The following is a 144,179-nucleotide window of genomic DNA, read 5'->3' on the forward strand; positions in this document are numbered from 1 at the left end:
ACCTCGTCTCATGGGTGGGCCGGCCCTGCTTGGCAGTGGCCAACTCTAGCCTCATGAAGGAGCCCATGGGGCAAGGCACCACATCATAGAAAAGCTTGTTCCAACAAAGCCTAGAGGGGAACTGAGACCTTTTGAGTCTCTGCTTCCAGGTCACCCCTCCCAGGCTCCACCCCTTTTTGAAAGATGCAGTCCTTAAAGGGCCAATCCTACACAGGTCTGCTGGTGGGGAGAGCTCTATGCCTTTTATGTGTGTGTGCATGTGAGAGTGTTGAGTGGCCACAGCCATTGCTGGCATGCATTCCCACCCCCAGCTGCAAAGCTTGGCCCTCAAGTCATAAAAGGTTATCCATCTCTGTCTTAGACTCTGCCTTGCGGAGCCCTGTCCATTAGAGAGAATGTGTCCATTGGGGCACATTCTAGGCCACAGAGTGATTGTGAGACCTTTGAGTCCTGTCATTCCACACAAACCAAGGCCGAAACTTAAAGTGTTTTTGCCACTCGGCATATGCAAGCCAGCATAGGGTAGCAGTTGGAGTGTTGCTCCTGGACCAGGGAGACCAGGGTTCAAATCCCCACTCAGTCACAAAGCTCAGGGGTGACTTTGGGACAGTCGTGACCTCTCAAGCCTAGCCTACCTCACAGGGTTGTTGTGAGCATAAAACGGAGGAGAACCATGTACGCCACCTTCAGTTCTTTGGGGGCATATGGGATATAAATGCAATGAAAATAAGAAAATAAATAGGGTAGAATCATAGAGTTGGAAGGGAGCCTGAGGATCATCTGGTCCAACCCTCTGCAATGCAGGGCTATGCAGCTGTCCCTTATGGGGATCGAACCTGCAACCTTGCCGTTGGCAGCACCACGCTCTAACAAACTGAGTCAAGGCTCAGAGGCACTCAAGTCATTAAGTAATAATACTTCCTGCTCATGCAGAGCTATTTTTTCCCCAAGTCACACCGCTGATCCATTTAGCTCACTGGCTGGCAGTCGCTCTGAGGGGTTTCAGACAGGAGTCTCTGCTACCTGGAGATACCAAGGATTGAACTAGGACCTTTAGCATGGAAAGGGTCTGCTCTGCCAATGAGCTACAATCCCAGCTGTTCATGGTATGGGAAAGACAGACATTGGGAGGTCAGTCAGGAAAGCCTGCCTGCCACACCTTGCAGTTCATATTGGGGGAATCCCTCATAAGTGTCCAAGGAGCCTCAGTTTCCTGGGGGAAACCCGTTTGCAAACCACTGCCCAGCTCCTTTCAGGATTTCACAACAAAGGAGATCCTGCAGAACCTATTTTTATGAGGATTGTATTGTAATTCTATTGCACACATTAACATAAATGGCAGGCAGCCATCAGGGGAATGCAAAAGAGTATTCCCCAAGGGATTTTTGTTTCCTTCTGTGTAAGGTTGCTCTTCATCAAGTTCAGCGCACACACCATTGCTTTCAATAATAGATGCAATGAAGGCTTGATAATGGAAAACATTAGCCCAACTTACACAGTATGCCTCACTTCAAAAAGTATGGGGCAGGGGGCTTAGTTTCCTGAATTTCTTTCCCCGGGAAAATCCAGCCTGTTCAATTGTCACCCTGCTTCTTAAACACACCCACTATCCCAGGTTTTAAGAAGTGTGACCTAGGATGAATGTCATGTTTCTGCAACCTATAACCATACATCAAGGGTGAAGGACAGGGTTTCCCAAACTTGGGTCTCCAGCTGTTTTTGGACTACAGTTCCCATCACCCCTGACCACTGGTCCTGCTAACTAGAGATGATGGGAGTTGTAGTCCAAAAACAGCTGGAGACCCAAGTTTGGGAAGCCCTGGTGAAGAACCTGCAGCCCTCCTGATGTTTTGGGACTTTAACTCCCATCAGTTCTAGTTAACACAGACAATAGTCAGGGATAATAGGAGATGTATTCCAGCAGCATCTGGAAGGCCAGGTGTTCCCCACCCTTCTATGGATCATCGTTTCTAACCATCTTTTTTTTATCACTACCCTAAGGGGTCTCAAAGCGGCTGTGACTAGCCCAAGGTCACCCAGCAGCTGCATGTGGAGGAGCGGAGACGCGAACCCAGTTCACCAGATTACGAGTCTGCCGCTCTTAACCACTACACCTCACTGGCTCTCTGGAAGCCACCAAGCAGTCAAACCACCCACATTAATGTGTTCTGTAGGTCCCACATAAGTATGTGCAAGACCACCTATGTGTGGGGGGGGGGTGAGGAAATGCTTCTAGTTTCATCAAAACTAGTTCTACTTCCCTCAAGCACCTCCAAATTCAATTTGAAATGCATTCTGGACAAAATCCAGGAGCCATTTAAAACGCAAGCATTTCACAGCATAGAATGAGAAATCTCCAGCGCCCAAAACAAAAGCATACCCATTTCCTATCCTCTCTAGTACCCAGCCAAAGCCACAGAGTGGTTGCATTGCAACTAAGAAGTACCACTGCGCCCTCTTGAAAGCAGTAGAAATGGCAATTAAATTAAACAACCCCAGAATCCATTTCTGAACGAGGGAAAAAGTGTCCACACCGCCATTCATCTCCTTATGCAAAAGAGAGCAGGGAAAATGGCATTCAAACACTATTTGATGTCAGCCTCTTTTTCAATCCTCCTCAATAACACAAAGCTACCTCTTGAGCAGAGTGAATTTTGCTGCCAGACACCCACTCAATTCCGTGCACTCTTTAAAGCCGGTTTGCATACTTGCATGCCAATTTAGCATCCCGCCCTTTTGTTTCAGGAGCTGATCCACAAGTAGCCAAGCATTTTCACCTCACAACAACCCTGTGCCTCAGAGACCAAGATACATACGACCAAGGTCATGTGGTGAAGCTCATGGGGTCAAAATCTGCATTCCTCCACATCTAGATATGGCCACTTGAGCCACCAAACCATACTGCCTCTCATCTCTGTAAGACTACTTTTGTGGATGTTACCGTTTCTCCCACCTTCAAAAATGGCACTGGACCATGGTTCTGAACAAAACTGGATTAAGTTTTCTTATGTACGCTAGCCAAAAATGGACTAAGTATTTTTGTTTAGCTACCATGTACCATGGTACCATGCTCACTGGAAGGACAGATCGTGAAGCTGAGGCTCCAATACTTTGGCCACCTCATGAGAAGAGAAGACTCCCTGGAAAAGACCCTGATGTTGGGAAAGATAGAGGGCACAAGGAGAAGGGGACGACAGAGGACAAGATAGCTGGATAGTGTTCTCGAAGCTACCAGCATGAGTTTGACCAAACTGCAGGAGGCACTGGAAGACAGGAGTGCCTGGCGTGCTCTGGTTCATGGGGTCACGAAGAGTCGGACACGACTAAATGACTAAACAACAACAACAACCATGTATTTGCCTATGCAAAGCACTATTATTGCATCAGTCATGATGAACCTGAGTTCATGGCCAATGATCAGGGATTATGGGAGATGAACAACTACACCTTCCCCAGTTCCCCATCCCTGCCTTAAAACTCCTATCAGAGGTCAATATAATTTTATTAAAAAGAAAAGTTTTGGCTGGTGGTTTTCTCCTTTTTGTGAATTAGCCTTGGGACTTTAGTAAAAAGAAAAGTGATATCATCAATGCACCACAAAATGTCAAGTACACCTGAAAACACACGATTTAAACTAAAAGACTTGGAAATGGCATTATAAATCTTCAGACCAAAATAAAACTGTCCATTATTAAATATGCCATGCTTATCTTTTCTGCCCTCCGATTCCTGCTCAACCAGCTGATGCATCAGTTTTGTGGCTTCTAAAGCAGATGTAGCCATTGCCTTTGTGACCCAGGGGTCCTCCAAACAAAAAGGATATGGTAAAAGATTGCCTAGAAGAGCAGCACCTCTTTGCTGATATCTGTGGTGGTTTGGGCTGCCTTGCCCTTGATATAGATTTCTCCCATCTCAGAAGCATTCTCCCCACACCAATTTCAATTCAATAAGTTTATTGTGCTAGCCAAAGGCCAGGGCACTCCACACCAATCAGATTCAGGAGCACAGCTGGTGCCAACATGCGGGCCAAGAGGGCAGGACAGCTCCTGCCCTCAGTTCTTCCCCCAGCCAGCTGTCTTAGAATCATAGAATCGTTGAATTGTCAGGGACCTCAAGGGTCACCTAGTCCAACCCCCTGCAATGCAGAAATCTCAGCTAAAGCATCCATGACAGGCAGCCATCCAACCTCTGCTTACAAACCTCCAATAAAGGAGGGTCCTCCACTTCCCAAGGGAGACTGTTCCATTTTCAAACAGCTTTAACTGTCAGAAAGTTTTTCCTGATGTTTAGTCAGAATCTCCTTTCTTGAAACTTGAAGCCATTGGTTCAAGTCCTACCCTCCAGAACAAGAAAGACAGAGTTAAGCATATCCTTAAGAGTTAAGTCCTACTGAAACCAATGTTTGTTTGTTTTTTAATTATGTATTTTGTGGTTTTATATTCTGATTTTATTCGGTGAGACCTGCGGGTATAGGGCAGTATATAAATAAAATAAAATAAAATGGACTTTAATGTGCCCAATTTTGGCAGATCACAGCTAAAACTGTTAACATGTTATTCAATTGGCTAAAAACCAGACACCACAGGGTGCAATTCCACCAGCATCAAGCATTTTTCAGCAGCATAGACGATAATTTATTATCTGTTGCTTTCTTCCCCTCCTCCCCAAAAAAGAAACGCAAAATGACCTACAAAAATGAACATTCAGAACAAGGGAAAAAATGAGGGGAAAAACAACTAAACATGCATGTAAAAAGGTAAAGGTAAAGGGACCCCTGACCATTAGGTCCAGTCGTGGCCGACTCTGGGGTTGCGGCGCTCATCTCGCTTTATTGGCTGAGTTAGCCGGAGTACAGCTTCTGGGTCATGTGGCCAGCATGACGAAGCCGCTTCTGGCGAACCAGAGCAGCGCACGGAAACACCGTTTACCTTCCCGCCGGAGCGGTACCTATTTATCTACTTGCACTTTGGCATGCTTTTGAACTGCTAGGTTGGCAGGAGCTGGAACTGAGCAACAGGCGCTCACCCCGTCACGGGGATTCGAACCAACAACCTTCTGATCGGCAAGTCCTAGGCTCTGTGGTTTAACCCACAGCTCCACCTGCGTCCCTAAACATGCATGTAGCATTTATTTTAAAACAATGAAACCAACTCAAATCCACCCACTAAAATGTAAGCAGAAAATGGAATTCCCAAGGCCTGGATGAATATGAATTTTTTTGTCTGGTGGTGATACCAGGCTGGCCTCCCTGGAAAGAGCATTCCATAAGCAGGAAGTCACCCTCTGAACCTCCCTCAGAGGGGGCAGACAGAGAAGGGCCTCAGGTGAACAATACAGGGTTCAGGTTGGTTTATGTCAGGAGAGGCAGTCCTTGAGGTACTGGGCTGTGAGTCACAAAACAAGGCCTTTGAAGTGGGCCCAGAAACTAATTAGAACCCAGGACAGTCAGGCAGGGATTGTTGTTATGTGCTCAGACCACAGAACAACCTAGACACTGAATTTCATAGTTTCAGAACTGTCTTCAAAGGCAGCCCCACGTATAATGCTTTGCAGTAATCTAACCTGGAAGTTAGCATACATTTCAATGGGAGAGATTTAAACGTGTGATCCCTGCTTCTCTCCCTTCAACCATTACTAGTTTAACAAAAAAAAATATGTATCACTTAATTGTAAACTAAACCTCCAGTAGGTTTACAATCTTGGACCATGTCGTACTTGCTAACCTGTAGCTCACCAACTGAAGAAACTACAGGAGAAAGAATGGTGGCCATGGAAAGATTTCAACTTAACCTGAATGTACTCTGTACCTTCTTCATCTGGTGAGCTCCTGGTTAACCAGCAACTCTCTGTTAAAGATTCGAGAGGTGTTGCTTTATGACATATCCATTATTACCGTGAACCGTGATATGTTCGTGGTTACATAGGGTCTGCTATTTGCTCAAAGTGCATAGAAGAACTGTCATAGGCTATTGTGTCTCTTGACATACAAATTGCCTTAAAGAGACAGGCCTGCTATTTTCACAATATACAATGTAGATCCATTTCAGCAATTGTAGCAGTACAGTAGAGAAATACATTTCGTCAGCTTCCTCAAAGCCTTAGATGTCTCTGCGCTAGTGAAAGCAAACTGATGGCTGACAACCTGATCTGGCCCCCAACAGAATTTCCTCTGGCTTTTGGTGGCCTTAGTAGATGTCACTCAACATATGGTGAAGTGTTGATACATACGGTTTCAAGGGGGGGAAATGTGTTCAGGTTGTGCGAAATAGAAATATACCACACTTTGAATGCAGTATGTAAAAGACATGTATACATTGGCATGAGAAACTATGCCTGAGAATATTTGCTCCATATAGCAGAAACCTTACTATGGAGCCTGGCCAATGAGGGTGTGTGACAAACTAGACTGCTCATTGGAGGATATCATGACCCTCCAGGTTACAGATCCACTCCTGATCTCTGGTATACTATCACTGACTTGCAAGATATGCACTGACAGTTCATCCTGATCCAGCTTTGGCTTAGATTTTAATAACAATAATCTCACCATTTTCAGATTTCATTTGCATCACTTGTATTTCAAGGCAGCTGTTCATATTCCTTTTTGACATGGAGTTACGAGGGATTTCACAGAGCTAGGATTCTCCATGTCTGGAGCCTACCAAGACATTGTTGCTCAGAGATCTGTGCTCTCCCTCTTCTACCAAGTCAGAGGTATAAGTCTCACTTGGTCTATCAGACCAGTATTCTTCAATCTTGGGTCCCCAGATGTTGCTAGACTTCAGCTCCTCTCATTCCTGACCATTGGGTTAAGCTGTTTGAGAATGACAGGAATTGTAGACTAATCGCATCTGGGGACCCAAGGTCAAAAGATACAGCATTAAGCAGCACATAAGATTGCCTACATCAACCCAACCAGAACAATACACATCTCAGGGTCAGGCCATGCTTAAATCTAGGCTGCAGAGTGCCCCATGTAAGACTGCAGAATGGTGCCCCATGTAAGACTGCAGAAATATGAAACCTGAAATGTAGGAAGTTTTGCTCTGCTGCCCCAAGGCAAGGAGCTAGACTTCAAGTATTTAAGCCTGGCCTGGCCAATTCTATACCTTCACAATACTTGCCACCTAAAGGGGATGATGCTCTAAGTGTCACATCCTCCTGTGGTCAGAGTAGGCCCTGGACCCCCAACTTACACTGTTCCAGATGCTTCAGTAGGCTAGGTTGCAGCCTCGGGTCAAGAGGTCCTGGAACATGCAGGTGAGATGCCACTGTACTTGCGTGGGTATACCAAGCCTATGAGGCAGAAGAATGCTTCTCAGCACTTTGGGCAACCACATTCCTCTCATTCACATTATCAACCTGGGCCCATGATTAGGATAGGAATGGTATCTTGCAGACAAGTTACTTATACTTTCTATCAGGCATGATTCCACAAGGAAAAAGCACCATCTTTTCAAGGAGAAGCATCATCACTAGAGCATCAGAAGAGTGCTGGAAGTTCAGGCCACAGGCACATCTAGATCAACAATCAGTTCTCACAAGTGGTTAAACAGAAGCCTATGGGAAACCCATAAGAAGATCTTGAGTGCAATCGGCTCTCAATATTTAAACAGATCGCTCACATTACTACTGCCCTATGTGGCTCAGCGAGACTTTAAAACATAGACAGGGATGAAGGGGGGGCACCGTTCACTTCAGCTGCAATGCTCCACTACTTTACTAACAACAATTTTTTCAATCCTGCCCCATTAAGTTACCCACACAAGTTGCTACTGGAGCAATTTTCTATTAAGTGCCTTCGAGCTGAAGGCAGAATTTGAACGGTTGCCAGATCATGATGCTGCAATTGCTTCTAATTTCTTGCAGCAAAGCAATCCTTTTTTCCCCTCTCTTTGAGGTCAAACCAAGCATGTGCATGCGCTTCTTCTGCCACCATTGAAATCTGGCAGCCAAAAAAAATCTCTGGAATGCAGCCCTCGTTTCTCTAGGCCACTTCATTGTAAAAAAATATTTGTTCAAGCATTTCCAGAATGCTATAGTGGGTTCTGGCATTCAAAAAGATCCCAGAGTGCAAATTCCAGTGGCAGCAGTATTTGTGAAATAGAGAGTTCACATCTGGAGATAGAGTCTGAGAGCCAGGTAATGCAAGGACTACCGCTAACCGAATCAGCATGTCATCTTCCAATCATCAGGGGGATGTATATGGGGACTGACATAGATTATCCACCTACATAGGAGTTAAAAGAATGAGAAAGGGCACTGGCTTTTATTACGCAGTGGATGCATCTTGCTGATGCTTGCACATTTCCCACATCTCCAACAGGACCGTCTCAAAAGTAACACGAAATATTATTCAGATCAGATTCAGTTAGTTCCATCACTATCCAGTCCTTTCCCAAGTCAAACAGAGGTAAGTGAGCACAGTTAAAAATAAAAAGTCCAATTAAATTAAAGGTTCCCCACACTTGAATAACCCCTTCCTAGTCAATGAATGCCAGTCGAAGAGAGAACATTTACAAGCTCAGGGTCAGCCTATACAATTTTGTGGAAGGCGCTTGGAAGATGTCCAGTTACCTGCAGCTGCTTTAAGTAATAAACCTCCCCATGACTGAGCATCATATGGAGGTTGACGTGTTGATTGAGGGGAAGGGGGTACCATGGAGAATGCCTTTTAATGCCGTCTCCCTTAGAAAGCGATGCATGGAGGGTGTTGTCAAAAAGATGCTCCTAGTTTATCTTAACTATGAATTACTATTACTACTATGAGTACTACTACTAGGAGGAGCAGTATTAAAGCAAACCGTGTTGGGCTTTGGGTTGCTGCTGGGTTGTTGTTTTCTGAACCAGAATTTCACAACACACTTTGATTTTGTGCCCCAACCATCTTGGGGACTCTACACTTCTTGCCTGTCAGTCATTTCCCATCAGCAAATATATCCCAGCTCAGGGGAAATAATGGGAAAGAAAAATAACTATGCAGGAGTAAAATGTACCATCAGCACAAACCCCATGTGAGAGCGATTATCATATTTTGCAATCACTCACCGTAGACAAAGTATTCCTCCACCCGCTCATCTTAATGAGTTTTGATTACATATTAAATGGATTATAACTGTTGATATGACTGGGCAGATCTATTTTACACATTAATACTGAACAAAAAAGGCAGAACCAAATCTGACGATGATAGTGAGAGGGTATCTATTTTTTTCCAGATTTTGGCAGTGCCCTCCCTCCCAAAATAGTAATTTCTTATTTCCCTACCTTTACTATTTCTGAAAGATTTTAATCCTGAAAAAAGGCTGTGAAGGTTTTATCTGGTTTCAGAAAGTGCATGTCAACCAAGTACTGGACAATGAGGAATATTTAAAGGAATAGTTTCTAGGAAGCATTCAGAAGACCTGGAGAAAAGTATTTGAAATTCACCAAGGTGTCACCATAATATCAAATTTCAAATGTGATTAAAATAAAAAGAAATCTATAAATTTGACCAAAATGTGAAATTGGAGCACTTTAGCTCTTGCAGCCTTCCCTTGATTGCTTTGGTTTGGGCAAGTATCAGATATGAAATCTCATAAGCTGTCAAATACTAAATACCACTGCATGTCATCCACTAAACACTGTCAAATATTACCTATCAAATTTCAACTATTATCAGCTCTTGAATATAGAGAACTATGTTCAAATACGCAGTTATATGTCAATGATTAGACCATGTCAATTATAAAATACGGTCATTTCAAACGTTTATAAAATTGAGATGAATTGAAGGATTAACCAATCACTCCTCCAATATTCAGAAAATATCACATTAGCAGAGGAAAATTTAAGAGAGCAAATTAATTCCATCTCTCCTTGGAATACTCTTTTCTTCATTTTGATTAGCATTCTAGTAGATTTTCATAAGTTTTGCTGCAAAGGGGGTTGCACAAACCACATGAAAACTCTACTTACTCCACACTTCAAAAGCAGCAACTTATTTTTACTGAAACATATCTTGAACTTAATTGCCAGTTGCTGCCTTCCCTGCCACAAAAGGAGAGAATGCCTTCTAAACCACGTGAAATCCTTTCTTCGACAGAAAATATCATTGCAATGCCAAGCAAACTTCATAGTGTTAGGAACTGTAATCAGCAGAGGGCAAAATAAATGGGATCCATTTGCATGACAGATGCCCACATTTAAGTGTTCCACCTCACAATGCCCTTTAATAAGACTTTGTGTGCCACAAAACTGCATAAACAGTGAGAGGCAGAAAGGTATTTGTTGTCTACTTATGCGTAATATATATAACTATCGGGGAATGAATATTATTCCTTCAATGTGGTCATTATGCACTTGGTAATCTCCGTTTGTAGGACAAGGAAGCATGGGGTTTATCAAACGCCATCTGTTGGTCTCTTTTCAGCATATGGGATTTTTGATCATTGGAGTTGTAGCTCTCTAATGAGAATGCTCCCCACGTACAACAATTCTTTGGCTATGGATGTTGGAATCATTACGCGTCAAGAGGCCTGGGCAGATTTACAGCACAAAATATCATCTGAACAGAACCTAGATCAATGTTATTTAGGCTACAATCCGACAAACACTTTACCTATTGAACTTATTGGCGTTTACATCTGAATTTTATGTAAGCCACTTACTATTTAATGTAAAGTACTGGACCTAATAGGGGACTCGGGTGGCGCTGTGGGTAAAAGCCTCAGTGCCTAGGGCTTGCCCATCGAAAGGTCGGCGGTTCGAATCCCTGCGGCGGGGTGCACTCCCGTTGTTCGGTCCCAGCGCCTGCCAACCTAGCAGTTTGAAAGCACTCCCGGGTGCAAGTAGATAAATAGGGACCGCTTACTAGCGGGAAGGTAAACGGCGTTTCCGTGTGCAGCTCTGGCTCGCCAGAGCAGCGATGTCACGCTGGCCACGTGACCCGGAAGTGTCTCCGGACAGCGCTGGCCCCTGGCCTCTTGAGTGAGATGGGCGCACAACACTAGAGTCTGTCAAGACTGGCCCGTACGGGCAGGGGTACCTTTACCTTTACCTTTTTACTGGACCTAATGGTTAGGGGTCCCTTTACCTTACTTATGGGACGCAGGTGGCACTGTGGGTTAAACCACAGAGCCTAGGACTTGTCAATCAGAAGGTCAGCAGTTCGAATCTCTGTGACGGGGTGAGCTCCCGTTGCTCGGTCCCCGCTCCTGCCAACCTAGCAGTTAGAAAGCACATCAAAGTGCAAGTAGATAAATAGGTACCGCTCCGGCGGGAAGGTAAACGGTGTTTCCGTGTGCTGCTCTGGTTCGCCAGAAGTGGCTTAGTCATGCTGGCCACATGACCCGGAAGCTGTACGCCGGCTCCCTCGGCCAATAAAGCGAGATGAGTGCCACAACCCCAGAGTCGGCCACGACTGGACCTAATGGTCAGGGGTCCCTTTACCTTTACCTTACTTACAGATTTGTTTCTCTGTGTTAAGTGGTCTACGAATTCTGCAGCTGATTAAATAAATATACGCCAGGAATGGGGAACCTCCAGCTCAGGGGTCAAATGCAACCTTCCAGGACTCTCTTTTTATGCCCCAGGACTCTCTCCCAGGTCGTACACACAGACACTCCAACACACCGCAGAGGGAAATCAAGGTGCACTTCTTTTGGGGCCGCACTCCTGCACGAGTCACAAGACTTATGCAATAGCATGCCCTCCCAAAAGGCATCTTTCAAAGCCACACTCTCGCAGGACATCCTGGGAGCCAATCAGAAGCTGGGATGGCTTCTCTAATTCCAGGATGTCCCACTCAACGTGGGACAGTGGGTGGGTATGTAATCACAGCCATGTCTTCTAACTCCAGGCCAAATCCTTCACCAGCCTCACTTCACACCTTTCTGGAATGCTTTTGTCAGGCTGGAATGTGTCCTTGAATTCTGATCATGGCTCTTGCTTGCTAGATGGAGGATAGAGAGGAGTGTGGGCGTCTGTAGGGACCAGTCTACTGTACAAAGGTAAACTCTATTTCCATTGCTCCACTCCCTTTTGCTCCCTGCCACTCTTTCCAATTGCAATCGACACAAGATAATAGCACCAATGGCAACTATCTGTAAACAAACAATAACCGTCCATAAAAATGGCAAAAGTAGTTTCTTTCCAAAATAGATTTTGTCTTGAACAATAAAGAGCAGCGATAAAAAGTCCACTTGTAATATACCAGTGGTTCAGTGCTTGGACGTCATTCCAGTAATCAAACGTTTCGTTGCTAAAGAGCTTATTCATCGAGCTTTGTAGTAAATAATATACAAGAGAAGACAGTATGTAAACTACTTAAAGCATATATATCTGTCCCCATCTGCATGTTTCCATCGGGAGGAGCATGGAAGGAGGACAATGTCCTTCAGTTTGTTAAGTCTTCTTGATATCATCATGCAAGGCATTACCTACCCGGTGCCTGGCTAACAACAGATTTCTCAACATACATGTAGTGGCAAAGTATGTGAGCTCGGAACTCCTCCATACAAATGTCCCCTCAGTTATGTCCCAAATAGGTGGCCTTGGTCAAACCGCTATTCAGAGACAAGGTGGAATCTAGAGACATATTAAAAAAAGCCATGAAATGCATTTAAAAAAAAGTTTTGAAAAACTTATTGAATTTGCCATAGCTCACCATCGCCATCTCGTGTCACATTTGTATAATGCACTTTACCACACACTTAAAACATTTTATTTGCAGCTGTATAGCTGAGTCCACAGTGCGGTGTCAGTGGTAGTCTTTGGGCTCTCAAATTTCAGCGGAGCTCTGTGTGACACTAACATTCAGTGCCTCCCCCCCCTCACTCCATTCTACAGCAGTGTTGTGGCAACCCCTGCAGCATAGCACCCAATGAGACCTAACCAGTCACACTACCCTAAGACCACTTCATGGTGACATAGAGGTTAGAATGCTGGACTAGGACCAGGGAAAACTAGGTTCAACTCTCCACTGAATCATAAAACTCAAAAGGTAGCCACTATTATCAGCCTAACCTACCTCACAGGGTAGCTGTGGTGGTAAGAAATGGGGCAAATTACTACCCTGAGCTCTTGAGAGGAAGGTCATGATAAAAACTCAACTAATAAATAAATAGCCTTAGCCTCCTATCTGCAGTGTGGGCATAATAATACTGGCCACTCTTGCAAGGATTACTGAATTAATCTGAAGTGCTTTGAACATTTGAAATGTACTGCATTAAATGCTGAGCATTATTGCATCCCTTTTACCGTGGAAACAAACTGCTCTAACAACTATTTTCTTCTATCTTGGAAAGAATGTAGCCCTGGTTCTGTTTAACCTTATTAATTTTATTTGTTTACTCCCATATTGCTTGTCAAATTAAAGCACATAAGCTAATGCTGAATGCTTCAGTAGCACAGTTGGAATGTTTGCTTGGTTTTCAATTAAACCAAACGCAATATTATTAGAAAATACTTCACAGTTCTATGTTTTGTTTCATTTATCCTTGGCTGTGGAGAATTATCATTCAACAGTTTCTACTCGGCAGACATTTAAGAAGATCTGGAGATGTCTTAAATTATCTGATGGGGTTCATTTAGAATCTGCTACATGGATTTTTAAAAGACCTATTGGTAGTGAAAGCAGAATTCTGACTGAAATAGAGGAGAGGTTGCGACCTTTTATAAAGGACAGGGCCTTGTTCCTTTAACTGCTGCAAAACCAACAGATGCAGCAGCCGAAGGTTTTCTCATTATTACAGACATATTATTATTTTCTTTGATAATTTTCATGCCAGAAAATGCTCCTACTGCATTGCCATAAGAATCTCTGAATCTCCATAAGAATGTAGGAACAGTCTGCAGGATCAGGCCAGTGCCCAATCTAGACCAGTGTCCTGTTCTCACAAACAGGACCTGAGCACAACAGCCCTCGCCCTTCCTGAGGTTTCCAGTGACCAGTATTCAGAAACGTACTGTCTCTGACAGTGCAAGTGGAGCCTAGTCATCAGGGTTAGTAGCCATGTCACTCAAAGTCACAGGACCCTGTCCACAAAGGTGGCAGCAGCCATATATAAAAGCTGGAAACAGACAATTATTTTTAAGAGAGTTGGAACATCATGCACTAAAGACAGGCATCATTGCTCCTAGTGTGCTCCTACCATTGTGTCCTAACAGCATTTCTTGTAAAAACAGATCTGGCAGATTTTAGCAGCACACAAAAACCTACAGACAGTATAGAAGAATTAGTTGGGTGTGCTCACCATAAGCAGTTATGACTCGGCCATATCACCTCCAATTCTCTGAAATATCTATCAACTCTCTCCAGCTTGAGTTAGAGAGGAAAACAACATTAAGGCAGGCCAAGTATCGTGCCATTAATTTCTGAAGAATGGGTATCGAATCCCTTGACTTCAACCGGAATGGATGGGGACTAGAATTCTTTCCATTTTGCCAGGAAAGAGAATTTAGAATTCCTATTAAGCATGAAAAATGCAATATGAATTGGAGGAAGTGTGGATGCATTTGTGTCTCCAGAATTAAGCCACCTTATTTCAGCTTATTTATTATAGACAGTTGGATTATTGTCAAGAAAAGTTGAAACAGGGTATGAGACTTCTAGGTCCTGGGGCTTTCCTGTGATGTCATTATCTTGCAGGGACCTTTGATGTTTCAATATTTGCAGGGCACACTGTACCAGGCCTCTGAGCACTGGAAGTGGGATTTGGGCCTAGTTTGGAACATAGCCTAGTTTATGTGAAATACAGCACATTATAATTATTTCTTTTTTATATATAAATATTTTAATTCAACATAGAATACAACAAAAGTCAAACTAATTAGAATTACTTCTGAATCAGCCGAGGGAGAAGCTTATGCTTCACTAATTATTTTGTGTATTGATTTGCAAAGGCAGGGCATGGAAAGTTTCCCCTTTAAGGACTGTCATACTTGAACCTTCATTGCATCGCATGCACTCTCCAGGGTGCTGAACACTTAATCAAAAGCAACCCAACACACTTGCTTGCATGCCAATACTGCATTTGTTTCCCATTGGCCAACATACAGATGGGGAAAGGCGGTGCTGCTAGTTGACATTCACTTGCATTAATTCAAGACAGCACCACAGAATGGCCAGTTGGGTGGTGGGCAACATTTGCAGCCCTGCACACAGCTTCCCCATCCTCCCGAAGCCACGTCGACTCCTGCCAGCTGCTGCTCTGCTCCCCTAGCTGTCGTGGAGGCTGCTGGGTTCCCACCAAACCCAGATTCAAAATTTCAGCCTATCCGTGGTGGCCTGGGTAGCTGGAGCGGACCAGTTTAGGGCAGGCGTCACTCTGGTCCACTCCTGAAGCACAAAAGAGGGCCAGAGCTGCCACCAGCAGCGCAGTTGGCCCCAGAGTGTGTCTCTCCCCCCCCCCAAGCCCACCCTGTAACCCATTTTTTTTCTTACAGGCTAACCTTTCTCCTTTCCAGGTTCATGGGTGTTGCTATGGTCATATGATGGTTGCTGCTTTCCAGAGCCGGGAAGGAATTTTCCCTGCTTCGCAGATTTTGCCTTCCCCATAGCAATTGTCACAACTTTGGTGGTTTTAGGCCTTGGATGGAATCCTTTAGTCTAACAACTGAAGAAGGGGTGAAGTGGTTACTCATCCCTTCCATGGCAGAAATAGCAGGGTACTCCATTAGAGGGGTCTTAAGGGGTGTCTCTGTCCACAAGCACACGGCAAGTGGGCATAGAACTCCCCCCAGCACTGTGGGAAGGGACCAGCTGTGTAAATGCACATTTTGCAGTGGTCCCATATTCTCGTTTGACCCTACCATGCCTCAGACCCCCATCTGGGGGCTGAGAGGGATACATACCCAATGCCTATGCCAAGGTTGCCTACATCTGAAATTTAATAAAGTTGTGGCCATTTTGATCCCAGAATACATTGTCATGTCTACTCCTTTGCCCTTGTGGTCTGGCTCCCAGGGGAGGCGTGGACTGAGCCTGGGCACACAAGGAGATCCAATGCACAAAGAAGCATTCCAATTTTAACTAGATGGTAGCTTTAATACATGGTTGTACTCTTTTTGAAACTAGAAAAAACAAAAAAAATGGATGGAAATGGCAGCATTATGAGTTACACAGGAACCAAGCATACATTGAAGGAAATGAAGGGGATTTGATAAAATTTTGGCTTTCAGTGTATGGAACTACATTCAATGTCTCACATTGTTTGTTTTGTTCTGCTGTTTTCCTGAGCTTTGAAATAGACGCGACAAAATCCCACCTAGCACAAAATAGTAAGCAAATCCTACTGGGACCAAACATATACACAGCCTCTGATCTCTTCATCATACCTTGTACTCTAAATAGTTATGAATGGATGCAAATTCTCATCCTAGTCAGATGGGTTTGGGTATTCTAAAGACATAATTAGAGACAGGTGTGGACTAGAAGGATCAGATTCAAGTACTCTCTGAGTTTGGACAGGGCCTCAGTTCAGTGATAAGCAATTCTAGGGCCTTGGCTACAGCTTAGCTGGAGTTATAAATGTAAGATAAACAGCAAGGGTGGTTGATAACTGCCTTTCATAAACGGTGTAACTATTACACAGTTCAACAGCCTTAAAATAAATAGTGCATCATCAGCCAAGTATGGAAATAAACATTTCACCACTTTGAGCATCATCAGTCTCATTTCAGTGCTCGGTAGGTCATCAATGTTTTGACTCTCAGCCCAATTTCAATAGTGCTGAATGCATAAATGGCACACAGACTAGATTAGCTTCAGACAGGGGCATTCATCACCACTTGTTCTAAAAGAATCCTCTACGAGATGCTAAGAACTTACCCCTGCCGGCACCTTTCATAAAAGTTTCCATCACAAGGGACCACTAAAATGGACTAATTGAAGCAATTTCAGTGCAAACCCTCTCAGCATTTACTTAGAAGTGACACTGCATTCAATGGGATTAACTCGAAGATAAGTCTGCATAGCACTGCAGTCTTGCCTAGCTCTCGGTGATATTTCTAGACCCCCAGGTTTCAAGGTGGGAGTACAACATCTTAAAACACATTAATACCAATAAAACCAAAAGCACATACAAGAAACAAACAATGTCAAAATAAGTAATCAACATCAATACACTTTCAGAACAGGCAATATTCAGTATCCATTGAATGACTCCTTATAATCCTCAATCCCTACTAAAGACCTGAGCAGTGAGGTGCATCTTAATAAAGTTAGCACAAGACACACCTCAAAAATCATTCCAGAGATGGAGCACCACCACAGAGAAGGTCCTGTTACATCCCACCACTCCCTTTCTTTTAGCTGTCCATTTAAGTTCCATTGAAATAATTTCAAACTGTCAAGTAAGTATACCGTATTGGCCCAAATATAAGCCACACCCGAATATAAGCCGCACCTTTAAAACTGGAGGGGGGGGAGAAAAAAGAAAAAAATACCCAAATATAAGCTATTCTATTCCTCGCTGCTCCTGGCTGCATACTGGGGGCGGGGGGGAGCCACGCTGTGTTGCCAGTGGCCCTTCCCCTTCCTTACTCTCTCCCTTCCCGGCCTTGGGGAAGAGGACGGGGGACTACGCACAGAGTGGGCACCACTTTGCCGCGCTCCTGGCAGTGTTTGCCCCATGCTCCTGCCTGCATACCGCAAGGTCGCGAATATAAGCAGCACTTTAACTTTTCATGGTCAAAATTGGGGGGGGGGGGCTGGATTATATTTTGGGGGAAAATATGAACGAATTCCTATGCCCCACAAATAACCCAGAGATGCATTTTAAATAAAAGGACACATTATACTCATGTAAAAACACGCTGATTCCCAGACCGTCTGCGGGTCAGATTTAGGAGGCGATTGGGCTGGATCCGGCCCCTGGGCCTTAGTTTGCCTACCCATGGTCTTGACTCCCTTCCCCTCCTCCTCCTTAGGAGCACTGCAAATCCATCTGCCTGTGGCCATTATTTCACCCTTGCCACAGGTTAGATGCACACAGTCTATACCACTTCGTACCATCCATCATAATATAAATACCCACTACAACCCCTGACAGCTATAGGAATACTTGCCAGCAGCTCCCCTGTCACTGCAGTTTGGGACAGTCTGGAGCAGACCCCTTAACACTGTGTCCTCCTTCAGAAGCTGCGCATTTGGAAGGAAAAACAACACCCCTGCTTTGTCAATATTCCAGGAGGGTCCTCTAATGATTATGTTTGCCCACTGCCTAGGGAAAGAGGGATGAAAGCAACTCCCTCAGTTACCTAGGTAACACAAACATGCTGCCTTATCGTCTGGTGATGTGCTGCAGTCTTGCACCACAGTGCCAAAAGACATGGCAGCATCCCTTAGGCCAAGGGAGGAGGAATCTCCTGCAACAAAGGACCACACACACCCCATGGTTATCCAGGGGCCTACATACCAGTAGTGGGGTGTGGCCAGAGGCAAAAAATGGGAGGAGCAAAGATGCCACTCTTGCCTTTGTGCATTCAAGCCACACACAGTTCAGAGTTCTCTACATGCTCCTTGCTTCCTCCGGTCAAGTTAAGAGGCATTATCACAGTTTGAGAACACATCCCAGCCAGCAGAAAGCAGTCAAGAAAGGGGCAGAGGAGGGCTTGGGAGGGGGAATGGCAGTGGGACGGGTATGGCTAGTGTTAAGTTGTGGGTGAACATATCAGACGACACAGCGATTTCTCCAAAGCAGCTCCTTATTTGTAAGCTGGAACAGAACTGAACTGAAGGGCTCAGTCAGCCTGCTTATATAGAGCTCCAGTACCATGTTACTGTAACAACTTTCTAAAACTATCCAATCACTGAACATCACTTTTGATCCTTCATTTGCATAACTATCTACAGCATCCCCCTGCTGGCCCAGGGTGAGAACTTCAGTACATAACAGCTAGAGCCAGACAGAAAGGCCTGGAGTACTGCATTTACTCCTTGTGCTTGAAGTTCCCCACCCCTGCCCCAGCGATTGGACAGTCGTTGTTTCCCCCCCCCCCCCCAATATTCTTGTGCTGCAGCAACCTAAGGAAAATTGCCATGCTTCTCAATCTTTCCATGGTGGACTGAGAAACTGAATCGCATCCCCAGAGGACAGGGAAGCACCCTGGCAAGTTCCAGGCAACTGACCAATGGTGACCAACTCCCCATGTTGTGCTGCTGCCTAGGCAACCCGGGAACACACATTTAGAACAATGCTTTCCCTCAGCAATGACTGTACATCACCAGTTCCAATTGGCTCTGTGGAAGCATGACATCACCTTGTTCACAACATGATCCTTCATTGGCTAGGATTGTGAGGTGAGTGAGGAGACAAAATGGCACAGAGGAGGAAGAGGAGGAGGGGAGAAGTTGGTCGTTGCTCCATAAGCCCGCCTCCCATTTTGCCCTCGACAATACTAAGTTCCACTTCTAACCAATGCTTCTATCTTGTCTGTTTGCAGCAGTGAAGCAATCACAATTCGCCCTGTGTTTCCATGCATAGATAACATGACAAAATACTCTTGTTGGTTTCACAGCAACAGCCACCACCCCCCAACAAAAAAATAGATGCTATGGTTCACAAGCATCCAAGAATATCAGTAATACACCACTTATTTCATTCTGTGATTAGCCCATAACACAAACCGGAATCATTCTTAAATGGCCATTTAAGATGTGACAATTCAATAAGTACTTTTAGTTTAAGAGGGTTAGAAATGCAAGTCCAAAATCCTTATCAAAACACAATCTTACTAGTATCCTGGAAGGGGTTGTAATATATGTTGCACAAAACAATTTTTAAAAAAACAAACCAAAAAGAACCAGTAATAAAAGTGGCTTGTCTATTTTCTTCCTAGTAGATATGAAGCTTTTCTGTAAACAGGCATTTTAAAACAGAGGGCTGAGAAAGCAGCAGTACAACAGTGCCATCCCCTGTTTGCAAAAATCATTGTTTGTCTCAATAAGCAAGGCAAAAGCCTCCATAAATTTTTGCTTGTCATTTTCCCTTCCCTTCCCTTCTTGTTTGTAAAGCAGGCTTACTTCAACCTGCAACAAGGAAGCAATTTTCTGGTGTCTCTTTGGGCTGCTTCTTACATTATCTTAACTAAAAGAGTAGACTTGGTAAGAGATAAGTACACAAAAGCTGCAAGCCACAAAACATACACCTCTCGTTCACTCCTGAAAACAAAAGCCTGTATAAATAAAAAATGATAATAGATTTTATGCTTATTTAGACCATTTCTGTACCGGCTTAATATAGCAAAACTTTTGTAACACCAAATGTTGCAAAAAATAGACAACTGGCATAGACTCCATAGCACTTCCTTCTGCTTTTTCCCCAACTCAATACCTCTCAACCGGGACTCCAACCATGAACCCTGGCTCTCTCCCAGGACCCAAACATACTCACCAATCCTCTCCCAAAAAAATCTCACAATGAAGAGAGCACTGAGAGATTGCTGATACCACCCTGGTTAATGGAGCTGTGGCTCAGGCCTGGTCACAGCTGTGTCACGTTCAGCACTCACGTCAGCTTCTTAGCACATATCCAGCTGAGACAGGTTGGTTGGGTGAGTTTCCTAGAGGGCCCAAATCATGGCAAATAAAGCACCCCTACGCCCACAGCTCTTTCTAGGGCCTCTGCATGCCTCTTCGCCTCTAACTGCTTTTATTTTCTCAAAGGTTTTAGACTATTCTGCAAAGTGGGTATACAATTTTAAATCTTCAGATGAGAATGCCTTTACAGTGGTACCTCAGGTTAAGAACTTAATTCATTCCAGAGGTCCGTTCTTAACCTGAAAGTGTTCTTAACCTGAGGTACCACTTTAGGTAATGGGGCCTCCCGCTGCCGCCGCACAATTTCTGTTCTCATCCTGAAGCAAAGTTCTTAACCTGAAGCACTATTTCTGGGTTAGCGGAGTCTGTAACCTGAAGCATCTGTAACCCGAGGTACCACTGTATTAAAAAAAACACACACAAAACTAGATGCATGTTCACTTTGACCAACGCACATGATAGGCCTATGATGCATTCAATGTGAAGAGCTCTGGATGTCACAAAACCCCATGCACAGACCTTCCAAGTATCCCTGTTTTCCAGTGACATCCCTTATTTAGAGAAGCTATTCTGGTTTCTGATTTGATCCTGGAATGTTCCGCTTTTCCTTACGACATCCCTATTTTCATTGGAGAAATGTTGGAGGGTATGGAGTTATCCGACCCACGAGCCATCTGAAGACAATCCTGTATAGGGAAGGTTTTTTGAATGTTTAATGTTTTTTATATATGGCTGGGGCAACCCAGTAAGATGTGGGGGGTATAAATAGTAAAATTATCATTATGGAATGGGACCCTATTTTCATTGGAGAAATGTTGGAGGGTATGTATGCATGTATCAATGCAAAATTTATTTGGATAGTGACTTATCCCCAGCCCCACCAAAAAGCCTACAGAATTCACAGCAAAACCATCTTCTGGGCTACAGCAAAGGTCTGGATTCTGCCTGGCATATCAAGGAGCAGAGGAAAGCTTTGTTTCACTGTCATAAATGCAAAAGCATGGTCCCCATCCAAGTACTAACCAGGCCTGACCCTGCTTGACTTCCAAGATCAGACGAGATCGGGCATGTTCAGGGTAGTATAGCATGCTAAGGTGTACCTTTCCCCCAAACTTTGAGGAATGTGCAATTGGTTGCTTCACCTTGCGGTTAGTGATTTTATACCAGTTATGACAAAGCGATTCTAGCAGTTTCTGGCTATTTAAGTGCTGCCCTGTGTTGTTTTATTATTGTAAAACCCGCCCTGGGACCTTCTGGCGAAGGGCAGGTAATAAATGCACCAAATAACTACATAAATAAAAGAGAGAACATTTGAGTGCAGAGAGATTAGTACTTGCATATGACATATGGCCACCCATTTCTGTATTGCTAGATTGTTATGAAAGTGGGGGTTATAAATTTGCAAATAAATAAATAAAACAAATCCCTCGGGCACGAGAATGGCAAGAATCAGGAACAAAGGACCACACATGTTGCACGGAAAAAAATATTTTGCACTCAGCTGGTGACATCCTCCTTGGCCATTGGGGTTGCGTCTGCTCTGCTGCTGCTGCTCCCTTCTTCTTCTTCTTCTTCTTCTTCTTCTTCTTCTTCTTCTTCTTCTTCTTCTTCTTCTTCTTCTTCTTCTTCTTCTTCCTCCTCTGTCTTCTTACCTGCCTGCTTTCCTCCCTCCCTCCTCTTGCTGCTTTCCCTTCTGCCTCAGCATCCAGAGGGGCCTGCGCACCTCACCTGGCTACGCAGAGGAGCAGCCCAGGGAGTGCACAGACAGGTGGGCAGGCTTCTAGTCACTGCAAGCCAGAGTGAAGAAGAAGCATGATTTTTGCATATGCATGCACGTGCACACATACACACACACATACACACACAGGGCCTGCATCTTTGGCAGGTGCCAGTCTAACCAACCCCTAGGTACAATCCTGGAAGCAACACATGGGCAATGGATGCTTAAACCTTTCCCTCAACCCACTGCTTCTCACGACCTCACCAAACCTCTTTAAAAGAGGACTGTCAGGTGACTACAAATGACATTTGTGTATCATTTGACCCCAAGTAATGCTTTAGACCAGGGTTTCCCAAACTGGGGTCGCCAGCTGTTTGGAACTACAATTCCCACTATCCCTGCCCACCAGTCCTACTAGCTAGGGATGATGGGGGTTGTAGTCCAAAAAAGCTGGAGATCCGAGTTTGGAAAGCACTGATTTAGACCAAGGATGAGGAACAGTCCATGGGTCACACACACTTCCATAGTCAGTCTTCCAAGGACCATGTGCCAGTGGCAGGTGAGGCCAGAGTCAAAAGAGGACATGGCCAGAAGAAGAAGAAACGAGGGGAGCAAAAGATGTGACTCTTACCTTTGTACAGTAGGCTACATTCCATCTTTGCATAGTCAAAAGTTTCTATACAATTTGATTGAAGGGGATGGAACAACTCCCCTTTTTGGAAAGGTTGCACCATTTAAGACTTTTTAGGTTAGGAAAAAGGCAACTAAGAAGCAACATGACAGAAGTGCATAAAATAATACTTTTAATAATACATAAAATTAACAAGTTAAAGGACCCCTAGATGGTTAAGTCCAGTCAAAGGCGACTATGGGGTTATGGTGCATCTCACTTTCAGGCCAAGGGAGCCGGTGTTTGTCCACACAGCTTTCTGGGTCATGTGGCCAGCATGACTAAACCACTTGTGGTGCAATGGAACACTGTGACAGAAACCAGAGCACACAGAAACGCCATTTACCTTCCCGCCGCAGCGGTACCTATTTATCTACTTGCACTGGTGTGCTTTTGAACTGCAAGGTTGGCAGGAGCTGGAACAGAGCAACAGGAGCTCACCCCGTCATGGGGATTTGAACTGCTGACCTGATCGGCAAGCTCAAGAGGCTCAGTGGTTTAGACCACAGTGCCACCCGCGTTCCTCCTGATGCACGGCATAGAGTGGAGAGAGGAAAGTTTCACCCCCTCTCTCATAACATTAGAACTCATGGTCAGCCAATGCAGTTGAATGTTGGAAGATTCAGGACAGATAAAAGAAAGTGCTTCTTCATGCAGCACACAGGAGGCATGGATGGCATACCCTCTAACATTTCTCTGATGAAAATAGGGATTTCCTATTCCATCATCACCATAACAATAATTTTATTATTTATACCCCACCCATCTGGCTGGGTTGCTCCCACCACACTGGGCAGCTTCCAAGACTGGATCTACACACAGAAAAAAACACTATAAGTCATAAATTAAATCATTACAACAAAAGAAAAAACACAGTATGTAAAACCACATAAACAAAATGCTCTACACCTCCATCTGGTTTTGCATGTTTATACCGCAATTATAGCGCTGTAACATGGCTAATGTAGCTGAGTCCCTACATATATAAAAGCATAACAAAACATTTGAAAAACTTCCCTATACAGGGCTGCCTTCAGGTGTCTTCTAAAGGTTGTATAGTTACTTATCTCCTTGGCTCGGGGCTGCATAACTCTATGCCCTCCAACATTTCTCTGATGAAAATAGGGACGTCCTAAGGAAAAGCGGGACATTCCAGGATCAAATCAGAAATTGGGGTGGCTTCTGTAAATCAGGAACTGTCCCTAGAAAATAGGGACACTTGGAGTGCCTGTGATGGCCACCAGCTTGGATGACTTTAAAAGAAGATTAGACAAATCCAAGGGGGGCAAGTCTTTCAGTGGCTACTAACCAGGATGACTGTGTTCTGCCTCCATAGCCAGAGGCTATATCCTTCTGAATACCAGTTGCTAGAAACCACAGGAGGAGAGAGTGCTGCTGTGCTCAAATCCTGGTATCTGGTCAGCCTCTATGAGAACAGGATGCTGGATTAGATGGGTCATTGGCCTGATCCAGGAGATCTCTTCTTACGTTCTCATGCACACACCTCTCTATCACAGTTTAATGCCCCAGAAAAGCACTTGAAGAGGGTTCAGATCAGGGCCAGTGACAGCTGTTGCCACCTGAGAAAGAGGCATGGTTAGGGCAGTCTCCTGATAGCCAGACAGGGATGCCTCCTTATCTGCATTTATGCAGATAAGAGAGATGCAGAAGAAGCAGGGAGACAAGAATTGATCGCATTAAGGTACAGCCTGTAAAGATTAAAGGAAACTCGAGAAAGAGGAAGTAACTGTGGTTACTACTGGAGTTTAGTATTCATGTCCTCTTTGAATCCTCCGCAAAATTAGGTAACGAAATTCCTGCCGCTGTTTCTGCCTCCTGATATAACATTACACTCGAGGGCTGGCTTTACAGAAAGACCTCCGCCCACTCTGATCACTACACAGCTCTGCCCTCCAGTCTAATTGTTAATTCATGAGAATATCAAACAAAGATGCTACACGGTTTTCATGAACACCCTGCCACCGCCCTAGTATTTCCAAACTCTTCGCTTTGATCAGCTTTTATTCAATACAGTCAATATCCTCCTTTAAGCAGCCGCAAGAGAATGCTCTTTAAAGACGAAGAATCCCTTTCTTGCATATTATGCTAAGTGTGTAGTGTGCAACTATATCTGTGCTTTTTCTCTATTTAATCATAGGCACTGGAAAGGGAGGTTTTCCCTGGGGAGAAAGGTTTATTCCTTCCTTCCCTAGCCAAGAACTGAATGAGACTATTATACCTTTAAAGCACATTTGAAGCAGACACACTCACAGCGAGAATTCTGGGCACTGTAGTTCTACCCTCACAGAGTTACTGCTCCCAGCAACCCTTAATAAACTACAGTGCCCATAATTCTTTGAGGGGGGGAAATGTGTTGTGAATGTGCTTTAAAGGTATAGTGTGTACATAGCTAGAAAGGCTTTGAAAAAGAAGTGGGGGGAGTTACTGATGTCACTCAGGAAAGCAAGTCAAATGAAGTAGGACCATATCCAAGGCTTCATCAGAGAAGAGCACCAAGAAATACAGAACCCTGGTGCCTCTGGAGAATATGCGATCTTAATTGCTTGATGACAACCAAGAGGAAGAAGCGCTTGAAATGCAACCATTTGCAGAAAATGCAGTATATCATTCCATGGAGTTTATTATTTTCCCGTCATTTCAATCACGATTAACTCAGCACTGGACGCTTAGATGCTCCGGCATGCAGTTATCAATAACACTCACTAATATATTGCTTTTGGAGCTGTCACCATGTGTGTCTAGCTGGGGTTTCCTTGTCATCATTTTTCATGAATGCAAAAGCAGCTGAGCCAGTGGCTCAACCTTTTATGTCACAATGTGGATCCTGACTTTCAAAGCCCAAATCATTTAATATAATGCCCAGAAACTACAGCAATGAAACTGCACAGATTCAGCCATTGTATTTAATGATTAAAAAATAAATAAATGACCCTGTGGGTGCAATCAGGGTGATAGGGCATCTTCACTGTGGGTTGTACATACTGATTTTTAATATGAGCCACATGTTGAACAGAAGAACCAGCCATGTTGATTTCGCTCCTTGAGACAGGCAATGGACTGTTTATCCTCCTTCTCTGCCCCTCCAAACTCCATGCAATGTGCATAATAACTGATGCTGAGAAGTGGGCAGCAGGCAAAGGTGAGTCAGAAGGGACCAAGGTAAGGATCTGGGGTGAGGAAACAGAGCCAGGAATACTTTGTTGATCAAGCAAAGTCTCCACCTCAGACGGAAGCCTTTTATATCTCTTTCTGACCGGAAGGACCCAAGAGGCAGCCTGGGTAAGCAGGACCAGTACAGAGCATAAGGATATGAGCACCTCAGCACCAAACAAGACATTATGGCAGCAGACCAGCATGCCTGCCCCAACCACATGGAAAGAGTAGGTTCTAGTTTTAGCAGCTCATTTTCCTCAGCTGAGCTCCAATAATGGGGAAAGCTGCACAGACTGGCTGCCATCTTGTCTAGTTTGGCCTTCAGAAGCTCATTCCTAAGCATCCATTGCTATTCACACTAAAGAGGGAGAAGGTTACATAAACATTCCCCTCTGCTTTGAGCAGCTGAGATGCACAAAAGACGTCTGCCTAAGCTTCTGCTGCCTCTCATACTGGAGACTGTGGGCGTGAAAAGAGCCTGTTGCTTTTCTGCTGAGGTTCCTAAGAGAGGTGTCCTTGAAACTGGATGCTCTGCTGATGCCTAGGTGGGAGCCATTAGAGAGCCAGACTGAGTCCCTGGCCTGTTAATTAGCTGCCACTAAAAACCCCACTGGATATGGAACAACTGATTGGTTCAAAATTGGGAAAGGAGTACGACAAGGCTGTATTTTGTCTCCCTGCTTATTTAATTTATATGCAGAATACATCATGCGAAAGGCTGGGCTGGATGAATCCCAAGCTGGAATTAAGATTGCCGGAAGAAATATCAACAACCTCAGATATGCAGATGACACAACCTTGATGGCAGAAAGTGAGGAGGAATTAAAGAACCTTTTAATGAGGGTGAAAGAGGAGAGCGCAAAATATGGTCTGAAGCTCAACATCAAAAAAACGAAGATCATGGCCACTGGTCCCATCACCTCCTGGCAAATAGAAGGGGAAGAAATGGAGGCAGTGAGAGATTTTACTTTCTTTGGCGCCATGATCACTGCAGATGGTGACAGCAGCCACGAAATTAAAAGACGCCTGCTTCTTGGGAGAAGGGCAATGACAGGCCTAGACAGCATCTTGAGAAGTAGAGATGTCACCTTGCCAACAAAGGTCCGTATAGTTAAAGCCATGGTCTTCCCAGTAGTGATGTATGGAAGTGAGAGCTGGACCATAAAGAAGGCTGATCGCCGAAGAATTGATGCTTTTGAATTATGGTGCTGGAGAAGACTCTTGAGAGTCCCATGGACGGCAAGAAGATCAAATGCATCCATTCTTAAGGAAATCAGACCTGAGTGCTCACTGGAAGGACAGATTGTGAAGCTGAGGCTCCAGTACTTTGGCCACCTCATGAGAAGAGAAGACTCCCTGGAGAAGACACTGATGCTGGGAAAGATGGAGGGCACAAGGAGAAGGGGGCGACAGAGGATGAGATGGTTGGATAGTGTTTTTGAGGTTACCAGCATGAGTTTGACCAAACTGCGGGAGGTAGTGGAGGACAGAGGTGCCTGGCGTGCTATGGTCCATGGGGTCACGAAGAGTCGGACACGACTAAACGACTAAACAACAAAAACCCCACAAAAAACCCACACATTAAAAGTAAATTCTGCAAGCAAGATTTAACCGAAATTAAGAATCCTGCTCAGGGATCCTCCATAGAATAAGATAATCCACTCTGACATAATTTTGCCACAGTTATTCTCATGGCCATCAGCAATTAGATCAGAAGTCTTTTATCTCCGAATCTTTGCAACCACTCAACTCATAACATTGGGGTTCCTGGTGAGGACTGTGTTCACTTAGGACAGTGATTTAACTTGAGCTGGCCCTGAAGAAGAACAGAACTTAAATAGTCAGCTACATTTTACTACAGCTTTTATAAAAACAAAGAAACAAACAGTACAGCTTCTTACAAATATGACGTGCTCTATAAGAAAAGACCTGCTAGGTCAGATCAAAGGCCTACCTAGCTGGTCCCACAGTGGCCAGACAGGTAACAAGCAAGGCATGGGTACAATAGCACTCTATTGCTCCTATTCACTCAGATTCAGAGGCATCCCACTGCTGATTCTGCAGCTAGCCTTCACAGTTACTGTAAAAGCCATTGGCAGCTTTATCCTCCATGAATTTGTCTAAGCCATCCAATCTGGAGGCCATTATTGCAGCTAATGGAAGCAACTTCCATACCTTTGTACACTGCCTGAAGGATTTCCTTTGCTCTGTGTCTCCCAGCATTCTGCTTCACTGGAGATGATCCTGGGTTCAAGTATTGAGAGAGAGGGAGAAAAGCTTCTCTCTATTCACTTTCTGCATACCATGTCTTGCCCCTGTCCTCCCAGCCTTATTTTCCTAAACTAAAAAGCCAAAAATATTGTAACCTTCCCTTGCTTCAGTCCCTTGATTGTTTTGGCTGCCCTTTTCTGAACCTTTTCCGATATCCTTTTTTGAGGATACTGGAACCAGCTTTGATTTTGATTTCTTTCTCAATGATCCACAACATGGAATTTGCCGTTTTCACTGCAGACGCTACAAGCTCAATCAGGCAATGGCAACTTCCATACTAATAGGCTGCTTTTATTCTCTATAGAAGAAAGCAGGGGGAACAATAAAGAACTGGGACATTCTGTAATAGTTTACATTCCCTGCAACTTAGTTCGTGTCACAATTATTACGGTAATGAATGCTTGCAGCAGCGCAGCCCCCCCCCCCCCCCAAGTAGCTGTTTTGCTAAGCAATTCTTGTGAATCTGTGCCACTTTGAGTGTCACCTAAGCAATTGCCTTTTGCTCGGGAATGTTACATCTATGCAAAGTCGTGATGATCAAGTTACTGGCACAGATCATACAGTTCTATTAAAAAAAACCAATGATGCAAGGTGACTGGGTATCCAAGGCAACAATTTTGCCGCTGTGCAGACTTGGAGCCACCAAAAGCAGAGGGGAAAGGGAAATTGTTATGTTCTGAAAGGCAGTAACTGGAAGGTCTTGGAGAAGTTGTTGCCCAGAAAGTCTCCTCAGCATTGTCCTCTGCGAATTTTGAGACTGAAACTTCTCTGGACTTCCTTTGAATGCTCAAATTTTCATGGGATATTCAAAGATCTATTACCTGCTATATATGTTGAACAATTTAGTAGGTTTGATAATATTTAATGTTAAGTATGTAACAGGCTCTGATTATCGATATGCAATAGTTTGGAGGATTTCACGACCCAGTACCTGGACACTCCTGTATCAAGTGAGTCGTCCTGAAATATCACAAGCCCTGAAAAGTGTGGAGCACCTTCTCCTGGACCATCTTAGGAAGCAGCCATTGAGGTAACCCTTCTTGCAGGTTCTTACTTAAATGGAATACACCAAGGAACTGTAACTCCTCTACCAATTGCTCTCAATGTTTCTTGCCAATACCCACAGAGACTGACGACTCCTTCCTGGAAGATCCAAACATCCTGACTTTGCCAATTTGTCAAGAAGAAGAAGAAGAAGAAGAAGAAGAAGAAGAAGAAGAAGAAGAAGAAGAAGAAGAAGAAGACGACAACATACCAGGGGTGCACACCTCAAAAGCAAGCACTGCCCCTTTAAACTGAGAACTAATCTCCTCCACTGACATGTGTGGTGCTCAGGAATGCAACCTCCATGCAAAACTGCCATTGCCTGTACATATACATACTATAAAAGCTCCTCTTGTGGCAGCAAGGGTAATAGATTCTGGAAGATCTCAGAGTACAAATTCGAGTCTTCTACTTTGTATCTTTTCAGCATTGAATATGCTGTCTCTACTTCAACATTCTTTAACCTTTTTGCGTTTAAATACACAGCAGCATATAACTTTTTGAAACTAACAAAATAACTGTTTTTCAGCCCTCATACAGGAAATACTTTTGTGAATGCCAAAGCTGGCATGATGCTTGATAAACAATGAATTTTGCCCTATACTTTGGTCATCAATCATGCTGTAGAAAAGGCTGGTTCAGCAATTTGCTGTGTGTTGTCTGCACGTAGCATTTTTTAACAAGATGGCTTTGTTCTGAGAGCAAACACTCCATCCCAGTCCTGTCATTAATTTGAGCAATTACATGCATGAGTCCCAGTTCCTTGGAAACATGGATGCCATTTTGCAATTATTCTTTTTGAAACAAGTTTCTGAGTAAGCAAGGATGCTTATTGGCACAATGGCTGTCAAAGCAGGAAAAGGGAATATAAAGGAGAAACCATTCATTTTTTGCTTTCAAAAGAGAACTTTCTCCTTCCATGTTCTGTATGTAATGTACTTTTGCAACAACAGCAACAGTAGTGACAGCTCAAGGTTACTTACTTGATCACATCACCTGCCAAAAACCCAAGACATTGTATCACCAAGAAAGAATGAAAGCAGATGAATGGAAACTCAATTTTGTTAAACTGTGAATTATGTTCTCTACGATATATAATCACTTCTGCACAAGGGACCTAAATGTATATATTGCACCCAGTCCAATTTGTAGGCCACAAGATTCAAAAACAATGGCCAGAATGCAATAAATTACATAACTTCCACATCGCCACAGCTTTCTTTGCAGCCCTCTGCTTCTCAAACACCAGTTTCCTCAAGGCACTGCTTTGAGAAAGAAAGGAACTTTGCAACATGGCAATGAAGTCTTCGGAGAGAAACTAAATCAATCAATCGTACGCTGCTCTGGTGTCAGTGTTCTGTGCGCCAGAAGCGGCTTAGTCATGCTGGCCACATGACCCGGAAAAACTGTCTGCGGAGCAGACAAACACTGGCTCCCTAGGCCTGTAAAGAGAGATGAGCCCCGCAACCCCAGAGTTGTTCACGACTGGACTTAACTGTCAGGGGTCCCTTTACCTTTTTATGCCTTTAATAGCTCTTTGGATCACAATGCAGTTTCTTTTGCACTGTCAAAAAAACTGTTTGCAAAGAAGCGGCAGGGGGAGCTGTTTACCCCCATCCAGCTAGCACTAATATTTATTCATTTAATTCAGATATTTGTTTCCTGCCCTTTTGCCAGACCTCTTGGTAGCTTCTCAAAAGTATTCCACAGTGGTACTAAGCTGCAGATGCTCAGAGGGCATGGCCCAATTTTATGGGACTGCACCTCTCCCATTACTTCCTATGGGGCATGCCCCTGTGTGCTACCCTTTTAGATGGCACAATACCCACCCAGTTGCAAGAGTTGTGATCTGGGCAGTGGTTGGCAGGCAAATGGGCTTTTGATGATAGGAGTATTTATGCTGGCATGGACTCCTCTCAACTGGGACACAAACACACACACATACACACAAACACACATACATACACACACAAATGACCATATCCTAACCCCTCCCCCCTTAGCCTGGTGGATTGGGGATTCAGATTGTACTTTACCTTTATTAGAGTTAGAAAAAGCAGACAAGAAGACAGTAAGCTCCCTGAGAAATGGAGTTCATGAATGTTCATTTGTATTTTATTGGAACAGTAAAGTAGAGCATCGAATTAATCCACATGCTTTACTTTAAGACATACCATGGCTGCATCATCTGCATGTCTCCAAATAAAGAGTGTGAATGATATGATAATGTTGTCAATTCTGGTATTGTAAGATCTTTTATACATCCGGAAATAAAAAAATTATGGAGTCTTTGAGACAAAAACACACAAAGTATTCTTTATAAAAATAACTATTAAATTGCTTTCATACATTTGTATGTGGTTTATGGTTTATAAGTATACATGATTATTTTATCTGTGAATCCATTATATATTTGGAAAATAAAAAGGCCCCTACCTGATTCTGGAAAGACCCAGAATCTGGCACAGGCAACATGGGTGTAGCCAGGATATATATTGGGGGTGGGGGTGGAGGCAGGACACTCACCTGTCATCATCGTCTGTCTGGTTCTGTCTAGCAGATTCAGAATGAAATGTCTCCACAACAGTTGTTTTAAATTACTTTCTTTTGACCCCAAGTGCTCAGAAAAATCTGTCAAAATATTTCTACAATTTCCACTTTTACTTTTAGTTAGTTAGTTTAGTTTAGTTTTTATTTACTCGATTTAGCGGAGGTAGCTGCCCTCTGTCGTCCCCCCCCCCCCCCCCGGAGAATCCAGGCCAGGCAAGTCTCTTTGCAGAGGGCATTTCGCATTCAGGATAACATAGTCAAGAAGATACTTTCCCATAGAATCTCAGAGAGAGGGAAGCCCTGTGGACAAAGGCCTATTTGTAAGATATATGTTTCCTTTGTTCTTAAATTAGCAGGAAATTAGCAGGGCATGGGAAACCGTGGTGAGGTGTTTTCTGACCAGGAGGGGGTGCAGTGGGCTCACCAGATTTTGGTGGAAAATATTATATATTCACCATGAATGCCACAATACAGGATCTATCAACACCCCCAGTCTGCAAACCTAATCCTTCAGGGGCAGTACAATTCAATCCAGAATCAGTTGAATGCCACATTCCAGGTTAGATGAAGCAAAAATCAACAGCACCATCTTCCTTTCTGGCCTGTACTGAGCTTCATTTTCTTGACCCTCATCCAGTCCAGTATCGATCCAAGACACTGATTCAGCACTTTCTTTGTCTCTACCAGAATGATGAAAAAGAAGGATTTTGTGCATCCTTCTAAATCTCTGAATGGCCTCACCCAATGATTTCAGGTTGATGTTACCGAACCCTGGACTCTGTTTATTTCATAAAACATATATACCACTTGATTGTGAAGCAAAAAGAAAAAGAAAACAGAACATCTCAAAGCAGTTGCAAGGCTTTATGGGGTGTGATCAAGTGAGAGCCAAACTAGTGGCAAATAATGCCAGCCAGGAAGCTGACTCTTTATTGGATCTGGGCCTCAGCAGCTGCCAAACCTTATCCAAACTCCAGTTTCAACGATAAGAAACAAAGCGATACTCAGAAAAGAAAAACCTTTCCTGCCTGTTGCTTCTGCAGCAGACGTGGTACTTGGAAGCTCTCAAGCAAAATGCTGCTAGCCCAGCCAACAAGCCTGGTGTCTGGAATGTGCGTGTATATATAACACCAACACTCAGTGAAACTGGGTGATGTAATTTTGAAGAAAACAGAGCGCCTGGGTGCAATCAATCAATTTACATCAACATACGTAAACAATTTTAAGTGAATTCAACTGGGGAATGGATGCTCATAATTTAAAAATGTGACAACTGTAATGTGTGTATGCATTGTCCCCCGACAACGGGATATTAATAGTGTTTGAGATGTAGTCAATATGTCACAACTAGCTAGAAGACTATTGTCCTATTAATTGTGAGATCAGTGATGCAAAATGTTTACTAATTGGGACAGGCTGGATGTTGAGCTAAATGAGTCCTTAGAGAAGGACTTTCATTACTTAGAATGAGTATAAACAGGAGGGAAGGTGGGAGTCGGGGCAAAAGAATGTTTCAGCACCATGACTGCCTTCTGCTTGAGAAAGCTCCAGTGTATAAGACACCGTAGCGAATGAAATGCTTTGCAGCTAATGTGATTAAGCTGTTCCTTTTGCTTTCTCCTAAGCCCCAAATTCAGGCTCTTTCTAATTAGAGGTGTTACATCTGTAGAACAAGGTTCTTGAGACAGCATTACCTATTAAAATTATCAGTCTACTCTTTTCCCCAGGAGGGCTATTTTCACAAGCAATGCTTAAATTGGTTTCCCCTCCTTCCTTTTGGCATTTTCTGCATCTATAAGGCTAAGTTCACATAAACCTAGGGGACCGTATCAGGTACTTCTGAGGGGCTACTTAAGAGTATGAGTCTTCCGTACTGTTCATAAATGATGATGATGATATTCATATGCCACCCATCTGACTGGGTTTCCCCAGCCACTCTGGGTAGCTCCCAACAAAATATTAAAAACACAGTAAAACATCAACCATTAAAAACTTCCCTGAACAGGGTTGCCTTCAGATGCCTTCTAAAAATCGTGTACTGTAGTTCTTTGTCTTCTTGACATCTGATGGGAGGGCATTCCACAGGGCGGGCGCCACTACTGAGAAGGTCCTCTGCCTGGTACCTGGTAGCTTCATGTCTCGTAGTGAGGGAACCACCAGAAGGCCCACAGAGCTGGATCGGTGTCCAGGCTGGACAGTGGAGGTGGAGATGCTCCTTCAGGTATAGAGGGCTGAGACTGTTTAGGGATTTAAAGGTCAACACCATCACTTTGAATGGTGCTCAGATACATCATGGGGTCAGCGTAGATCCTTTAGGACTGGGGCACTATATTTTCCCCAAAAGATTCACGACTGTCCAGGTGTCAAACGAACCTGTTCCATAGTTGTTTGTTTGTATGTACATATGTACGTATGTTTAGTTGTAAGTCTGTGAGGGCGCCACCAAATAACTCTCAGCATCCTTAACAAACTACAGCTTCCAGGATTCTTTGAGGGAAGCCATGGCCTAAGAGAGCTCTAAAGGTATGGTATATGGGTATGACTTCCTCTTGAGCTCATCTCCGGGTCACGAGCCAATTCAGTGTGGTAGAGCCCCCTTGTGGCACTGACTGTACCACCTCAGCTTTCACAGGGTAAACTGCCCGTTTGAATGGATGGTCTGTGGGAAAAGGCACAGAAAACTACTTTCTGAGAGGCTTTCAAAAGCCTAGAAGCCACCCTGTCCAAAGGGGGGGGGGGGTTCCCGCTTGACACATGCAGGGCCGATAAGCACACCTGAAGTTAGGGACAGCATGTCTCATTGTGCCTCTTGAGGCAAAATGGGAATGTTGCCCCGCCCCCCACTTGCTGCTACCTCTTTGCACCCCTCCTACCTGCTTTGCACTGGCAGTGGTTCCCACTTGCAAGATTTTGGTGAGATCTTGCTGTAATCCACTGCTGCTGGTGACAGCGGTGAAGCATATGCCTGCACTGCCCAGGGTGGGCACGCTCCCAAGGGGGGCAGTGGGTGCTCCTGAAGGGGGCAGCATGCGGAGGGTCCCGTCCCAGGCATGGGATAGCTGCCAGGGGCAGAGTTAGCTGCCCACAGGGGCGGAGTGAGCTGCCAATGGCGGACACCTGTGACTCCCAAGCCTCCCCCAAGCTGTCAAAATGAAGGGGGAAGGTGGGAATGCTGCCAGCAAAACAGCGCAACTCCCCCTTCCCCTGATGGCTTGGGGTAGGCTTGGGAGTCGCAGGCGGGCGGCGTGCCAAATGTCACCCCCCTCAGCGAAGACGCCCAGGGTGATCCATCCCCACACCAGCTTCCTCTGCCCCTGGCTGGTGATGGTGCTTCTCTGCTGCTGGCAGAGGCGATTGGGTGGGGGGTGGGCTTCTGCTGCTTGAGGCGAGTGCTTCACTTTGCTTCAACAGTGGGCTGTGCCTGCCTTATGTAGCTTTCTGGGTTGTGGCCCTTTGCTGTTGAAGACTTGAAGCCCATGTCCACAGGGTGAAGAAGAAGAAGAAGAAGAGAAGAGTTTGGATTTGATATCCCGCCTTTCACTCCCTTTAAGGAGTCTCAAAGTGGCTAACATTCTCCTTTCCCTTCCTCCCCCACAACAAACACTCTGTGAGGTGAGTGGGGCTGAGAGAAGTGTGACTGGCCCAAGGTCACCCAGCAGCTGCATGTGGAGGAGCGGAGACACGAACCCGGTTCACCAGATTACGAGACTACCGCTCTTAACCACTACACCACACTGGCAAAGATAGGCAAAAGAGACTGCTACTGACCAATGCAGTTAAACTGTTATAGTTTCCTCACAGAAAGTCCATTGCTGTTCCACTTTCCCTCTTCCCACACCTCACCAACCGACTCCCTTCAGCCAACTGCCACTGCTCCAAACAGGAACCTTGGTATTTGAATCAGCCAATCAGGGCACAGCCATAGTATTCTACCCCTTGGAAGTCATATTTGCTATGGTGTGCTTATTAATGCAATGGGACATCAACTGCCTTGTGTGAGTGAGTGTTAGGAGAAGCAGGCTTGCTTCTTTCAGTGTCCAGTCTTCCATGCCCAGTGAAGAGGAATTTATTGTTCTCCAGGCATTTAATGTTGTTGTTGTTTAGTCGTTTAGTCGTGTCCGACTCTTCGTGACCCCATGGACCAGAGCACGCCAGGCACTCCTGTCTTCCACCGCCTCCCGCAGTTTGGTCAGGCTCATGTTTGTAGCTTCGAGAACACTATCCAACCATCTCATCCTCTGTCGTCCCCTTCTCCTTGTGCCCTCCATCTTTCCCAACATCAGGGTCTTTTCCAGGGAGTCTTCTCTTCTCATGAGGTGGCCAAAGTATTGGAGCCTCAACTTCACGATCTGTCCTTCCAGTGAGCACTCAGGTCTGATTTCCTTAAGAATGGATGCGTTTGATCTTCTTGCAGTCCATGGGACTCTCAAGAGTCTCCTCCAGCACCATAATTCAAAAGCATCAATTCTTCGGCGATCAGCCTTCTTTATGGTCCAGCTCTCACTTCCATACATCACTACTGGGAAAACCATGGCTTTAACTATACGGACCTTTGTTGGTAAGGTGATGTCTCTACTTTTTAAGATGTTGTCTAGATTTGCCATCGCCTTTCTCCCAAGGAGCATGCGTCTTTTAATTTCGCGACTGCTGTCACCATCTGCAGTGATCATGGAGCCCAAGAAAATAAAATCTCTCACTGCCTCCATTTCTTCCCCTTCTATTTGCCAGGAGGTGATGGGACCAGTGGCCATGATCTTCGTTTTTTTGATGTTGAGCTTCAGACCATATTTTGCGCTCTCCTCTTTCACCCTCATTAAAAGGTTCTTTAATTCCCCCTCACTTTCTGCCATCAAGGTTGTGTCATCTGCATATCTGAGGTTGTTGATATTTCTTCCGGCAATCTTAATTCCGGCTTGGGATTCATCCAGCCCAGCCTTTCGCATGATGTATTCTGCATATAAGTTAAATAAGCAGGGGGACAATATACAGCCTTGTCGTACTCCTTTCCCAATTTTGAACCAATCAGTTGTTCCATATCCAGTTCTAACTGTAGCTTCTTGTCCCACATAGAGATTTCTCAGGAGACAGATGAGGTGATCAGGCACTCCCATTTCTTTAAGAACTTGCCATAGTTTGCTGTGGTCGACACAGTCAAAGGCTTTTGCATAGTCAATGAAGCAGAAGTAGATGTCTTTCTGGAACTCTCTAGCTTTCTCCATAATCCAGCGCATGTTTGCAATTTGGTCTCTGGTTCCTCTGCCTCTTCTAAATCCAGCTTGCACTTCTGGGAGTTCTCGGTCCACATACTGCTTAAGCCTGCCTTGTAGAATTTTAAGCATAACCTTGCTAGCGTGTGAAATGAGTGCAATTGTGCGGTAGTTGGAGCATTCTTTGGCACTTCCCTTCTTTGGGATTGGGATGTAGACTGATCTTCTCCAATCTTCTGGCCACTGCTGAGTTTTCCAAATTTGCTGGCATATTGAGTGTAGCACCTTAACAGCATCATCTTTTAAAATTTTAAATAATTCAGCTGGAATATCATCACTTCCACTGGCCTTGTTATTAGCAATGCTTTCTAAGGCCCATTTGACTTCACTTTCCAGGATATCTGGCTCAAGGTCAGCAACCACACTACCTGGGGTATATGAGACATCAATTTCTTTCTGGTATAGTTCCTCTGTGTATTCTTGCCACCTCTTCTTGATGTCTTCTGCTTCTGTTAGGTCCTTTCCACTTTTGTCTTTTATTATGGAAATCTTTGTACAAAATGTTCCTTTCATATCTCCAATTTTCTTGAACAGATCTCTGGTTTTTCCCATTCTATTGTTTTCCTCTATTTCTTTGCATTGCTCGTTTAAGAAGGCCTTCTTGTCTCTCCTTGCTATTTTTTGGAAATCTGCATTCAATTTCCTGTATCTTTCACTCTCTCCCTCGCATTTTGCTTGCCTTCTCTCCCCCGCTATTTGTAAGGCCTCGTTGGACAGCCACTTTGCTTTCTTGCATTTCCTTTTCATTGGGATGGTTTTAGTTGCTGCCTCTTGTATAATGTTACGAGCCTCCATCCATAGTTCTTCAGGCACTCTGTCCACCAAATCTAAATCCTTAAACCTGTTCCTCACTTCCACTGTGTATTCATAAGGGATTTGACTTAGATTGTATCTTACCGGCCCAGTGGTTTTTCCTACTTTCTTCAGTTTAAGCTTGAATTTTGCTATAAGAAGCTGATGATCTGAGCCACAGTCAGCTCCAGGTCTTGTTTTTGCTGACTGTATAGAGCTTCTCCATCTTTGGCTGCAGAGAATATAATCAATCTGATTTCGATGCTGCCCATCTGGTGATGTCCATGTGTAGAGTCGTCTCTTGTGTTGTTGGAAAAGTGTGTTTGTGATGACCAGCTTGTTCTCTTGACAGAACTCTATTAGCCTTTGCCCTGCTTCGTTTTGAACTCCAAGGCCAAACTTGCCAGTTGTTCCTTTTATCTCTTGACTCCCTACTTTAGCATTCCAATCCCCTATAATGAGAAGAACATCCTTCTTTGGTGTCACTTCTATAAGGTCTTGTAAGTCTTCATAGAATTGGTCAATTTCAGTTTCTTCAGCACCAGTAGTTGGTGCATAAACTTGGATTACTGTGATGTTAAAAGGTCTGCCTTGGATTCGTATCGAGATCATTCTATCATTTTTGAGATTGCATCCCAGTACAGCTTTTGCCACTCTTTTGTTGACTATGAGGGCCACTCCATTTCTTTTACGGGTTTCTTGTCCACAGTAGTAGATATGATAGTCATCCGAACTGAATTCGCCCATTCCCGTCCATTTTAGTTCACTGATGCCCAAGATGTCAATATTTATTCTTGCCATCTCATTTTTGACCACATCCAACTTACCCAGGTTCATGGTTCTTACATTCCAGGTTCCTATGCAATATTTTTCTTTACAGCATTGGACTTTCCTTTCGCTTCCATGCATATCCGCAACTGAGCGTCCTTTCGGCTTTGGCCCAGCCGCTTCATCAGCTCTGGATCTACTTGTACTTGTCCTCCGCTCTTCCCCAGTAGCATGTTGGACACCTTCCGACCTGAGGGGCTCATCTTCCAGCGTCATAACTTTTATATGCCTGTTGTCTTTGTCCATGGAGTTTTCTTGGCAGGGATACTGGAGTGGCTTGCCAGTTCCTGCTCCAGGTGGATCACGTTTCGTCAAAACTCTCCACTATGACCTGTCCATCTTGGGTGGCCCTGCACGGCATAGCTCATAGCTTCTCTGAGTTATTCAAGCCCCTTCGCCACGGCAAGGCAGTGATCCATGAAGGAGAGGCATTTAATAATCCTGCTCTATTCAACCTTGGACAGACCACACCTGGAGTACTGGGTGCCACAATTTAAGAAGGATGTTGACAAGGTGGAGCATGTGCAGAGGAGGGCAGCCAAGATGATAAAGGGTGTGGAAACCAAGCCTTATGGGGAACAGTTGATGGGATTGAGTATATTTAGCCTGGTAAGGAGGAGACTGAGAGGAGATACAACAGCCATCTTCAAATATTTAAAGCGTTGTCACACAGAGGAGGCAGCAAGCTTGTTTTCTTCTGCTCCAGAGGCTAGGACCCGAACCAATGGCTTCAAGTTGCAAGAAAGAAGATTCTGACTAAACCTCAGGAAGAACTTTTCTGGCAGTGGACCAAATTCCCATGAGAGGTAGTGGAATCTCCTTCCTTGTAGGCTTTTAAACAAAGGTTGCATGACCACCAGTCATGCATTATGTAGTTGAGATTCCAGCGTGTCTGAAGTGTGAATTCGACAGCCTCCAGTTCAGAATCCTGACTTGCCTCAGGCACAAAATCATCAGGTGTCTATGGGCAAGCCACCATCTCTCAACTTCAGATAAGACTATGATACTGCTGTTATTGAGCCAAATGCATGTGAAAAGCTTCTGAACACTCAAAAAGTGCTATATAACTTTTAAACATTACTGATGGATATTCACCAAAGGCCAAAAGGTTTATAGAAGTAACACTAGACTTTTGTCTTTAAAACACAGGGAGGGATGACAGTTATTGATCATTAATGAATAAAGTATAGCTGAAGATTTATTAGGTCATTACTCACCCAGGTGTTAGGAATAAGGCTGAAGTCTGACTAAATGGATATAAATGTTGACGATTCTTTGCTGGCATACAAATTTTATGGACCAGCAAGGTGCAATGGGCAAATTACTGGGCTTCACTGTGAAACTCCTGCATTTAAATAGCTGCTTGTCCCTGGTATGAGCTGGTGGACCAAGTCAAATCATTATCTAACCCACCCACTCACATCAGCTTGCTTTATGATGTCATAACTGCCAGTTACACAATAGCAACCACTTTTTAACCCAGGGAGTGAGGAGCCTTCACAGATGTGACAAAGCACACAGAGTTCACCGAACCATCACTAGAAATTTAATTACCTTCTTTTGATAACTGGAGCTCCATATTCATACCTACTAGATATTTTAAAAGTTTGCCTGAAGTCCTGCAATATAAAATTTCATACCCACTCAACTACCTCAAATAAGTGAGCACAAAGGATGGCTTGTCTGCCAAGAAAAGTTCATAAAATCTTGTTCCTGGGAGAGAATGTTACCCTATAACATCAGTAAAACATTTTGAAGTTAGGGGCTGTGATACATGATTCTGAAATATCTTAATTCCCCCTCCCCCCCAAAAATGCACTGATGTACGGTAGTTGCTTCCCTGGGCTCCTTTAGGAGGAAGGGATATAAGCTAAATACAGTGGTACCTCGGTTTAAGAACAGCCCTGTTTATGAACTACTCGGTTAACGAATTCCACAAAACCAGAAGTAGTGTCCCGGTTTGCAAACTTTACTTCAGTCTAAGAACAGAATCCAAATGGTGGAAGGGCACCAGCGGCAGGAGGCCTCATTAGGGAAAGTGCGCCTCTGTTTAAGAACTGTTTCAGTTTAAGAACGGACTTCCAGAACGGATTAAGTTCGTAAACTGAGGTACCACTGTAAATGAAACAAAATGAAATGAAATGGTCTAGTGGACTTTTTGACAACTTGTTTTTGGACAGCTGGCCCTATTACACAGGTCTTTTTCATTAATATTGTAAGCTACTCATTCAGCTCATGAGCTAAGCATATATTTCATATTATTCCTTTTGAAGATTCCTAGCCAGCATATTGGATGAATTACCTTCAAAAACTACAAGAAAACAACAACAACAAAGCCATCAAACTACACAAAAACAATACACTGTCCTCAGTCCTGTCACTTACAGAGGGAACCAGAGTGTGCCTTTTTTCACCTCTTTGGGCAGAGCTGAGCATTCTTTCTAGCAAGTTCAGAAAGGAGCTATGTTACAAACCTGTGTGACACATCTTCGAAATATTTGCTGATACCTTCTGATAAATATCAGGCATTCTCTCTCCATCAAACATTTTCTGATGTACAAAAACATCGCAGAAAAGCAAAGATGATCCTGGAGTCTGTCTTGCAGTTCAACATTTGTACACTGCACCACTGATGGTTGCTTTGTCACCGCAGGCCCATTATTTGAGGTGGGGAGGGGAAGCATCGCTTTTACTTGCTGGACCTTGAGGAACAACTTTCCGATAATAAATGGATGACAAGCAGGCTGAAACAGATTGCTCCCAAGCATTTGACTTGTTGAATCTTAAGCATCAATTACTCACAATGGCAGAAGCCTCACAATTCATCACAACTCAAGCAGCATCCTCCTTGAACTTCCACCGAAGCTTATACATAACAGCAGAGGGAGAAATGGTTTTGCTGTGTGCATGCTTTCTCCACTAACATAGCAGTTTCAGAGGCAAGTTTTTGATGATGATCACAGTGTGTTTCTTTTCCCATTAGTGCTCTCAGAGTATTGCCTTGAAGTTACAGCACCAGTTTGTTTTAAAAGCAGTATGTAAGTTGTTGCTCTTAGCTTCCATATTGTAAGTTCATTCCGTGGCAGAAAGCTCCACTGGTGTCAGTGGGACTTATTTCTACAGAATCAGCCTACGCCAGAGATTTCCTTTGCTACAGTGATTTTCCTTTTAGCTTTCATGGAGCGTACAAATCTGTCTCTGAGACGGAAGTCAATGAAGAAAGACTGATTATGCTCAGTATGTGTAAAAACAACAACAACAACCAAACTCCACAAAATTGGACCAACTGCTTCAAAGAGGCACTTCCTAATGCTGAATTATGATACCTGATGAAACTTACTCCCTCTCTCTCTATATATATATTTCATCTCCTCTGTGTTTGCACAGGTTACTATTGAGAAAGCAGTAAATATAGCTAAGGCTGAATCCAGACCAAGGTCATGTCATCCATTGCATGAGGATAAGCATGAATACAACAAGCGTGTCCTTGCAACACCTGAATTATATGGGTAGATTCATCATGACACCATAATGGTAAATCTTGGGTTCCTTCTGTTTTCATGTGTGAAGTAACTATTAGTGATAGAGGCATTGGGGGTTGGGGGTGTGAACCTACATGTTCAGCTGAACTGCAGATTTCTAAAAACGTCTAGGTGGCACTGCAAACCTGGAAACAATCAGAGAAAAGAAACAAACCAGTATTTAAAGGGGTGTTACTTCTAGAGGACTTTTTTTTTTTAAGAAGCAACACTGCATTTGCTAAAATATGCTACTTCCTCAGCAATTCATTGCAAAAGTCCCAGAAGTTCACAGCATAATGCAAGAACAAATATAATCTTATATACTTTGCTTAAGGCAAAGGATGATAAATGGTCCTAGCAAAGCACTTCTTTGTAGCATTAAAAAAAATACTACAAAGATTAAAATTCTGGAAGAATCACAGAGGTTGGCTAAAAGGGAAGCTTAATGAACTACTGCACTTGTGGCAGACTGTTCAGTGCTTCCTTCTTTTAAAAAAGCACAAAAAAGGCTATAACTGAAAATAACAATGTTTGCTTGGAAGCAAATAAAATGTGAGTGCACTTGTTGATTAATTGGGGGGGCGAGATCAAAATAAGCTTTTACATATAACAGAAGATGTTCAAGAAGCAATGAGTCACTGAGCACTCAACTTTGGGTCCCATTATTCCAGGTATCTGATCTGCACAGCATATTTAAACTGGTTTAACACTTCCTTCTTCTTCAAATAAAACCTTGAGAATTGTAGCTCTGTTGAGAGAGGGTGAGGATCCAACAGCCTTCGTTGCACACAGTTTGTAGGCTTCTTTCTGGGGGTCCTGATATATGGCTTTGTGCCCCAAAAGGAGTCTCAAAGTGATTTACATCACAATAAAACACAGAAAAATGCAATATACAATACAAAATCCATTAAAGCAATACATATACACTAAACGTGTTTGTCTGAAAACAACAGCAACAACCACCCAACATGACAATGTAAAATACCCATTGACATCCAACAGAAGAATGGACACCAAAAAGCCAGAGCATTCGTGCTGTCCAAATATCAAGGAAAATAAAAGATCTATGCCTGGTACCAAAAAGATGATGAAGTTGGAACCAGCTGGAACCTGGGCTAAGAATTCTACAAGGACAGGGTGGAGCGCTACCATAGAAAAGGTCGGTTCTCTCATTGCCACCCCCTGAACATATCTTGAAAGGGGCACACAGGGAAGGGCCTGATATGTTGATCTCAGGGTCCGTGCTGATTTCAGGGTCCAGAAATGGGTTCATATGGAGAAAGGTGGTCCTTGAGCTATTGGGATTCCAAGATGTGCTGCAAGGCATTATAGGTCAAAACCAGTTCTTTGAACTGCGCTCAGAAACCAATTGACCACCAGCACAAGTGGGCCAAGATCTGGAGTTATATGTTCAGACCACCTGATCCTGGATAATACTCTGCCCACCACATTCTGTACTAATTGCTGTTTGGGAAGTCTTCAGGGGCAGCCCAAAGTACAATGCATTGCAGTAATCTAACCAATAGGTTCGGTTACTGGAGCACAGATCTCTCAAGTCAGGCTACCCCCATGCAGATAGGATGACAGCTGGGCCACCAGCTGAAGCTGGTAGAAGGCACTCCATGCAACAGTGGTCACATGTTCTTTTGATGACAAATCGACAGCACCCCTCAGCTGTGCCCCTACCCCTTCAGGGGACGAGTGACCTGATCTATAACAAGACGCACTTAACCCATCCAGGCTGGGGAACCAGCTATTAACAGTGTCTCTTTTTTAGCTGGACACAGCTTCAGTTTGTTAGTCCTCATCAGGTCCACTGCCAAGGCCAGGCACCAGTTTAGCAAATCCACCACCACACCTTGCAAATGAAGAAGAAATAGAGCTGTGTGTCATCAGCATACTGAAGAACTGAAAGTGATGAATGCAGTGAAAGGAATCAGTACAAAGTTTAATGACCAAATTTGTTTCAACCACAAGGTCTTTTTCAGTGAGTTCAAGTAAATACCACTTGTCTCCAGTGCGCTCTTCTCCAGAGGATGCCATAACTGAGGAATGACTGCCCCTACATGCTTTCATCACTTTAAGGAAGTAGAGAGCATCTGACAATATAATATTGATCCAGGATTCCTCCTGAAATTCCCACTGAGGACTTCTTCACATTCATGGGTGAAGTCTTTCACTGAATGCTTCATGTTATTGCCAAAGCAAGATGAACTGAGAATGCTCCCTTCTTAGGCTTTCCAAATGCCTTTATGGCTATTAAGATTGTGCATCACACTGCCTATTAACCTCAGTGAAGATCAGGCCAGTAAGGAGTTTCCATCTAAGCTGCAGAGGTTCTGCTGACCTCGCTGCAAGCTTTGAGGTGACAAGATAGTAAGTAGCAGCATGCAGAGCAAAGAAAAAGAATGACCCATCTGTGCAGCCAGAGTCTTGTTCTGTTCCATCATTCCAGATTACCCGTCAAATTATGCCAGAGCTTTAGACGCACTGGCTACCATCCAGCACAGCAGTGACTGGTCCTCAGCAGGATTTTACAGCTGACATCTTCCTCAGAGGCTTCTGCACCCAACTCCCAAGACACTTTTATTAAAACTAGGGAGTTGTTGTTGTTGTTTTAAAAAAACAACAACACTTTTAGGATCTGCAAGGTGAATCTCCAAACTGTGGTTTTTCACAAATCATGTTCTGTTCATAGATCTTGAGAAATAAGCAGGAAAAGGGTAGGTCAAAACCACCAAGACATCCTCCAGTGACCTCTTTAGAGAAGATTTGTGCAGGGTTAGAATATAAGCTAGGCGTCAAATGGCTCCTTTAACCAGGGTGATGGTTGCCAAAACTGAATGCCTAGTTGCCATTTTGGGGCAACTTTACGAATGGGGCAACAATACGACTTTTTGGTTCCTGAAATTTATTCTGCTTGTGCAGATAAAATACAACAGGATGTGTTGCTAGTGTGTGAAAACAGTCAAGATCCAAGGATCCCCAGGCATACACCTTCAGATGGTGGAGGGGAGATGGTGAGGGGAGAGACTCCATCAGGCAAGGCCTCCTTCCACCTGCCTTGCCCACCCCCACCCCCCGGCCCTAGGAGTCCTCATAAGGGAGCTGGTCCTGGAGGAAGAACTGTGAGGGGAGAGACTCCTTCAGGTAAGGCCTCTTTCCACCTGCCTTGCTCCACCCTCGATCCACGGGTCAGCAACCTTTTTCAGCCATGGGCCAGTCTACCATCCCTCAGACCTTGTGGTGGGCCAGACTATATTTTTTTTGGGGGGGGGATGAATGAATTCCTATGCCCCACAAATAACCGAGAGATGCATTTTAAATAAAAGGACACATTTGTGCAGAAGCTGACCTACTCTTCGAAGCTAAAATTTGCATTTGTTGCTCCACCCACTTTTGCCTCTGGTCCCACCCACCACTGGCACATGCCCCCCAGAAAGTTGCCCATAAGGGGATGTGGCCGTCAGCCAGAAAAGGGTTCCCTGTCCCGGTTCTATGCAGACTGACAGTTGCTCTCCAGGCTCTGAGCAAGAGAATCTTTCACATCATGCGCTGGCCTGGCTTCTCAGTGTGAACAGTTCATCCCTTGGGGGAAGAATGAACTGCTTTTGGACTACCTGTCCCAGCTTCACTGCCCATCTGCTATCCAGCATTTGCTCAAGTCCTTGCCTGCCTGGAGTTTCTGGACCACCGATCTGGACAGTCTTCTTGGGCATCAAGCCCAATTACGGGCAGGCCAATGACACAGACATTGTGGAGGTTTTGTCTCATTTGCAGAGCTTATGTTGACCTCCTTGCTGACTTCACAATGGCAGGTCACAGCTGACAAGACAAATACAAGAAAGCATCATACCCTGAAGCATGAAGACCTCGTTTATCAAGCTCAGCTGCAGTGCACTAAATAAAGCAAACCCCACACAGATTCCAATGAGAGGATCGCCATTCGTTTCAATGTCAGCTCTACCCTGGATTGATATTTTTCCCACAGGGAAGGTGTGGGGAGAGGGAATCCTATATCTACCATATCATTCAAAGTATACGTATGTGTCGATATATACAAAATGCCAATTGACGGGGGGTTGGGTTTTTTTAAAGCATCAATATGATTTCACAGTGGTTTACAAAACTTTGAACAAACTGGAAACAGATAAAAGTGCAATAAAGTCTCAGAGTGTTAAAAACATTTATTATAATATTAAAAGGTGCTTTAAAATGCCTGGGTGAATTTTAAAAGTGGGGCGTTGCTGATAGCTACGAGATGGTGAAGGTGATTATTTGGGGAAGGGCTAGAGATGTGAAGGCATAGGGGGGAAAGGAATTGGGGGGTCACTGTCACCCCCCCCCCCAATTTTCTGTTGTTGGTTTTCCTTACTTCTTTATGAAGGGCAGTGCCCAATGACCATAGAATGCAGACAGATTGATAGCGCTCCATCAAGTACTTTGCTCCCAAGATGCTTAGAGACTTAAAAGTATGCACCAGCAATTCGAATTGGGTCCAGAAGCATTTCTGAATTGCTCTCAGAAGCAGTCTCTATATATAATAAAGCAGCAATCCAGATAGGATCTCAACAGAGCTTTCTGGTAACATGGTCCCAAGCTATTTACATGTTAAAACCAGTATTTTAAATTGAACCTTGGAAATGCAGTGGAAGCCAGTTGAGCTGACATAACACAGGTGAAATATGGTCAAACCACTAAGTTTATTTAGTGAATCCATTACAGAAGCAGATTTGAACCAGATACTCCCTAAATTGGCCCGAGTTGTCTGTTACACAATACCAGTTCCTAAGCTCTGTAAGAATTTTTTCTTGACACCTCTTCTTCCCCTGTGAAGCCTGAAAATTCATATGAACCATCACCTTCTAAATCCAACGCAAGTGCTTTGTTCCAAGCTTCCCAGCTTCCCATGGCCCTATTCTATTCCACCTGCCTCCCCTTATTCCTTTTAATATCCCTGACCCGTAAGACTTTTACTTTTACTTCTCTAAAACTTAACCCAACCCTAGCCATGTTTATTTGGAAGTCGGATCCTGGATTTCAAAGGGACTTATTTTCATGTAAGTGTGCTTAGGACAGCAGCCTAAGTCAACCAAAGTTTGTACATCATGAATCTTGGTTGGTCTTCATAAAGGTACTATTTTACTCTCACTGTTTACATTTTGGCTGCAATTGTTATCTTTTCTTACTAGACATATCTATTAACAGGGCTTTAGCTCAAGGGTAAAAACACCCACAAAGAAAATTCAACTGACTAATTCAAAGCTCCAGTTTGGAATTTATTTCAGGCTATTTATGACAGCAGCCTGTTTTTAAAAGTGCCTGTTATTTTGCATCAGAGTTTGTCATGCTTCTTACAGCCATTATGAAAAGCCTTTCAAACCCTCCTCTTCTTAATTACCACAAAGAACTTGGATGCATTTCCCCGCTCTGATCTGCTAATTTAAACCTCATCCATGGAAATGAGCAACAATGGACTCAAGGAAATTACATTCAACAATTGAAATCAACAAGTTAAGCAACTGAAACGGATGCCAGCTTCTCCTTGGTCAGCTAACCAGGATCAAAGAGTGAGTGGATCAATTGTAAGGTCATTAAAGGACAAGAGAAAACACAATGGATATTGATGTCAGAGAAAACGAGTCTAATTGGCCACACCTCCACTGCTGATCAAGTGTTAAAGGACCCACCTCATGCCCTTGGACACGGAGGTCAGCTGATATATGAGTTCTACATGCCTGATTAACTACTTGCTTGCCTAGCAGGTTTCAGATGACTAGCACTTCATAATTGATCCCAGCGGGACCACTAGGTTCATTTAATCCAAGACAATTATTGAATATTTCAATGTGGTATTCACTTGTCGTTTCTGGCTTACAAACCACACATGATGCACAGTGGCATGATTTTAGATCTTTGTAGAAAGGGAGGCAAAGAGATCAGAGAAAGGTGGGTGACAGTTAACAGGGATTTTTTTAAAAATCAACTCTTGGACAAATTCAAGATTAAAGGAATGGCAGGGATCCAAAAAGAGCTGCCCAAAGGCTTGTGCATGCATGGCGAAATTTCTGACTGCGAATGGCAGACCTCTGTGCCTTTGTAATATCCCTTTTATGTGCACCTGTACGAACAGAACATAGTGGAAGCATATAACCTCCGGTAACAGGTTGCAAGATCCTGCATCAGATTCTCCAAAGCAACATAGCCTCCCATAGCTTTCAGCCCAATTACTTCCAGCTACTTTCAGCCTCTGTCAGTGTCCAATTCAAACTCCCACTGTCTCCAGCTGTCTCTGTTTCCACCAAGTTCTGATGGATGCCACATTTCCAAAGCTAGTGTGGATGTGTCGAGGCACTGGGTTTCTAAGGGGCAACCATAGGATATGCCCATGCATGCTGAGACAGCCAAACTGATGTGAGCAAATTGCTGAAGGCCCTTCTCCACCTGTTACAGCAATAAAAACCCAGATAGGTTGTTTCTTCTTCTGGTCAAAGGCATACAGTGGTACCTCAGGTTAAATACTTAATTCGTTCCGGAGGTCCGTACTTAACCTGAAACTGTTTTCTTTTTTAAGAAAACTTTTATTTTGCTTTAAACAGGTACATATAAATATAGACAACCAAAATTACAAAGGAAAATTTGTTTCTTTAAAAATCAGTTTTAAAACTAATAATAATAATAATAATAATAATAATAATAATAATAATAATACAGTGGAACCTCGGGTTAAGTACTTAATTCGTTCTGGAGGTCCATACTTAACCTGAAACTGTTCTTAACCTGAAGCACCACTTTAGCTAATGGGGCCTCCTGCTGCTGCCACGCCGCCGGAGCACGATTTCTGTTCTCATCCTGAAGCAAAGTTCTTAACCTGGAGCACGATTTCTGGGTTAGCAGAGTCTGTAACCTGAAGCGTATGTAACCCGAGGTACCACTATACTCAGAAAACAATGGTCCTAGATCCTGGGCAGCTGACCCGTCACCCTTCAGATGTCTCTGTACTACTTCTCCCATCATCCCTAACTGTGGGCTGTGTTGGCTGGGCTGATGGGATTTGGAGTCCAATAACATATGGAGGGTCACAAGTTAGCACCCCTGCCCTAGACTACAGTCCTCTCTAGATGTTCCCCCTCATGTGCTCCCTACTTCATTGGTAGCGGGGGAGCGGGAAAGTGCTAATTTTCCCTGCTCCCCTCTGCCACTTTCCCAATGGCCTCACTGCCCCCCTGCTTGGGGCTGAACACCTGTAGCAGAGAGTCATCTCCACAGAAGGAAGTTCCTGCACTATTTAGAACCCTGATTGTACACGGTCTCAGACTACAGACCATGTCCCAGGTTTTGGTCTGAAGGCACATGCAAACTGGCTGAAGCTAAGCAGGTCTGGGACTCTGGACCATTCTCTGAATGGTGAACTGCCAAGTATGTGTGCCACAAGTATATCACCTTGGGTTCCGTGAAAGAAGAAAGGCAGGGTATAAATGAAAGGGTATAAATGAGTAGATAAAATACAGAAGTCCAGCCCCAACTTGTGCAGCAGGGAGAGCAGGGCCAGGGAGTGAGCTCATTCTTGCTCTCCATAGTCCTCACCCTGCAGGGCAATTGCACAAGGCCTGAATGCCTAGAGAGAGCTCATGTCATCGATAGTTCAAAATGAATTTCAGCAGCAAAAAAACAGGTTTTGCCCTATATGCTACCTAGAAGGTGGCACAGCCTTTCTTTCAAAGGTAACACTTCCTGAGCCTCACTGAAAACAAGCATTACCATGAAAGCCATGCACTCCTAAGCTTCTGTGAAGAGCAGCATTCTTGTTCTTTACCCCAGGTTGGCAGTGGATGGGGAGATTAGCCTGTGGGCGCTTGTATGGAACAGACAGAAGTGCCTGTCTTGGAATGAATGGCCTGGCTGTGTGGCAATGGCTTGGCATAGAGGCAGCCCACTGCTGGGTGACAAGATTCCCAGCACCTAAAAAGTGGTTCTCTGTGTATGTGTCGGCCATGCAGGATTGTCCCCAAGGTGCATTCGCCCTCTGCTCAAGACTCAGGGAAGGGAGACGGAATCTGTAGAGCGTCAACTCTAATAACTTGCATTAGCAAATTCTAAAATCTCATCCTTAAATTCTCCCTAGCAGGCAAAAATAGGAGCAATTGTTTATCAAGTATAGACTCAAGAACCATCCCTGATAAATAGCGGCCATCACTAGAGCAGATGGAACCAGCAATAGGGACAAAATATGCAATCCTGCAGGGCTGGCCCTACCATTAGAGAGAGTGAGGCGGTGTCTTCAGGCTGCTGAATTTGGGGTGTTGTGAAAAAGCAGGAAATTGTTAATTGATTGCCATGGTCTTTATACATACAAAATCTGATGATGTTTAGCATAAATGAATCTCTTCTAAATGCTAGCAACTGAGGCTGAATTTCAGAGGCTTGAATCAGCAGTTGTTATGACTATAAAACCAGCACCATTTAGAGGTATCTTCATCGATCCCAGCTTCAACTTTGTATAAGTGTATGTAGTGGGGGTGGTAATTGAACGTATTTTAAATTATCTCATTAACCTCCTGATTACATAGAGAAGGGGAGAAGGCTTTGAACATTATGTTGTTTCAGCCAAATTGGTGACGTAAAAGGAATCAGAGAATCACAAATGCAGCAAATTAGGGAAAACTCTGTTTAAACATCTATATCCTCTCCTATTGCGACAGACAAAGAAAAGATTGAATTGATGGAGACTGTGAAATACAATTTACTGGTTAATTTATCAAGTCGTGTTTGCTTTGTGGCACAAAGTTCCATCAGAGGAGCCTGTTTCGTCTGACACTGGAAGCTCACCACTCAGTAGCATTGATTTAAATGGTGTGTCTCTGGCATAATTTGTAATGTCTACCAAAAAAGAGGTCTGAACAGAGATGGAAAGATTTCTTTGCGATGGGCTTTGTAATACAGGGGAGGACCTATCCATTTAGTTATATAATGTTATTTTCTTTTTGTTCAGTATCTTATGGACCTGTAGTTAATATGACAATAACTGGGACTGTATGCAAAATAATAATAAAAAGCACTTCCAGAATTTCTGCAGAGTGTGGGGCTGGGATCATGCCATTCTGTTACCATTTGTTTGCAAATTTTACATTTTGATAAGTGCCCCAAGATGTACACTCACACTGTGCAGCCTGTACAGTACACCACAACCCATTTGGGCAGAATTTAGCCTTATAGGATCTACTAAAAAGACAAAACAAACCAACAGGAACCTTGTGGTCTACTAACCAGAGCCAGGTACAAAACAGTGCTTAGGAGGGAGGATGTTAGCTATGAATTAAGAGCCATGTGCATATTACCCCAGCTCCAGTGCACTCCCAGCAATGGCGGCTGAAGCCAAGTACACATGTTGTCAGCCATCTGTATCCTGCAGTTTCTTGAGAGATAATGCTGGTTAATGTGCTTTCCCTCAGACCAGCTTCCGTCTGATTCCATAACGCAAGCTGCCGTTAAGCTAAGGTGTGTAAATTTTAAGCATCCCTTGTGCTTGCACAGATGAGGGCTTCGTTGAACAGGTGTTCAGAGAGCTGCAGACAAGGGGAAGCAAATCAGGTAATGGTGTGTACAGCAACATAAAATGCAATGTGAACTGCAGCAGGAGGAAATGACCTCACGTTCTACAGGCCCTTGGTCAGGATGCTTCAGGCCACAGGACAACAAAATTCTCCCCAACTTTTCTTTGTCTCAGCAGCCTAATTTAGGGTGGTGGTGGGAAGCCTTTTAACTGTTGTTATTTTTTATGGTTTTAAAACAAATACAATAACCATTAAACACTTATCCAGCAGTATAGCTAATGGTGTTTGTTTCATCCATTTACACATTCCACATTCAAACATATTACTTAACGTAACTCCTCCACTGAGAATTCTAAGCGGTTGATATAAGAAGGTCTTGATTTTGGTCATCAACATAGTTAAAGAAAGGGTCCACGTTTCTTGGATGGTATCTCTATTTGACATGACTTTGATTGCCCTCCTGTGTCTGGTGAGACACTCAGACATTGCTGTATCCCAGATATTATTTTCCCATATGTTCAGGGGTATTTCAGTCTGTTTCTTCCATTGCTGAGCTATTGCTAATCATGCTGCAATCAGTAAGAAGCCTACTAGTTTCCTGTGGTGAAGGGTGGAACCTAAGTCTACCTCCAAAAATAGTAGGGCTAAGGCGGGATTTGGAGAAAGGGGTTGGCAGGTAATTGTGGCTATAATGCAGAATACTCTATTCCAAAAGTTCCCCACCCAACTTGAAAAAACTGTGGCTATTGTTAGGGGACTGGGAGTCAGAAACATTATTATTATTATTATTATTATTATTATTATTATTATTATTATTATTACAGTGGTACCTCGGGTTACATACGATTCAGGTTACAGACTCCGCTAACCCAGAAATAGTGCTTTAGGTTAAGAACTTTGCTTCAGGATGAGAACAGAAATCGTGCTCCGGCGGCACGGCAGCAGCAGGAGGCCCCGTTAGCTAAAGTGGTGCTTCAGGTTAAGAACAGTTTCAGGTTAAGTATGGACCTCCGGAACGAATTAAGTACTTAACCCGAGGTACCACTGTATTATTATTATTATTATTATTATTATTATTATTATTATTATTCATTGTTTTAAAACTGATTTTTAAAGAAACAAATCAGTAGAACAGTCAAAATAACTCTGAATAAATGACATGGAGTGGCTGGGAGCAGAGGGAGGCACCAGCTGGGAAACCCCTAAGGGAAGAAGGTTCAGTGCCAGGGGATGGGACAATGATGAGTGCTCAGAGGTAGAAGAGGGAGAAGACTGGGGGGGAGGAGGTATCAGAAGCTGGAGAAGTAGCAGATCCTGATCTACCTTCTGCCCAACCCTGCACTACAAAATCAAAGTGTACAATTGCCTGTTTGTTGTTTGGACCTTGCACATGGGGCTCTATGTAAATATACTCTAATAGGCAGCAGGAGCAGCCCTAACAGGAGGCAGAGTGGGGCAGCTACTGCAGATGCCATGGAGGAACAGGAGCTGGTAGATGCTGGTGGGAGATGCTATTGAGGGGTGGAGCTGGAGAGACGGCAATGTGTTGGGAGGATAGAGCACTGTGTGTCATGTGACCTGCCATGTGCTCCTCTAAGCTGGTCTGCTGACCTCAGCTGCAGTGGAAAATGCAGTCCAGCTGCCAGTGCCGAAGTAAGATTTAGCTGCCAGTCTGGCCAGCATGGTGTAGTGGTTAGAGTGTTGGACTAGGACCTGTGAAACCAGGGTTCAAATCAACACACATCCATAATGCTCACTGGGTGACCTTGAGTTAGTCACGGTTTCTCAGCTTAAGCTGCCTCAAAGGGTGGTTGTGAGGATAAATGGGGAGGGACAGAACTATGTACACCCCCTTGAACTTCTTGCAGGAAAGCTGGTATATAAATATGATGACTGAATGAAGTAACTAACTAACTTGGAGAGGGAGACTTTCTTGTTCTCCCCCTCAGGCAGCAAAATGTTTGAGCCAGCATGCCCTATGGAAATGTGGGACAAAATGCACAAAAGGGAGGTGAGGTTGATGCGCCATGGAGGTGGGGCAGGCTGGCACTATCCCAGTCCTCCGCTGCACATATGTTCCAGACATCAGCAGAGGGCTTTTTTCTACATCAGTGACAAACTGCATTTGGGGTGGTGAGACAACCCTGGGAAGAAAATATGACAGGAAAGAGGGTAATGGCTTCAGTATGGAGTAGTCTAAGGATTAAAAGTGACCAGGAAATAAATAGCAATAGACTAGTTCACATTTTCTCTGGCCATAGTCCACATGACAATGCATCTTTCTTGAAAGAGAAATTGCATCTAGTCATTCATTCCCCTCCCCACCCTGCCAGAAAAAATAAATGAATGGGTCACTGAAGGTGATTCAAGGTCAAAATCAATTTATCTACATAACTGACTGGCATGAGAATGACACATTTTATCAGCCCGCTTTCTTAATGATGCGACATGATGAATTTGGCTATTTCCCCTTGAACATTTGACTTGTTTTTCTTCTCCCATGTAGCAAGAGGCAGAAGCTGATCTATTTTTATTTTTTTATTTTTTAAGGCTTAAATATAACATTGGTATTTAGAGAATTTGAAAAGCAAGCACATAAGGATTTCATCACCTACAGAGACAAAAGGCGGGATGTTCTAGGCTAAAAAAAATACGCATCCAGCTGAATTTTAATTCATTCCTTGGGAAAGACATGCTGAAGAAGATCAGGAATACAAAACCTCCATACTTCTCTCAAACCTAGAAACGTGCACAAACCCTACAGTTTCAATAGCACACAAGGTTGAAAGTTGCAACACACATGGAAGCCACCCGCCATTTCTCTTCCCAATCCTCCTCCCCAAGACACAAAAATGCAAATTATTAAGTAAAAAAATAGATATTATAGAATGACACATGCTCTATCCACCATCATTCTCTCTTAACAAACATTATAAAAAACACAAAGCTCCTCAGACCAGCAACCCCACACTTCTCCTGGATAGCAACAAAAATGTGCTTTAAGGTGTAGCTTTCAAGGAAACAGCTCTGAGTATGCTCAAACTGCCCTTCAAGGCAGCCCTACTAGGCCAATACTGAGAATGCTTGTCAGCTTTCAGATGTTGTTGTTTAGTCGTTTAGTCGTGTCCGACTCTTCGTGACTCCATGGACCAGAGCACGCCAGGCACTCCTGTCTTCCACTGCCTCCCGCAGTTTGGTCAAATTCATGCTGGTAGCTTCGAGAACACTATCCAACCATCTCGTCCTCTGCCGTCCCCTTCTCCTTGTGCCCTCCATCTTTCCCAACATCAGGGTCTTTTCCAGGGAGTCTTCTCTTCTCATGAGGTGGCCAAAATATTGGAGTCTCAGCTTCAGGATCTGTCCTTCCAGTGAGCACTCAGGGCTGATTTCCTTAAGAATGGATAGGTTTGATCTTCTTGCAGTCCACGGGACTCTCAAGAGTCTCCTCTAGCACCATAATTCAAAAGCATCAATTCTTCGGCGATCAGCCTTCTAGGGTAGGATAATTTCCAACAGTGCCTAGAAAAGAGGTAGTCCCTGCACAATTCAAATTCTCACATGTTTTTCTCCCAGAGACTGCTGCAGAGACCTGATTGGCCATAGAACGGTACAGTGTACAGGTAACAGGTACGGTACAGGTAACCATACAGGTACAGGTAACAGATGCTTCAGGTTACAGACGCTTCAGGTTACAGACTCTGCTAACCCAGAAATAGTACCTCAGGTTAAGAACTTTGCTTCAGGATGAGAACAGAAATTGTGTGGCGGCGGTTCGGCGGCAGCAGGAGGCCCCATTAGCTAAAGTGGTATCAGGTTAAGAACAGTTTCAGGTTAAGAACGGACCTCCAGAACGAATTAAGTTCTTAACCTGAGGTACCACTGTAGTAGCTTGACAGAAATGTTTGGAGAGCTTTTCTGAGATCAAATTGCAGTTTAAAATGTGTGTGGGACTTCAAAGATTATGTTGCCTTGAGGTTTGGGGGATTTTATTTCTTTGTTTGACACTGTCCTTGGGATTTGTAGTCCTAATGAACCAGCCTCCACTGTGTGCTTATGTATGTTCCTTCTTCATCTGATTAAAAAATAGTTGCAAACATTTGTGTTTTTTTAACTGCATTGAAAAGGGCTCTGGGAATGGGGAGGAAGATGAGCTGGCAATGTCACAGGTTCTACCTAATGAGCACCCTTCGCAATCCACTTTTCCCTGGTTGGAACGATGCCGTATTGAAACCCTGTAGAACCAGTTTTGGAGTGTTCCAGCACAGACAAGGGATTAATGTAATCAGGGTGCTTTCTTTCATGCTACATCCTCTTCTCTTAAAAGCTTCCACATATATATATATATATATATATATATATATATATATATGCCCTCAACTTAAAGCACTGTACAAATTAATAGTCCCTGCAAATGCACTTACTCTTTTCCAGTTGTTGTTTTTTCCTGGGGGTACACAGGGGTACGCACACTCCTAAACATTTTGTGAATCTAAATTTGGCCTCATTGAGGGGCAGTATTTCAATATGAGTAGGAAAATGAGACTACCCCCTAAACGTTGTTTTTTTATAGAAAAAAAGCACTGCTCTTTTCACTTTTATAGCTTGCTTTGCTTCCAATAGTAAGAGCTAAGGTGTTAAACAGGTACGCACAGAAGCCAAACAAACCCAACTCCATGATTCACAAAGCAGTTATAGCTACAAAGTATGCAAGCATCAGCGGCCAGATATATTCAGTTTGAGGACTAGAGAGGTGATTTTGTATCGTAAACTTCCCTGTGGTTCTTTGGGTGAAGGGTGGCATAGAAATTTAATAAATAGTAAATAAACAATAGGGGTTTTAAAAAAAAATGAGTAAAACACTAGGCAGACAGCCTGGCGCGTTCTTGGATTTCCGTTGCAGACAGTATATGTATGCTGGAATGAAACAGAATTGCCATGCAAGTATTCTTGCTAGGAGAGAAGGCAAATGATTGCTAATGACTTTCATGGCCTATCAAAATGTAAGAGAACCTTGGATTTATTTACAAAACGGTAATGTCAAGCCAGCTTTTTATTCATGCATATCCATTAGCATGGCATAAATGTATGCTGACAAGTGAATAATTCATTTTATTGGCTTGTAAACCTTGTTGCATATTTCTTGTGCAAAATACTTGGGTGTCATGAGCTGCGTTCATTCTCCCTTCTAACTTTCTCTTTTCTGAATGATGAAAATAACGTTCCACTCTACTTCTGTCCCCTAGAGGGCACTAACAACTATTAAGGATGTTTGGGCCTCTCTGAAAGTGTATTATTAGTGCTGCGAAATACAGTATTAACATCAGGCAAAAGAAAGGATAAGTGAAGGAGACAGACATCTAGAAGAGGTTTCTCATACAGCTGTTCTTAATGACACCCACAAGAAGAAATAAAAGGATTTCCTGAGATGTGCTGCTGGAAATTTGACTAGCTTCAAGTGAAAATGAGTACAGTACATTTAATCTCCTTTTGCCTCCCTGACTTGTTTTTCCACAGGCTCCAGGGCTCCCTTGTGTCTTCCCTCACTAACAGCCAACTGATCATAGCCTCACTTGTTTACAGTTTTCCTCTTCTTTCCTTAACTCCTTGCCTTTTCTCCCATACATGTTCCTCTGATTCCTACTCCTAAGATCATCTGTTTTGTCCTCTTGCAGCCACTTTGCCTTTGTATCTCCTTTCCCTTACAACTTCCACTTTCCAAGTCTTTTTTTTCATTCCCCTTTGCATCTCTTCCAATCTTGCTGAAGTAGCCCACTTTCTCTCATGCTTAAGCCCTGTGTGAATTTTTCCCTAGCTAAACTAGCCTTTCACTTCCCACACAGAAGTGGCATTTCGATCAATATGATTGCTACCTGACCTTTTTGATTTATTAGGAGGTTTGTGGACATTCTGTGATATCACAGCAGCTCTGTCCCCAAGTCAATAGGGTTGTAGGCAGGCAAAAGCAGACAGCAGTGGAATAAAATCTCTGTTTTATTAAAGGTTGTATAAAATACCATCCATGGCACTGTCTAGCATTTTACCATCTTCTACCATTTTCTCTCAAATCCAAATAACCTTTCTTCTTCCTATTGAGTTCTCATGCGTGATAACTTGAAAACCTCTCCCTGAAAACAGTATTTTTGCACACTCATTGAGAGCTGGAAGACTACGTTGACATTCAAGGAAATAACACTGCAGTAGAGAAATCTTTATGAACTCTCAAAACCCCTTCAATATGGAAACTCATGTTCTTTGGCAAGCCAGACCTGCTGAAATTGGGTCCCTTCCTCCTCATTCTGCCAATTGGGGCAGAAGATCAAGGCCCTGAATTCCTGCCCTGTTGGTACCACTATATGGAAGGTACACTAGGATTTAAGCAGGGAACTTTAATAGCTCTACCTTAATGTTTCTTAGACCCCACAACTTCCCCAAGTGGTAGGGCGTTCTAGGGTATGGCTCCTCCTTCCTTGCAAGCAGAGAGTACTTGAGCCTTGTAGTTATTTTTCTATTGACTTATTTAAAGATGTACAAGCTGAGCACAAGGAAACGGAGAAACACCCAGGCCAGAAATAACCAACAGGTGGTCTCCAGAAGTTGCTGGACTGGACATGGTGGTTGGGGCTTATGGAAACTGGAGTCCATCAACATCTGGAGAGTGCCACATTGGCCATCTCTGATTGACACATGCACACCCCAAGCCAGCTGTTTTTTTTCCAGGGAGTGACAAAGCTCAGGCTTCTGCTGGTTGCAATCTGTTGTCAACCTTTCTCTCCAGTCATGGCGGGGGGGGGGGGGGGAGAGAATCAGGAGGAAGACATCAAAGCAGTGCCACAGAAAACTGACTTTAAATAATTGCCCAATATGTTTCAAGCTTGCTACTCTTTTTATGGGTGCCATAATACATACATATGCATTGAGATGAAGTAATTACTCCCACTCTCATTATGTGCAACCCATACAACATCAGATAAAAGCCAACATAAATGTATTACCCAAACAAGATGTTAAAAGTCTTCCTACAAAAATTATCCTCCTTTACAATACAGGGAGACTTTTTGTTTTTCTTCAAATATTTCTCACCACCTTTCACAGAAGAAGCATCACCTACAATTTATAATGTGGTACACAGAGTTTATGTATGTATGTATTTTATTAAATTGGTATACCACCCTTCATCCATAGATCTCAGAGTGGTTCACAACAGCTCTTCCCCTTTAAAAGTGCTTTTCTAGTTTTAAAGTATCTCTATTTGTTTTATAGTAAGGGTTTGAAAAGTACTTTTAGACATTAATATATTATAGATGTTTATCCAAACAATATTTTCTTAAATAAAATTCTAATCAACTGTTCTGAGAGAAAATGTAATTCACTCAATTTCCTTTAATCAACTTGCTCCAAAGAAAACCTAAGTTTCCTTATTTGCTTTCGATCTCTGAAAAATCGCTTCTCACTAACTATTCAATGTAATAGTTATTTGCTAAAATAGAACCATAACCATCCATTTTCCAAGAAAACCTGACACACATACAAATCTTGAAGACATGATTGAATCATTTTGAACCATTATTTTAAAAGAAGATAAGTACTAGTAATTATTTCGCAAGAGAAAGTAAATACTGGCAAACAAAAGTGCAGAGAGAACAAGTTCAATTTCTTCAGTTACTTCCTGCCCCTACAAAGTTTAACCTTCTACCTACCATCAGAAGGATGAATTCAACAAATCCTATGCATGTTTCCTCATATGTAAGTCATGCTGCATTCCATGGGGCTTGCTTCTTAGTAAACATGCTTAGGATTGCTGCCTTAAGCAAACATCAAGCCAGGTATTTTTCTTACATTTTCACAGAACCTAAGGTGGTGTTATCAAGTGCTCATCAAGTAGTCATCCTATCTAAGCACTGACCTGCTTAGCATCAGTCAGGTGGTGGCCTCATCTACCTTCACACCATAACCTGGGAGATGACAAGTGTCGGATACTTAAATACCCCTGGGTGTCCAATTGAGGAGAGGTGAAGAAACTGAGCACTGCCTGGTGCAAACTCTCTTCTCATAAAGGACACAGTAAACAACCCTCACCATATCTGTCCAGAAATAGCAACATAAGCTATTATGGGGCCAGACATAACCGCTACTGGGTCACAACTTCACAAGTCTTTGGAAAAGGCCATTAAAATCAGTAGTTCCTGCACTGTCATGGTCTCCCTTGAGGGTCTTTCATGGAGGTGCTTAACTGGCTTAAGCCTGTCCTCTCTGATGTGATCAGAGGACAACATGGCTGCACAAAGCAGGAAGGCAGCAGACCATAGCTAGTTCAGCACTTGCTACTACTCTTAAAGGTTGAAGGAACACCAAGCCTGCCACATTTGAGCATCTCTTTTTGACTTTCCACTGCCCTTCAGCCTCTTTGGGTAATTTCCTCTGGCCGGAAAAGAATGGCCACAAGGCACCTTCTAAAACAAAGCTGAGCCCACCTGATACCCCAACTTCTGAGCTCCTTGAAGAAAAGGCAGAGTAGAAATGAAACAAATGAACAAACACTCTGTCTTCCCATCCACGCTCAGGCTGGAAATCCCATAGTGATTCCTTGTATTCTTTTGGTATGTGTGCAGGGTGTATGTATACATGTGTGTATGTGTATGTATATGCTATATACACACACACCACACTAAAATATATTTACATAAATATGTATTTATTTGTGTCTTGGACAGACTGCGGTGGGGGAGTTCAGCTACGTAAAAAGAGCCTTTCATTTCTCTCCAACGAGAGCCTGAAGAGCCTGATTTGGTCACGTCACTTTTTGGGACTCCTCAGGGATCCTGCAGCCCAGTAAGTATTTCTTCTGATCTCCATCTTTCCTGAAAGCCAATGAATTGGCTAGAGAGGTTGCTCTGGTTCATGTAGTCTCCCTCACCCCCCCCCCATCCTCACACCTTGTACCCTCCCATCAAGAGTGCGCAGGACCATGAAGCAGGAAGGTCTTGGCAAACAGCTCTAGCTGGATCAATCAAAGTGTGGGCGGCATCCTGCAGAGCGCCTAATGGGATTAATTTGAAAGCTGCGGATGTGCATTGCCATGGCTTCTTTGGCAAGAGGCACAGGGAGGCCTGTGAGGTGGCCGCCAGTTCTGCTTCACGCCTCTCCAGGAATTAGCCTCTCGGCATCTGCTGAAAGAAGAGGCAGGTCAACCCACCAGCTTGCCCCATATACCACCTACAGGGGCCTTAAAAGCCATGTCATTCAATTTGATGCTCAGGTGCTGGCATTTCAGAAGAGGAGCGTGGCCATGTTTCGTTCATCATCATCAGGCCTGGCGGTGACTCTGAGGTTCTATGTACATATGGCAGTACGGGGCTACTGTTAGAAGGTGGATAGCGGTGAATTCTTTAAAAGTGGGGAGACAAAGGGTTTAAAGGTGGCTGGGAGGGGCTGCTAAACCCTTCGCCCTGTATTTTTGCTACAGCCAGCCCAAGACATATCAACAGCTATCTTCCTAAAGTGGTGCGGTAGGAACAATAAAGGCTGCTTCCCTGACCCCAGCCCAACTTCCACCATGTGGATTCCCCTGAGGAATGAGAAAATGTGGGCACAGATTGACCATAGACGCACAACTGAACTGTGATCCACATGCATTGTCAAGCTACACTCATTGGCTCCACCCCTCCTTCATGTCCTATTGCTGTTCCTACAGTGTCCCTACCTGTTGGGGGGTTATCTCAGCAGCAAATATGGGATTCTCAGTACACTAGCTGCTTCTGCTGTGTAGGTCACTGGGCAAAGGCCACTTGCAGGAAACAAACAGGAGAAGGGATTACTTAACCTCTTCCCTGCCTGGTGCTTCTCTACTGTGTCCCACCCTGGCTCCTCCCTGTTGCATTTCTCTCCATTTGATTCTCCATTGGAAAATGCAGACTCCCAGCAGGAGCTATCCAGTCCCCAATACTTTGAGTGGGGACGAGAGGCTACAGGAATGGGGATGGGGATGTGCAGGATGAAGTGGGGCCAACTGGCCCATCCCTACTCCCCACCACCACTTGTATAATGATAATTGTGGGGAGAAGAAGAAATGAGTAGAGCTATTATTCAACTCCAACACTTTGCTGTTTTAATCATTTTGGCAGCAATTCCTATTAAGTGAGTAGAAAGCAAGGGTAGCCTTCGGGTGTGGGTAGGGGGTATCACCCTGACACTTCAGTTCACAGGCTCTAATGTAAGTGCATGGAACGCCAAAGAAAATGAAACCAATGCTTATTTCGTTGCCATTATGCTGAAGTATTATAACAACAATGTGCATAACATCACAGCAGCTCGTGATGCTTTGAAAAAATATCTTTTGAAAGGTCTGTCCTAAAAAAAACGACGAGGTGTCACAACACTTCAGTGGTGAAAAGATGGCATTGAAAGTTGTGGTTTTCTTGGGTTGTTTTTTATATATATATATAAAAAGATACCCTTGGCTTCTGCATGGATATTAATATCATTCCAAGGTCCTGCTGAATTCTTCCTACCTGCTGTGCTTTATTTCAGACTCCATGGCTATCTTTCAAAACTGTCTGGATCGTCTCCGCGGTGCACCCCATGATGTCGCAAAAGAAAACGGCAAGGCCTTTCTCAGAGAAGCGTTTCCCACCCCCCAAAAAACTCTTCAAAAAATGCCTGTTCTTTTGATGCCTGCCATACCGCCGGTGATGCACTCTCCTTAGAGACTGCCTCGTGACACGTACTTTATCAAATGGAAACGGGATGCTGCTGGAAGATGACTATTGCGCCGCTGTGGTACCTTGTGGTACAGTGGTACCTTGGTTTATGAACTTAATCCGTTCCTGAAGTCTGTTCTTAAACCAAAACTGTTCTTAAACTGAGGCGTGCTTTCCCTAATGAAGCCTCCTGCCACCAGTGACCTTCCACCATTTGGATTCCATTCGTAGACCAAGGTAAAGTTTGCAACCCAGAACACTACTTCCGGTTTTGCGGAGTTCATAAACTGAATCATTCGTAAACAGGACTGTTGGTAAACCGAGGTACCACTGTAATAATTTTTTTTTAAAACAAGATATATATATGTATATTTATTGCTCAATTTTTCATGCATGTTTATGGTCTGTGTATCTCTGGATATCCTTAGCACCACAACCCTTAATCGGTGATTTGCAGCCCATTCTCCCTTAGGAACATAGGGTATTAAGTCAGATCACTGTCCATCTGGTTCAGCATTGCCCACGGAACCTGTGGCACTCCAGGTGTTGTTGGACTCCAACTCCCATCAGCCCCAGCCAACATGGCCAATGGGCAGGGGTGGTGGGAGCTGTGGTCCAACATCAGGAAGACCACAGGTTCCCCATTCTGGTCCACACTGACTTGCGGCAGCAATCCTGGTTTCCAGGCCCTAATCTATCCCAGCCCTTCTTGCTGCCCCGATACTTCAACTCCAGCCGTTAACACCTCTTATTCCTTCTCAAAACCCACCTTTTCCACAGTACAACCCCTCAGCCTACATTCCTTATTCAAATAAAGTCTAAATGCGCAATTACTGCCTTTGCTCCCGTCCATTACCAGTTACACCTCCCTCATGCGCACCATACATTTAAAGCACATGGCTTCCCCTCAGAGACACCTGCATAGCTCAGTTGGTTAGAGCATGGTGCTGATAATGCCAAGGTTGCAAGTTTGATCCCCATATGGCACAGCTGCATATTCCTGCGCTGCAGAGGGTGATCTACAGGGTCCCTTCCAACTATACAATTCTATGAACAGAGGTAGTCTGTTAAGGGTTCTGGGAACTGTGGCTGTATGGGAGGTAAACTACAGTTCCCATGATTCTTTGGGGGGAAAGCTGTGCATTTTAAATGGGGGGTGGGGTTGTGCACAGTCTCTTTAATAACGCTTTCCTTTAGATTAGGTCATTTCAATGAGAATCAAGAAAGTCCTCTGAAATGGTAGCTCAGCTGCACCGCAGGGGTTTTTTGTGGGTGGGGAGGGAGCCCCATGGGACTGCTTGCAGTGGCGTGAGACTTTCTGATGCAGCATCTGAGCTGGCCCCACTTCCTGAAATTGAGGATGTGCAGCCGACTGGGAGGAAGCGGGCAGAACCACATTGGGGCAAGGCAACTGTTTCTCTCACAGTCGTCGGCAATTGCCTGAGCCAGGGGAGTCAGCTCAGAGTGGCAGAGAGGAGACAGTGCAAGAGACCCTAAAGAGATGCATGGTGGTGCAAAAAGAGATGCCACATGGTGCAGGAGATGCCGGGGCCCACATAAAAGATGGCAGAGGACTGCATGTTGCCCACAGACTCCCCACCTCTTCTTAGGTATGGTAATAGGGCATGATTCAGGCAAGACAAAGCACTTTCTAAGCATCTTTGGAGAATAATGTACCGTATTTTTTGCTCTATTGGATGCAGTTTTTCCCCTCCAAAAATTGAGGGGGAATGTGTGTGTGTCCTATGGAGCGAATGCAGGCTTGTGCCATAGCCGCGCGCAACCCCTCCGGCAGGGAGAGACTGCACGGGGCTATGGCTTCTTTAGCCCTGCGCAGCCTCTCCCGGCAGGGAGAGATTGCGCGGGGCTAAAGAGGAAGCCAAAGCAGCAAGTGGGATCCATCCCGCTGGCTGCCTTGGCTTGTGACATAGCTGCGCGCAACCCCTCCGGCAGGGAGAGCTTGTGCGCAGCCTGTATACTGCGCTTTGGGGCTGGGGGGGGGAGATTTTTTTTATTGATTTCCCCGTCTAAAAACTAGGTGCACCCTATGGTCCGATGCACCCTATGGTGCGAAAAATACAGTATGTGCCAAGCCATGTACTCCCAGCAAGACTCTTCCAACTGCAATCTGACACTGGCTGGATCTTCTGTATAATCCAGGAGTAAGGAACATTTTTCAGTGTGGGGGCCGCATTCCCTTCTCGGCAATCATCTGAGGGCTGCATGCAAGTGGGGGGAGGGGCCAGAAGCAACAGTGGGTGGAGCAAACAATGTGAATTTTATGCAGTCAGCTGGTTTCTACACACTTCCATACATACATACACCTTTATCCTGCAGACAGACAAGCAAGCAGCATGATCAGAGTTCAAGGACCCTTTGAGCCAGGCAAAAATACTAAACACACTCCAGCCTAGGCAGGAGAAATATATACAGTGGTACCTCGGGTTACAGACGCTTCAGGTTACAGACACTTCAGGTTACAGACTTCGCTAACCCAGAAATAGTACCTCGGGTTAAGAACTTTGCTTCAGGGTGAGAACAGAAACTGCAAGGCGGCAGCAGGAGGCCCCATTACCTAAAGTGATACCTCAGGTTAAGAACAGTTTCAGGTTAAGAACGGACCTCCAGAACGAATTAAGTTCTTAACCTAAGGTACTACTGTATTTACATTATAGCTCAATAAGCAGCAGCAAGAGGTGGCATATGGAAGTTAATACTTCAATATTTGGCAACAAACACTACTTTAGTTGTTTACTAAGAAAACAACAAAGGATTAGATCCATAGAATACTGAACTATCCGTAATTTTGGCCAAAAAAAAAAAAGAGAGAAGAGAGAGAGAGAACCTATGCATACCAGTGCAGTATACCACCAAGCTAAGGTTACCAGATGTCCCCGTTTCTCGGGGACAGTCCCCGGATTTACAAATCAATCCCCTGACAAAATCCTATCATTCCTACTGAAGTTGAAAAGTGTCCCCGGATTCATTGAAAAAAATCTGGTAACCTTACACCAAACACCAGGTGCAGCAGACAAACCTGAGAAAAGGGCCTTCATGTCTTGCTGGTGTGCTCCTAGCAGACTGTTCGACACAGTAGGCAAAATGGACCTTAGTCTGATACAGCAAGCAGTGGTGCTGGATGGCGATTTTAGACTCTGAACTTAATGGTATTAAAATGGGCTTTTTAGATGGTACGATATGTGACTGGGGGGCATAGGGTGTTAGGGGAGATGTAGTACCTCTGGTGGGGGACATGTCATGCTCCTTCTGGGGTAGTTTGTTCACCTTTGGTCCCCACCTGCACTCAGCTCTCACCTGTGGCTCCTAGAAGCTGCCAGCATGTGACAGGAACAGCTTTGGCTGGTCAGCTAAACCATCTAAGGGTAGCTCAAACCCTTGGTGGGTTAGGAACTTCCCCTGCTTGCATAAACAAGCTCTGGCGGATTGAGCAGATACAGTAATACCAATAGTGGGTCTAACTCAAGATGGCAGTTTCTAAAGGTGCTGTAGAGGGAAGTGAGGGCTCATCAACCTGGGAAGTTAGCCCATCTAGGAGAAGGAAAACTCTGATCCTAAACCTCTGCTGCCTTGTGGGATGGATTTAGGAGAATAAAAGGCTAAGGAGTAAATCCTACACAAATCTAAGATGGTTGGATGGTGCCTTGTACGCCTTGTTTAAGAGACTCCTGCAGCCAAGCTGGTGCCATATATACTGCTCTGCTTTCCTTTGGACCACACCAGCAAGGCCTAGGACCTCCATACACACTGCCCAGGCACAGCACCCTGGGGAGGTCACTTCAGTGCAGCTAATGCAGCGGTTTGACTTCACCCCCAGAGGTGCACTCCATTGTCTCTCTATAGACAGCTGCCAACAATCAACAATGTAGGACTTCAGTCGTCCCCCCCCCCCCAAAGTGGCACTCCAATCCTGCTGTGTTGACGGGCCCTTCTACTCAATCTGCTGAATGGGGCTCCTTGACTTCTGCTCTGATGGCGCCACTGACAGCAAGAGTACCCTTGCAGTCCAACCGTACAGAAAACCTACCAAACTTCTTAAAAAGTAACCTGGATTGCCTCAAGTTCTGCAGTCCCTCCCCACCCACAAACACACTGCCTTCCTTGCATTTTTTTCGCCAAATGCCCCTACAAATGGGAGGTTTGGAGGCACTTTAATCCTGCTGAGTTGTTAATTTTTAATAGATGTTTGAAAGCGATCCAAGAGAGAGCAAAACCCTTTCAAAGTGGTTAATATGGAATCAGGTCCCAGAATGACCTTTCATTAATGCCGGCTCCCTGCAGAGATGTCTGATTTCTGTAGCGCTGTGGCATTCTTAACAAACCACAGGAGAAAGAAAACACGGGTGTGCCCTCCCCCACAGCCCCAATTTAATGCTCTTTTACATCTCTCTGCAATTGTGACAAACTTCTGCTGCTTTGGATTCAAAATGCAAATACAGGAAGATTGTCAAAGAATAAAGGCACTGAAAAGGGCTCGTCAGAACTGCTTCTGGTGGCAAATGAATAGTCCGATAACACCGGAAACTGTTCTCCTGTTCCAACCCTGTCTGCCTTTCCCCCATTTCATCAGGAAACCTAGTTTTTGAGCCAGGAATTGCAAAGGAAAAATAGTGGGTGCTTCTGCCCTTGTTGCATGGGGGGCACTGCTGCCTTGGGAATCCTCCTTTTGCCAAAAATCAAATCCATCCCTTAAGAGTCACTTATAAATTCATAGGACTCCAGCCCAAATTTTCTGGGGAAGCAGGAAGGCAAAAGTGTAACAAGCAGAGTGTGGCCAGAGGCCAAAGAGGATGAAACTCCTATACCTTTAATAGTATGGAAGAGGGACTCATTGAATGTACAGAAGCCCCATCTTTCTTGGTTTCCCATCAATAGACGAAAATAAAATCTCTTTACCTGGAAATGTCCTGAGAATTCCAGCTGGTTTGGCTTTTTGCTCAGGTACTTCCCACCAGTCCTCCCAAATACGACAGGGTTTACTTAGGTTTTCTACTGTATTCAGCACAGGTTACTTCCCAAGTAATCCGAATCCTGGCTTTCACAGGCTTCCTTTTTTCTTCCCGTGCCAAGCAGTGGGGTGAGGGAAAGGGCTTGTGGGTAGCCTGGTAGCACTAACTATTGACCGGACCTGCCTAAAGGCCTGTGGGATGTTTGCCCATGGGGCTACCTGTAGGCAACCTTCCTAATAGCTAATGCTCCAGACAGTTGACTCTGATCCAGAGAAGGGCAAGTGTGTCCCACTGCTTTTCCAGACTGACAGAGTTGCATGCTCTGCCAGAAGGCAGGAGAAAATCTTAAATACATTGTCACGTGCAGGGCCGAATTTACATATAAGCTAAACAAGCTATAACTTAGGGCCCCACTCTCTTGGGGGCCCCAAAAAAATTTAAAGGAAAAATCCAACTGGATGTACATTTCCAAAAATAAGATTAAAAAAAACAAATAAAATAAAACCTACATACGGCAACAGTGTTTTGTGTTGTGTAGGCTCCTATGATGTAAGTAATGGGCTCCACCTGCTAGCCTGCTCCCTAAAATATTACTGGTTTGCTCATTTATATATATAGGGTGCCTAAATTCTGCATGTGCAAATGGCTTTAGATACCTATTAGGTCCATAAATTACCATATAGCATATATTCAACACAAAAAACAGTGACAAAGGACAGCTGGACATATAAAGAGCCCCATTACCTTTAGTAGCTTAGGGCCTCATCAAACCTAAATCCGGCCCTGGTCACGTGCAAATGGTCATGTGAAAGTTGCACACTCAGGTTTTGGGGAAACTCACTTTAGAGCTGGACAGTGGTGATACACATTCAACAAGGTTGGGCTGAATGCAGTATCTATGGGGGCTAAGTGAGAAAGAAGACAGGCCTCTTGTGCCTCTGACAGTTGGGTAGAGGAGGCAATTTCAGCAGGCGCGGCTTCGAAATCCCCTCATGTACACAACTATTATAAGGCGCAGGACCCTAAAATTCTTCAACATACTAGAAAACCGTGTTTGAAAGGTGGGAATAGAAACAACCAAAATTGACAAGAATGGAGCACTGGTTAATTTGGGGAAGGGGTTATAAGTGCTGAGGTGGCGGCAGGATCGTGGCAGTTGCATATCAAGACCTTCAAACTTTGCCTCTTATCGGCTTTACACATACAGCAGCATTCAGCAGAGTGGCTGAACCACTTCAAACTTTAGGGGTGGTGGTGGCAGGAATACTGTTTTTAAAGCTAGCTGAAGGGGGTTGGGAATCCCTGCAAGTAAAAAGCAGCCAGTATTAGTGGGGAGAACAGTTCCAGCCCTAGTCTGCTCCTTGCCATTCTCATTTTCCAGGTGCACAGTGGTGTTTTGTTTTTCACTACAGGCAAGTATTCACCCACAGTCTGAAATGGAAGACTCCATTGTGCCATCTCAGAATTCCAGTACCTCAAGATACTGTGGAGCAGGCCTTCTGAGGGGAGGTTGGAATTGTTATTCCAACATGGAGGTTGTGTCTCCTTAGCAACGCAACTGTGAAAGAGGAAGGCAACTGGGACTTCTCCTGACCTTCTCTTCTCCTGGTCCCTGCCTCGCCCCCCCCCCCCCCGTACCCTAGTTTACTGTGGAGCAAAAAATAAAATAAAAATAAACGAGTTTACTCCAGAAGGGGCAGCACAGCAACGGGGATGTTAGACGAGCAGGATGAGATGCAAGCTAACTGTCCCACCATGAGGGAGTTGTGGAGCCATGCTTGACACAATGTGTCTTCTTTATTATCATTTTACGCAAGGGGTGAGGAACCTTTCACAGCAAAAAGCGGGTGGGGCAAAGCATGGGACTTGCCACATGACATTGTTCCTTCTACTCTGTGCTATTTTCCCCTTTATTTCTGATGTATAGAGAGAGAATGCTGCTGTCCCGTATTTTTCTTTCCAGCACCTATGGCAGAATGTAATAAGATTTGCAGATGAGCATCTTAAACTTGTGTGTGTGTGTGTGTTTTGCACAGTCCTAAAATAGCATAATGCTGAGAAAATGCTAATCCACAGCAGTGTTTTCCTGCCACATTTTACTGTGGTAGCCTTAAATGTTAATAAAAGTCATGAGTGTTTTCTTTGTATTTCATTGTATTTTCTTTGTATTTCATTGTATAGTAGGCCTCATTCCAACTAGGCAAAAATTACGGATTTCTAATCCAGGCAAGCAAGGCCATGTTCTACCCAGGCCACAGCACTTGAGGGTGCCACGGACACCCGAACCCTGCTTTTAAGTGTAAATAAAAAATGTTGGTGTTTCAAATCATGGATCTCCTGTGTGACATTCATACAGAGCGGGCAGTCAGGACAGAGTCTTTACTTACCTCATTTGTTTGCAAGATCTAGGCCCCAAACCCCTCCATTTTAGATCATTTAACAGAATTAATGAAAGCAGGAAATTTTCCACTGAGTTGTTCCACAGCTGCAAGGCAATGACAAATGGAGTTTGCCTCAGGGCCACCATGGCTACCGAGAATGACATTTGTGTCTGCTACCAGAGCTGAATCGTTATTTACCCAGAGGTGGGATTGTACAGTACCGGGCATGGTACAATTATTTTGGGGATGGAAGTAGTTTTAAAAACACACAGGTGAAAAGCCTGCTCTGGTTGTAGTAGCAAGACCTTCCCAGGTGAGAGACGGAATAATTATTCATTTATTGCATTTATATCCCGCCATTTCTCCACAACAACCCTGTGAGGTGGGTTAGGCCGGAAGGCAGCAAGCGAAAATTAGAATCCTGGTCTCCCAGGTCTTAGTTCCACACAGTATTCACTGCACTTGTCCATTAGCATATCAGAGATGGGGCAGATATCTTATATGTATGTTTGGCAGTGATCCTTTGCATATTGGTTGTAATATTGTGGTGGTTGGTTGCTAATTTCTGTGGTAGTGAATAACTGCAGTAGTTGTGGGGAATGGATTGTGAAGGTGAGACTGGGTGCACATTGCATTAACTGTGTTTTATGCAGGTTGGGATTTTGCATTCTGCTGCCCTGCAGTGCTCTCCGTCTTGACTTCTATGTATATTGTGTTTATGGATCTAGTGATAGCTTATGTATTTGTAATTTTTTCTCTCCTTGTAAATCGCCCAACGTTGTTTTTATTGTACTTTGTCCTTGTGTGCATCTGTGGTACTTTTAATTTATTGCAAACCACTTCAAGATCTCCAGATAGTAAATGGAAATAATAAAATGACTAAATGACTATTGTCCTTGCCTTCCAAAGCTTTTTAAAAAACAAAAAACAACCCTGTTCCTGTTTCAAACTCAAAACTGCATGCGATCCTTCCATGTGGAAGGATCTAATTACATTTTAGATTAGAGGATTAACGCCTCTTTGATTCCTGATGCCACACTTCAGAGGATCACTCGAGAGAGACTAATCCAAATTGAATGAACTCCCTTAATAGACTCCCTCCACCCCAATCTCCTCCTCCTCTTTTTTCATTTTCCTTTGAAAGTGACAAAAGTTGTCACGGTTTCGCTTTGAAACCCCCGTGGGTTTTGTTTGCAAGCCTCCTCCCTTTCCCCCAGTGATCTGCCTCGCGTGCCTCGTCCTCCCCCTGCGCCCCAAGCTCAGCAATATAAACAAACCAACCTCCCTGCCTTTGACTTGCTCATTCGCACGTGCTCTCCCCGGAGGAAAAAAAGAAAGTGGGAGGGTGTGCTTGCAAATCTAGAGAGGCATTCAGATCTCCCAATCGGAGCTAAAATGAAAGAGCTCCGCTCTCAACAGCAGCCCCTAGGGTGGGCCGGTTTTGAAACCGCCAGTCCGTTGAGACTCCCTGTCTCTTGGCACAAGGAGGGGAGGGAAGGAGGAAGGGCGCCGGCTCGGCAGCAAGCGAACTCTTCGCAGCCGGCACTTGCTGTCTGGGCTGTACCCGATCAGCAGCTCCTCGGCAGATCCGGTTGCCGCGATCACGTCAGGGCAACGTTGAGCGCCGCCCGCCGCCTGGACGGGGCGCCCGCGGCGGCGCACAAGAAAGCGCTAGGCGCTTGGAGACGCCTTGGCGAGCCTCCCGGCGGGGCGTGGATCCGGCAGCGGCGGCGCTTGGCCGCCAACGCCCGCGAAAGGAGGCGCATGCTGGTGCTCAACGTGGCCTTCGACCGTCTGCGGAGCGTCGTGCCCGCGCTGCGAGGCGAGCGGAAGCTCTCCAAGGCGGAGACCTTGCAGATGGCCAAGATCTACATCTCCATGCTGAGCGAGCTGGTGCAGGAGGTCGCCGCCGGCGCGCCGGGGAGAGAAGTGGCAACCCAGGCTCCTGCGACGCCACCCGGAAGCGACGGGAACCGATCGCCTCCCGCTGCCTTCCCAGGATCAACAAACTGATCCTGCCTAGCAGGGACCTGCTGCGGCGGAGCGGATCCCTGCCCCACAACCCTTTGCAAAAACTGCTCTCGCAAGGAGAGGGGCTTATGCCTAGACAAGCGCGCAGGACTTCGGCTGCAGCCTTCTCCGCCCGGTCAAAAACCCCTGATCTGCATCAGTGTGCAAACATAAGAGGGTTGTTTTTGTTTTTTGGAAGGGGGGGGGGGCAAAAAAGAAAGAAAGTTTGACTTGAAAAGGAGGGGGTTGCTTTCTGGATAGACGACACGCTCGTTCGGGGAGCGACTCCTCTCTCTCTCTCTTCCGTGTTTATATTATGTGCATGGGCGGCGTTGTACAAGTAGGATTAAGCTTGGGGTAGTAAAAGCACTAGGGAGGGAGTCCCACTGGAGAGTGGATCGTACTGCGTTAGGATTGCGCTGCTAAAGTGCGATTCTATCAACCCGTTAGATTTGCAGTCCAGTCCTGACCCTAGTTTGCTGGAAGGGATCCCCATTGACTTCACCAGGACTTCCTTCCGAGTAGACACTGTTAGGCTTCCGTTGCTACTTAAGGGTGAGCCCCATTTAATTAAATTGGACTTCTCAGTAGATATGTACAGGCACGCTTGCACCTGGGCATTAGAAGCATTGTCTTAAGAACACCCAGGGAGCATCTCCCTTACCTTAGCCTGTAAAGCAAGATGACAGTGAAGTCACTGGGTGGGTCTCAGCCTTAAGCCAGTGACAAAATGTTCACTTTGTTTGCAATGTAATTAAAGGTTTGTAATGATGGCAAGCTGCTGGTTCATGTCTGCTTCAGGGGAAAAGGCAGAAGCTGTACAAACCCTGTATGTTTTACTAAGAGCCTTAAAGCAGCATGAGTAACAGTAGGATCCTGCACATGTCCACTCAGAAGTCCCCTTGAATTCAATGGGGCTTACTCCCAGGTATGTGTGCATAGGATTGCAGCCTTTCTTAACCATGAAGTTGCAAAGACATCTGTCTCCTTCTATCACTTACACAGTGGTGTCCGAGATTAGATGAACTGAAGGGCCGACCAGAGTTGTTGAGCTTTTTTTAGGGTTGAAGTTGTTGAAGGTTGGTGTTTTGTTTTTTAGGATTTTACCTCAGGAAATGAACTGCCACAGGGGCCAGATTTAACCAACTGGTGGCCGGATTAGGCCCCCGAAACAGACTTTAGACATGCCTGGCCTACATCAATATGCTGGCAGATATGCAGTTATTTAAAATTTAATCAAAGGGTTAAAAGGCAGTTTTTTTAAAAAAAAGTCTTTGAGTGCCTGCCATCCAATTAAGTGTAATGTAAAGCGGAGAAAATAGACAATGTGTATATTTTTTTCAAAAATAGTGGGTTTCCCCCAGAATGCACAACCTTCTTTTCCAGCCTTCACTGTAATTTCTTCCCGGTTAATTAGCTTAAGCATCCTCATCACACAATGCACAATTAGCTTATCACAAGAGACAGGGAAAGGGGGTTGGACTAGATGACCCTTAGGGTCCCTTCCAGCTCTATAATTCTGTGATTCAAATGGCCTACCTTTGAAGGCCAGAAAGGTCAAGACAAATTTAAGGATAGCTCTATCACAAGGGTGGGGAGCCTGTAGGCGTTCCAGATATTGCACATTTGCCAACAATTGGCTATGCTCTTTGGGGCTAATGGACATTTGGGTCCAACCACACCAGGTTCCCCATTCCTGGCCTTGTTAACAGCTGTCACTAGTGTTGGAGAACTTACATACAGGCTGTATAACTGACATGCAGATGTGAGAAAGCGGACAAAAGGGCATGTTGCTGGCATGCCCTGCTTAAAAGCTTCCCAGGCCCAAACTAGGCCAGTCTTATACACACCTACCAGGGAGTGAATTTCTGAGATGGAGATCGTGATGGCATTTTAAAAGCCTCTTATAAACACATCTTTACTTAAGCTTTTCTTAACTCTTGACCCTTGTACACCACTCAGTTTTGGGACAATACAGCTGCAATTTCTCTTTATGTCTCTGACACACACTTTACCCCTCAAAATAATCCTGTAGTTTAAGGGATGCTGGGAATTGTAACTGTGAGGGGTAAACTACAGTGCCTGAAATACTTTGAAATAATGTGTTTCAAATGTGCTGTAAAGGTACACTGTTTATATACCACCATTGGAAGGAAATTGCATTGAATATTGTTTTATTTTTATTATTAAACCCCTTCAAAGAGATTATTATATTATGCAGATTATGTTTTATATAAACATAGACGCAATGGAGTTTACTCCATGCCAAACATGTATAGGCTAGTGCTGTTAGTTACTCCTTTTAGAAACAAACAAAATTAAATGGATCTCTGACTCAGGCAACGTGTTCTTATGTTGTTAAATGTGATCATGAGCATCATTAGCTCACCGTTCTTCCATTTGTCAGCAAAACACAGTGTTTTCGTGGCATGTCCTGGGTGCAATTACACAAATTGTATTTTTAAGAGATTAAATCCGGATTACTGTTTTGAGTATATGGAGTAGAGTGAAGGAAACCTGCCAATGCTTACTGTTGTTTAGAGTGCAGTTCCCATCAACTCGTCTGGCTGAGGCCTTTAGGAGTGGGGGAGTCCAGCTTCAACTAGAGGACCACAGGTTCTCCATCCCTGGTCTAAAAGGTAGTAAATAAATTAATCACTGAAATAATTTACAGGTACAGATTAGAGATGGGCAAATATATCCATTTCAGTTCTACACGTTTCTTGCCTTAAATTTGGTTTGCTCCATGTCCATGTCTGCATTTTTAAAAGAAATCTTCAAAAAAGTGTGCGTGTCTTTTCATGTTTTTGCAAGCAATTTCTTGTCTTCTGGGTTTCTGGGGGTTTTCCTGTTGTTATTCTGTCTCACAGCTACAATAAACCTACCATTAAAATTATGGACTGGTCATTTCTTCGTCAGAGGGCAAACGGGCAAATTTAGTAGGGGATCAAATACTTTTTCCCCTCACTGTACACCCTCCTCTTGTCACAAGACAGAAGTACACTCTTCTCAATCTTCAAATCCTTTATTCTCAAATGGCTTACTACATTTGAGACACACTGCCCAAATATTATACTGTTGCCACATCAAGCCTTAGCCTTCTAGAAATTTGGGGTAGCAAGAATGTTTTCAAAGAAAATCAGAAATGAATTAGAGAAGCTACTTGCTTTTATTCTATTAAGATAATAAAGGTCCTTCATAACTGCTGAAGGTGGCATTTCCTAGACATTGTTCCAGTTAAGTGGATTTTCTGGAAGTGCTTATACTTGCCTTCTGAACGCTGTGTCGCTGTCAGCATATTTTCAGAAATAATCATTGTGCATTAAGAGACGAAGGAACAGAGGATGTGAAAACTACTTGGAGTCCCAAGTGTAATAATTTCTGTTAGAAGTCCAAGTAAAAATGGAAAGCCAACATTTCACTGCTTAAGGGAAAAATAATTTCGATTTCATATATTTAGGAGCCATTGCACAACACTGCTGTGAGTCAAGAAGTTCAAGGTGCAAATTTTGCCTCTCTTCCCTGGGTGACAAGCCTTTACTTTTTATAATGAATGATTTTAGAATGTTGTTTATGCTGTACTTTTGTACTGTTTTATTGTTAGCCGCCCTGAGCCCGGCTTCGGCTGGGGAGGGCGGGATATAAATAAAATTTATTATTATTATTATTATTATTATTATTATTATTATTATTATTATTATTAATTTTTGATTTTTTGTAATAGTGGTGTCTGTGCGTATGTCTTTTTATTGTTGCAAATGGCTTTAGATGGGCTTTGTCTCCATTATAGGAGAACCTTGTTGTGAAGCCTTCACCTACTTTCTTGGCAGCATCTAAGGACGCTGCATGGGGTAATAGGGATTTCCATAGATGCTGGTAGAGCTCTGTTCTTCCAAGGCAGGTGCAGACACTGCAAAGAGTCATTGTGGGTCTAACCAGAGCTCTGTGTGTGCTGCTCTGGGGTGAAGTATTACTATTTCAACCCAACACTGGTAGTATGTCCAGAAAAACATTTTACCTATCTCAGGGGACGCCTATCCTTGTAACTTTACCTTGCAGGTGCAAATAATTATTAACCATTCACTCTTATCTGCGCATCACAGGGTAGGTTGATATAAATCTTATCAGGCCCTTGTACAGAAGGAACCATTATATAAGCTAATTTCAAGACTGCATGATTACACCTCATTATTACTGCTGAAGAGCAGATCTACAGTACCAGAAGCACTTCTAGTGCTTCCAGAAATAAGCCATTATTAAGGCATTAGCACAAACACGTTAATTTATCATGCAGATAAAGCAGCTTCTCTCACCATGCGTGCCCAACATAGCCCTGGCAGCTTGCATAAGCTGGAACCAAAACTGCAATGTTACCGGCAAGTAAGCTTTGAACTGGCCTTGCTCTTTAGTTAAAAAGAGCTTTCCAGTCAGCTTGTTTGGGGCCATTTTCTAGACAGGTGTGTATAAATTAGTGTCAATGTTTCACTGAAATGAACTAGGACCTTTTGTTTAAATTAAGCCTTGAATTGGGCAGTTCAACCAAAGTTTTTTATAAGGCCCCTGCCATGAATTAAGCTTGATCTCAATTTTAGGCAATGAACAACTTGAAGTCTACATATTTTGACATAAAGATGAACAAACCACTAGGTGTCTTGCTTTTCGTGGCAGCTGTAACTACCAGGGTGCTATGTGCATAGGATTTTTCTTTGGTGGGGTAAAAGAAGGGAAATAGTGTATCTTTTGTTCTTGAGCAAATTTACTCATCTGCTGAAATTGCATATGGCTAGCCCATCACATGTAGAGCATCACTGTGAGCTTGTCCATAGCAATGCCACGTGTGTACACTTTGTACCATGTACAACTGCATTCCATAGCGCTCCTGGTTATTTCAATTTGAGTCTCTGAGGCCTCACTGGCCACAACTAGATGTCAGACAATCTTCCGCTTCAATACAACAGCAGTGGGGAACTTTTGGCCTGGCAGTTCATCCCAGACCATTGGCCATGCTTGCTAGGGTTGATGGGAGATAGGATCTAGGATCTAACATCTGAAATAGCCACTTCAATTCAGCAATGACCAGCCCATTAATCCGTATGAAAACAATGGTAGACAAAGCTAGATAATACCATAGAACTGTAGAGTTGGAAGAGACCAAGAGGGTCATTTAGTCCCTTTACAAGGCAGGAATCTTACACCCAAACCCATGACCCTGAGATTAGGAGTCTCATGCTCTACCAAATGAGCTATCGTATAAACCTAAAGCCTAAATATGAAAAAGTTATATATATTTAAATTGATGCTAATGCAAGAGAGGTCGTTCTTTGCTATTGGTATCTAACACTAAATCTAAACAAGATTTTTAAAAGCCTTATTTCAATAGAACAAATTTAATATTAGCATGCAAATTGAAATGTTGCATACTTTCATTCATTAGCCACTCAATTCTCAGAGATTTACAAATAAACCTGAATGCACATGAACATACTAACAGCATACCATGAGATGATAAAAGAAATTGGGTTTAACACACAGGTCAATTCATCTTGTTTCCGGTGAAAGCAGTTTCTAGCAGTTGCATATACAATGCATGCGGAGTGACCTCAATACTTACCTCCAGCAGAGCTACTTGTTTTTATCGTTCAAGTTATCCATAAGTAATTACTGCATAACTGGCATGGATACCTTTTTGAAGCCCAAAAGCATGTGTTGGCTACCAGATGGGTGCTACTGGTTGAAAAAGATAACTGACTCTTATTAAAATGTTAGTACTTATGAAGGAAATGGCCCACTATCTAATCCAGAGCTTTCCAAACTTTTCGTCTTGGCGACACACTTTGAAGACAGGCATCATTTCGCAACACAGTAATTCACTTTTACTAGCAAACCAGAGGTTAAACTAACGCCATGTAAGAGATATGGGCACATATTGCGCGGCACACCTAAACACTAGCTGTCACACTAATGTGTGGCGACATGCAGTTTGGAAAGCTCCAATCTAATCTCTAGCACCCCAATGAGAAATACTCTTTTACCAATGACACTCCAATTATAACAGAAGTGGACAATGGGATTCTCTCATATTGATTGTGGAAGCACAACACAGACACCATGGTGACGCTGCCACAAACAGCTATGGGGAAGCACTCTTGTCAATCTTTAATCTACCCTGGGTAGTTGTTCTTTTAATAACAGTTTGATCTGCAGCAATTACCAAGTGATAAAATGTTTAGCACCAGCTGTTAGACAACCCAGGCCAAGTTCATTTTCTGATCACAGAATGGCATTCATAGTTAGAATAATTTCAAGATGGCAGCCATACCATTTGCTGCTTCACATTAAAGGTCATGGGTAGAGTCTCCAATAGCAAGAAACTATGCTCATTACATGTATGTTATGTATTGAAAGTAGCAATTTTTATTCGAGTTAAAATTATTTACAAAAACCAAAAGACATACTTCATGAAACTGGTACAAACTATTATTCCTGCCGTTGGCTTTTGCTCCAAATATCACAGCTGAGAAATACTGTATAAAATAAAAATAGGATTGGATTCAGAAAAGTACTCTACTGTTCTAGTTTCCAATTGCGCTTATTTACATATATATTTACAGTGGAAAAAAAGTTACTTTAAAACTTTTAAATGTGAAGGTTGGCCTCAAGTACCCATTTAATGCAGAGCTTGATGAGGTTTAAAACAAGAAAGCACACTGCAGCTTGCAGGGTGGTTTCCTGACCCTCTCTCCAAAAACCAAACAGTCTGCATGTTTCAGTGCTTGCTAATTAAGAAATGCTCAACACAACGAGTTTAACCAATTCCGATCCAGGTCATTACCAGTGTAACAGAGAAGTGTGGCTCCTGATTCCACCTCATCACTGCATCTATTTTTAATCATCCCCCGTCATTGCGCATACAGAAAAAAAGCCTAACTTAAATCTATATGAAATCCAACTAAAAATGAAAGCCATTGCTCTAAGTTGTTAAAACTAAATGCCAAAAAATATATCCAGTAAATCCTGCATCTCAGAAATAATTTACAAGTACAGCTTTACTAAGTTGCTCTTCCTCTCACAAGGAAGCTCTATCCAAGGGAAAACATAACCTCAGCAATTTTTTTTTCTAAGTTACACTGGTACATTGTAGGGGGGTAGTTTGCTTAATTAAGATGTTAAGGAAAATAAAAATAAAAAAGCAGGACCAATATAGGATTTTGCTTCTAATCAGTCACTTCCTTACCAAATTCCCAACAATCTGCATTATCAAAAATAGGAAGACATAGAAGGCAGCCACTGTATGTAAAAAATTTACAGCTGGCACTGATACAAAAGCACAAGTTTGTAAGTTTATACATGGAGATAACACAAGATCTAAAAAGCAGGTTAGATTTTCTGTTATTTCTCCCACCCCTCATTATACACAGAACTAATATTTTTATGGCTTCAAGTTTTACAAATTCAATGAAGTAACATGATGCAACTAGCTACACAGGTAATGTGGAAAGTGTCTGTGATGCAAATGTCTCAAAACATTTTGTGAATAATTCAAGACCAGCTTAATAAAAACCATGAGCAATTCTGTCCATCGGAACAATGAGTGCGAGAAGTCACTAATGTCCAAAACCTCTTTTACAAAAGTATTTAGCAGGGATTTTTGTTCCATTAAAGTCTCAACACAATCCTTTGCTGTGAACTAGAACCCCATACTGAACAAAATCTTCACTATATTCAGCTATTTAAGGCTTTGTATTGTATGCATTTACCTGCGCCATACTAGAGAAGAAATAGAAAGATTATGTCAACTGGAAACATTAATCCCCACTGGTGTTTTAGCTCCACATTTCTTCCTTGAAACAAAAACCAACAGCTTCTTTTCCTTTCTTTTTTGTGCATCATGAAGTGTAAACTCCCCTGGCATTGAACATTTTTTTCACATTGTCCTTTTTAACCAGGGTGCTTTACAATTCCTGCATTTCAAAGAAATACAGACAGCCACCAGCTGGGAGGGGATTATTATTTCTTCTTCTTCCTGCATGCCTCTCTTAGAGCTATGAAGTGTTATGGTCAATCAGTTTACAGTACGTAGGCCACGACAATTTTAAGAACTGAGAAGTAGTTTCCAACAACCCAATTTTCAATCAAAACAGTATAAAAAATAAACTATCCAAGCCTCAACCTCTTTGGATTCCAACACATTTTAAATATAGACAGTAGTTAAAATCACAAAAAGTATTTAAAATTTTTCTATTTCTTATGATTTTGGAATAATCTCTTTAAAAAGCAAGAGCAAATTAAACTCAAATCAGAGCAATGCTGCTGCCCAGAGCATCTTTATTAGAAGATTTTTTGATACCTCAGTAGCTAAAGCTGCCTTTGCACCTGGCTGGCATGAAAAACAGTGGCTCAACAGTAAACAGCAGTTGCACTACCAGCAGCAAGTTTTCCCCTTTAAAGTTGTCACAAACAAAGCCAGAAAAATAAAGAGGGAGAGTAAACCCTGCCAAATATATTTAAATACTGCACTGCATTATTATAAACATAATGAATTCTTGATTTACTTTCCTCAGATATTTCCCCCCTAATTTTTGATAGTTGCAGATTGATGTGGTGGTGAACTGTCTCTCGGAAAATGCTGAGTGTATGGTGAAGAGACCAGGTAGCCTTAAAAATCCAAACACGAATGAGACTGATGAATGCTCTTGGTGGTGCTTCCTCGAGGACTTCTTTCACGACTTCCTTCCTTTATCGGAGGGGTAGAGCTCCAGCATTCAAGTGCCTGCGGCAAGACTCGAGTTTCTAGCAGTGTTCCAAGTATTCAATCACTCTAGAGATAGTTTTCTGGCCTGTTGTCCCAACAGCACACTGGGAAGGAAAGGGGGTGTGGAGGGAAACAGGGGACGTTTATTAAACGTTTAAGATGCATTTTCCCACCTAATTTAAGGATTATGTGACAGCAGGTCACAGTCTGGAATGCTATGTTACATCAACCTAAGTAGCAGCAGTTCCCCATTTACAAGCAAAGCGGTCTATTTACAAACAGTGGTCTGTAATTTATAATGTCTCAGCCTTAGAAGAAGCCATCATTTAACATCTGCTGTTATTTAAATAAATTTGCAAAAACAATCTTGCAACACCAGAGAGATTTGCTGCAGCTGCCACAGCTGATTTGGTTGAAGGTGATCTTAGGTATTTTTTGGGGTGGGGGGGTGGGATTTGACTGCTTCACAGGCTACAATACAGGCAAGTCTAGTGGTGTCATTTGGACAGATGGAAGAGGATAAGTCACTTAACCTGCTCACTGTTAACCCCATTAAGTGGGGTGGGTGGGACAGAGGTTGCAGTTCCTTGACAAGTGGAAAACTGCCCCACCAGAGAGAGAAATAACAAGGAGCTGTCACTCCAGATTATCTTCCTATGCCTGCCCTTCTATTACATCAGGGCTTGTAGAAGACGGGATAATATCGACTAGTACATTACTGGGTTATTTACAGTTGATCAGCAAACTTTTCCATATCAATGAAAAGGCTTCTCAGTTAGGCTGATGAAAATAAATAATAATAATAATAATAATAATAATAATAATAATAATAATAATAATAATAAAATAATAATAAAATAATAATAATAATAAAACCAAACATTTGGAGAGGAGAATCAGGATTTTTGCACCAAAGGATTGTGAGCTCAGTTCTGCCACTGCCAACATATATCCTCAGAGGTGCTCTGTGCAGGGCATCTCACAAACCAATGGTGTACCTCCGGAGTTCCTAGTAACACACACACACACACACACACACACACACACACACACACACACCCCGAGCTTGCCTACCCTTCCATAAGATGACAGGCATACTGGTATAAGTCATCTCAAGCATTTTGATCTGAAACACCAGACAAATAAGCAATTGTAATATACTACTTACAGTAAGGTTCATGAAACTGAGAAACTTTTTCAGCATTTCTGTCATGATTGAGAAATCCCCTTCAGGCAAGTATGTCCTCACAGTAGTCACATTGATCTAAGGAAATAAATGCAGAATTAGGAAGTTTCTGACAAGGCAATTAAATCGACTTTCCAATACGACGCTAGAATAACCAACCCGCACATTTATTCTCTTTTCCTGCTTGACATACATCTTTCTTGTAGTACGGGCACGATGTCAGAAACCTATCTGCAATGCCTTGACACAACAATGCTACCAAACCTTTTGTAGTTGACAGTTTTTTTGCTAAAACACAAGAGCTTCCAAGTCACAAATCTCAACGTTTCGTGAAAGTTGGAAGCAAACCCTGAGCCTTAATGGAAAAGCCAGAGCCCCTTCTTGCCCCTTTCCATTTGCACACAACTACTGAAATAATGTTACAGCTGGTAACTATACAACACACAGGAAAATAAAAAAGGAGAGAATATCAAGCATATATAAAGACCCATCCACAGGATTAGTTATTTCCATTCTCTGAAGAATGTCCCTTCAAGATTTAGTAATGTTGCTTTGTCATCTATGGTTATTTACAAGCATGTCCTAGACACTCCAGTTGAGTGTGTAATATATCCTCAGGGAGGGGAACCGGTTAGTGAGAGAGCACATTCTTCGAATGCAGAAGGTACTCCATTTAACCCCAAGCATCGTAAGCAACAGGACTGGCAAATACATTGGAGAGCTGTTGCTATTCAGAGCTGACGATACTAGGATAATAGAGCAAGGAGCTGGCTCAGCATGTAGGAGCCTGCTCATTACTGAGAGCTCTGCTGAAAGTATGACTGAATTTCCATTAGACTAACACACTGAAAAGCATCAAACTTTTGCACTTTAATTGACAATGCAATGTAACCCAAAGCTGGGTTGACAAGATAGTTTTGCCCCTTATGGAAACTGCATTTTGAGACAGCTTGAAGCATATGAAGTAGTTGAAAAAGGTTAACAACCGAAGTTTAAATTGTAAAATGCCTGTTCCCAAGATCCATTTCATGGTTTCAAGACAGTCTCTTTTACCCAGCCTTATAGACCCATTTAGTAACCATGCAGAAAAGTTTTCTTACTGGACTCTCCTGGCAAAGGCATCCCAGAAGCAATGCTGTGTACGAGGCCACAATGCAATCTTCCATGTGCTTCCCAGCATGCTGAAGGGCTGCAAGTAAAAACAATAATATTTGAAGTATAACCAAACTATATTTTAATGTCACTTTGCCCAAATACTTATAAAGCAGCTACTTCTATGTGTTCTATGTGTATGTGCACATGCACACATAGAGCATAATTCTGTACCCAAGAATGTCAACATTTCTAACTGTGGATATTGTGATTTTGTGGAATGCCACTGTTGCCGAGACCAAGACCCTCATCCCATCCCAGTAAGCATAGTTAAGTTTATTCCCCTTGCAGACGCAGGGCAGTGTGATAAATTAGATGTTCAGGTGGAAACCATAAAAGGAAGGGAAGGGAATGATTACAGAGAAGAGTGCTGGAAAACAATGTTTAAGAAAGGATCAACTGATACAATGTTTGAGCCAGAATAAATGGGCCAAAATTAAATAGAAGTATTAGTAAAAAGGGAATATTAACGTTTACTATGACAATATGTCAAGGAGCAGCCTTTTGTATTTTTGTAACAGTAACAATCTTCAGCAAAAGAAGCTGAAGTGAGGCTTGTAAGAATCAGGAAAGTACTTTGATCCTTAATACCACTGCATTTTTGGGAAGAGATTAACTAGGACAAGAGTCCCAGTTGCTTTAAAAGGGAAAGAAAGAGGATTCTAAAACTGCAGCTCTTGACATTTTTTAATTTAGCACTTCTTTCCTTTGCTGAGTTCCCCAGGAAGCTGGTCCTACCTTTATTAAGATCAAGTTCTTCTTCGTCTTCTTCTTTCTTATCTTTCTCCTCTGCGTTCTCAGGCTTTTCTGTAGTAACCCACTGGATCTCTCCGCTCGTCTCCTGCCACTCCCCACTCTTGTCATGTTGTGCAGCAGGAGCTTCCTTAATCAGTTCATCCGTCTGGCTCTCTGCCAGCTGCGCTGCTCGCTCACGCTCAAGGAACAACTGAGAGGGAAAATTCCACAGATGATGAGTCATGAACCCAAATGCTACATGCGACTTAACTGGCAGCAGGGAGCATCTCATCTGTGTGCCTTCCCTTGCTCAAATTAGCATTCGCTTTTGTACTGAATGTTTCATCCTGTCATCCGTAGGCAGCGTTCGAAACTCCCATTGTTCTAGGTGCGCTTTGCGACAGGGAATTTCATTAATGAGAGCAGCTTCTGAGCTCTGGGTGCAGTACTGCGCCGAAGAATTCAGATTAAAACAGCCACTGCTGGAAGGAAAGGAGGACCTTTTTCTGCCTCCCCACTTCCAGCTACTCTCTGAAGGCTGGAGAAGAGACCCTTCTCAAGAATATTAGCGGGGTTGGCAGGGGAGGTTTGGCTTTGTTTTTTGCAGTCTTCAGATGAGGACTAGATTATGTGGAAAATGAGCGTAAGATTTTAGCTGCAGTTCATTCATTTTCAGCTTTGTATTCTTGTTATAAAAAAAGCACGCCTAGACACTCCGTTGCGGTGCCCATAACCTAGGTTTAAGGTGCCATTTAGCTCCTAGCTTTCATATCTCCGTTTCTAAAACTGTGCATAGGCATCCCAACACAGGCTATAGGAGAAGCAGAGAAGGTACTCTCCAACAGCTCTGCTAAAAGACTACATGCCATCAAGCTCCTCCGTCAACTGTCATCAGCAGGCATTCCATCAGGCTGCGAGAGATGGGACTACAGGAGCTCTCCATTGGCTCTCCTGGTTTCCCCCCCATTGCTACAGTTCACTACAAGATCTCTGTAAGTAAGAATAAGTGCCTGAGTCCCCCCCCCCCATGTACTTTCTCTCAGTGCCTTTTCCTTTCTGATTCTAAGCCCGAGATCAGTATCTGCCTCCTCAATGGTATTTGTGAGCTCCTCCAGGACCTTTTTTTGGCTGAGGAGCAGGATAAAAATGCCAATAATAATATTTCGTAAAGGAACTGAGGGATTACAGCATAGTACACCAACAGTTGGTGTGCAGCATAATAATAAACTAAGTCCTAATGCCTATGGCAAGAACAGCCAAACACAACTGAGACAGAGAATATACCTTATTCAGCAGGAGATTAATATATGAGTTTCCAATTCATACTGCATGTAATGCCCAGTGAAAAATGTAATGCAAGTGAAGAACAAATATAATCTCTTATCTAATGAAGAAATAATTAAAGAGGCAAGCCAAATGTTCACAACTATGTTTGACTCAAAACTCTACAAAATTTGATCCTACGCAAAATAATCAATTATTATTGGCAACAACAACTAAGGGGAACACCTTGTTCAAAGGTAAAATACAAGTTGCTGAGAAGAACCAGTTGATGGCCATCACAAGGATGCTCTTTGTAGGGCTCCCAGTAACATCTGGTTTTCCACTAAGATAGTACACAAGACTGCTTCAATTATCCCTTGCATCGATTAAATCAATGGCCTATAAAGAGATGTATGGCTCAAAATATGTTGGGACAAATAAGTGACTCAGTGCCTCCTTTGACCTATCGTCTCTGTTAGTTTAAAAGAGAAAAGGTAAAGGTAAAGGTATCACTGCCCGTACAGGCCAGTCGTGTCCGACTCTAGGGTTGTGCGCCCATCTCACTTAAGAGGCCGGGGGCCAGCGCTGTCCGGAGACACTTCCGGGTCACGTGGCCAGCATGACGAAGCTGCTCTGGCGAGCCAGCACCAGCAAAGCACACAGAAACGCCGTTTACCTTCCCGCTATAAAGCGGTACCTATTTATCTACTTGCACTTAAGGGTGCTTTCGAACTGCTAGGTGGGCAGGAGCTGGGACCGAAAGACGGGAGCTCACCCCGCCGCGGGGATTTGAACCGCCGACCATGCGATCGGCAAGCCCTAGGCACTGAGGTTTTACCCACAGCGCCACCCGCGTCCCAAGTTTAAAAGGGAAGGGAATGACAAATAGTTCAACATTTGAACATTAGACCAACACTGCTTCTTTCCTCTGGAGATAACTGTTTCTCACACTGCATAAATGGTTGTTCTTTTAAGTAAAAACTATGATTTACCTGAACTAAAGCATGAACAGCAGCCATCCGTCCAGATGTGCTTATGCTATCATTGGCTTCTCCCAAGCAGAAGGAATCAAAGGAACATGTTGTTTCCATATTCACAAGACAGTGCCGATTTCGTGCGCTGTACTCTACCAAATTGATTAGCAGACCCAAACCCTGCAAGGAGGAAGAAAATATTAGATAGTAGAGTACAAAGAACTGTACTTTTGCACACTCTCAGGGTGCTCAGAAGTATGGCCAATTTTGGCAAATTCAAGAAGTGGCAAGCCTCATGAAATTTTGGCAACTGTGCCTTCAACAATCCTATAAAATATTCTTGTCCATTTACACCAGCCAACATTACCTTATCTTGAAAATGTCTGTCTTAAAGATGAAATGAGAGTATGTGTTTGGGTCCGCCCCCGCCCCCATGTAAAGCCTTCTCCCATACCCTTGTCTCATCCAGAAGTAAAGAGGAATTAATTTCATTCTAGGAGTCATACAGAACCATTTGAGATCTGTAATTCCTACAAATGTTTTGCTAGAGGACACACCAAATTCACTTTGATCGCTGCCAAAGCCTTGTCCTTCAGAAACAGCCATCAATGCAAAGATCAGTTGTGTTGCCTAAACCATGAAATAATCTGCCAGTCAGTGTCTGTGTATCCACCCATTTTGGCATGCTCTAAGAAGATTTATTTTTTTATTATTATTACTTTTTTCCAGTGGCAAGTATGTTTTACCTGAACCTATTACGGCTTTCATTCTACTGCTGTTCACTTGGGTTTTTTTATGTTTTATGGTGCTGTTTGACTGGTGCTTGTTGTACTGATAGGCTTATACTCAGAAATGTGTTGGGAATCACAACTCTTTCAACAGAAAAATGATATGACCAGTTAACAGTAAGGGTGTCATGTTATGAACCAGTGGAAGTTTTCAAACAGTTTTCATGGGTGTCATGTTAAATGTGATGTTAGCACAAGTAATTTTTAACATGTAGCCTTACATTTTCTAGAGGCATTTTTTAAACAGTTTTTCTTACCAGAACCCGAATATCAAATCTCTGTTCTTGAGGTAGAAACTTTGGAACCTGAAGCACACAATTCAGCGCTGTGCCAATAAGACCATCTTGTTCACCTGTTTTAGTGCTACCCCACTCTGCAAACATTAAAGAATATAAATGCTGATTAGGCGTTTAAAAAACCACAGGCATTTCAAACGTGCATTTACACCACTTAAAAGTAGCAACTGGCAATAACACCTGGCCATGATCAAATTTCAGATTAAGGTTTTGGTCCCACAAACAAATCTCTGATCAAGTTTACACCTCTCCCAGACCGACACACCAGTCTCCAATGGAGGAGACTGAATCTCACCTTTTACACCCGGTAACTGAACCAGAACGTAAACCATCTAAGCCCAACGTAGCTGGGAATACTGCATTAACCCATCATGTCTCTGGTGTCATAGTAGGTGAAATAACTGAACAGACTAATCACGATAGTCATCTCAAATGTAACAGAGTAGAAGCCAAAAGAGTATTTTTGACATTTCTGCTTCTTAACTCATACCTAAGTGACATATGCAAGGTCAGTCGAAAAATTCAGGCTGCTTTATGAGAGACAGTTTGTTTTCCATTGTTCTAATTTTGGCAGTCATGCACACTCACCCCCCTCAGTTTTGTAAACTGAAAACCAACATTTGCAGTACTGACACTAACTCTACTCAAATTATAGTTGCATGCGTATTTCACATTTGCAGCATTGTTTTGTGGGAGCTGTAAGGACATTATTACACCTCTTACTATCCACCTGATTAACCAGCCACCTGGCCTAAGCATAAATACAGGAATACTTTTCTCTAGACGTCATGGGAAACAATCCAACGGGACAGATGATAATCTGATTTTATGTTTCAGGATAAGTAACTTACCATTATCATTTGCTAAATTGAGTAAGACACCAATGATGGCTCTCATACAGTCCTCCACTGCCTTACCCACATGGTTTGTTACATTCTGGTGTGGCAGTACCCTACTGTCTGGAAGACAGATGGTGTCTTCTGCACGGTTGTATCTCTGGATCAACTCCTCACAATGCTGCAGTGCTCTGAAGGTTACAAAAAAAAGAGCCAAAATATACAACGCAAATCATTTTCATATCAGTGTGACAAAATTTCTTCATGTAAAAAACCCAGTTCCAGCTGTAGACAGCAAGCTTAGTTTTCATTTATCATGCTGGTTTAATGGTAACTAGCAACACAGTCCCCAAAATTATATTAGAAAGCATCATCTCATGTACTTTTTTATTAGGGAAAAAAGGTCCAAAGGTGCACTTCATAATGATCTAGTCCCAGATTCTTCACACAGGAATCTGCAGCATATTAGCAGCACAAAGCACGTTAGACCCAGCAAGTATTGAAGTAAGGCGTTGAAAAAGCAGAACCATAACTACTGGTATGTTAGTCACTTGGCCCCTTTTATGTGCACTAGTTGTCTGGTCATAAAGCTAAATGTGAACAGGACTGTTTGCACTTAACACCAAATGTCTGCAGTAAGATTATTTTTTTAAAAAAAATATTTATTTGGTTTTTCAGATTAAAGTTTTACAATCACATATCCAATATCCAACATACAACATAAAAACAAGATTCTAGAGCATCTCCTGGGCTTCCCTCCTCCCCTTTCTGGGTCCTATTGTTAGTCATTTCCTCCTGCATCTTTTATAATAATCCAAATCTTTTACATCTCCATTATGTCCAAAATTCACCATTCAACCACAAGTGTTATTCCAATCCTACTAACAATTTTAGCTGTCTACAGTGGTTTTTAAGATAAATTATAAATTTTCCCCATTCCTTATTAAAATTTGAGTCTTCCTGATTTCTGATTCTTCCGGTCATTTTTGCCATTTCGGCATAATCCATAATCCATAAACTTTTTGTTTCTGTAAACCGCCCTGAGACTTCCAGGTATAGGGCAGTTTATTAAACAAACTAACTAACTTGCAATAAGAATTTTTAACGTTCGTCACGTATTTGATGGCGAGATGAAGCCATGTAAAGCTAACTCTTGTAGACACAATGCTAATTCCAGGTTTGTGTTTTCATTCAATTCTGCCAACAGATTAAGCTTCTCCCCCATACTATCCACTCTAGAGGCTTGCACAGAAAACATGCATCACTGTATATGGCCATGTAATTCTCTTTAATTGCTATGATTCAAACGTAAGTAAATGTATACAGGGTTTATGTCAACAAATTTCCCTCACTGGAACCCATAAACTACATATAAATCTTCCTGTCAATATTTTTACTCCCGCTTGAGTGCTGACCAGAATTTCTGAAAGCACTACTTTTGTCACCCAATCCTGTGAGTTCCATGGGGAAGTTGTTGAAAGAAAAAGAAGTTCCCCCAAATTGAGAAGCACGTATAAAGAAAATGTGGGGGGTGTGTATAATGTTTGTATGGGAACATTTCACAATCAAAAGTGATTTTGATTGCAAAACTTTATCATACAAAACATAACTAGCAACAGAAGTTACTTCCAGCAGGTAGAAAAAAGCCTATCAGTAAGCGGAAGCAGGAAACGATCTAACACACTTTCCCCCTCATTTGAAAATACTAAGCTGCAATACACACACACATGCTGAGGAAAGCTATCACCAAGACCGCAGTGTTAATACATAACCTAACAACATAAACCTTTAAAGAAGTATACCATACTGTATTTTAAAAAGCATTCATTAGAACTTACTTAGCTGAAGAGACAATGAGCTGCGAATCCTTATATGCTATCAAGTAACTCTGATTTTCTGGATTATGAACTGTTACCTAAAACAGAAAAGAAAATATCATACAGCTATCATCCTTTGATGTGCGGGTTAAGCTCCGTTCACCTTCTGAAAGAACACTATGCTTTTAACAGATCTCTCAAGCTTCTAGAATGCTGCAATTTAACATTCTGCTTTGTGCTAAGCAAGCACCATTAACTTAATTGATAGAAACCTGGATTTTCTAGAACATTTGATGTCACCCAACAGCCTGGGCTAAGGGAATAGGCTTGAGCTGGGAGATCTCCAGCCTAAAGCAAAGAGCTAGGGAGTCCTCAAGCCAAACAGAAGAAACTCAGGGAAGCCTACAAGGCCAACTAACCAAACCCTCAGCCAGTTTAACTTCTCCAAGCCTGCCCCTTGCCTGTGTGGCCATTTCAACACTACCCCCACTTAGAGCTGATTGGGCAGGCGGAGGGGTTACAAATAGTATATTGTTAGCTAAGAGCCTCATTAACATATAGGGCCAGCACCACATTTTTACTTTGGGCTTGGTAAGGAATTCTAGAGTCACCGTCCCACCATTAACAGGAAGTGAACGCATAATATCTCTCATGATAATACACATACAGACATGCTAATATACAAATGGAGCAGGGTTTCTCAAAATTGGGGCTCCAGCTGTATCTGAACTACAACTCCTGTAATCCCTAGCTAGTGGGACTAGTGGTAAGGGATGATGGGAATTGTAGTGCAAAAACAGCTGGTGTCCCAACTTTGGGAAACCATGAAATAGACAAAGCACCTTGTGTTCACAAACATAAATACTGTCAAATATACATGTGTGCTAGTCTACACACACAAACAGGTACATACAAGCTCCCTTCCAATGTGGCTGCAGGTCTCCATTTCTCTCCCCCAAGGAACCAAAAAACAGAATAGAAAAAGCGAACAAAGAAATTCTCCCCACCCGCTCGCTCTCTCTATCTCTCTCTCTCTCTCTCTCTCACACACACACACACACCTTGTCAGCAACATCTTTCACCTCAATACCATTTAGGAAAGCGCTACCAGTTAGACATTTGCTGAAGTGGGCTAGTTTTTTATAATAAGATTCAGAATGCCCAATTTGAATATGGCCCATCAAGCTTAACCCAGGGCTAACCCAAAGCAGTGTAGTAGCTAATTAACACAAGCAGCACACAAATAGTAAGAAGCTATATGGATATAACCCATGGGTCTGACTTTCCTCATCCCTAGTTCTGGACCATTAAAAATAAATCACTCTTTACAAAGTTAAGTACTTACGCTTTCTAAAACCCGTAAACATCGTTCTGCTCCCCATAATGAAGCAACCAATTTCTCTTCATTTTCATCGCTGCTTAAGTGATCCACACATTCTTTAACTAAGAAACAAAGAGTTCATGTTGTTACTAAACTGTTAAACGAAGTAATTTTTACTTTCAAAATTGCATGTATATGATGAAATACCCTAATATTCTGATTATGTTTTATCAGTATACTTTAAGCCAACTTGTGTCACACACACAAAACACAAAGAGGCCAATTTAAAAATACATGTAGGTCATGCACATATATGACCATATTCACACTTCATGCTAAAGCAGAGTTTAGCCCTAAGTGAATGGGCCTGTACAAACCCAAGAAATTCCACCTTCTCCTACCAAGTTAGGAAGAGGGCATCAGAAGACTTTAGCTTCACTCATTCAAAATCCAGAATTAACTTCACTTTCAAACCAGGGATCGTGGTTTAAAAAAGATTTCATAACTTATTCGTTGGCTTGTTATGAAAGTTACCTACGGTTGTTTTAAACCAGGACCCCTGGTCTGAAAGTGAAGTTAATGTTAAGCCAGAATTCTGTAAAATTGAAATTAAACTGTGCTGAAGTCCTCCATATGGCAGTAAGAGGGAAGGAAGAGGGGAGGTGGGGAGCATGAAAGCCAACCCTTTGCTTGGGCATGTTCAGGCTAATCTGCATAGCACCAAACCATGACTGGTTGGTTTTTCTAGTGTGATTCATATACTGTTTAGCTGTAAAACAAACAAACCAACAACACTAAGTGGATTAGTGTTACATGTGAACGCAACCATAGAGTTATATGCCTGGGTAGCCTAAGCTATCAAATCGTAAAATGTACGCAGAATACAGATAACCATTTGCTATCACTTAAAATATTTTAAGATGCAATCCTGACTGTCTCAAGGATTTGGGAAAACCACACCACAAGTCTTGTAACTCAATCAACACCAAGTGATCATGACAATTGCCCAACAGCCCTCATGTCAGATGTGCATAAAAGTCAAGTAGCAAAACACACATAGACATGACTGTCATGGATGTCAAGAGAATCCAGTTCGTACCCTCTCCTACAAGGCCCGGGCATACTTCCAGGAAAAGTCTACTACAACTTCCCAGCACAGGTGTGCCTCAGGTCAGTGAGGATCAAGTGATCCCCACAACTTCAGATACAAGGTTTCACTCCTGTGGCAGCTGATACACATAGCCAGAACTCTCCATATAACCTCTGGCAGGGAAAAGCGAGAGCTACGTAGGCTATTGCTTCTTGCAAAATAAGATTCACTTCAATGAGGACAGCTGATCCCTTCCCATCCATGTGTAGCTCTGGCCACAGTCCATTTCCTTTGCTCCAAAGGTACGCATTATCAAGACAAACTCTTATTCCCAAGGTCATCATTGGGATGGCTTGCAATGTTAAAATTTAACTAGGGAACTGAGCACTCCACAACTACTAGGCTCATTCAGTAAGGAGTACCAACAGGCCTCTGCTGCAATGGGGGGAGGAGAGCCTCTCACAGAATTAACTATGATTAAGATCTCTATTTAAGTTACTGATGGGATAAATTAATAAGGCAACTTAGGAATTTTATTTCTTTGTTCTCTATTGGGGATAGTTCTTTCATGATCTTGTTGAGTATACCTTTTTATTGGGCAAAAGTTGAAACTGAGGCCATATCACTACAGTTGTATATATTATTTTACTACTGCAATAGCTAAGTTTAAGTACACACACTACAAGAAAAGGCTTTTGGAAATTCATAGCATTCCATGGGCTCGTCTATCCAGCGCATCAGAAAATTTCACTATTTGCATGTATTCTAATACACAGTCCTTTCATTCTACCAAACGAGTAATATATAAACTACCTTCTAATAATAAAAGATATATACTTTAATTGTCACTCGACCTATGTGCATACCTTTATCTACAATGTGATCAAGACCACCAAGAAGTCGCAACTCTTCTTTAAACCAGTCTCCTGCCCGTTTTGAAGTGAGAGAGAGCAATGTTTCCATTGCCAAATGCCCTGTCTAGAAAACACAGAGAAAAATGGTTTATAAATTAAAAGCAGCACTCTATCAGGTACTTCTTCCATTAACACTGTCACTTGAATCTCGATTACATGATTATGTATTATAAGTTTGAAAGTGCAGGTTAATTAACCACCAAAATATTTTACTGCTCCGTGTGTTTATAGATTATTATTGTATCTTAGCAAAATGCTGCTGCACTATCACCATGTCTTACTCCCTTCCAACTCTTTTGCTACTCGCAAAAATAAATGAATTCATATGCAAAATCAAATTGCACCACTGTATTTCTTTACCTAGTCATACAATGATTGAGCCAATGAATCACTGTACTGCAGACTGGGGGCAAGTCTCAAAATATAAGTGGGTAGTATGAAACCAAACTGATAATTTTAGCTTAGCTTTACGAATCTCAAACAAAATGGCATCAAAAGCGGCATGAGGAACGTCTAATGTAAGAAATGGGTGGCTTTAGACAGGTGACAAATATAGTCCCTAAGTGAGAAGATTGTGTAGGCATCAATCCCTCTATTTGCCAAGTTGTTAACAAAGAATAAAACATTTTAAATAATCCATAAAAAGGTTATAAACAGCTAATTAAAACATTTAAAGAATAAAAACCCAAGATAAACTAAACATAGACTAAAACACATATCAACACTCTACATGTCTGGGTAGGCTTGCCTAAACAAAAATGTGTTATCAGGCACCAGAAAAAGTACAGTAAGCCTGCAATTTACATAGGGATTATGTTCCAGGGATTACACCTAAGCCAAAACTATGTATAGTCAAAACACATTGGGTTCAATGATGGGTGGGATTGCCAGCCATTTTCCCTAGAACCGCCCCCCATCCCTTTTTTTAGCCTCATGCATAAACCTAAATGCACACAAGTTAAATGCATGTAGGTTGCAGGCTTACTGTACAGTAAATGTGCCTGGCCAATATCAATAGGCAAGGAGTTCCAAAGTACAACAGCTGCCACACTAAAAGGGGTTCTACTCAGCAGCTGTAACAGTTCCAGTTCCACAGACTGAAGTGGTCAAGTGGGGATATATGGGGTGAGGCGATCTTGCAGGTAAACTGCTCCCAAGTTGTAAAGGGCTTTATGTACTAATAGCAACACACTGAATTTGGCTCAGCAGCAAACTAGCAAGCAATTCAGGTCTCAGAGTACAGGTGTCAGATGCTGACAGGGTCTCACTCAAACAGGCAAAGTTTGCAGAAATACACAAATGTTTTAGGAAGAAAACCTTAAGGTGGGGAAAACCCCCCAACACAGTCCAATTGATAACTTCTCCTGCTCAAGAGCCACAGAATTCAAAGTTGTCTGGCTGTTGCTGTTTTTTTGTGCGGGGAGGAAAAAGGAATCCTGGAAAAGGAATGGGTGCCTGAAAAAGGAAAACTCCACACTGCAACCTCTTATAGCATGTAAAGATTTCATACCAGATACCACATTTAGCCCTAGTAAAGTGGACATTTTTATACACACAGAATCACAAAAATAACTGTTTTCAGCTCCCACTCTATCAAGTGAAATATTATTCAGAAAATTCATTGGTGTTTAATTATACAATCAATTAAATACACTATTTGAGTGGCTTAGCTAAACAGATCTATTTGTTCTATACCGTCTGCCTACTACCATGAAGAAGAAAAAACCATGAGATGAAAACTGCACTGTTAAATACTTAAAAGTGTTTGGGTTTTATCTTTCAAGAGTTCAACACTCTTCATCTGCCCTAGTTAAAATTTTTAGAAGATGTGAGAGAAAGAAGCCATGACTACACTAAGTAATACCTGCAGGGATCACTGCTGTTATTTCAGAAGTGCCAGGGTTTTCCTACACTCTACTGTTTTAAAAGCATCTTTTAAAAGTTAACTAGTTTCTACCCACAAAAACAGCAATAACACCTGTACCATTTTCACATTAGAGAAAAATTAGGTTAACAGTCACATAACCTACTGTTATATTTTCTAGATCAAGGTGTTTGTTGTGAACAGTTTCACAGAGTCTTCGGATTTTTTCCTTAATCTTGTTCATGTCTTTTTCATTGAGCAACTTGGATGAAGAAGAGTCTTGTTCTAGTTCCAGAAGCCGGATCATTAAATCTAAGCTGGCTCTATCTAGATCCATGTTCAAGCGATCTCTGCTCAAGATATACATTAAAGCTGCTGTGCAAAGTGATAAATTCTTCAATGGAAAGGAAAAACAGGAAAACAAAGTGGTAAATATTTGGTTAAGATGCAGAAATCCAGTATGATTTAAACATGAATGTAAGATCTGTGTGCACTCTGGCATGCTTAATTAACACTAGCTAGGCTCCCAAAATCTCTTTCTGCATTCACAAACTATTCAGTACTGTACTTCAACCTCAAATTCCAATTGCAACTCCTTGTTGGAGACTGTTGACAGTTCCATGATTCATGGAATTGGCTTTTGTGGGGCCATGAGGTTCAAAGTGGATAAATATAAATTTTGGTGTGTTGGCATTTTATTTCAGTCCATTTCATTAGTCCTCTCTTTCTGGATCCTTCCCTCTGAATAGTTCTATGAACCCTCTTCCTTTTATCTCTCTACTCACTAGCAATCATCTCTCTTGCACCTATTTGCACACACAGTTCTCTTGTCCTCTTGACACACCATGTCTGCACAGTTTTGCTTTTCCATTCACACATTCTCTCCCTGCACCTCCATTTCTCAGGTACCCACTTTGCTGCCCGTCTCCAAAACCCAATGCTGCCCCTCACAATTCTCTTTACCCTCGTCTCTCACTACTGTAGTTTTCTGTCCATCAGCCCCTCCATCCTGTATTTTTGTATCCCTTCTGTTGGCCATTATTTCTTCTGACCGCGTGCAGCAAGAACAGCACTGAGAACTTTAATTCAAAATACAAAAATGATACACAGAAAAATGGGCTGTGAAGCATAGCTGACTGCAACAGACCAGAGAAATTGGTTCTAAACCAACTATACCACTATGAATCCAGAAAGATGCCATGCTTCAGATGCATTCTTTCCTCCCCACTTGTGATGGGCTTCAGGAAGTCTGACATGCCACCACAAACAAGGGTAAGCCCCACAATCAAAATAGTATTCTTTAAGTCCTCCAAGGAGTTACAGTTAGCCCACAGACTTAGTGGTTCTCCAACTTTTCCCCAAGGGCTACTTAAAAATTGCTGAGGGTCTTGGCAGACAAACTTAATGATTTTTCTGCTTGTTATAACAATTGTAATGCACAGCACTAGATGCTGCATCATTTTTAAATAGTATTTCTTTCGCTTCTTTCATTTCTTAGAGATTATATTTCAGTGCATTCTGAAGAATTTAAACTGCAATAAAATAATACACAACATACGAAATAAAAACACAATTAAAACCAATGAGAGTATTAAAGTGATGGATGTGCCATTTCACATCTGCAACCACAACTCTACATACGTGGTGATGCTGCGAGTCATCCAGTGTTTTGAAGACCATAGCTACCATTCCATGTGCTCTCAAATGCATTCGGAAACTGGGCATGGCGCACTTTGTCGCCAGGCTGATAACACTAAAAACAAAACAAAACAAATCTTATGAACTAAAGTTTCTCCAAGTCTCTAGCACAGAATTTTAAAGAATTCAACAACCAATGGAGAGCCCAGGTTGCCTGCCCGCAAAACCCCTACAGTCACGATAAAGCAATCAAATGACAAAGTGCACACCACAGGACAATGGTTTTGTGTCAAGCAAACCCAAAGTGCGTAGAGGAATCTTTGTCGATGGGGTACTACCCAAAAGTGCAGGCCTGTAGCACAAATAGCCTGACAGTCAGACATATTTCCTACTCCCAGTGCAGCAGGCCTATAGAAAAATCAGAAGCAGTGAGCAATTTGGCTCAAGGTGCTCCTCTGTGGACATAGTGTGCCTAGCAAGTGTATGCAGTGAGGAAGAAACCCCCCAGGGCTCCACTGATCCCCTTCCCCATCTCCCCGCTATGGCTACTACTATGCTGTGTGATGCCGTGGGAAGCAGCTGAAGTCAGGAAGTTGTCGATGTTTACAATCAGCTGGCCAAGCCACAAACCAGCAAGAGAGCTGCCACCATCACAGCTCCTGTCAATCACTTGTAGTCTGGTCTCTTAGTTAAGGGCAGTCCAGCAAAGAGGACTGATCAATGCTTAGTTTATAGAGGGAAGAGCTTCAGTGACTGAAGAGCTCCAATCAAGATGTCTGCACACAGTCACAAACATTTAGAGATCTCCTATTCATTTTCTGTTTACCCTGTACTACCTCAGAAAGATCAAGCTACATGAAACAAACATGTACAATCTTATGCAGAGCCACCATTATGTTCTTTGATAGTGGTACTCTGATGACACAAGCTCTTTCTCTTTCCAGCTGATTCGGTGCCAGCTGTCTGGTGAATTTACTGTATCTGGATCAACATGCTAACGATAATGGTTAAGGCTGGAGAAGGGGTGCCTGCCATCAGCAGTCTCGCTCTGATGTAGCAGACAACACCAGTTTGAAACAAGATTTCTTCATGGAAAGAAGGGGGAGACTGACTGGCTACATATGCAATTGATTAATTATTAACCTATTAAAAGCAACTGATGAATTATTAATCTAATCTATGTGACCGTCTGGACGTTTGACCCACCCTAAAATGCAATCCAACTATGGCTCTGATCTTGGGTTTTTCTGTTGCATTTGTGTAAGTTTAGTGTCATTTTTTAGTTTTATTTTAAACTACAGCAAGTTCCCTTGAGAACTCCCTGAAGATGAAAGAGGGGTTGAAAAATGCATCAACGAAATACTTTTGCGATAACTACTCAGAAAGAAAAAGCGAACTAGGTTATAACAATGAATAACATCTTTTCACCAGTGTGTTTACCCAAGTAACTATCCAATGCTTTCTTTAAACAGTATGAGACATTCCTTATTAACCATAAGGGGAATAAAAATCACGCCATGCAACTTCAGAACAATAGTGGGAATTATTTCATTTACCTATTTACTGTGAATGCATTGTCAGGTCAAAATCTGGCTACTATATTCTCTTGAGAACACAGAGAACAAATAGCTCTCCTTATTAACAAGTATGACTTAAGCTATACAGATTGACTTCTATTCAACATCAGCCCAATTTACTAGCAATACTTTTTACACAACTGCACCAGTACATGGGTTCTCCATAGGACGTTCCTGAAGGAAACCAAATTGCTCCCAATGGTGCAATAGTCTACAATGCTTATGAACACAATACACCTAACAAGAAAATGTGGAAATGCCATTATTAGAAATATCTTACCTAAGGCAACGTGTGTTTAGGGGCTGATTGCACTTCAGTCCACTTAACAAGTATTCAATATCATCGGTGAACTCTTGATTCTCTCCAAATTCTACTACATCATTGAAGTGCTTCACATGTTGAACAACAGTGTATAACTGGAAGGCAGATGTATAAAACTTGTTTTTAGTTTTAGAGCTCCCATTTAAAAGACTACTTTATCTGGCAGCAACAGAAATCATCAGCCAGCTCAGACTGATAAGTTATCTATTTTTAATAGGGAGATTTCTCCACCTGGCCATTTGTTCTTTAGATCATAAATGGTAAAAAAAAATCTTTCACCAAGTTTACTTTCGAAACAAGAGAGTTTTAGATATTCCACTTACTTCTTTATCTTCTTTCCTACATTTCAAGGCAGTTACTATCTCTTGATAGGGTTGAGTGGGTATGGTCACAGTTTTTATCACTTTGGGAGGTGGTGCAGGAGCTTTGAACACTCCATCATCTTTATGAATTGCCTCCTTTGAAGACAGCCGTACCTATTAATGAAAAGTACTTGAATGGGTAGGTGTTTAAACCTTATATGAACACCAAATAGGTAACAGAAAATTACGTGCATTTGTTGCATTCATCCACTGGGATTTTCAGAGGCTTCAAAAGTGCAAATTAAATGAGTGAACACATGCTGTATGTGCAAGATGATTACAATTCAGATGTTGTGGGGTATTTTTTTAAGGGCCTCCAGGGGGCAACTGAAATGGAAGTACAGTGTAGTGACATCCTTACCATTTACTTTAAGAATCCAGACTAATGGAACCACATTTAAGCTTTAAAAAACTAAGCAGACATACACAAACCCAAAAATATTTTTAAAACACAATGGCAGCTGTTAACTGTTCCCTCTTCTATGTCCCTGAAACCACACTCATGCTGAGGCATAGAATCATTCAAAATATTATGCCCCCAACAAAATCATTTTGTACTTTCATTCTTGGCTGTGTAATGGAAACACTTTCTGTGCACCTCCAGTTATTTATATGATTTGGAGATGTCTTTGACCAATAAAAACCCCGATTTAAAATTGTGTGGACTGAGGACCAATAACATTTCTAAGTGCATTATAAAGTAATAGATGCAAACATTTACAGCTAGCTGCCACAAAAAAATAACTTGTTGAAGCAATTTGTAATTCAGTTTAAATTACATAAACCATCCCATATGCTAAGAAGTAAACATGCAGTAATGAGTTTGGATTCAACCTGCATAGCCACGTACAAAAGAGTAGCCTAAATGTAAGAAACCAGCATCAATGGACAACGTATTCTTTGCAATCGAAGAAAAGGTAGTTAAAATATCATTATTATTCCTGGTTAAATTCATAACCATTGTCATAGTAAAGGCATGACACAACCACGGAATATGCTAGGTTTTTTTTTAACCTTAATATCCAGCAGTGTCTGCAACACTGCCCTGATGTTTACTACTAGAATATTAAGCAATTTCTCAGGCTACTTCTCCTGGTGTAGATGAATCATCTCTAAGTTTAGTGTTTAAGCACTGGGAGGGTTGGCAGAGGGGAAACAAGATCCCCTTACTCACAGGGACACTTGGATTTTTCAACAGCTGTGATGTCGGAAGAGTCTCAGATTCTGGTTGATTCCAATGTCTAGCATTGTATACAGCTTTTGTTGGTGACTGCAAAACAAAACAGTTGGAATATTCATTTAGAACCTAACCAGCTATTTATAAGAACATCCATTTCAAATCCTCTTTGAGATTTATTTTACATCATGTTTTGTCTTCCACAAAACATTTCACAGGAGTTTTGAACATTAACACTGACATGACAGTGCTTTACTCCCTTAAATTCTAAGAACATCAGAACAGAACTAATCATCATGACATTATGTGCAAAACTAAGCTTTAGAAGGTGTATATATTTGTCTCAAATTCAAGATTTTCTATCAGTTAACATAGTCATGGGGGGGGGGGGGTGGAATAAACAAGTATTTCACATTATTCATCTCCTAAAGGAATCTGCATTTTAGTTCACTAGTCATGGGCCTACAACTCTTGACTCTATTTATTAGCGAGCCATTATTTGTTGCCACAATCAATGGCCTCTCTCTCCATATTCCAGAGAGCTGGGGAGGTTTTGGGACGGATATGCAATCTTCTCTCATTTGAGCTGGAGTACAGAAAAAATAAAGAGTCTCTTCAAAACAGCATTTCTTATGTTCACCAACCCACAGTTCAAATGAGAGCCCCTGGAAGGATATCTGGTGAACAGGACAACAAGCAGCAAACAGAGAGCCCAGTAACATTCACCTATAGTGAACAAATGGTGGGTGCCTGTTGCGAATTGTTTTCTATCAAGATATATGAGAAATAAAGGAAGTAAAAGACCTGAGGAGCAACCAGCAGGATACTAGCCTGCTATAAAATCCAGATGGGTTTTTCATCCTATTAAATTTTCCATATATGCATTCGTTCTTGGAAACATGCATTATGAACTACTAGGCTCTGGGACTGTCTCTTAAACAAAAGTACTGCTAAAACCATGACAGTCTAATTTCATTGGTACTACTTACCCTCTTTGGTCCACTAAATATCTTCCGTGTGTTTTCCTTAGACTTATCACCTTGTGGATTTATGGATTTCTTATTGCTTTCAGGAACACTGGATGCATCTTCTGGAAACTCCAATAGCTCTGCCAGGATAAGAGTAAGACAAGGAGTTGTAATTTTTCAAGTTTGTATCAGGGGAGGTTTCCTTCATGTAAGGTGAAAAGTTCAAACACACTGAGAACTGGGTACTGCATACTAGGAGGGAATTAACAAATAGTACTTTGCAGCAAAAAGTGTCATTTGTTTGTTTATCACAAAAATGTGTCTATGTTATCTGTTACAGAATGTGCAGCCAACTCCTTTTTAAAAACAAACAAACATATTTTTATTAAAGATTTCTTAGTTTACAAAAGTATGTGCAATGTCTCTTTTTCAAGTTACATTTTCTACAGATCAGTTTCATTTGTTGAGACATTAGTGTTACATTAGGAGGAAAAGTCTCTCAGCAGCCTTCTCCTTTTGACATAAATATCACAGGAGGCTACTCTACATTTAAAAAAGGGAACAGTGGAATTCAGATGAAAACTCTAGCTGAATATATAAAATTTCCCCCTTCCAAAGAAAAACAGGTGGAGCTGTAGGGATTTACCACAAATCACTCTATTGTGGAAGGAATAAGAGTTTCAAATGCACATTCTACGTTAAATAAAGCACAGCTTAAGAATAATCACATGAACATGAAAGCTGAAATCAAGTTATCAACTCATCAAGAACATACAGCACAACATTACATTACATAGTCCTGTCACAATCACATCATATAGAAACAGGTTTCTGCAAGTCTTATTAGCCAAGTCCTGATTTGTTAACACCTTCAGCTCCACCAAGTCCTGTGCCAGACAACGCAGGGAAGGGGTCTAATATTGCACTGCACTTTGGAAACAGACAGAAGCAGCAAGTCGAACCGCTACTACCTACTCCAAAGCTCAGTGAATTATGAAAAGCCCCACCGCCCTCCCTTTAGAGCCTTGCGCCTCCTTCCAAAAACTCAGCCTGGCACCTCACTTGCCCAGCTTTGGAAAGGCAGCGGGAGCATCAAATGCATTCCCACCCACCACTTCACTGCATGACAACACAGCCTGCAGCTTTCATGTCAAAGTACTCTTGCAGTCCACTCGGTATGAAAAGTTGGACTGCCCTGATCTAGAGATAGGGAAGTCTCATTGGCCCTGTTCTGTGGTAAGGGAAAGCAACGTAAACCAGACATTACAATTGTCTTAGAAAGACACGTAAACCAAACAGGCTTGCAACAACTTACTAGTTCATAAAACAATTGGATTAATAACAGGAGAAAGATAGGATCATCATATAATAGTTATAATTAAACTACACACAACATAAAGAAAATAAACTCACGAGGCCTGTTAAAAAACCTCCCGTAGTGAAATTAATTGCTCCCATTTCAGGTATTAAAACCAGTTCAATAAATTATTATTACATTGGGGACAATTTGGAAGAGCTTTTTATCTGTGTAGTCCCACTCAAAAGCATGGAAGTCATTATTTGATACTGCAGTCATGAACATGTGCAAGTGAGCCAGGCTCTTGGGTGTTCAGCTATTTTGATGTGCCTACTAAACATTACTCTATTCATGGTCATGGTTTTAAAGCAACACTTTCACATACAAACCAACAATGAATCCCATTTCACTGTGTTCTCTCCAAGTTATCCACCTCTTTAATTCCATCATTCCTTTTTAACATCCACACCAAAGCAGATTCTTTGGCAGATTCACAAATCATGCATTAACTTAAATCTGCAATAACTTAAATCTTTAGCTAGAAAACTAACTTAACATTTAGGGATAAAATGTTTAGCACAGGGTTGACATTTAACAACCTCTGGGGGGGGAGGGACGCAGGTGGCGCTGTGGGTAAAAGCCTCAGCGCCTAGGGCTTGCCAATTGAAAGGTCGGCGGTTCGAATCCCCGCAGCGGGGTGCGCTCCCGCTGCTCGGTCCCAGCGCCTGCCAACCTAACAGTTTGAAAGCACCCCCGGGTGCAAGTAGATAAATAGGGACCGCTTACCAGCGGGAAGGTAAATGACGTTCCGGGTGCTGCGCTGGCTCGCCAGATGCAGCTTTGTCACGCTGGCCACGTGACCCGGAAGTGTCTGTGGACAGCGCTGGCCCCCGGCCTCTTGAGTGAGATGGGCGCACAACCCCAGAGTCTGTCAAGACTGGCCCGTACGGGCAGAGGTACCTTTACCTTTACTAGGGGGGGGGGGGGACTGTTCCTCTGGGTCAAGCAGAAGGCTTGCATTTGGAGGTGGTGCAAATGGGCAAAAATCCTTTTGATGGTAACCTTCATATTTTACTACATGTTGCTCTGGAGGGGCTAGAACTCGCAAGTGGGCTTTTCCAGGTGCAGGGCACTGTTGCTTGGAAGGTGGAGGTTAAAAAGATACTCATGTGCAAACACAAGCAGTCAGTCATGCCAGCCTCGATCCTGGGTTTGTCAAACTGATTGGCTGTGCATTGGTCAAATGAAAGCACATTAATTAGAAAAGTAACAAAAACTGAATTTGTTGCAAGTTACAAATATGGTAGTCTTCTGAAAGCCACCATTCTTTTACAGAAGATTTACAGAGCACCACCCCAGGTCACAAGGGGGACATTTCTCACCACATCAAATACAATAAATTCTGTAGCAAACATTTGTGTGGCTGCTTGTGTGATCTGTGTGTTCCTGCTGAAAGATACCTACAGTAACATGAAGCTTGAAAGAAATTAGTCGTACCTTGGATCCCAAACACTCTGGAACTCTGACGTTTTGGCTCCCAAACGCCGCAAACCCGGAAGTGATTGTTCCGGTTTGTGAATGTTCTTTTGGAACCTGAACATCCAACGGGGCTTCTGATTGGCTGCATGAGTTTCCTGCAGCCAATCAGAGGCCACGATTTGGTTTTCAAACGTTTTGGAAGTTGAATAGACTTCTGAAATGGATTCCATTCAACTTCCAAGGTACGGCTGTATATAATCTATGTGGCTTAAATGGAAGAACAGTGAGAAGGAACAATCTGAGGAAAGTTGCAAGGCACCACCTACCTAAGAAGAAAGGTTGGCACCTACAATAGTGGAGAGCAACAGGCCTCATTCCTGCCATTGCTAGCAAGCAACCTTGTAATACCTCTGAAAATGGAGGCTCCCACTTACACAACACTATACTTTACTTCATGGAATATTTGGCCATCTCATTTGACAGTTCAATTAGACTCAACAGCAACCCACCTACTTGACCATTAACACATAAAATTCTGTTACCAAGTTCACCATTTTAAAGCACTTTCAGGAATATTTAAATCCTCTAGTTGATTACTTCCTTCCAAGAATAACAGAACTCATATCATTATCTTTTATAAATAAGATCTGCTTTTATATGGAGTTTCACTGAAAAGGAACAGGGAATATTTTGGGACTGGTTTTTTGGGGAGAGACACTTGAGACCAGCTTTTTCGGAAGAGGAGCATACAAATAACTGAGGACTTTACAAATATTATCCTTTAGCTACCCAAGTAAGAACAGAGTTCACTTTCTCTTTGACAGAATCTAATCACCTATCTATGGCAAAGGAACATCATGCAAGCAATCTTTAATGCAACAAATTGCTGCAATGTTTAACATGGAAGAGTAAGGAAAATATGAGAGTTATCTCTTGAGAGGAGATCCATTCTAGCCTTGATATTTTTAGACTATGCTGCAGAACCAATAAGAGACAGAAGACTTCATTTTGAAATGTTTACAGGAAACACAGTCATCTTTGAAGTAGCTGGTTCATAATCTGTCACTCTCCTCAATTCTCTTCTACTCTGTGATTAATTCATGTTTGTTTTGGCTAAAGCGACCATCACTACAATGATTAACCAGTTTATCTTGTCTGCCTTGCTGATCAAGCATTTCATGTGTTGTACTCCAATGGCCCAGTTTAGTTTCTGTAGTCAATGAATGAAACTACAGCAACAGCTTCCATTTATTTCACAGGACTACAGTTATCAAACAATTACTGGAGGAGGTGATCTTCATCAGCTTTCTATCTTAGGTCTGGGTGCCTGAAGATTTATAACCTCATATACTTCCACATACTCAAAATTAATGTAACTCACCACTTTGAATGTTTAAAAGCATATGTAAATAAAGGAAAGAAGTCTTGATTATTCAGATCTTCAGTCTGCATATTTACCAATCCATACCAAAAATAAAGATCAGTAACTTGATTTTATCAGAAAGGCACAATGCCATCACTAAGTTCAATTATTTGTTGTTGTTTTCAAAGACAGTCTAACACATACTACAATAAAAATCACATCAATTTCCTAATATTTTGATGAGACTTCACTGGAATTTTTGTGAAACAAGATCAGACCCTGTTGACTACACAAAGATGAAGCCACAGTTTCTCAATTCAACTGCAACGGAAAACTGCTTTGAATTAACCAGGTCAGAAGCCCTGAAGCTGACATGCAAAATGTGGGGGCCAGAAAGAGGGAGGGGGGGGGAGAAAGAGAAAGATTCAGATTTCCACTCTTGGCTTAATGAACCAAATTATTAACTATCAAACTGTAGCTATCAAATTGTGAAACAAGTGCAAAAAATTAATGTTACCTGGGTTAGTGCTTGACTGACTGTCTTGTGAATAGTTCTCACTTCCATCAGAACTGGACTGAAGTGAAGAGGATGGAGCTGCCCGGTTTCTTTTTTTATTGACTTTTCTTTCTAACGGCCGCTCTTCATCATCATCTTCACTTTCACTCAAGTCATCAAAACCAAAGTATTTAATTTTGTAATTTGAGCTTCCAGATGTTCTAGAGCCGCCTTCACCACCCCCTCCTTCATCATTGTCGTCAAACCCAAAGAATTCTAATTTGACATCTTTTTTGGATTTGGTATTGCTAGGTCGAAATCTAGTTGTTGTCTTGGTTGTTGCCATGTCGGCTTTCTTTCTCAGACGTCCTGCTTCTCCCAAATCAGTAGGTGTAGATGTGGCATACTCATCAATACGATCCATAGTGTCTTGTATAGTAACATTACAAACCGACAAACATGATGGATGGAGAACAGTGTAGTCTCTAGTCCTTCCAACAGTCCCTCTAAAACTGGTCCCACTACTTAAAGCAACTTTTTTCACTGGGTTCACACCATCAGTATTTGAATCACTGTTTGCTTTGGCTAAAGGTTGAAGAGTGCCATCCAGTAGCTTATCAAAATTTGTTGTCCCCTGTGATTTTGTTTTGTTGGATCTACAGTATGTCCGACAATTACTTGGCCTGAGAACAGTTTGCATCAGTTCTTCGCTAATGGTTTCCTTTGGACTTTCCATATCTTCTTTAACCAGATATTCATCCTTGTTTTTTATCTCTGAAAGTGGTTCATCATCAAAACCCAACATATATTCTCCTCTTCGGGTATCCTCATTCTCATCTTCCCATTCATATAAACCAGTCACTAATGATTCCTTTGTAAGTGACACTTCTGATGGAGAGTCTCTCTTCCCGATATGGGAGTCCCAAGAATCATGAGATTCCTTCATTTCAATATTGTACCCAGAGATTTCTGCTGTTTGAGCATTAATTATATTATTGTCTTCAACATTCTTGTAGATGAAGTGACTGTTCTCACTGTCATTAAAAGTCTGTACTGCATCTATAAAACAAATAGCAATAATTAAATATAGCTTATATTTTAAGTTTAACTGAATCTTATTTATACTTTACAACGAAATAGAGAAATATTCAACAAACAGCAATTTCCCAGTTGGGACACATTAACAAGACAGTTATTTGTTACTATTAGGTTCACTACAATATTACCCTCTGTTTTTTAGTGACACAAGACAATAATCAGGCCTGGGTACAGAACACATCTCCACCCAGGTGCAGGAAAGAGTCGCTCCATAGCTGCAGTTTTTCTTCTACAGCAAAACCAAACCAGCATTCACATAACATGTCTGGAGTTTGCTGACTAAAGCTGCCACTCCACCCACTTTCATTACACTCCACCCGGGTTATCCAGTACAGTACCATGCTTCAATGCAAACTCAGACAGGATTGCTATGGACCAGCCTCAGCCACATTCACAACTCTAATTGAATTCAACTTACAGATCCTTTGACCAAGCCATGTTAACACTGTTTGGGATAGTACTAAACATAGACCAAAACCTATAAAGAGAAATGTTGGAATGGCAGGTCAGATCAAGTTACTACATTTAGTCAGAAGGTTGCAAAATAAATTATAAAGTGATGTATCCAACGTACAGTGGTACCTCGGGTTACATACACTTCAGGTTACAGACTCCACTAACTCAGAAATAGTGCTTCAGGTTAAGAACTTTGCTTCAGAATGAGAACAGAAATCGTGCTCCGGTGGCGCGGCAGCAGCGGGAGGCCCCATTAGCTAAAGTGGTGCTTCAGGTTATGAACAGTTTCAGGTTAAGTACGGACCTCCGGAACGAATTAAGTACTTAACCCGAGGTACCACTGTATATAATTTGTTCATAATAGGTTCAATACCTACAAACAGCTTAACATTTCATTAGCTGTGTACTAGAAATTTCTGTATTCAATCTTCCAATATAAAGCGCAGCTTATCCACTAAATACACTAGAAGCTTTCTTGCTTCTGTAAACCAATTAAAATTTGCATAAAAGGAAGTAACTGCAGTTACTGCCACAGAATTATAGAGCTGGAATGGACTCCCGAAGGTGTTCTAATCTATCCCCCTGCAATGCTGGAATATGGAGGTGGCCCTATGGGAACTGAACCCATGTCCTTGGCATTGGTTCACTTCATCAGGTACTGCATTGAAATCTTTAAATGCCTAGGTTCAAATCTCTGCTCAGCCATGATGCATTGTAGATGCGATTCCAACAGGTTACTTTCTACTCATTCAACCTCAGTTAACATTTTTAACAATGTTTGCAGGAACAATGACCTGCTTCACAGGACTGTTGTGAAGGCAAATAAGTCAATAAGCATTAAATCAATGTATTAGCGGTGCTTTAACTACACCTAATGAGCCCATTATATGTGGCCTTCTGACTTCTTTCCTAGCCACTGTAAACTGAGGTGTAAACTCATCAAGTTTATTCCTGCAGAAAATCCACACAATGAAGCCAACTAGATATAATGGAAGGATATTAGGAACAGTTTGATAAAGATAAGCAGTTATTCTCCTACCCCACAAGACCTAAAAGACCGCAGACTGTTCTATCTATTCTTTTCAGTTTTGCTTTTGTTATATTTCTCAAACCATCGGTCCTTTTTTTTTTTTTTTTGCCTACGGCTCTGACCCACGAAAACAACTAGAAACATAAGTGGGTTTTTCCTGCTTTACTCCTCTCTTCTGCTAAATGCCCCATATGCTGTGAAAAGTCACTTCTGAAGATGACATGGGTAGGCTGGACACCACCCCCCCACCCCATGACCAGAAATATCTTCTATTTATATTTTCACACAACTGAATTCAAGTCTGCATCTGTCCTTTTCAGTTGAAGTGGTCAGAGAAATCAGCAGAATCATGGACCATTCATGTTCAATTTACACTGTTCTCTTTTGTGAAGGTAGAGAAGTGAAGGGAAAAGTCCTCAAATAAAACCTAGGTTGTTGAATTTCCTTCTGGAAGAAGTTTGCCTTGTTGAATTTTAAGTATCAGGTCACACACTTTGCTTTTTTTAAAGGCTTTAAGGTTGCAAACAAAGTTTCGTTCCCTATTGTTTTATCGTTTATCCTTATTTCTAGACTTGCTTCTTAACTACTCACCTAGTCACCACTGGCGGCAAAAAAATTCATCCAGGCAAATGAGCAGGCTGCCAGAGGAAGAGTGGAGTACTGCCCTGACAGCCTGCCATGTTTCTCTGCCATATAATCTTAAAATATGTGCCAAGCTCATCTCATTAAAACTTGCAGCTGAAGTACACATTACCATCTTTATGATGGAAGGTGCAGAACCAAGCCTGCCATTACCTACACTTGAGTCCAGGAAAAGAGTTTTCTGCTGGTGGGCAATACAGGGTCGGCTGCCTCCATCAGCCATGCTCCTCTACTAAAGGGAGACAAAAATGTCATGAGAAATCTCGAATCAGTCCTGCTATTGGCTATGCTCCTTGCCCATGCTGGTAGCAGGCGGCTCTCCAGAGGAAACCTACCTCTGCCAGGGATGAAGCCATTGGGGAAGGAATACTGCCCACTTACACACTTACACGTCATAGGGAGCTTCTGCTGCTGCTAGAGTGAACAGGCATGGTGGGGAGGGATGGTGTAAGGTGGCACAACCACTGGGGACTAGCCCAGCCCTTTGTGCTGAAGACTAGCATCAGTCACCAGATGTTGCTTGTATTATGTGCCTACTCGCCTTCTCTAATACAGATCCTCATGAATAACATGAAGCATGAGGTGAGAGAAGTGTATGTGCACTACTTAAATGACTGGATTCTGCTTTTTCAAAGGGCCCGCTACTGCAATGTGTATGGTAACCATGCTTTGTGCCTATTCCTTATGTTGTAATTAGCATATTGTTTTACTGTCTTTGGCCATCTTTATTTGATTGTTTATTTGTACCAATTCAAGTAACACTTCTTCAGACTGATGAATGGTCACTCGCCTCTAGTAAACAACTACATGTTTTGCAAGTTTTGAGCTGAATTCAAAGTGCTTATGTTGTCCTGAATAGCCTGGGACCCAAATATCTTAGAGAATGTCTTTCCCAAACCAACCTGTCCTGGTTTAAAATCAGCTAAAGAGGCTTTCGTGGTGATCCCTACAAGTGATGAGGTCAGAAGTACAAGGGTCTATATCAGAGCTTTTTCAGTGTCAGTTCCAAAACTTTCAAATGATCTCCCCAATGAAGTGCATCGTACTTTTGGAGATGAGGAAGTCTAATTTGTTGAAATCATTTTGTACAGTACCATATTGGTCTGAATATAAGCTGCACCCGAATATAAGCCGCACCTTTAAAATTAAAGGGGTGGAAAGACATAACCCAAGAAGGAGTGGGGGCCAACGGGACAGTGCTTTCACTCCGCCGCCCGCAGCAGTGCTTCCAGAGGGTCAGCACCACCATAGCCCCTGACGGGATGGGCAGAGAGAGGCAGAGGCTGGTGGGACTCACACGCCCCTCAGCAGGCTAAAGCTAGGCAGCACCTCGGGCTAGTGCCAGTCCCAGCACACCGGCTATATCTCCTGTTCCTCCTCCTAGCAGACCCCACTCGCTGTCTTGTCTGTGCTCCTTCCTTCCTTCTCCTCCTTGCCACATTCTGGCTCTCTCTCAGCAACCCCCCTTGCTGTGCCGCCATCTTGGGAGCCAGCCCAGCCAAAACCAGGCAACATCCGGGGACAAGCCTGCTCCAAGCCAATTTTTGTTTGTGAATATAAGCCGCAGATAACCCTACTTTCCTCACAAATCTCTGACTATTCCACCCTCACTTCATCACATATAGGCTTCAAATCATTCCAAGTCAACAAGTGTAGCATGAAGCTTTCAGAACATACTTACTTATAAATTAAGAAGAGTACCTACATTTACATGGCAAATAACCCATTTTCATGTTCTATCAAAAAGCTATCAGCCAAGTGTCTAAAATATTTCAAGATCACAAACAGTTAAACTGAAGCTTCACTACAACTTCTACCAACAGTGGTAATCAAACAAAACTCTCTGCACTGCTTGTGCTCTAAAGCAGAAATGCAATGTCAATTCTCATGAATTCAGCAGTAGAGCTCTTTAAGGATGAATGCTGTTGACAACAGAATTTAGCTTGCTACTTCTGCTTTGTCCTTTGACTATTTCCTACCACGTTTACCAAAATTGCTTCTTTGCTGGGTGAGCTGTTGCTCTAATCTTTATGTAACCTTTCCACAGCCTTCTTATCTAGAATCCTTCCAACAGATGTTCCCTTTAACCACATCCTTACCAGGACAAGCTTGTGTTTTATACAGATAATAAAAGATATTAAATAGGAAAGGGAGGCTTCAAGGAATATCATGATTTTATGGGACTATAAATTAGAAGCATAAAATGAATTAGGGAAAACTGGCACCACTATGCATGTATCTGCTGTATTACTACTTGTAAAGGACAGAAAAGATAATATAACCATTCTTTAAGCAAACTCCCAACTGTATCATCAAGATAAGTTTTCCAAAGTGACCAAACAGAACCATTACAGGTTTTTTGAGGAATTCAAGTAAAAAAAAAAAAATAGTTAGAACATGTGCCCATAAAGAGTTGTCTCAGACTACATTTGTAAAGGTCTGGGTAAAAGAGGCACTAACTACCAAAGAACATGCACTACTCATGAAGAATAGTTTATACCCAAAAAAGGGATGTGACACTTAGTACCTGACAGTCAAAGTCTGCAGCTACAGAAAGGGGAAAAGGATAGCCCTACACGGATTGTCCTTCATCCCTCTTAATTTGGCATGGCACCTACATACTTTCATTTCACCTGCATAAGGAAAGCAAACGCCTTCAATCAGCTGTTGTTCATAAACTCATCCAGCTCTGGAGAGAGGAAAAGCATGGAAGATCATATGTGTAATAGTACAAAAGCTTTCCATTAGTATGGCATTTCGTTAGCAGAGCTCAAGCTTCTATCAGGAGGCAAACATTAAGTAACCTCCTCCCAACTACTACTCATGATTGCACACACCAGAGTGTTATCAAGAAAGCCAGAAGGCAAGATCAAACCCTCTTCACTATGCACATAAAGATCATCCTAGCACTTCTGAACACAAGATCTCTCTGAAATATAAAGAGGTTCTGCTGGTTCTACAGATCAGAGATAGCTAAACTGTGCCTCTCCAGGTGTTTATGGACAACTCTCATCATCTCTGGCCAATGGCCATGGCGTCTGGGGCTGATCAAAAGTTAGGCAACATGTTCTAGATTTTGTGTTTTTGGCTTTGTAGCTGCAAGAGCTATTAGCTTGTACTATCAATTGGAGGAGGCAACATTTACAAAAGCTACATAAATCATTATGATTACTGTGCATCTCAGCGTCAGATTGATTACAACATCTCTAATCATAACTCACATTCCTATTAAAAAAAAATGTATACATAGCGGCTGCGTTTCTGCATCATGCTAAACCAAAGCTCAGTGCAATGTGAATTAGAAGAAACAAGCAGCAACAAACTGCAAGCTTATTTACTTCCCTCTCTTTTCCTCCCATGTGTCTGGACTCCGGAAAGAGTTCAGAAGCGTTTTGTTTCAAGCTTTGATTAACCAGAGCTTGCCATGCCATCTGGATCCAGAACTGTCATCAATCTTAACTATGTTTAGTAGAAACAAACCTGCTTCAATAACTACTGTTTGAAGGTGACTTGTTTGAAACTAATCATAGCTAAGCAGGTTTGTCAGTCCAGAGTCCGACAATTGAACATGTTAAGTGAAATCTTCTGTATTTCTCCTCTAGGCTGGACAAGAGTATGGCGGGGGGAAGCAAGCTCATTGTGATTTGTTCCTACTAAATTATGGTTTAGGATGACATGCAAACAATGCCAAATTGACAGTCAAGCAAGTGACCCGCTTTTAAAAATGAATTAGCATCTTCAGTCTTGGACAGTAGAGCCCTACTAACTTAAAACATTCCCTAACTCTCTGTCTGAAATTTAAGCTGCTGAGGGGGCGACATTCTGTGAGATGCCAGACTTCGAGTGTCCAACTATGCGTTTAGGAAAGTAACAAATGTAGTAATTTCCTGGATCACAGCTTATGTGATCAGATTTAGAGATCATATACTGTAATCATATAATATATGTGTATACTACCTTAATTTGATTATCTATGCAGGCACGTGCTTAGTGAATGAACACTTGTTGTTTTATCAAGTGTTTCAGGAATCCAGATGAGTATTACTCTGTGGGATTTAATTTGAGCACACCAGAGATTTCTGGTAAACATGATCTGTTTTTCTTCAATTCTTGAGCAGGTGGATTTTGCTAATGAGGATTATTGCTCTATGATTTTCAAATGAACCTCACCTCCTGTTATACCTTAGGTCTTTTATCCAACTTTTAGACACATTTTCAGAAACTAGTAACATTAAAATACAGGTAATTACACCACAAGCCTCCCCTTACAGCTATGCATAAAATGCAAAAGCAGTTGCACATTATGCCAAGTGAGCAAAACAGAAGCACAAGCAAGTCAGTTTTGTGCTTTCCTTGCTTCTGCAGTAACATACAAAGTGCAGACCCCCTGATCTCATACGAAGTGATTTACATGTTCTATTTTGTAGGGAGGATACTTAAGTCCCTACTCTGCATGTTACCAAAAAGACAGCAAAAACAGAACCCTGTTTCAGTAGCATTCTACCTCTAGTTTTACAAATCTGTTTTTTTCCTCACAACAGCAGGACGGGGCTTGTCACCTGACAGGGCAAAATAAGTTCATTAAAATGTTTATGGGAGTTATGGTGGGTTGGTCATTGGATTGCCACTTAATATAACATTAAGTGGCATTCAAGTGCTGTTCTTTTTAAACAATTTTTAAGCCTTGCACCACTCTCCAGGATCTCTGCAGCCTCACCCGTAAGCTAGATATTGGAGAGTCCTGGGGGTATGTGCCAAGCAAAAAGCCAAACTTCTGCAACTGCAACTGCCCCCTCCCAGGACATTTCTTCTGCTCCACTCCAATTTTAGATTTTTCACTTCATCCACAAATGGCTAAAAAATATCAGCCATAGTTTCAATCATATTTCTGTTTTTCTTACTTCTCTAATATACAAAGTAGATATTTTGACATTTCTGCAGAGATCTTGACATTTCTACATCACTATAGAGGTGCCTTAAAAATAATAAAGGAAAGAACAAAAGCAACCATACTGAACTTGTCATAAAAGTTATTTTAATCTTAAAAGCTAACACACTACTTAATCACACATAAGTTGGCAGAGCCATTGTAAAGGGAGGAATCCATCGTTGTTTGGGCAACTTCCACTCATACTGGGTGCGGATTCACCTTTCCCTCCGCCGCACTGCACACCTCCAAAATGTGCTCCAGAAGATCCCTCAACCAATTCCTTGCTTCCCTGACTTTCAACTTGCAGCTAAAGTGAGCACAAATTTATTAAACGTTCCAACTTGCAAATATGTGAAGTTTATGAAACTTCATCTCTCACAACCAGAAATCCCTACGCATAAGCCCATGCCATGGAACAATTAAAGTAGAGGATCTGATAAGCATCTGAATCTGAAAGAAAACATTATTTGGTCAAAAGAGTGGCCAACTTGCATGGCTGACTTTAGTTGTTAACTCTGAAATTAACTGTATTATCCAAGCTTACCTGCTATTACAGTGTTAACACTGCTGCTTTTGAGGTCACCATCCTCCATATTTCTGTTTGAGTTCTTCTCTTTTAATCCATGAACAGCATTCTCGAAAGACACACATTTGCTGGACAAAATATCTTCACTGATTGACTGAGTAATTTTGCTATTAGATTCAAGTACAGAAGAGAAGTCGCCAGACTGAGATGGTTCGACTGACTCCAACTGAGAAGAACCTTTAGCTTGTGACACATTCTTTGAAGATACTGGCAGGGATTCTTCATCACTGTCAAATCCAAATGGGTCTTCTATTGCTTCCTCTTCTATTTTGGGTTTCTTAGGAATTTCAGAAATGTCTGGCTTGATGTTGGGCCTCTTCTGTCCTAGCTTGGCCATAAAGGTAGTTTCTCCCCATTTTGTACTAAGAGTAGTCCGTTTGTTGGAAAAAACTTCATCAAATTTTGAACTGCCATTGCCCCCTTTCCTGCTATACGTCTTCCCAAATCTGGATGTCATTTTGACAACTGTTTCATATTCTCTGTAGAAATAAAAAAATAAGTATCTTTTAGAATACAATTTTTACTACATTTTATTACATTAAGAGTTACACAAAGAAGCATCTTTCAAATAAGCAATAATTACAAGAAACAATACTCATGGCACTTTTACAGAATATCAGCTAAAGCAGGGCTGTCTAACCTGTGACCCTTCAGACATTACTGAACTATAGCTTCCATCAGACCCATCAGAAATGATGGGAAATGTAATTCAGAACCTCTGGAGGGCCACTGGTTTAGCTGCCGCCAACCTAAAATAACACAAGTTATGGATAAAAAATTAAGTTCGTCATCTTAAAATCTTTTTCACACTACATTCACAGACTGCACCTGACATTAGGGGTTTTTTTTTGGGGGGGGGATGCATAGTTAAGCTCCCTTTCAATTGTTTACATGATCTTGTTTGTTTTTATACTACTGATGACATGCCGTTCATATTAGAAAGTATTCGCATCAAGCCTTAAAGGCAAGGTAGAAAATTTGGCCTTTACTATTCCATCAGACTGCAACTGAGGCAGAAGGGAAGCAGGACCACTCCACCAGCTCCGCAGATGTTTTAGGCTTCTTCTCTCACTGAACTGTTGTCATCTAAGCTGGTTGTTATAAGAACCCAACAACATCAAGAAGTGGTTCTTGTGCTTGCTAGTTTCCATCTTCCCTCCTCAACGCTTTTGCCTTGTGTGTCATGTCATGAGGTCAGAGACTACTTTTTAAAAAAGATTATCTACAAGCTGTCCTGGGAAGCTTTTTGGTTGATGAACAGGGCAAGAATGCTTTAAATTTATCAAGTTAAACCACGGGAGTGGGGGGAAGGGGACATAGCTCATAGGTTATGGGTACAGGCTTCTGCCTTTGACCACAACACTTTGGGGGGGCTGCTGCTTCTAAAATGATTAACACCAGTGGCTCACTCCATGACTCTGATGCTACAACCATAAACAGCTTTAATCATCAATGACAGCACAGCCTGTTCTCCTTGTGGTTTAAACCACAGCCATAATATTAGCTCTCCTCTTAGCAGTAGATGGCCCATGCTTCAACCATGATATGGAATCAAAACACTATTTGGGGCTCTTATCTTAACAGTGAGTCTCTTTGTAGTTTTTCTAACAACTTGGGACACCAGCTATATTGTTTTAATAAACATTCCTGAACCTCCTAACAGATGATAAAACTACTGACTGTGACCACAGTGCATCCTACTGAAATTTCAAAAAGAAAACATCCGAAGACTCAATATTTTGAGTGAGGGAAATAGTTTCTTATCAGCATAGAAGACAAACATTCTGCTAAAGAGAAAAAAGCTGATGTTTCAATATACCAGGTAAGTATTTCAACACACAAAATTCAAGACACAAAGCTTGTACAAGAGAAAACTGCAAAAAAAATCTATTAACTGTTAATCCCATTTTACATACATACATATTAAGTAGATTAATTTTCAGTATTTCATTTTATTTCTGCCTATAAGGTAGCAACTGTGGCAACCTTTCTTTCGGTTTATGTCCCATTCATGGGTGTAGCCAGGATTTTTGTTAGGGGGGTCAGAACCTCAGTTAGTTAAGTATTTTTATTGATTTTTATTGATTGGGGGAGCAGCTGTCCCCACCCCACCCCCCGGCTACACCCATGGTCCCATCTCAATCAAAGCACATAATTCCCTACAGACCAACACACAACTAAGTCAGTGTTTGCAAAAACAGCCACAGATTCAAATTGTCTAGACTCTAGAACAGTTCTGTAGAAGGTAATACAGTAGACAAAAGTAAGTATAATGCATTGACTGATTTGTTATCAAGCCATGAAAAGCATCCCTAACAACTAAAATCCTGACATTCTATGTATCGTACATTGTTCAGGAATACCCTAAGGCTGTGGATCTCATCCTCTCAAACATAGGCATCCTTACGCCCACAAGACTAGAAGAAGATTGTTTTATAAACGCTGTTGCCCTTATCATAAGATTTGTTTCTTTTTAAAACCCTATTGTCATTTTAATTCTTCAAGCTTTTTAAAGTTGCTATTTGAAATATGTGGAATATTTTATTAAACCAGGGTAGATTTATTACTAGACCATCAAATGATATATGCATACATACTGTACTAGAAAATGCTGGTGAAAGGGGCAATTCAAATATGACCTGTACTGGTCTCGCCCAGTATCAATGTTGATACACTGGTGCAACTTGTCAACCTATGCTATAGGGGTGGTTAATAATAATAATAATAATAATAATAATAATAACAATTTATTTATTCCCTGCCCATCTGGCTGGGTTTCCCCAGCCACTCTGGGCGGCTCCCAACAAAATTAATGATGATGATAATCATAATAATAAAGCGATAAAACATCAGACATTAAAAACTTCCCTAAACAGGGCTGTCTTCTAAATGTCAGATAGTTGTTTATTTCCTTGACATCTGATGGGTGGGCGCCACTACCGAGAAGGCCCTCTGGCTGGTTCCCTGTAAACTCACTTCTCGCAGTGAGGGAACCACCAGAAGGCCCTCAGACCTGGACCTCAGTGAATGATGGAGGTGGAGACGCTCCTTCAGGTATACTGGGCCGAAGCCGTTTAAGGCTTTAAAGGTCAGCACCAACACTTTGAATTGTGCTCAGGAATAGTATTACTTGCTAAAGGACAAATTACATTCAGCCACACACACCAGTTTTTAGAACAGCATCTTGCATAAACTGCCTGGTAAATAACTTGTTTTACTTTACTGTGGAGATGGGGAAACCTGCAGCCCTCCAGATGGACTCAACTCCCACGAGCCCAAGTCAGTAAAGACCCATAGTGAATGGTGATGAGAGCTGTACTACAGCAAGGTTTGGCGGACCACCCTACAATTTCATTTGATTAGACTAGGAATTATTTAAGTTCAAAACACTGAAGTTGATCTAAAGTTCTGAATCAGATCAAGCACACTATGAAAAAAACTAGCCTTGAAATGTTTGCAACTGAAGCACCTTCTCCTTTCTGCCTTCTACTCTTCCAAGAGTGCTTCAGTTTTACTTTGCAGCTCACAACCTAGCCCTTTCATATTCTTTGCTGACCACTAAGATATTAGTTAAGGCTGGGACAGTGAAAAAGAAGATCACAGAATATAAATGTGCAAAGTTTACTACATCATTAAGTATTAACGCTACGCTCATATGGTTGTTCAAAAAGTTATATCGAAAGCCACCTGATCAATCATTTTAAAGATAGCCTGCCTCAAGGGCCTTAATGTATTTTCCTGCACTGCTTCTCAGATCATGAAAGGCGGCCTCCCCCCTTTTAACTTAAGGCACGGGCGATGGTGCCTTATGACGGCAATGGAGGGGCGGGAGGATGAGGATACCGTGTCATCCCGAACGAAAACACCAAGTTAATGGAAGATGTCGTCATTTCCCTTCCGGTTTTCTCTTGACTGTTACCGTCCTCCCGCCTCGCTCCCCACCCACCCATGTAACTTGCAAGAGAGCAAACAGCGCCAGCGCGACCATAGGGGAAAGCGGGGAAACAGAGCCACTGCGGCCACTGTTTCGGGACAGGGGCCCTACGAATAATGACGGGTGGGTGAGAAGGGGGGGGGCTCTGAACCCGAGGCGGCGTCCAAGCCGCACCCTAGTCCGAGTTGGGGGAGGGGGGATACAGGACCGCACGAGAGAGCTTGGCAGGAGTTCGTACTTTGGGCAACAGCCCCCCGAGATCGGGAGCATCCCGAGCCGAAGCGGGCCGTTCCAGGATGAGGCCAAAGTCGCCTCCTCAGCACTTACCCCGGAAGAGGCCTCGGCGCTGGGAGTCGACGCCTCTCTCTCGCCTCGGATTCCGACCCACCTGATCGCCCCAAGGACCCCTCGCTCGCAACCGCCCCGGCTCTCGATTGGGGGCGAAGGGAAGGGGGGGGGAGAGGAGAAATGCAGGGCGGCGGGTTAAGACCCTCGAAATAAGCAGGTCGCAGGAACCGATTCGCCGCGCACGTCTCCTCGGGAGTCACTTGCGCCGCGATCCGCTAGGAACCGAGTCGTCCTGCCCGGGATTGCAGCCCCCGATCCCGGTTAAGTGCCATGGGGGGCAACCGGGGAGGAGTATTTTTTAAGCTTTAGGGGGGGGGTAGGGAGAGAAGATCCCTTGCTTGGTGTTTAGTCACAGAAACGCAGGCCATTCGGGCTTCGGAGTTAACGCCTCCCCCTCTCCTTATGTACACACGTATATTTATCTACGGATTCCCTCCCGGCTTCACCCTCGGGGCCGCCTCGCCTTCTGCGGCCTTGCGAGGCTTCCCGTCGTGTGGGAAGGCGAGGAAGAGAAAGCAGGCCGCCGCCGCCGCCTCCTCACCCAGCGCCGGAGATCCCGGCATAGGCCTCCGGGAGTTCGCTCGGCCTCTCTCTAATTCTCCACACTTACCACAGCGAGGCCGAGGAAGCGAGCACACAAACGCACAACCACAACCGAGAAACGGAAGGGGAGGGGGGGAAACGAAACCTGCCGGGGTAGGTGGAGAGGGACGGGGGTGGCGGGGCCTCCGCCGGCTTCGCTCCCAACGGCCGGGCTCCCGGGCTCTCTCCTTCCTGCCCTCGCTCGGTGCCTTCGGGCGACGCCCCCGGGGCCTCGGGCTCCTCCGGCCGCCTCTCCTCACAGGCCGCCCGGGCTAGAGCGCCGGCCTCGCGTCCTCGCAGGAGCCGCCGAGCCGCCGCCACCACCGCCGCCGCCTCCTCCTCCGGCTGCTGCTGCTGCGCCGCCGCTTCCTCCGCGCCGGGATTATCGCCGCCGCCGCTGCTGCTGCTACTACTAGTGCGGCTGCTCTTTGAACAGGGCCCTGGACCATCTCTCCGCCATTTGCCCCCCGCTCCTTCCGTCACTGCGCTCACACACTCGGCCTCCCTCCGTCGCCGCCGCCGCCGCGGCCAATCACGGCCCGCGTTGCTCAACCGACGAGCCGGGCGACGTCGCGCATGCGCCGCCGCCGCCGCCGGCCGTGTTCGGGCGCCCCCGCGAGTGCGCGCGCGCGCCAGCCAGCCGAAGGGCTGATAGGATTTGTAGTTGGTGTTCCGTCTGGCTGGTCGCAGCTCCTTTCCTCGCCCCCTGCTCCTCCTCGCACGCGCACAGTCATGGTGACTTCCCTTTTTGGGGACGCGTTTTGGAGCCTCTGGAGAGTTCTGCAAACCGCAGCAGTGCTGACTCAGTGGCCCAAGGGCTCCCTTGACAGCTTACCTACTTAATATCCCCTGTTTTTTGTGGTCTGGCTGTTGGATGCGTTGCTTTTTATTGAGTTTGAAATGGGTTGCTCTGGTTTGCGGGAAGGACCCATGGGGTAAAACAGGGGTAGGCAACCTAAGGCCCATGAGCCACAAGCGGCCCACGGGGGTCGTTTAACCGGCCCACGAGCCACCCCCAGACCGAGCCACCCGCACAGCGAGTCCCTTCGCACTGCACTAAACCGGCGCTGCACGGCAACTCGCTTCCGCGATGCCAGAAATCACGTCTGTGCATGCTCAGAGGCCGAAAATTGTGTCTGTGCAGACGCAGATGCCAGAAATTGCAGCTGCGCGCGCTCACAATCCGGCCCACAGGGATCTCCGCTGGAGTGAACTGGCCAAGGCGAGGTAAACCTTGCTGACCCCTGGATTAAAAGCAGCATGGAAACAACAACAACAATTTTATTATTTATATCCTACCCATCTGGCTGGGTTTCCCCAGCCACTCTGGGAGGCTCCCAACAGAATATTAAAAGCACGATAAAACATCAAACATCAAAAACTTCCCTAAACAGGGCTGCCTTCAGATGTCTTCTAAAAGTCAGAAAGCTGTTTATATCCTAGACATCTGATGGGAGGGCGTTCCACAGGGTGGGCGCCACTACCGAGAAGGCTGTCTGCCTGGTTCCCTTTTAACCTCACTTCTCGCAGTGAGGGAGCCGCCAGAAGGCCCTCGGAGCGGGACCTCAGTGTCCGGGCTGAATGATGGGGATGGAAATAACAACAACACATACACACAACACCACCAGGGCCGGATTAAGACCTGTAGAGGCCCAAAGCACTTAAAAGATTTTGGTTCCCCTATATATATCTATTTCAAAATACAGTCGTACCTTGGGTCCTGAACGCCCTGGAACTCGGACGTTTTGGCTCTCGAATGCCGCAAACCTGGAAGTGACTGTTCCGGTTTGCAAACATGCTTTTGGAACCCAAATGTCCAATGGGGTTTCCGCAGCTTCTGATTGGCTGCAGAAGCTTCCTGCAGCCAATCAGAAGCCACAATTTGGTTTTCGAAAATTTTGGAAGTTGAATGGACTTCCGGAATGGATTCCATTCAACTTCCAAGGTGCAACTGTATAAACAATATTAAACCATAAAATACAATTTTATTTTTCAAAATAAAACAACCTAGAGTAAGATGGAAAATGTTTCTTTTTCTATATTTGTATAAAGAATGTTTATTTTCAGCTGCACCACATGGTCCGTGGTACATCTGGCATTGGAAAATGTCTGTGGTGCTTCCCTTCCCTTGATGCCTTAATTATGTGCTTAATATTTAATCCAGCCCCAAACTTCTGATTGTTCTCTCGTCTCTAAATGCACAAGCTTCTGCTGCCATTTAACTCCTTTTCTTCCTGTGATTTGGCTTTAGTGTGGACCAATGTTGTATATAGTCTGATTCTCTAACCTAGCAACGTAACTCAGTCGGTAGAACAAGAGACTCTTGATCTTAGAGTCCTGGGTTCAAGCCCCACATTGGGCAAAAAGATTCCTGCATTGCAAGGAGTTCGACTAGATGATCCTTTGTGGTCACTTCCAACTCTACAATTCTGTGATTCTAAGAACCTGAGTGTGGTCAAAGTGGAGAACGTCCAATAATGGGCCAGGGCAAGCTGGTTAAGAACTCTTAACTCTCCTTGGACTTTCTGGACTTTACTTTGCCCCATAAGAATTAATTCCATTCACATATACGGGATAAAATAAAGGAGGGCCCTTGATGAAACTGTTGACGAGGGCACTGGCCCTCTCCCCTCCAACCCTACCTAGGAGACTGTTGAAATCCTCATCATAGTTACTTTATATAGCTCGATCAGTATAGCAGTGCTCTACCATGTAACAAAAGCAAAAGGGCAGGTCCCTACATGAATAATTTTAGTCTAAATTTCAACACTCTGGCCAGTCAACAAAAGGAGAGGAGGGAAAGAAGGATAACTAGAGCAGGGCTCAGCAAACTTTTTCAGCAGGGGGCCGGTCCACTGTCCTTCAGACCTTGTGGGAGGCCGGACCATATTTGGGGAGGGGGGGATAATGAACAAATTCCTATGCCCCACAAATAACCCAGAGATGCATTTTAAATAAAAGCACACATTCTACTCATGTAAAAACATGCTGATTCCCAGACCACCAGTGGGCCAGATTTAGAAGGCGATTGGGCCGGATCCGGCCCCCAGGCCTTAGTTTGCTTACCCATGAACTAGAGGGAAGAAATTGTTGCTGTTGTTATTTTAATTTATTGTACCCTGCCCATGTGACTGAGTTGCCCATCCGCTCTGGGCGGCTTCCAACAGAATACAAAAGAATATTTATTAAATTTGAAAACTGCCCTTCATCCAACGATCACAGGGCACTTCACAACATAAAAATGGAAAATGAAACACAAAATACATAAAGTTACAAGGGACATTTGTGGTGTTAAATGTATTTACATTTCATTTCAATCTATTCTCCCAGTTCATGTTCCTCCCTCTCTCATCCATATTGGAGACTTCTGGAGGCAGTAATCTGGTGGTTTTGGTTAGTTTTTGTTTTACGTATGTTGATATTGTAAAACACATGTATATTGATGGGGCTTTGTAAAATATTTTATGAAGCAATCTTTCTTCATTTGTATCTTAAGAATCAACGTTGTCTTAGAAAAGTTCTGCGCTTGCTCATGTGCCCAAGGCCATAGTACTGAGTCTACTTTTGAGGCAGAACTTGAACTGATTTTAGCCAGCAATCTGCAGTTCAGCACCAGCTTCTGACTGGTTGCTTTTCCTTACTAAAGGTATTGCAGCCTGGCACATAGATGGCCTGAAGCCTAAATGCTAGAATACGTCAGCTTTGTAAATGCTGGCAAGTGAAAAACCAAGTATCAGTGACTGAAATCAAAATTCAAGAGATGGGGAATCAATAAGTGATCCCTATCATGGCTCCACTGTGTCAGAAGTGCAAGCCAGTCAGCAAAGAACTGCTGTGCGCTCAAACACCCTTTCTTTTCTGCAGTTTACACTCCCATATGGTACAATCATGCCAGTTTGAGAATCCTCCCTAGTAGGTAATAGCTACTGGAAATACTGGTTCTACAGGATGAAGCAACAATGATAGTCATGCATCTCATACAGTACATCTTCACCAGTCTCCCCCCCCCCCCCCCCGCCCCAACTCCTACATGAACAATGAGCAACATTCGCTCCTGAAAGACAGTATTATTAAAATATATTGCATTAAAAACCTCAGTTTTTAACAGGATTGTCACCACTGTTTCTCATAGAATGTATTTTAAAGCAAATTTTACTTGGGAGTTCTTTCTCACACACACACAAAAATTGTGCTAGGCCGAAAGAATTACATTAAGACTAGCAATATTTCTGTGTGTCCTGCATATCCCTTGGTTGTCACAAGTTTTTGTCTAAAGCAAAATCTGAAGTGAATTCAGGTTCATTCTCAGGCAGAGATATGAGAAACTTTGAGGAAAACCAAAAGGTTGTTTTTTAAAAAATATAGTTATTTTAGGCTGGGTTGGAGTGGGAATTGCAGGATTACATTTTCTCACGTTGTAGCTATCTTTGATAAGATGTGGTAAGATACCAGATGGTTGAATCCAGTAGGACTTAAATCAGTGCAGTACTGTTGAAGGTAATGGGGCAGGTTAGGCTGCATTCCTAACCCCCTACCTGGGAGTACGCCCCATTTAATTTACTATGTCTTACTTTTGAGAAGGCAGGCTTAGGATTCTCCTGCTAGTCATGTTTTAGGTCCCACTGATTTCTGTGGGACAAAAGCACACACAGTACTGGAATCCAACCCACGATATTGCCACTGGCATTTGGGGCAAGTTAAAGTTCTTTTCTTTGGTGGCGTTTGGACTTTTGGTTTTATTGTTTTTATTTCATGAACACGGCTTACTGACATGAGTGTTGGATGACTAGGATGGTGATGGGCGAGGGGGCAACGGGGTTCAGGGTCATAGCCTCCTCCTGCCCTGAGTATTCAAGATGAGGAGTTAAATCTCAGAATGAGGTTGTGGTAAGCTATTTGGCACAGGACAAGGCCATATTAAGACACGTTGAAGCCCTAAGGTATATCAAGCTTCAACTGCCCCATAGCAGTAAGCCCCACACTGGAAAGTGTATTATTCTCACATAATGGAAATAATAAATCATATTTTTGTCTCATCAGAACAATGACGTCTGTTTTAGGTTCTGCTTTCCCTGTTTATTTTCCAACCAATTATGTAAAACTTGAAATTCTGTTGTTGTTTTTTAAAAAATTGCTAGTTTCCTCAGCTTGCATGGCCCTATACCCAGCCTTCTCTCCCTTTTCTGTCTTTACCACCCTTTCTTCCCCTCAGCAAGTTCTTCTAGTCTTTGTGTCGCTTTCTGTGGAAGGGATTGAAAGGGGCTCATCAATAAAGCACATGGCAAAGAGGGCCCCAGCCTCCTTTAACTCCTAGGATGTATAGTAGCCATGTTGCAGGTCATAAAGTCCAAAATAAGCACCCCTCACATCCACCCCATTAACCTAAAGCAGTCCTACACTTCTTTCATAGTCATGTAGAATCCTGAGAATTGTAGTTTGTTGAGGGTGCTGAGAAGTGTGAAGTTGGCACCGTTGAGGTACCACAGTTTCCAGGATTCTTTGGGGAAAACCTTGATGTTAAACGGATATGGGTGGAGGAGTGAAACCTGACGACAGAAACTCCCACTCCCAGAGATGGCCCCTGGACATCCCAAGGATTCATTCACACAAGCACACGTTATTTATTTACAACGTTTAACATAAAACTAGGTCCTCCAAGCAGGCTTGCAAACTTTCTTGACAAAATACAGCTGAACAGGAAAATATAATCCACCCATCAGAACACAAAACACAGAGAGCCAAGTGCCAGCAATGGCAGGATTAAATAATGGTGAAACCCTCAGTCACATAGTTAAAACAGCTCAGCCTGCCTAAACACACAGTGGCGTAGCGTGGGTTGTCAGCACCCGGGGCAAGGCAAGTAATTTGCGCCCCCTAACCCGTGGATTTGCGCCCCCTAACCCGTGGGTTTGCGCCCCCTAACCCTAACCCCCAGATGTTGCGCCCGGTGCGGCCGGCCCCCCCTGCACCCCCCACGCTACGCCACTGTAAACACACCTTGTGAAAGAAGGTCCTTGCAGCCCATCAGGGGCTATTAAGCAGCCGTCAAGGAATACAAAAGTCCATCCATATTCCTATACAAAACAGAAAAGCCTAGCTATTACATTACAAGAAAAATTCTAAGGAAGGGGCGAGGGGAAAAGCAATTCACAGGCCACTGAAATCTCAGGGTGGCTGTGTAGTTATTTACCTCCAGGAGGTGACAGAATTAATGATCCAGCTAGAATAATGAAGCGGAATAAAATAGATTTTTTAAAAAACAAAAATGTGTGTGTGTTGTCACTAAGAGGCAATGGAATATGGCAAAGCAAATCTGTCAGTAAACGCATTAAAAAGCAGCACTAAATAAATGAGCTGCTCTACTCAGTTTCCTGTGATTCTAATTATATTGGTAGTACCAACCTCTGTAGTGTATTAAGCAGATTCTGCGTGTTTCAATTGCACAGTCCTTTGAAATCTAAGAAGGTACCAGAATCTGAAGAAGTTGACAAGCAAAGTGAAATCACAAGCCTATTGATTGGCTATTGTGACTTCTGTAACAAAAATAGATCATTACCAGAGCACAGAACATCCAAACATAAAAATACATGCATCTTTACCCTGACTTATGGTATTTGACCTACCCCACACTGTTTTTGTTTTTGTCATTTGTTTTAAACTGTTTTTAATGTTGTGTTTTAAATTGTGGTGTCCTGCCCTGGGAACTTATGACAAAGGGTCAGTAATAAATCAAGATGATAATATGATAAGTTGACACTTGTAAAAAAATAGAAAATAAAATCAACAGCCATCCCAACAGCTTGTAAGTCTTAAGACTGTTGCCTGTTTCAAACATTCCCATGGATCACCTACTTGCTGAGAGGCTAAACAATCTAGCCCATATGTGGGGGGGGGGGGGGTTTGGTACATTGAAATGATACACTTGAAAGTGGGTAGGATAAAATAAACAAATATTGTTCATCCTGAAATAATTCCATTTAGAAAGCTGCTTGAGGATGCCCTTCGGCTCTCAGAAAGAGCATTGTTGTCACGTGTAAAGTGAGGAGATGAACTTTGCTCGTGGCTTTTGGGTAAATAAACAGGGACAGAAAAGAATTGTCAAAACTAGGTGAGGTGGGTGCCCAAACTGTGATCTGGGGAGGTGGGGCAATATTGGATGGTTGTTTTTATTTTGATTATATATTTTGTGGTTTTATATTTTGATTTCCCCCCCCCCCCTGTGAAGCGCCCTGAGACCTCCGGGTATAGGGTGATATATAAATACAATAAATAAGAACCATAAAATTGTAGAGTTAGAAGGGACCACAAGTGTCATCTAGACCAACCCCCTTCAACACAGGAAACTAAATAAGTTAATCTAGCTACTTTTTGCAGGAAGATGGAGTAGGCAGGCTGCCTAAGTGAGCAACTGATACGATAATCTTTATTGTCGTTGTCCTATACAGAACAACGAAATTGAAAAAAATCTACATCAGACATTCAAAAACCAACAAGCCTGCTATCCCAGCTATCCCAGCCAGGTTAGCCCCCTAAAAACTCTGATACCCCATAATTAAATACAATATACTCCCATAGAGACAGACTACCTTACACTGCGTTTAAAACCAAAATCACATTTGGATAGAAACTGTTTCTCAGGTGGCTAGTCCTAGTCTTTATAACCCTGTACCTTCTTCCAGAAGGCAGAAGCTGAAAGAGATCATTTCCGGGGTGTGCACTATCCTGCACTATCTCTGCAGCTTTCTTATGACACCTGGAGGCGTAGATTTGATCCAAGGTGGGAAGAGTGCACACTTGGGGCACACATAGGGCAACTGGAGACTCCTGAAGCCTGTGGGTCAAGGCTCTAAGGCCCATGGGCAGGATAAGAGCTTCCTTTGGTGCTAATCTGACTCACTTGCCTGACGTTTTAGGATCCCAGGAAAGTTTCCTTACTCGCTTTCAGAGGTGTGGCTGGTGTCATGGACTGGTTGGACGCAGAGGAATGGTGAGAGGCATCAGCTGGGGAACCCCCAAGGGGAAAAGGTTCAGAGCCAAGGAGTTGATGGTGGGACAATGATGAGGGGTCAGAGGGAGAAGAGAGAGAAGACCAGGAGGAGGGGGTGATCTTCAGGCCCTAGCTAGTGGCAGAGGCCAGTTTGTTGCTTCCCATCAGCTCTCCACTGAATGATGGCACAGTATATTTTCATACTACCACTAAACCTTTTGGTTCAGCAATCTGTACCAAACTGGGCACATGCACCTGGGCTGCTGGGCCTGTGACGTGACTCCGTGCAGGTGAAGCCTTCAGCAGAACGTCAGCAAACACATTCCCTCCCCAACAAGGAGGGGAAATGAACATTTTTGTCTTCTCTGCAAAAAAACAACAACCTGTCGCTCGCCCTGGTTCCAAGACACGGGCCTGCCTGCCTTTGTTTTCTGTCCATTTTGCTCCTACAAAATAGATTGGTTCTTGAAAAAAAAAACCACCGGATGATTGCTCATTCAAGGGCTGCAACATCAAAGGCTGGCTGGTCCTTGAGACGCACCAAGAACATAAGGTCAGGTGGGCGCATTTTGAAAAGTCAAGTCACAAACACTTTGGGAGAGAAAGGAAGACACTTAATGCCACCTGAATGAGGGCGAGGGTGGTGTGTGGCTTAAATGGTTTTACAATTCAATTTTCCAGTGGTTTAGGAAAGGTTAATATAACTCTTTTCCTTCCTCTGAGATGTAGTTTACAGGCCAGACCATTCAGGATCGTAATAGTTCCTTGCAACAAAGTATATATATTCAGTGCTTTTTTTCTAAAAAAATAAATGTTTAGGGGTACTCTCATTTTCCTATTCATATTGAAATACTGCCCTCAGTGAGGCCAAACTTAGATTCACAAAATGTTTAGGGGTATGCGTACCCCTACGTGCCCCCCCCAAAAAAACACTGTATACATTCAGTTCCTGCCACTGGATCATTTCATATTTTTACTTCTATCTCCTTAGGCATAGTGAGAAAGCCGCCTCAGGCAACTGACTTTGGGCATTGTGAGAGGGCATCAAATCATGGGCGTAGCCTGGATTTTTGTTGGGGGGGCAGACCTTTTGTTGGGGGGGGCAGAACCTCAGTTTGCTATGTATTTTTTAAAATTTCTATTGATCGGGGGGGGGGGCAGCTGCCCCTGCCTGCCACCCCCCTTGGCTACGCCCATGTATCAAATTGTTAATTATTTTTTCTGTTCTGTTTTCATTTGCTGAGAGCAGGGAGAGATGCTTATGGGATTTTCTGTCTCAGGGGCCAGCCTTGGGTATTATTGATGCCTTGACTGGAGAAGGCATTTGCCACTCTCCCCTGACAGCAAATAAATAAATAAATAAATGTTCACAGGAACATGAGATGCTGCCTTCTGCCATTGGTCCATATAGCTTAGTATTATCTACACTGACTGGCAGCAGCTGTCCAGGTTTTCAGACAGAAGTCTCTCCTGGCAGCCCTAGCTGGAGATGCTGAGGATTAAAGCTGGGACCTTTTGCATGCGAAATACTGTATTTTTCGCTCTGTAAGACGCACCAGACCACAAAACGCACCTAGTTTTTGGAGGAGGAAAACAAGGAAAAAAATCTGAATCTCAGAAGCCAGAACAGCAAGAGGGATCGCTGCGCAGTGAAAGCAGCAATCCCTCTTGCTGTTCTGGCTCCTGGGATAGCTGCGCAGCCTGCATTCACTCCATAAGATGCACACACATTTCCCCTTACTTTTTAGGAGGGAAAAAGTCTTATAGAGCAAAAAATACGGTAAGCACTATGCCTGAGCTACAGGCCTGTATTCAGCTGGCCTTGGATGCAGCCTGCTTTAGGGGGGGTTACTGTATAAGGGCAGTCTCCCCTCCCCAGCTGACATGGCGATAGGTGCGTCACATAGTCTTCAGATGTTAAGTGTGCCTAGACGCATTTTTATAAAGGAGAAAAGCATGTTTAGTGGCATCCTATTGCGTTGGTCTGCACTGACCCCTAATGGGAAGCAAAGAGCATGGCAGTGGCTCTGGAGGAAATGCTAGGAATGTTTAACTCACATCTCTGTCCTTCGGTTCATTAAGAAGGAGATTGTGGTAATTCAAGGTGAAAATCATGTTAGACGCCTGAATTACAGTTAAGGCAAAGCTGTGAACTTATTATTCAAAAGAGGATTTGGGCTGCACCTTGAGTGCGTTTTTTTTTTAATCATTGTCTTCAAAGGAGCACTGCTAAATTATACATCACCAAGCAGGTCCTTGACAGATGTAAATGCAGGGAAGCAAAGACTGCATTATAAATCGGAGCTGAGCAAAATGAAATTAAAATGTAATTGATTCAGGGGGGAAACCCTACAGAAAGTGGGATCAATAAAGAGCTGCCTGCATGTATTTATAGTTCCGCCCACACCCCAAAACGTTAGCAAGGTGGGATTCTTTGGGGGAGGGGAGAGCCAAAAAACAAAGAAGTTTGTTTTCATTGTTGTAGTTGTTGAGGGAGATATTATTCATATAATATTAACACGCACAAGAAGCATATTGTCAAAATGTCAAAGCTAAGGAACAGGCGAAACGCTTCAGGCACCTGGTTGCTTTTTCGTTAATGGAAAGCATAGCTATGACTTCATTTGAAAGAATAACAAAGGGCATGGACTGAGCAAACATGATGCAGAAACTTTGCTGAAGCTAAGCTGTGGCATCTGAATATAGACTGCATTTTTAATCAAGGCATATATTGGCTTATATTTGATCAGGTTCCTAAATTAAATGGGCTTAGATTTTCAAATGTTTCATGCCAGGCAAGAAGGCCAACTGTTTATAGAGAAAACCTTGGCCATTCTCCTAAGACAAGGGGCCCCCCTTTGATTTATAGCAGAAAACAATTCTCAAAGTCATAAAAGCTGGAATTACAGGTTAAAGAGCAAGGTTACGGAAAATAAAACCATGTGCCTTAAACTTGAGCCAGATCTTCTTTCTAAGGTTAAAAGGCCAAGACCAAATGGAGAAGCATCTAGCTGGCAGAAAGAGAGGCTTTTTGGGAAGTCTTTTTAAAGCATTTTTGGGAAGTCTTTTAAAACTGTTTCTTTCTTAAACTGAGAGAGTTAAAAAGAGCAATAAATGTTGGGAAAGGCAACTGGCTTGGCTGGGGAAGAAGAAGCTTCTTCCTATTTTATTTTGAGGCTGGAAAGGAGGGTGAAAGGGGGGGGTGAACTGAAGAGGTTCCTTTTAAAAGCTGTTTTTTACTGAGTTCCTTCCTTTTTACTTTGAGAAGCTTTATTCTTTTAAAAGGTTACCTATGATAATGTATGAAATATATTGGTTTAAATGTAATTATGCAAAGGATCTAGAAAGAAAGAAATGTTAAATTCTTATTTCATAGAGTCATATTGCTGTAGGAGACCAGGGGGGCAGATGAGCCTAGCTCCCTGCCAGAAATGAGACGCCATCCGAGCAGTTCTGATATATATGGTTGTCAGACATTTGTTTAAAGACCTCCAAAAGGAGATATTTCATTGATGATGCATGAGAATATGAACCCAAGGTCTCTGACATCTGTTCAAGATAAAAATTTAAGATTAACCATTTGTTTTAGAAGGCAATAGGGCAAGGAGGGCAAAGAGGTGAGCTGGTAATTAAGATTCCTTGTTGAGACACATGTAAAGATATATTAATACTTGTTTGTCAATTATAAATGGAAGGAAATATAGCTCTTTGTCTCCCATAAAAGGCAATAGGAAATGAGTGTATTTTTGTGATTGGTCATACCAATCAGCCAATAGGAATTCCAACCAGGCTGGTTGGACAGATGCAGCCAGAGGAGAAGCAAAGGGGGCTGGATTAAGGAAATATAAGTGCTGGCCATAATGGCAGGAGGCCAGGCCAGAGCTTGGTAATCATATACCACTGTGCCTCACATTTATTTGTCTGACAAATAAATTATTATTTTAATTTCTCTGTTGCTGCGTTGAATATTTCATTCCAGCTAAGCGTTAACCACAAGCAGGGTGCTACATTTTATGGTGCCGTGACTCGGATAAGTGGTCTGCTGGAACGCAGCCCCTTCGCCTACTGAGCAGGGTACAAGACAGAGGATCACTCACTGCCTACTCAGCGCGCAATGGAAAATTTTTTTCCAGGGGAACGCAGCAGTCTCGTCTGTCTGATACCCTGCCCACCGACGGCGACGGACCGGGGGGAAACGGAACCAGCTAAGGGTAAGTGCACTAAAGGGTTTTGGCCCTCCAATTAATTGGGAGGAAGAGAAGTCCTGATCAAACTTCTGCGTCTCAGTAAAGGGGAACTGAGTACGCTAGGTGGCTGGGTACATCAGATGGTGATCTGGTGTAGGGCAAAAGGGAAGATTGGGAGGTAGAGTGTGGGTGAAGTATCTTGCGCATTGCATGTGTGAGAAAGTACAATGTGTAACTGACCTAAGTGTGGAGTGAGTACTACTTCGTTTCCCAGTAAGGTGTGTGTGTGAGTGACTGAGTGGATACTTCACAGGGCCATACAATGGGAATTGGGGGTTCAAAGGGGGAAATACACCTCTTGAATGTATGTTAAATAATTTTAAGAAAGCCTTCTCAGGGGCATATGGAGTCAAAATGACGCCAGGGCGCTTGAGAACGTTATGTGAACTAGAATGGCCAAAACAAAATACTGAATGGCCATTTCAAGGAACCTTTGATATAAATTTAGTAAGCAAACTTTGGTCTAACATCACCAAAGAAACTGGAGGGTGCCCAGAACAATTTTCATATATAGATTCCTGGCTGAGCACATTAAATAAAAATCCTCCATGGATAAGGGAATGCAAAGTCCAACGATGCAAATTATTGGCTGTAAAAGCCAAAGCTAGGAAAGGAATCTTGCCAAACAAATTCAAACCCTCCACCAGTTGTAACCCCAAGGCAAGAAAGTGGAATGAATAATGGGGGTGGAGTCATAGAACTTGATTCCTTGATAGATTATGATAAATATCTTCAGGAGGCATTGGAGTCCTATAATGAAGCCCAAGCAGAAGTGGTTATTCCACCTGTGAGTCCCAGTAGAACTCCATCTACAGTCTCCTTTAGTGGAACAACTGATTGCCTACCCTAAACCCCTGTACATCTATTATTACAGAAGTTACAGGGAGACCTTAATCGGTCAGCAAGCAATACAGCTAGGCGTATAGAGCTGCCAAAAGAACGCCTTGGGACAGATACCATCCCCTATGATTTGAGGCCCCTAGAGCAAAGCGAAGAGAAAGGTCACGTAGTAGCCCCTCTTAGAAGAGTATTTGATGCACTTGAGGAGCCTGTGCTGGTTAATGGGCAACCTGGACCACGGCCACCTCGAACTTCGACCCTGCAATGTATTCCATTCACAACTACAGTCTGATGAATTGGAAAACGCCCCATCTTTCGCAGAAAAACCTCAGGCTATGATGGACTTGGTGACTTCAATAGTAAAATACTCATAGTCCTACTTGGACAGATTGTCGCCAGCTCCTGAATACTCTCTTCACCACTGAGGAAAGGAGAGACGTAATTAAAAAGGTACAGATATATTTGCGTGAGCAGGCCAGAGTGGGAAATATTTATAATATTGACCGTCATCTCCAGGACAACTATCCCTTGGAAGATCCTAATTGGGATCCAAACAATGCGATTTACCTGGCCAGACTTACCACCTACCGCCAGACGCTTGTGCAAGGTATTTGCAGGGCATGCCAGAAGCCCACTAATATGTCTAAAGTCTCAGGAGGGTAGATGTGTTACCCATAACACTGTTTCGTGTTCGGTGCGCACCCACAAAAAGACTTAAGTTGTCACCTTTTGAGCTCCTGTATGGGAGGCCGCCCTCCTTTGTTCAGGATATTCCAACTGACCTCAAACAAATAGGAGACCATGTGACACAGGGATAAGTGCAATCTCTCTCCCGTGTTTTTGTCTCTCTCCCGTGTTTGTTTGTTTGTTGTTGTTTTTTTCTTAACAGGTGGGCCCTCAAGCACACGCCGTGCAGCATTGCCAAGCCGATTCATCAGCTCCAGGCTGGCATAGCATATGGGTGAAAGAGTGGAAAACGTGATCCACTTGCACCTAAGTGGCGTAGACCTTACACCGTCTTGCTTTCTACTCCAACAGCGGTGAAGGTAGCTGAGGTGACCCCCTGGATTCATCACTCTCGTTTGAAGAAGTCTGAAGGCAGTTGGACGTGCAAAGGTGACCCCTCTAATCCTTTAAAACTGACTCTCTCCAAAAACCCCTGTACCTAGCCCTACGGGGAACGGGCTAGGTCACGGGCAACATTAGACGACCGGCCTGCTGCAGCCACAACTTGGAAGCTGGCTGACCTGCGCACGCCTGAAGCTTGAGGAGCATCTGAACCAGCGATTGTGAAAGGGAAGATTCTCTTATACAATTGATTGACTGCCCCCTTGTGGAACAATTATCAGAGATATTACACATTGGGGATCCTTGGGATATATGTTTTGGTCTTGGTGGTTCCCCATTTCTGTCACTGGGGGAATTATATTGGGACTAATAGTTTTATGCTATCACAATAAGGTAATCTTTTGTGGAAGGAATGCATATGCTAGACATCAACATGATTTTATTATTAATCCTGATCCCTTGGTAAGGGGAAGGGTCCTTGAATCTGACCAAATTTGTTAAATATGGATTCAGCCATGACCACAATATGTGGGTAGGCTTAGCTGAAATGGTAGCCAATGTTGCAAATAGGACCAATTGCCTTGTTTGCTCTCTTGGGCCAGATGATTCAGAGGGAGGTATGCCCTTATTACTGATACCATTAAATGCCATTGGTATGGTAAGCGAAATGCCACACCAAACAGAAGTACAGAATTTCCCCGGATGGAACTCAACTATACCTGTACAAGGGGAATTCTGTGTACATAAATCATCAGATGCAGCTGATTCTACCATGATAGGCTCTTCTCATTGTCACTATACTTGGGATTATATTAAGAATAGTCATACCTGGGCACACGGTACTACCTATCGAACTCGGAATACCTTGCCCTGTGCACCTCCTTTTATTCATGCATGGAAAGTGGTATGGAACATAACTGTGACAGAGAAAGGCAATCTAACATACTGCACTGTGAACTCTATACCCCTTTTGATATTTCGCCTTATACACTCCACATACCAAAAAAACCTCAGACCCGATGGTTGTGGTGGATATGTGGAGAATGGGCATACAAGAAACTCCCTTCCAAATGGAGTGGGACTTGTTTCCTGGGATGGGTATTACCACCAATGTGGATTTGCCCACTAGTTCAGCTAAGCGAACACGAAGGAATGCTGATATTTCTCGTATAGCAGGAGGAAGTACCCAAAGTTGGAGCGGTACTAATGATTGGCCACCAGAGCGCATTATAGCCTATTATGATCCTGCCTCCTGGAATCCTGGTGAGCTCATACAAGGGGCACGGGATCCTATTTATAATCTAAACAGAATAATTCGATTACAAGCAGTAGTGGAACTTGTAACCAATGCAACGGCCCAGAGTTTGAGACTTATTGCATAACAGCTGGATGAAAGTAGAGCCGCTATTTTGCAGCTGAAAATGGGAATGGATTATGTACTTGCCAGGCAGGGAGGCCTATGTGGAGTCTTGAACTTGACAGGGAATGCCTGTTGCTTTAACATTTCTGATAATGGTGAGGCAATCCGTGTGTTGGCCACAAAGATGGAGAATATAGCACATGTCCCAGTATAAACATGGGAAGGATGGGATATGGGATGGCTCACCAATTGGTTACTTAATGTCACAGGACTCAAAGGGATACTATTGTCTTGCTTGTTTTTCTTGACGGTAGTAATAATGGTTTTATGTATGATGCCATGTATCATCTCATGTTTTAGACGTACAATTAGCAAGATGATTTCGAATGAAACTCTACCTCATATCATGGCCCTATACAGAGCTTTAACTTAGGAAGATCAAGCTATCAAGGACGCTTTGTAGCCAGGTCCTTGAGCTTGAAAGGGGGGAATGTGGCATCTGAATATAGACTGCATTTTTAATCAAGGCATATATTGGCTTATATTTGATCAGGTTCCTAAATTAAATGGGCTTAGATTTTCAAATGTTTCATGCCAGGCAAGAAGGCCAACTGTTTATAGAGAAAACCTTGGCCATTCTCCTAAGACAAGGGGCCCCCCTTTGATTTATAGCAGAAAACAATTCTCAAAGTCATAAAAGCTGGAATTACAGGTTAAAGAGCAAGGTTACGGAAAATAAAACCATGTGCCTTAAACTTGAGCCAGATCTTCTTTCTAAGGTTAAAAGGCCAAGACCAAATGGAGAAGCATCTAGCTGGCAGAAAGAGAGGCTTTTTGGGAAGTCTTTTTAAAGCATTTTTGGGAAGTCTTTTAAAACTGTTTCTTTCTTAAACTGAGAGAGTTAAAAAGAGCAATAAATGTTGGGAAAGGCAACTGGCTTGGCTGGGGAAGAAGAAGCTTCTTCCTATTTTATTTTGAGGCTGGAAAGGAGGGTGAAAGGGGGGGGTGAACTGAAGAGGTTCCTTTTAAAAGCTGTTTTTTACTGAGTTCCTTCCTTTTTACTTTGAGAAGCTTTATTCTTTTAAAAGGTTACCTATGATAATGTATGAAATATATTGGTTTAAATGTAATTATGCAAAGGATCTAGAAAGAAAGAAATGTTAAATTCTTATTTCATAGAGTCATATTGCTGTAGGAGACCAGGGGGGCAGATGAGCCTAGCTCCCTGCCAGAAATGAGACGCCATCCGAGCAGTTCTGATATATATGGTTGTCAGACATTTGTTTAAAGACCTCCAAAAGGAGATATTTCATTGATGATGCATGAGAATATGAACCCAAGGTCTCTGACATCTGTTCAAGATAAAAATTTAAGATTAACCATTTGTTTTAGAAGGCAATAGGGCAAGGAGGGCAAAGAGGTGAGCTGGTAATTAAGATTCCTTGTTGAGACACATGTAAAGATATATTAATACTTGTTTGTCAATTATAAATGGAAGGAAATATAGCTCTTTGTCTCCCATAAAAGGCAATAGGAAATGAGTGTATTTTTGTGATTGGTCATACCAATCAGCCAATAGGAATTCCAACCAGGCTGGTTGGACAGATGCAGCCAGAGGAGAAGCAAAGGGGGCTGGATTAAGGAAATATAAGTGCTGGCCATAATGGCAGGAGGCCAGGCCAGAGCTTGGTAATCATATACCACTGTGCCTCACATTTATTTGTCTGACAAATAAATTATTATTTTAATTTCTCTGTTGCTGCGTTGAATATTTCATTCCAGCTAAGCGTTAACCACAAGCAGGGTGCTACAAAGCAGGTCTGGGTTTGGTCAGTGCTTGGATGGGAGGCACCAGGAAATACCACATTGAGCCCCATCATGGGAGAAAAGCGAGATATGAATGTATTAAAATACGTAATAATTTTTAAAAGCATATTGCTACAGTCTCTCCACGTCTGAGGATGAAGAAATCTACAGGGCTTAGTTTTCTTCCAAACGAGAGGATTACAGATTTTTATGATAGCTGTTTATTCATTTATACATGTGTGTTTACACACACACACACAGAGTATATGCTAAGCATGGGGGAGCAGACTGGCAAGTAGATGGAAAATGCAAGTCTCAAAAATAGCAGCAGGACCCCCAAAAGTAAACCAGATGCTTTGAAGGCCCCCTGAATGATTTCCCCTTGCTGGTGGTTACTTTGCCATTGCCAGCTGATTTTCTTCTCTGGTGGTGGGGTCTCTGTGTTGTGGAGGGAGGTGGAAATGCAGCAGCAGAGATCATTTAAGTATGTAATTTAAGGGCTAATTCTACTAGTGTTAAAGTAGGGTTGCCATATTCCCAAAAGTGAAAATCCGGACAGAGCTGTTGAACTTCTTCTTTTTTTTTCTTTTTGGTTGAAGTTGTTGAGCTTTTGGGGGCTTTTCTTGGCAGAATGACAAGATGTTTGCTGGTGTATGTTGGATCCTATACATCCCATCTCTGAACAAGGACCAAAATAAGAAAGACAAAAACTCTCTGTTTCTTTCTCCTCAAATTATATACTGTTTTTGTTCAGTTTCCTCAGGAAGCTGTTCTCGAGATTTCCTTTCCTTTTCTCCGGACTCCTTATTGTAGTGACTTTGCTAAGGTGGGAACCTGCCCTGCCCTGCAGAGAGATTGCCCATTAAGGTAACGTCTCAGGCCAACCTTTCCCTGACCATGCTAAAGAGTAAATCATGGTAAGATCTGCAAGTCGCTCCACATTACTTTTGGAGGAGATGCAATGACTGAGCGAGTTTAAACCCTTAAGGGCACAGCTCACCAGGACCTTCTCCTGTGCAAATCTTGACATGGGTGAGCACAGCCAATTCGGAGCAATGAATGGCTGCCATGCCCCATCAGCACTAGAGGACAGTAGTGGAGGGGGTGGGGGCAGGGACAAAATCTGCTGCCTCCCCATATTTTTAACACAGGGGGAAACCCTTCATTTCAGGCCTTAACTGTGATTGGAAAGTGTCCATTCGTCTCAATGAGCTTGTGCAGCCAGACATATTGAAGGACTGTGTTTTCAATTTGGCTTGACAAATCTGAACTTCTGATATTTCATTTAAAATTCAATTAAGCTGCGATCGTTTTTCAGTTTTCTTTTTCTTTTTCTAAAGGTTCTGTTCGCGACACATTTGGAGGCGTAATAATCACAGACCCAACCATTTTGTTTTATATCCTACCTTTTCTTCAAGGAGCACAACGTAGCCTGCATGTTCCCCCTGTTAACAGCCCTTTGAGATAGGTTAGACTGAAAGGTAGCGAATGGCCTACAGTTATCCTGAGAGATTCATGGCTGAGAAGATATCTGAACCCAGATCTTAAAAAGAGATACAGTGGTACCTCGGGTTATAGGCGCTTCAGGTTACAGACGCTTCAGGTTACAGACTCCGCTAGCCCAGAAATAGTACCTCGGGTTAAGAACTTTGCTTCAGGATGAGAACAGAAATCACACGGCGGTAGCAGGAGGCCCCATTAGCTAAAGTGGTGCCTCAGGTCAAGAACAGTTTCAGGTTAAGAACGGACCTCCAGAACAAATTAAGTTCTTAACCCGAGGTACCACTGTACATCAACAGGCCCTGGAATTTGTGGTGAAGCCAAGTTGAGATGCCGTAATGCGATTAAGTACAAGGAAGCAGTCGGTGCCTCAATTAGTATTTTGCTTCATTAGCCGTAATGGGGAAGCCCAACATTCTCAGCTGGCCCTGTCAGTTAATATTAACCACCGACTTCAGAAAGCACTATAATAACAGAACAGAAATGGAATCCCACAGAGACACCAGCAGTACTTGACAAGGAATGCAAATATCCCTCCGCTGAGGAGAACGTTATTGCCATCCTCAGTTCACACCACTGTAGGGCTTGTTGGAATACTCCAAAGAGAACAACAGAGCCGCATGCCGTAGGTTGTTTTCGTGACCTGCTGCCAGGATAAGAGCAAAAGGCTTGTGAAGACATGCGTGTACTGCGTTATTGTTACAACCCTTAATCAAATTAATCTGTCAAACCACCTCTTTGTTTAGCCCAGCATTGTCTCTTCAGACTGCCAGCAGTTCTCTAGGTTTCTGGGCAGGAGAATTTTAACCCCTCCTGGTGGTAATTCTTCACATTTGATGCCAGGGATGAAACCTGGAGTCTTTGAGGGCCTCATTCTCCTCTGGGCAACTTTCTGAGGTGTCATTGATGGGTGGGGCCAGGGGCAAAAGTGAGCGGGACATCATGTAAATGATACGCTAGACAATTTTCTGCATACACGCACTGCCACGGACTGGCTGGCTGCCGAGGAGTGGAGGGGCTAGGGAACCTCCAAGGGAAGAAGGCTCAGTGCTTGGGGAGTGGTGGTGGGACAGCGATGAGTGGTCAGAGAGAGAAAAGGGAGCAGGCTGGAGGAGGTGTCAGAAGCTGAAGCGGTAACAGGGTTTAGTGAGCAGGAAGAGGCTGTGGCAGAGAGCAGTCCAGAATCAGAGGCAGAAGCTGAGGCAGGAGAAGATGGAGGCCAAGAGGCAGAGATCAGGCAGGTTGCTGAAGAAGCCAAAGAGTCCCCCGCTCCTGCTGTAATCAGCTTATTCCCCCCCCCCCCCGGTCTCCCAGAACTGGCAGAAGCATGAAGAGGGCAGAGCAGAGACAGACAAGGTGTCGGAGTCTCAGATTGCTTGGAAAGGAACTGAGGCACAAGGAGACTTAGAAAACTGTCCTCACAACTGCCTCATTGGGACAAGACCTGCTAGGAAAATTTTTGTGTGCTCACTGGGCCTGAGCTGTTTTGTTTCTTTGCACAAAGTGTTCCCTTCATTGATGCCTTGTGAGTTATTGCTGACCTGCCCCTGGTACCCGCCCTGAGGCTCACACACAGCTTTCCGTCCAGAGGAGAGTTCAAGGCACAAAAATACTCAAAAAGTGTGAAAAGCAGAGCTGGCGAGAGGGGTGGCCTGTGGAGGGGTGTGGTGTGGAAAGAGTCCTGAGGACCAAATAGAGGGGCTGAAGGGCTGCATTTGCTTCCACCCCAGGCCTGAGCTTCCCCACCCCAGAATTGCAGCCTCTCTCATTCATTCATTCATTCATTCATTCATAAAACAGACTAAAATGTAGATTCCTTCTCTGCAGGGAGATTCCAGTTTACAACTTAACATCCGCAAAACTACTGTGTCTGTCTAGTCGCAATCCCACATCTCCTGAGGCCACACAGCCTCTGGCTTTACAAAGTATCCCTTATTTAAACAGGAGTGCAGCGGAATGCTGTACTCAACCATGAACCTTTGTCAGCTAAAATTGACATAACTCAAAAGACAGTGATCATGCACATGACTGTCTTTGGAACATGAATAAAACATTTGTGCCGTTGCATTTTAAAGTAGGTTCCCTTTAAAGGTCTCTGTTAAACGCTTGCTGTTTACACTAGGTGTGGATCCTGCTCATCAGGATCTAGTCAGGGAGAAACTGCTTCAAAGGAACCGGCGGCAGCAAATTGTTTCTGATAGCAGAACCTTGGAAATCGAGATGTTCCTACCTGAAATATTAGTGCGTCCTTGTGCTGTAGCATGAACCAAGGTGTATTCACTCGCTGACTCTTGCGCTTGTTGCTCTCTGTGCACAAAGCGGTGGTTCTTAGTTGGCTGAGGCGCGAGGTGTCTTGTCATAGCTTGTGTCAGCTCATCGAACGTGCATGCCTCTATGTCCCTGGGTGCCATCAGACCTTCCTGTAGAGTGATGGCGGAACTTCCCAGCACCGTCAGTAGCACATCCACCTTGTCTGCCTCCCTAGTGAAGCCTTGTAGTTGGACGTAGCTCCTTATTTGGCGGAGCCACTGCGCCCATTCTGCAGGATGGCTCATATCGAAGTCCGGTAGCAGCCGACTATGACTGGTAGCTATCATTGGACCTGGAGCAGTCTCTTTTGCAATTGTGGGTGGTTGCGAAGACGCGGCAGGCACGGTCTCGTTTCCGGGACTCTTTGCTGAGTCCAGCGTGGCAGTGAGGTTGCGCTTACTGCGAGGCGGCAGGTGGCAGTGCTGCGGTGCAGTCTTGGGCCTCTGGCAGCTGGCGGGAGCTCATCGATCCCACCTTCATCGCCAATATTAAATGTTTGGAAAAAGTCAAAAGCCCAAGGCAGTACAGTGGTACCTCGGGTTACATACGCTTCAGGTTACACACTCCGCTAACCCAGAAATAGTGCTTCAGGTTAAGAACTTTGCTTCAGGATGAGAACAGAAATTGGGCTCCGGCGGCACGGCAGCAGCAGGAGGCCCCATTAGCTAAAGTGGTGCTTCAGGTTAAGAACAGTTTCAGGTTAAGTGCGGTCCTCTGGAACGAATTAAGTACTTAACCCGAGGTACCACTGTATAAGTTCCTCAACTAAGTTCATTCAACATTTGTCAGTGACAACAGCTCACTCATAGGAACACAAGAACCAAACTGACTGGACACACAGTAATAATCCCGAGCATGAACTGACCGTTGACAGTTGAAAGTGCATGTGCTTACTTGCCATTAGAACGTTCGTCTACCAATGCTCCTATGATGGGTTAGAATGCGCCTTGTAACATAAAATGTGTTAAACCCAATACATAGCAGTTTGACATATCTCCTACAAACCCACTTTGACAGACCAATGGTTATCCTTAGGGAACTATACAAGATTTCCACCCTCTTATTCAGGAAATGGTAGTTAGATTAAAGAACACAACAGGAGCCTTGCTGGATCAGACCAAAGGCCCATCTATTCCAGTATTTTTCTTCTCACAGTGGTTGCCTGAAAACCCCAAAGCAAGACATGAGAGCCATAGTCTTCTCTCACACTTGCTCCCCAGCATCAGGTATCCAGTTCAGGGAGGCAGTATAGAACCAAAATCAATAGCAGCTTTATCCTCCTGTCTAATCCCTTTTTTATTTCACCTACGTAGTCACAAGAAGTGTGTGTGTGTGTGTGTGTGTGTGTGTGTGTGTTCAGTGCACCTTATGAGCTGCTGTAAGTGTGTGCTTTGTCGATAAAGAACTAAACTATTGGCCGTTTGTCCTGCTTGGGCTAGATATGCTCAGGACACCTGTGTTAGATGGGAGTTTCCGCTGGCTGACCAGGAGGGGCTGGGAGGCAGGGCCCAGCAGCTTTAACAGATGCAGCAGCAACTAACAAGCCTGGACACCTTTCTTCACGGTCAGCCCCTCGGACGAACACACTGATATATTTTGCCCTTGAGTTATGACCAGTATGCAAAACGCAGGAGGATTCTTTCCCAATGAGCTGAGAACTTCAGGGATACGGTTATAAATATGGCTCACAGTTCACTTCGGCCAACAGAAAGTCTTTGCCACTCATATGTACTCTCCTCACGGCTCCCTCGGTTCTGTATTCTGTGACCTGGAAAACTTCCAAGGAGGCCTGACGTGATAAACCGTAGCTGCTCCAAATGTCAGTGGAAACCGCATCCGTTTAATAGACTCCATTCATTGGCCCTGCGTTCCCAAGAATAACTCTTTAAATTGGCCTTGACAGTGACATGCAAGAGCATCGTGGTATATTATCTGTGATAAATGTTTGCATTTCTGTGAACTGCTTAATAACACAGCATTTACCTGCTAGCTCAGAAGAAGTTGATAGGCCCATATGGAGAATTGGGAATTAATCTTCCTGGATTGCTGGGGAATGGAAATGCAGGCCTTTCCTCATATATACACACACACACACACACACACACACACACACACACACACAGTGGTGCCTCGCAAGACGAAATTAATCCGTTCCGCGAGTCTCTTCATCTTGCCGTTTTTTCGTCTTGCGAAGCACAGCTATTAACGGCTTAGCGGCTATTAGCGGCTTAGCGGCTATTAACGGCTTAGCGGCTATTAACGGCTGAGCGGCTTAGCGGCTTTAAGAAAAAGGAAACAAACTCGCAAGAACTCGCAAGACGTTTTGTCTTGCGAAGCAAGCCCATAGGGAAATTCGTCTTGCGGAACGACTCAAAAAACGGAAAACCCTTTCGTCTAGCGAGTTTTTCGTCTTGCGAGGCATTCGTCTTGCGGGGCACCACTGTACACACACACACACACACACACCACCCTGGCATTACTTATAACAGCAGCATTGGTGGAGTTCAGCAGCAAATGTAGGCTTGTTGCCCATATGTAAATCTGTGGTTTTTCCTCTAGCTGTATTGAACATAGCACTACAGAAGCATGTTTGCCCATACTGCGTGCACTCCTGTCCAGTAAGCATATTATTAAAAAAAAGATTTTAGGTGTTTTGAAAACCTTTGCAACCTGTTTGATCAGGAGAGACTAAATGGTTATAGTATCATTTGAAGTTGCCCCCAGCAGTTAAGGCTTGCTGGTTATTTAAAGAGGTGCTCAGTTTGAAGCGGATGGCAATTATACGCATGTGTCAAGAAAACTGGGTTGAATGCAGAAAAACTCAGGTTGGGCTCTCTTTAGGTGGCCAGCTGGTATAGAACAGGGCTTTTGAAAAGGCATTTTCACAGATGAATGAAATCAAAAGGACATTTTCCAACTTCCATAGCAATAGAAATGACAGAATAATCTGAAACTGCAATAAATGCCTTTTAACAGTAATTAATGTGTTTAAAAGAAATCCATATGTCCAGGATTTCAAAGATGGAATCAACCTCTGGTGGGGGATTTCTGAAGGGTGGCACTTTGTCCTTGATATTTTTGCCCGTTTACAGGTTACATACACATGTTCTGCATGCGAAGACCTCGGCGAGTTAGGGACTTCCCCTGCGTACAAAGCAGATTGAGAGGATGAGACTGTTATAAGAATTTTAAGGTCATATATATATATTTTAAATGTTCATAACTGTATATATAAACCACATGCCTGAAACCCCATAAAAAAGGTCCGGAACAAATTGACCTCAAATATTTCTCTGCAAGGTCAAAGTGGGAAACCTCCCCATTGTCTCTTTCCTCACAAATCCTGTCCTCACAAATCCTGTCTTAAGGGCACATTCAAGATATGAAGAGGGTGTGAGCCTGTGACCTAGATTCAGGAATTAAGTAGTTATAATAACTAAAGAATGGCCAAAACCCAGGTAATGCAATCAGGTAACTTGCCACACATGAGATAAACAACGCACTCAGATTTCTGTTGCAGACCGCCTTTTCTGTGATGTAGGTATGATGTATATGGGCATGGTCTTGGACTCCAGGGTGGTCAATTTAAAATGTCTATATAAGGGCAGGCACACCTTTGTTCTGGGTCCTCTTCCTCTCTCCTGCGTGTGGTGGAGCACCCTGTTGCAACAGTTATTAAAGATCAGGCTTACTAGCTGCTTTGCTTCTCAATATTCTCTGGTTGGTCTCTGTTATTTTCTCATACCAATAGAGAACCTACAAAAGGACTCTATATGGGCTCTTGGGTACCCCATAAGGGAACAGGAGCAGTTTTTTTTTCT

General features: G+C 43.2%; 2 protein-coding genes and 1 long non-coding RNA gene across 4 annotated transcripts; 2 read left to right on the plus strand and 1 right to left on the minus strand.

Moving 5' to 3' along the window:
• The first annotated feature begins 71,252 nt into the window (after positions 1 to 71,252).
• Positions 71,253 to 74,863, plus strand: LOC114596796 (uncharacterized). Its single transcript, XM_077930580.1, has one exon. It carries the CDS (start codon positions 71,353 to 71,355, stop codon positions 71,968 to 71,970), a length of 618 nt encoding a protein of 205 aa, XP_077786706.1. The 5' UTR covers positions 71,253 to 71,352; the 3' UTR covers positions 71,971 to 74,863.
• A 3,495-nt stretch (positions 74,864 to 78,358) lies between these two features.
• Positions 78,359 to 119,757, minus strand: WAPL (WAPL cohesin release factor). Of its 2 annotated transcripts, none has more exons than XM_077930579.1 (19): positions 119,351 to 119,757; positions 114,335 to 114,855; positions 105,656 to 106,693; positions 101,021 to 101,139; positions 100,029 to 100,124; positions 98,816 to 98,968; positions 98,451 to 98,587; positions 96,597 to 96,708; positions 95,122 to 95,349; positions 93,044 to 93,155; positions 91,112 to 91,209; positions 89,788 to 89,864; positions 87,965 to 88,140; positions 87,075 to 87,190; positions 86,048 to 86,209; positions 83,796 to 84,003; positions 83,006 to 83,094; positions 81,888 to 81,983; positions 78,359 to 80,823 (listed from the first exon to the last, which is right to left on the minus strand). In XM_077930579.1, the coding sequence occupies exons 2-19, from the start codon at positions 114,831 to 114,833 to the stop codon at positions 80,758 to 80,760; spliced, it is 3,582 nt and encodes a 1,193-aa protein (XP_077786705.1). In that variant the 5' UTR covers positions 114,834 to 114,855; positions 119,351 to 119,757; the 3' UTR covers positions 78,359 to 80,757. The 2 variants fall into 2 exon arrangements, with proteins under 2 accessions (XP_077786705.1, XP_028585115.2); XM_028729282.2 differs by having other exon boundaries at positions 119,269 to 119,757.
• A 10,154-nt stretch (positions 119,758 to 129,911) lies between these two features.
• Positions 129,912 to 136,497, plus strand: LOC144328048 (uncharacterized). The gene is made up of 2 exons (XR_013393285.1): positions 129,912 to 131,438; positions 133,353 to 136,497. It is a non-coding gene; the product is annotated as an uncharacterized LOC144328048 (long non-coding RNA).
• Positions 136,498 to 144,179: the final 7,682 nt, after the last annotated feature.

Source organism: Podarcis muralis, chromosome 6, assembly GCF_964188315.1.
Source record: "Podarcis muralis chromosome 6, rPodMur119.hap1.1, whole genome shotgun sequence".
NCBI lineage: Eukaryota > Metazoa > Chordata > Lepidosauria > Squamata > Lacertidae > Podarcis > Podarcis muralis.

Bases quoted from the DNA above. Each gene is read 5' to 3' on its own strand.
- LOC114596796 (XM_077930580.1), top strand. From the start codon at position 71,353: ATGAAAGAGCTCCGCTCTCAACAGCAGCCCCTAGGGTGGGCCGGTTTT.
- WAPL (XM_077930579.1), bottom strand. From the start codon at position 114,833: ATGACATCCAGATTTGGGAAGACGTATAGCAGGAAAGGGGGCAATGGC. The intron at 98,588-98,815 runs GTAAGTGGAATA...TCTGCCTTCCAG, and splicing joins GTAGGAAAGAAGATAAAGAA to TTATACACTGTTGTTCAACA. The intron at 93,156-95,121 runs GTAGGTTATGTG...TGTGTTTTCTAG, and splicing joins TTGATCTAGAAAATATAACA to ACAGGGCATTTGGCAATGGA.